Source organism: Poeciliopsis prolifica, unplaced genomic scaffold (assembly GCF_027474105.1).
Source record: "Poeciliopsis prolifica strain line A6 unplaced genomic scaffold, Auburn_PproV2 SCAFFOLD001, whole genome shotgun sequence".
Taxonomy (NCBI): Eukaryota; Metazoa; Chordata; class Actinopteri; order Cyprinodontiformes; family Poeciliidae; genus Poeciliopsis; species Poeciliopsis prolifica.
In genome coordinates this window covers 9,147,769-9,291,947 of record NW_026562376.1, presented here as the reverse complement: position 1 = coordinate 9,291,947, position 144,179 = coordinate 9,147,769, and the positions used below count along the sequence as shown (strand labels likewise).

The 144,179-nt window shown below is 37.6% G+C and overlaps 6 protein-coding genes across 9 annotated transcripts; 3 read left to right on the top strand and 3 right to left on the bottom strand.

The window, feature by feature from the left end:
• Nucleotides 1–12,447: 12,447 nt before the first annotated feature.
• Nucleotides 12,448–28,838, top strand: rgma (repulsive guidance molecule BMP co-receptor a). The gene is made up of 4 exons (XM_055039281.1): nucleotides 12,448–12,955; nucleotides 20,512–20,627; nucleotides 22,406–22,929; nucleotides 26,144–28,838. The coding sequence occupies exons 1-4, from the start codon at nucleotides 12,942–12,944 to the stop codon at nucleotides 26,837–26,839; spliced, it is 1,350 nt and encodes a 449-aa protein (XP_054895256.1). The 5' UTR covers nucleotides 12,448–12,941; the 3' UTR covers nucleotides 26,840–28,838.
• A 1,665-nt stretch (nucleotides 28,839–30,503) lies between these two features.
• On the bottom strand, nucleotides 30,504–58,887 carry chd2 (chromodomain helicase DNA binding protein 2). Of its 2 annotated transcripts, XM_055037393.1 has the most exons (42): nucleotides 58,529–58,887; nucleotides 57,107–57,162; nucleotides 56,911–56,964; nucleotides 52,932–52,989; nucleotides 49,944–51,745; nucleotides 46,185–46,419; nucleotides 45,130–45,216; nucleotides 44,907–44,965; nucleotides 44,364–44,486; nucleotides 43,588–43,752; nucleotides 43,264–43,403; nucleotides 42,934–43,159; nucleotides 42,731–42,831; nucleotides 42,093–42,134; nucleotides 41,815–41,993; nucleotides 41,606–41,730; nucleotides 41,309–41,525; nucleotides 41,144–41,233; nucleotides 40,869–41,059; nucleotides 40,601–40,789; nucleotides 40,347–40,509; nucleotides 39,917–40,069; nucleotides 39,397–39,468; nucleotides 39,074–39,223; nucleotides 38,162–38,310; nucleotides 37,979–38,075; nucleotides 37,802–37,894; nucleotides 37,025–37,198; nucleotides 36,657–36,826; nucleotides 36,527–36,568; nucleotides 36,313–36,452; nucleotides 36,086–36,224; nucleotides 35,835–35,985; nucleotides 34,946–35,068; nucleotides 34,744–34,866; nucleotides 34,287–34,427; nucleotides 34,032–34,148; nucleotides 33,772–33,950; nucleotides 33,570–33,669; nucleotides 33,306–33,495; nucleotides 32,950–33,196; nucleotides 30,504–32,139 (listed from the first exon to the last, which is right to left on the bottom strand). In XM_055037393.1, the coding sequence occupies exons 5-42, from the start codon at nucleotides 50,003–50,005 to the stop codon at nucleotides 31,854–31,856; spliced, it is 5,430 nt and encodes a 1,809-aa protein (XP_054893368.1). In that variant the 5' UTR covers nucleotides 50,006–51,745; nucleotides 52,932–52,989; nucleotides 56,911–56,964; nucleotides 57,107–57,162; nucleotides 58,529–58,887; the 3' UTR covers nucleotides 30,504–31,853. The 2 variants fall into 2 exon arrangements, with proteins under 2 accessions (XP_054893368.1, XP_054893449.1); XM_055037474.1 differs by lacking the exon at nucleotides 44,364–44,486.
• Nucleotides 58,888–65,288: 6,401 nt separating this feature from the next.
• fam174b (family with sequence similarity 174 member B) lies at nucleotides 65,289–70,862 on the top strand. 2 transcript variants are annotated; one of them, XM_055053777.1, is made up of 3 exons: nucleotides 65,291–65,912; nucleotides 66,853–66,984; nucleotides 67,784–70,862. In XM_055053777.1, the coding sequence occupies exons 1-3, from the start codon at nucleotides 65,635–65,637 to the stop codon at nucleotides 67,785–67,787; spliced, it is 414 nt and encodes a 137-aa protein (XP_054909752.1). In that variant the 5' UTR covers nucleotides 65,291–65,634; the 3' UTR covers nucleotides 67,788–70,862. The 2 variants fall into 2 exon arrangements, with proteins under 2 accessions (XP_054909664.1, XP_054909752.1); XM_055053689.1 differs by lacking the exon at nucleotides 67,784–70,862 and having other exon boundaries at nucleotides 65,289–65,912; nucleotides 66,853–67,003.
• Nucleotides 70,863–71,277: 415 nt separating this feature from the next.
• st8sia2 (ST8 alpha-N-acetyl-neuraminide alpha-2,8-sialyltransferase 2) lies at nucleotides 71,278–86,093 on the bottom strand. Of its 2 annotated transcripts, XM_055053500.1 has the most exons (7): nucleotides 85,941–86,093; nucleotides 82,879–83,341; nucleotides 81,524–81,580; nucleotides 79,737–79,871; nucleotides 79,390–79,647; nucleotides 77,421–77,714; nucleotides 71,278–74,074 (listed from the first exon to the last, which is right to left on the bottom strand). In XM_055053500.1, exons 2-7 carry the CDS (start codon nucleotides 82,974–82,976, stop codon nucleotides 73,768–73,770), a joined length of 1,149 nt encoding a protein of 382 aa, XP_054909475.1. In that variant the 5' UTR covers nucleotides 82,977–83,341; nucleotides 85,941–86,093; the 3' UTR covers nucleotides 71,278–73,767. The 2 variants fall into 2 exon arrangements, with proteins under 2 accessions (XP_054909475.1, XP_054909555.1); XM_055053580.1 differs by lacking the exon at nucleotides 81,524–81,580.
• A 773-nt stretch (nucleotides 86,094–86,866) lies between these two features.
• slco3a1a (solute carrier organic anion transporter family member 3A1a) lies at nucleotides 86,867–122,828 on the bottom strand. Its single transcript, XM_055053388.1, has 10 exons — nucleotides 122,221–122,828; nucleotides 115,700–116,150; nucleotides 93,328–93,426; nucleotides 92,964–93,236; nucleotides 91,839–92,003; nucleotides 91,540–91,738; nucleotides 89,314–89,482; nucleotides 88,268–88,440; nucleotides 88,094–88,158; nucleotides 86,867–87,725 (listed from the first exon to the last, which is right to left on the bottom strand). Exons 1-10 carry the CDS (start codon nucleotides 122,380–122,382, stop codon nucleotides 87,373–87,375), a joined length of 2,109 nt encoding a protein of 702 aa, XP_054909363.1. The 5' UTR covers nucleotides 122,383–122,828; the 3' UTR covers nucleotides 86,867–87,372.
• A 9,067-nt stretch (nucleotides 122,829–131,895) lies between these two features.
• On the top strand, nucleotides 131,896–138,181 carry si:dkeyp-59c12.1 (Ras-related and estrogen-regulated growth inhibitor-like protein). The gene is made up of 5 exons (XM_055035914.1): nucleotides 131,896–131,941; nucleotides 136,308–136,466; nucleotides 136,547–136,600; nucleotides 136,681–136,757; nucleotides 137,144–138,181. The coding sequence occupies exons 2-5, from the start codon at nucleotides 136,418–136,420 to the stop codon at nucleotides 137,567–137,569; spliced, it is 606 nt and encodes a 201-aa protein (XP_054891889.1). The 5' UTR covers nucleotides 131,896–131,941; nucleotides 136,308–136,417; the 3' UTR covers nucleotides 137,570–138,181.
• Nucleotides 138,182–144,179: the final 5,998 nt, after the last annotated feature.

The window sequence follows — 144,179 nt, the reverse complement described above, 5'->3', positions numbered from 1 at the left end:
ATAGAGGATTGCAAAACATGAATCTGATAACTGACAGTAAATCAGAAAATTAAATCCCAGGTAGTGGGATTAGTGGAACATTGATCACACTGATATGAAACACTGAGGGAACAATAACTAAACACAAAAAAGAAGAAAAAAAAACAGATAAATAAGACATGAGAACAACTGCAATACTGGAACTAGAAACACAGAATGTAACACAGATCATAAAAAAATATTTTAAAATCTATTGATTTTACACATGTAAAAATATATGTAAGACTTTTTAACTTCACTTTTCTAAACAAACATTTTACTGGAGAGTCTTCATTATTGCATATTATGTTTGGTGATTATGCAGATTCTTTTTTTACTTTTTCAGAAATTGTAAACCGTTTGGGGGATTTGATGCCAGATATTTATATGCATTTTCTTTAAGTTGCTGTGAATGTTTTGCTTTGAACCTTTAACACTACTTCTCTTTGTTGCATCTGTTTTTAAGTTCTTTGGTCCTCCCATACCTCCATGGTCGTGTGCACCTTTTAATAGGTTAAGGCTTCTGTTTACAATGCTAACGCCTGTCTTCAGTTTGCATCTGTCTGATTCCGTTGAGGGAACTGAATTAATGCTTCTTTTATAACCTCAGGCCGTTTTACAGTCTCCATTGTTCCCCAGTTGCCTCTGGCTTGGCTTGGTTCGGAATAAATTTCTTTAGTCTCTATAGTCCGTGCTTGCCCTGTCAGCTCTAAACAATTGCATCTCTTGCTCATCACGCCAAAGCAAATATTATTCACACTCTGCATCCATGTCACCACCTTCTGGCATCATCTTTTCTTTACCCTGTCATTGTTTCTTTCTCAGTCCTCTCTGAGTTGGACGATTGGCCACCATGGGACACTGCCAGTGACCAATGTGAGAATTGTTTGATGTGAATATGCAGTCTCTTAGTCAACAGAAAACTCTGTTTCTTTGTTGTGATTTTGCTTTCTTGTTTGCAATGTTCGAGATAAATTCACTGCGTCTCTTGCCTCCTGTCCTCTCTCCTCATTTTGCTTACTGGTTCTCCAGACACAGTATGTTGTCAGTGTATTTTATGTGTCCATGTGGAAGAAGTTATTTGAAAATATCTTCAAATTTAAAAAAGAATTCAAGTCAATCTTCCCTGTAAAACTACAAATGCTGCATCAATGAGTACAGTTGAAGTCCCTTTTTTTTGCCACCCTACACGCAACAAAACACTCACCTTAGCAAAACCTATTTGTCAGTGAAAACACTTTTGTCTTCACAACTTCAGATATAAAATAGCTAAGCAGCCTGATAGCCAGATTCTCAACCTTTTTTAATAAAATTAAAAATCTCATTTTGTTATACAGATAATCACAAGCTTTGTTTTCAACCATCTGTAAGTAATACTGAATATGTCTATACATTTTTGCCCTGTCTATATAATGTGCAAGTTTGTTTGCTTTTATTTAATGTGGTCCTAATGCCAAGAAAGCAATGAAAATTTTCCATTATAGAAGAAATTTTTCAGATTGGGTTCTAAAGAATCTCCTTTCTATGTAGAAGAAGTGTATATCATTATCCCACTCACCTTAATGGCAAAAAACAATTACCGTAGCCTTAGCCTTTCATTTTGCAACTACATTTCTCCTTTTGCTGACACACTTTCTGCTGATTTCAGTGGTCTCATTAAAATAAATGAAGAAGCTGGTGAGCTTTGCCAGGAATACTATCACAGAAGAAATAAACCCTGAAGAGGTGAAATTAAGCCACTCTTGGTCTTCCTTTGACATGCATCTATGTCCAGACTGATTTTCAGAGAAATCTGAAAGACCCTGCTTTGTCACTAGATTAGATTTCACCCCGTGACTGTTGGTATTGTCAATTAATGGAAGCAGAATCCCTTGTGAAAAAGATACATTTATTTAGTTATTTCTCCTGACTTGCTGATTCATAGTGGAAAAGGCTTTTGATTCAATTTATATAAAAACAAGGCTTTCACACCTGAACATGCAACATTTAGTTTTGCTTCTCACAAGTGCAAATGTTGAAATGATCTTTTAAGTTACTTCATTTAATCAGCTGTAAATAATATATTTATATAGAAATGGTAATTATTTGGAGAAACGACAATAACAAAACAACTTTGACTACCGTGAAACAAGCAAAACACCTTCATATACAGTGTACTAGAAAATGACTGCATGCAGTGAACCTCTCATCCTGAACCACTTGATTTAGAAAACTCTTCTTTCAAGTAAAAAGTTCTGCAAAATAATAATTAATCTGTCGTCACTAAAACCCGAGCTCTAAATTTTGCAAAATTTGATGCTGTCACTTTCAAATGTGTATGACTACTTTTCCTTTTAGATATCATCATGAAAATATAATCAGATTTGTGACTGCAAAATGGTTTGATTATCAGTGTTTCTGAAAACACTGAAACAGGAATGCCGAATGTATTTGGTGATAATGCTGAAATTACTGTGCCATTTACTGAAAGTATTTTTGAAGCTTTCAGCCTTCGCCATTACTGAAGTGAAATTTGGAACATTCAGCCTCTTTGGTGTCATTAAGCTATCATCCTTTTCTGAAACAACGTTCAAATTATGTAAAATTGGAGTGTTTTACAATGCAATCCCACTTACAACGTAACACAGAAAATAACATAAATGCCGGTTCAAATGTGTGAGAAGCTATTTTAAGATTCACCCTATTTCCCCACACACTCAGTAAAGCTGAAGTGGTGGCTCAGTGTCTTTCAGGTTGTTGAGCAAAGTCTCAGTATAGATGGCTACTTTCAGGTTAGAAACATGAAGCAGCAGCAGCATGGACTCTCACACAGATTCATTTTATTTGTTCCAATCTTAATATTAACATGCTAAATATCTTTTACTTGCTTTTAAACATACTGTTTGTATGCAGTTGGTGGGCAACTTTCCCTTTTTTCAATCTAACAATTTGATGTAGCTGTGTCAGGTTTCTGATCACTAACAGTTACAGTGTGTGTTTCTTCGGACACCTGACAGGTGTCTGCATGCAACTTTGATTACCTAATAGATTATTTTGTCATATGTTTGGAATTTTACTACCCCACAGTAATGTTTCCTCCTTTACTCAGTTTGCTCTAACTGATTCAAATAAAGGAACTAGGCTAGGGCTTGTACACATCAATTTGTTATTGTTAGCTATTAAAATGTTAATTCTGTCTCTTTTGACCACACAACATTTTCACATTCATTGACTTAATGGCAGCCCTGGGAAAAGAAATTGCTTTTAGTTGTAGACACAGATAATTAGATTGAACGTTTTAGAAAAACAAATCCTTTAAATGAAGTAGAGTATCTGTAGTGAAAATAGTCCATGTTTAACTAAATCTTTGGTGTCAAATGTATCCGGCCCAGCCTTTCGAAAAAAAATTAAGTAAATCCACAAAAAATATAACTGAATTATGTTTCTGGATTTCCGTTTAAGTTAAACAGAGTTTTAAAAAAAAACATTTTGATTTGCAATTTATGGTTTCTTGTTTCTTTATAATTGCTGGTGAAATTATGAAGCACTTTGATCAACTGCTCTTGTTTTTCCATGTACCATATAAATGAATTTGACACTGCAATTGGCATGTGACGAGAGAGAGCATGCAATTCAAGAAAAGCTAATATTTTTATGTCTTTAGAATTTACAACGAATGAAAAATAAAAGTCAAAAATTTCAAATAACCATGTTATAATGACTGAAATATTTGATAACATCTTAATTTTATATGTATAAAGCAGTAAACAAAATCTTAATAAAGCAATAAATGCTCATTGTTCTTAGATGTGGAGAAAAATATTGATTATTTGATGTGAAGTTGCTGTTAAAAGTAAACAAAGAAAAAAAAATCTTGTCTTCAAACATCTGAGCTTTAAATCAACATTGAGTACATGTTGATTTAAAGTTGAAGTTGGGAGAAAGGAAAAAGAGAAACTAGATTTTCTAATAAGCAAAGCTACAAAAGTATAGATTTCCAAATCAAATCTAAGTAATTCACTAAACCAGGTTATTTTTTTTAACTCTTGGAGGCTCCACTACAAAGTCTGGACCTTTTTTTTTTTTTTTTTTTTTGCTTGTTTGTTTTTTGAGTAAGTAATGACCTTTTGCTCACCTATACTATGAAGCACATTGACACCAGTCTAATGTTTCTCTTTAAACCTCTAATTGTCGACAACAAGAAGAAGAAAAAAGTGAATTCTTCACTTTTACAGCTGCTGAAAACATCTATTATAATACCTATTAGGATGAGGTTAGATGCAAGGAGATGTCTGAGCTTGAATTAAAGTTACCGGTAGGAAAACCTCCACGCAAGTTGAGACAGAAAAGATAAAGTAAATCTGGCCCAAAGGCATGAATGACTCAATTGCCATTTTGGCAACAGTATATTGATTTTCTTTCTTTCTTTCTTTTTTCTTTTTTATTTTTTATGAAGTGAGCTCCCATGTTTTCTCTATGCTGTTTAGGAGAGCTTCACTATGTTTCAGGTGTTGTTTTAAAAATGTCAGTAACACATTAACAAGTATTATTTCATAGTGATTTTAAGCTCTGTTACATTATATTATCATAAATACATGATCTATCAGAAATCAACCAGAAGGACGAGCTTTCCTTTAAGCAATCTGTCATATATTTTCAAAGATAAATGGTTTCAGCATACTTCCCATGATTAGAATTTATTTGGAATTAATAAAATATCAATGTCACAAAAGAAATAAAAGAAATGTATATTTAATCAAAATAATATTTATTCACTAAGGACAACCTGAGCATAGACAGATGAAGCCCAAACAACTAAGATGTTCTACTCTACATGTCTACTGCTAAAGGAGGAATTTAATGACTAGGAATTAATTCTTTACGGTATCCTAATCTGAACTGATTTCTTTAATGCTCAAATTCTGATTTCTAATATCTATTTTTATGCAGGAGGGGAAAGTGAGAGGAAAAACCCAGATTAGGATGCAGCTTTGATCTGTGAATTTAATTACAGGAGAAATTAAATTCACAGATCACAAATTCACAGATCTGGTACCGATCTTCACAGATCGGAACCAGATCTTCATCACGGGTCAGCTACTCTCTCACAAAAAATGTTGTAACCTCATTCCTGATCCAGCTCAATCTCAAGCATGCAACACATAAATCCCCAAAACACCCTCCTTTATGTAGATCCCTTCAACGGGTCTGATTTAATTAACCATCCTCAGCTACGGTTGTGGTAGACACCTACAGTATCGTATCACATAACACATCCACAGTCAATAACAGCACCATTTAGCCTGGAGGTGAAGAATAGTGTCTCAGAGAGATCAAATTTCTCCCTGAATCTTTTCTCCTGTAATTAAACATCCACAAGCTCCTCAATTACTCAAAATCCAGGGCACTGATTTCCACTTGTCATTAAGAACCACAACACACTTCACAGAGGTGAAGTGCACAAGTCTACAAGCAGATATATACAACCCTTCTATCTTCCCTCACAATAGAGGGATTCTAGAGGCAAAATAGCTCTTTTTTCGGGCTACTGAGGGGATAATATCCGTCCTAATGAGCTTCAAATTAATTCGTTTCTTTAGTTGGGGCTGAATTCCACTCTTCGGCAGTTTTAAGGAGACTATAAATGTTTCAGCTTGGAAATTATATATTTCCAGGCTTAGAATTGCAAATTCACTTTCCTCCACCGGTTAAGGATGAAATTATGCTCTTGGTTAGATCGTGGCAGGATTTTACTGACCTATGATAATGCTTTTTTTCTCACTCAGATGGATTTGTGAATTTATGTCAAATTCAACCTCTTTTTATAGATGAAGATACAGGAAGAATCCATCTTAACATAAAGTTTAGGAGTGGGAACAGTGTCAAGATACTAAATTTGACGATGGTCATATTTTCTTTAATAATAAAAAGGAACTAGAGTAATAAAATGTGAAATAGAATAAGATGTGGGATTAGTGGGAGCTGCTATCTTGGCAGGAGAAACGTAAAGACACTGTGTGTGGTCAGAGTGAAAACAAGAAGGAGCTGCAGAGCTGCTTGGGCCAAAGGTGATCTATGCAAAACCGTCCTGTAATAATGAACTTTTTCTGTCTTAGCTGGGTTCAAATTAAGTGCTACAACTTTTCCCACTCATATTTCTTCAATTAAAATTAATTTCTGACAACTTGCAACGAAGGCAAATTCACTCCTGGCTGCCGACAACTGGCGTCCACCTGCACTGGCTTTACCACCACAGCTTTTGTAACAGGACATGACAAAAAGTGAGGTCCGAATGAAGCCCCTGCAGCTGTGCACACATCACATCACTGCAGGAAACTGGTAAAGTTCAACAGTCAAGCAGAAGCAGCCAAAACATAAAAGACATGTAAGGAATTCAGGACTGGGATGCTTATTTTGAGAAAAAAAGAATCCCCCAATAGAGTTGGTAGCTTTTATTTACGACTCCCTGTTAGGTCCACAATAAAGTGTTCATTCTCTCTGTACACGTGTTTTAGCGTTGTCTGTCTGCTTTCACAGCACTCTGTTGAGTTTAGATGAGAGAATTATTGGAAGCATGCTTTTCAGTAAAGCACACTCTGCTCATGATGCTCTCTTGAATAGGAATAGACTGTTGTTAGATGCAAAAAAGCCTCATCTGGATTCTTCTGATTATATTTGTCATTTTGGACACAAACAGCTCAATTTTTTACTCATCTTTCTATAAAATGTTTCCCCAGAAGGCAACAAATTTCAGTCAAGCTCGAAGGTGACAGGTTTGGAGCAGTCTACCTTCTAGGCTTGCTTTTATTGTTGATGTGAAATTTACTTCAATGTGAACCGTGATATTGGCGTTCCAACACCCTCCAGTTCAAAGCAGGGTGGCACCTTGATGGTCCTGTATTTCTCTTAAATATCCTAAACAGTCCTTCCTTTTGATTGAGGATGTCAGCTTTGATTAGATGGTAGAAACGTGGATGTAAGTTGGGAGTTTCTAAAGATAAATACTCCAAAACTCCATAAAAATACCAATAGCCTTCTGGAATTTTTCCTTTCTGCTTTCACAACACTTGTGCCCAGTATGAGGAATTGCTGCAAAGTCAACAGCACAAAGCAAACGATTGTTCACTGTTGTAACATGTTCATCAACAAGGGTAAATTCTGCAAGTCGATGACTTGATGCAATCAGCAGGGTTTCTGTAGAAAACTGTTTTAACCAATTTGGGTAATAAACTGAACTTGCCTGCATTGCTTAGTTACTCAGATCAGTTGCAATGTATGTATAACTGGGTTGAAAAAAAACTTTTTTTTCATCTTGAGATGATGTGTTGTAAATTGGTGCTATACAAGTTAACAGTAAATTGATTGTGTGAACTGTGCTCAAAGGATGGATCCTTCCCATGAAACCAACCATTTTTTTTACTTTCATCATTAAAAATGTATCTTGTGCTATCAGTCTACTGTATAAACAGAATGGTTAAAATAAATGAAGTCAAAACTGACAAAATCATAGTTGTGACTAATGTAGACTTTTTACTAGTTGCACTGTATTTGTTGTTTTTTTTCTATCAGTGTAGCAAAGACACAGCAACAGAGAAAAAGCATAAAACCAATGCTGTAAAAAAAGTAGTGACAGGCAAAAGGATTATTAAAAAGTTGACACAGCTATTTCATTTGGTCTGTATAGTCACAATGTGCCAAATATTTTATAATTGTAATTTCAGCTAATCAGCTATTGATGAATTTTGCACCTATTTTCTGTGTACAAAGTAACACAAGGTAAAACAATGACTGTAATGACAAGAGAGACAAATAAAGCCAATATTTTCATTGTTTTTATAGTGAGGAGTAAAAGCTCATCTAATCTTACATTCATAGGATGAATATATAGATTATCCTTCACTTTTTCCATATAATCTTGGATGCAGGAAATTAAAAAGGCAGCTGTCTTGCTGAGATAAGCCTGTTTTTTTCTTTCTAGCATTCATGCCATCTCGCATGCAAATCAAGTTGTGGAAGCTCTACTATGTATATGCTTCCCCCCAACCTCTTAAATCCTGTCAGGTGGTAAATTGTGAGAATCAATCCCAAATCTGAGTCAGTCATATCTTTTCCATGACTATCTTTTCTAAAATTAAGCTTGATCAAGTGTGTATTCAATTAAGACCTAGACAGAACATGCTAATTGTCTGTAAGGAGGTCTAAGCAGACTGCAATGTTTGGTCCACATATCTAGTAATTCTCTATTGGATTTCAGTCTGGTTTTAGAAAGGGGAAGAATTTGGGGAGGAGTATGGGGGTGCATGCTTCCCCTGCTCAAAAGAAAAAAATAAGATTTTTTTAATGAGAGTTTACACATTCAAGTCTATTCCTCAGCCTGCATGAGAAGACAATTTACAAGCCTTCCAGCATTGTTTCTGTTGCAGACTGTGGCTGTAATTCTTAACAATATCTGGGTTAATAGAATTTCGTGGATTCATACTCACATCTAATTACCGAAGAGGGTGATGCTGGTGAACAAACTTTTCAAATGCCAGTCATGTACAAGAAGCATAAAGCTTCCCAAATTTCAGAGTATCAAATGGACTCTCATTTGCAATAATACCTAAATATGTTTTGAAAAAATCATAAATTCTGATTTTTTAATTTAATATAAACATATTCCATGGTCATTTCTAATGCATAAAAGCTGTCTAAAAATATTTTTTATGAACAAATACAAAACTGCTAATGCTTTGTAGCTCAGCAGACGTAATTTTTATCTGTGTTTCCAACATTGATGGGTTTTATCAATTGCTGAACTCCACCAGAGAGCAGTGGGAGGTTTGTGCAATTTTACAAAACAGATTGTAATTGGTAATATTGTTGGAGTCATTTGCGACAATAATTCAAGTTATCAAAGGAGAGCCACAAGCTTCTAAAAGCTCTGAATCATCAATTTTAAGATAATAGCTGTATCTGGGTTTCAGTCATATTTCTAACCACGGCCATCTGTGGTTAGAAATATGTGGCACTGTTCATTTTCCGTGTAATTAATGGAGGTTTGGAGTTACAATTAAATGTTGTTCCTTCAGTGGAAACTGTTTTATATATATATATATATATAATATATATATATATATATATATATATATATATATATATATATATATATATTATATATATATATATATATATATATATATATATATATATATATATATATATATATATATATATATATATATATATATATATATATATATATATATATATATATATATCAACTTTTTTTACTTTCAAGTCTGACTGGTCATGTGATGATTGTACTGATTCTTTTTTTTTTATATATATAAAATCGAAAGTGGGGTGAAAATGAAAAGAAAAAAATGGAAAAAGGCAGTTTAGCCTAATTTGTAAGAGATATAAATGTCAATGCATGACACAAACACCAATGACAACAAAAGTAAAGACAGCAAAGTTCCCAGTTAGAATGTGAGTTCGTAGGTCACAATTTTATATGGAGATTTGCTCAGTATGAACTTGAAGATAAGAAGAAATACTGTCAATAAGCACTAACTTGGAGAAATAACAAACCAGCACCTTACCTCTGGACTTAAAAGCATTCTTTGGGGACCTCTTACCAGCACCCATTGTGTTGCATTTTCCCATTTTGTGATTAGTGACAAAATCTATAATTGCAAAAACAAAGTTCTGACAGCATTCAGGTGAACAGAAATTCTAGTTCTGATCAGAATTCTATATGTGCCCATTTGAAAGATGTATTCTGAGAAGAAAATGATAATTTATTACTGTTGGCAGCTCCACGCAAGAGTTCACATGACTGTCAGAAAAGTACATCAAAATCACTTCTCTGATTTGACAAAGCAAATACTGCTTTTGATCTGTTTATGCTTAAATGCTTTAAGATTTCACCATGCAAACATTACTATTTAAACAGATAACAGAGCTGCTAACCCTACAAATGTTTTAAAGGATTATTTAACAAATTATTCAGCTCTTGATCATGAGATCTTAATCAGCTCCACACAGGAAGAGCAATTAGGGAGAATTTCTTCAAGGCGATGTAGTGATCCCAGTTGTGTCTGAACACAATGCAGTGCGACACCTCTGACAAGAAAAGCACAACACACTGTGATGGGCTAATTGTTATGCACCTGGAGCTCAAAAAGGCACAGAAAGGTCAGTCTGAGTATGTGATGTTACCGGAGCAGGAAGGGCTCACAATCACTGCAACAAAATACAAGTGAGCAAAATCTTCACTCGAAGCTCAACATGCAGACATTAGATCCAAGATCTAATGTCTTGGAATAAATCTGATAAACTTGTTTAAATACAACCAGCGTTGATGTTTTTACGTCATCATACTTATTTTTTATGAAAGGCAGCATTAAGATTTGTTCACGTAATCTGTCTTTCTTCAATTTGGTCTTTGCATTGGAATACAGTATATGTATCTTCATATAAACAGTTGACATAATAAACTTTTCTGAAGATTCAAGTAGCTTGTAATTTCTGCCACACGTTGTCTCCTGGGTATTCTTAGCTCTGCAGATTTTCATTCTGTTTCTAAGACTGTTTCAAATCACAGCTATATAATCAAGACCTCAGGAGCTCCCAAAGGTGTAGGCATAACTGAAAGCCTATGTTGCTACAATTGTTTCAGCACATGGACAATTGTCATTGATTCTCGATAAGTCTACTCATAAACCGGAATCTGACACATGCACATAGAAGGACCTGAACATTTTATCAGTCAAATGGCACGTTAAGCACATCTGTTATATTAACTAGGCTATAATGCCTTTAGAAAGGCAGCATGTGCACCAGCTGTGTTTGAGATGGGAGCCAGTATCCTGCACCTTTAATGCCATTCTTTTCACTCTGGGGTGTCGCTCTTTCATGTTCTGCTCTTACATCAGTGTACAATTCGGAGCCTGACAGTGGCCATATGGGAGAAAAAAGGACATTTACTGAAGAAGTAGAAGTAGATCATAGTGGTGGAAGAAAATCATAGTGGTGATTTTCTGGCTTTAAGCTCTAAGGTTTGCTTTGTATTCTTGTCTAATGAAAGTTCTGTCACACTGCAATCACAAACTTCAATCTATTTGATTTTTTGAAACAGGTCAGGGAAAATTAAAGAGACAGAAAACAGCATGTTAAAGAAAGAGGTATTGATAGAGAAGACCTCTTGCAGAAAACCCACCATTGTCAACACATCACACCCACAGTCAGACCTGATGGTGGCAGCATCATGCTGAGGGAACACTTTTCTCTGCCAGAGCTTTTGTTAGTTTTTAGACTCTTGACAAACGGAGCTAAAACACTCGCAGCTGTGAATTTAGAGGGGCAGCGCATAAATACATGTTTCAGACTTCTATTTATAAAAATTTCTTAAATAATAGAAATTATTTTCCTTCAAAAATTATGCACTACTTCAGGTGGTCAATCATAAAAAAACAACAACCCTAATGACATATATTTTCACAAAAAGCACAGGGTATGAATACTTTTGGAACATGCACTGTAGTTTTAGGCATATATAGGCTACAGCAGCAACATCACCTCTAATGGGAGCTGAAGGCATGGTCTCATTTGACAAAGTCGGGTTTTGAACAGCTCCAAGTTTGTGTTGCATCACAGTCAGACAACCTCAGGGCGGGTTGCAAGAATCCTGATTGTTTCTGCTGCTTTATTCAGCCACAGAGGGTTAGAGGGAAACTAGAGAGAATAGGGAGAATCTGTTGAGTTGTTGAAGCTGGGAAAGCTTTTAAAGCATGGAGGGGGAGGTTGTGGTTGCATTCTGATCCTAAAACACAGGTGCTGCCTTCCTCCTGAGCTGCAGCCCACCCCCTCTCCCCCAGCTGCAGAGTGTTTGTCCATCTGATCCTCTGTTAAATCCTGATTATTATGGATTTGTCTTTTCCCAAACCTGTGATTTGCAAAGACGAGTGTGATAGAGGTCATCCCGTAAATGGATCTGACAGTCGGGGCCTATTTGTTGGCAATCAAACTAAGGCAGCAATTTCAACACTGTTAAAGGTGCGAAAAGTAAATAGGGTAGAAAATATGAGGCACCAATCCTCATCGCACGTCAGAAGACGTCTAATTGAAGTGTCATCGGTGATAGGACTGTGATGTTATATATATATATATATATATATATATATATATATATATATATATATATATATATATATATATATATATATATATATATATATATATATATATATATATATATATATATATATGCGAGAGACATTTTCCAGCTTCTCTTCAACAGCTGTGACCTGATCTGAAGCCCACTTCTCTCCAGTGCAAAACTACAACAGCAGAAGTGGGGGCTCTGGGGTTCGGGGGGTGGGGGGGCTTCATGTGGCGTCACGCAGAGCTCATCATTGTCTCTCTCACACTTTCTAACAAGCCATTTCACAACATCCAGACAGCGGATCGGGCTGCACGCAGCAGCGGCAGAGAAGGCAGCAGCTTTGCCCTCGGGGCTCTTATCCCCCCTCCTCCTCCTCCTCCTCCTGGTCCTCCTTCGTCTTCGACCATAACTAACAACCTGGATGAGGCCAATTACTTGGACTTAATCTCTCATAACGTCTCCTTTCCGATCGACTGATGTGGAGTGAGTTAAGCGATGGCTGGGGAGATCCGAGTCCGCGGGGTGCGAGAGGTGTCTGCTTGAGATTAAGAGACACTTTGATTTGGCTGCAGAGCGGATTCGGGAGAAATTGATCCGGCGGACACCACCATGCACCGAGCAGAGGATTTTACACTCAGAGAGCCACTGACTGTGTGTGATGTAGGATTAGTGTGACAGCCTGGTGTCTGAAGGATTTTTTTTTTCTTTTTTAATTTATTTATTTGGTCAGGAATCTGCTTCCTCTCCGTTCGCTGTCCTCCGGGTTCCTGCAGAACTCCTGACTCGCGGAGAGCCCATGCAGCCGCAAAGGTTGGTCCATGTCCTCCGTTTGTTTTACGTGCTCACCACTAAACTTCCTTTTTGCATATTGATCTGTTCCGATTTTTCCGTAAAATCCGGGTTCTCAACTCAGAAAGGTGAATTCCTGCAACCTCGGATTGTTCAGTTTGAGCCCAGACACAAACGGAACTTCTAGGAAAATCTAAATAATTCATTTTTACTTCTACCAAATATCCCCTAAAGCTTCTTGTTTTTCTTTTAGAGTGGCAACATTTATATCAGTAACAGACAATTTAATGGATCAATTATTGATGGATGATCTTCTGGCTTGTAAACAGAAATGCGCCTGCTGGATGCAGGTTTTCTCCTTTTTAATGTCTGACAGCTCCAATTAGCACAATAACCGGGGCTGACTGTGCAGCTCACAGTTAATGACAGGTTTGCTTGCCCTCGTAAAAGCCATGTGCGTTTGTGTCAAGATTTCTGCTCTCAGATCAGATCCAACAAGCGCCATCTGTTGGGGGCAAGAGGCTGTCGAGGTCGATCAGGCTCCGATTGATAAAAAAATAAATGCAACAGCTCACTAATGTTTAATTTTCATTTTAAAGTGTGTCGTAATCCCAAACAACGGGATTTACAAAAAATAAAAAATAAAAAATTGTATGTGACCCTATGCATAAAGCCAACAAATTTATTGAAATGCTCTTTTTTTTCTGCCACATATTTAAAAAGAGAAATGCACCCATCATGGGTTGGCTGGACAATACTGACTGTAATGGTTTCCATAAGGTTTGACCTGAGATCATTTTTTTCAGTGACTTTGTCACTGAAGAGCGATAAAAACGTGGTACAGGTTCACTGATATGAATTCAAATGAAAGTGAAACAAGTACAGAATTCTCTCCGTTTGTGCATTAAAGGATGTCCCTAAAAATCATCATTTTTATTGAATGTATTTTTTTAAGCAATAAAGTCCATTTAGGGTTGGATCAATTTTAGGTCCTACCCTAAAAAAGGGTAGGAGTTTTTAGTTTTGATGAATGGAATATAACGATCAAGCAAAAAGAATGGGTGATTTCAATGTCAGATCAATTGATTGGTGCATCTCTATTTATATTTTATGGAATATAAATACAGTAATGCATCAAGCTGTGAAACATCACTGTCAAAATAAAATCAATTAATCAAACTAAGATGATTAGCATGTCACCTATTTTTATTTCTTAAAGTGACATGAGGCAAGATAAGAGATGGCAGCTGGTGTGAAGGTTTCTAACCTTCAGCTGACAGGTGGCATGACAGGAATTAGGGTCGTGCATATTGATTTAGTTTGACTAAGGTTGATTTATTGATCTTTAAAATATTCCACCGCAACATTTAAAACTGCCTGGGTGTGGGCTTCAGATTGATGGTTTGTAGCAGTGAGATTCCCTATTTACGTCGACATTCAGCTGAGATTTGAAATGCTGGAGGCAGAAAGTGTTGAAATAAACTTGGACTTGTGTTATTCAATAGTGCTTTCTGGATGGTATAACATTAGAGGTATGATAACCCCAACTACCACGGTTTTAATCTGATTTGTTTTAATTTAATTTGCTGCTTTTCAAAAACTGCTATTCTTATTCCGACTGGTAAGTAATATAACATTGATGTTATTTGTGACAGTATTTAACTCTTATTTGGATTTTTTTTAATTTCATAAAATTACAAGAATTTAGACCATTATTTTTTTTTTTTTTTTAATTTTGTGTACATTTTATTTGGGTAAATATTATTCAGTATTTCTGAGTAGAAATCGTTTACATTTCTGATCAAATATACTTAAAAATTTGTTGCATTTCAACATTCTTTACATGAATATCAAAGCAAATCATTTAATGCTAACTTATGTTTCTGAAGGCCCTAACAAATCAGTCACCCTCAACAATAGAATCATAGCATGTATTTAAGATGAGTTGAAATTTAATTGTAATTACAAAATTATTGAACCAAAATTTATCTTTATTGAAGTACATTTAAAACCAACAGGCTCAGCTTGAGTAATGCAATTGAAGTCATTATTGCACACAAATAATTTCCTTGCATCTCAACAGACATTTCTGCTTGGTCCTTCGGAGTCATTTGGGTTGCGTTCCATTGTTAAGAACAAAACAAAAATAAACATTTCCTTGTGAATGAAGTAAAATAGTTATTAAAATAGTAATAAACATTAAGCGATTGTGCTGATGCTGAAATTGTAAAAGGAAGATACAAACCTAGAGTCTTAATTTACCTAACCACAAATCTTATGGCAGTTATTTATTTTTTTGAGTTGTCATCTTAATTCATGCTGGAATCAATAATATCATATCGATCATGCTGTTCTCAGCTGGAAACCAATAGAGTGGAAAAAACATTTGTCTGAGCCACCATCTTGAGTTAAATTAGAATTGTGCATTTTTAGGCACAACTTTTTCTAAGAATAAGAAAATTGTGCTTTTTACTCTTTATAAAGGAAACATTGAGATTACAAAAAGTTGATATTACCCAGTGGTATAGCTTGGTTATCTGCTCTGTTTGGTTGCTGAAAAGATATCCAGTTTGAAAACAGTGATATCTTGTAAATGTGTGTCGTGCTCCTTCAGCCTCCACATGAGGGCTGCACAATCAATCTATTATTGTCCGTGTATCACTGTGTTCAAGATCAATACAGCAAAGTCAAAGCTTCAAATTTAAACCAGCTTGACATCAGCACTCTTCAGTAAGATGGTTGTTTGTTTCTTGTAAAGCATAAGCATTGAATAACATCACATATTGATGGTGTTTATTTCCAAACACCTAAAGTTTTCTTTTTGTCATGCTGTAAGCAAGGGGAATGTGTAGGAACCTTCATTCAGTCAGATATAGGGCAGTGTGCAGCAAGTGGGAAGAGAAGGGGCCATACTAGTATATTATGCTCCATACACAGTTAATAAAAACTTTAGTCACTGCAGCATATTCCCTGGCATTTCCTAAACGACTCCCATCTACAATTATTGATATGACGGAAAATATCAGTGGTTTTGAAACAAAATATCTGATACTGGTGAATATCTGAAACTGTGATCCATCTTTAGTTAAACAATACATAATGAAAAAAATGCTCAGTTTATAAAGTAAAACTACAAAATAAGAGAATGAAAGCAAAAAAAAAGTCTTTGTATTAATTGGGACTAATATAATTCAAGATAATAGCAAGAAGATATGTTTAACTTTAACTTCTGTCATCCATAAGAGTTTATACAACATCATTTGTTAACTAATTATGAATCTAAGGAAAATATATGCCAATGGAATAAAAAAAATGGAACACACATGATCACTTGGTTTGCTCTGGGGCTTTTCCAACCATCAGTCGACCAGTAACACATCATAAAAATATTCACATCAAAGCCTTCATGGTGTTAAACAACAATTTAACTCCCAGGTTTTGCAGCAGCCACAGCCTTTCTGCCACTAGCCCCAAAAATCATTCCATGTTAAATCAAAAACATTTTCAGCGAGCAGCAACTTCGAACTTTCAGCTGCTCTCATTCATTTCAGATGTGAGCGCTCGGCATATTAGTGTTGGATGTAAGCCTCTGCACAGGGCCACCCTTGTTGAAAAACGTGTGTAGGCTCAGACCTCATTGTATGGGAACATATCCATCACCCGCAAGAGGGGACAGCAACCACACAGACGTTCTCCACTCCTGTGGAAAAATACTGTACGGCCCCAGCCACAACCTGAGCATACATGCAGTCATCCATCAGGTGGGGTTTCAGCTTAAATGGCAATGAAAGGCAGCACCAGTGCAGCCATTTGTGAAAATGAAAGCTAATCAAGAAGATGTCTTTAGTAGAAGTGGAGTTGGAAATGGTTATCTGACGAAAGTTTTCAAAGTGATTGCACTGTAATTAGACAAGTTAGTTTTCCCTGCATTGATTATGTGCTGCTTCAATAGCAGTTCATCCAAATGCACTTAAATACTACTTAATACACTTAAAGCTAACATTAAAATTAAGCGGTTAATCAAAAATTAAATGCTCTTCTTGTTTCTGATTTAGTAGGATGTTAACCCTGTGTTAGCAACATGTACGGTTTAAGACACATCAAGCTTTTCTTGGCTGATACAGGTTTCCTGGTTCCTTTAAGGTCTGAGCTGCCAATTCTAATGTTTCTTCTTTCTAATTACTATTAAAAATGCCTCAGGTCCTTTGTTTAGAATTTGTAGTTTTGAATATGCAAAAAGAAGGAATGGCCAGATGTAATATATTTGTTTTTATTGATAAACTTGTGTCAAAGTCATTTACTGTGATACAAAACACACTAAATGACTGCCCACTTTTGACCTTAAGTCAGATGATTGGTGAATTAAAAAAAAGTTGTTTTATCGTTCACTTTTCAACCACATTTTTAACTTGTATAGACCAAAAGTAATGATGGTGATCAGTATTCAGTACAGTTTATTGGATATTTATAAGTTAATACAGAACATTTTGTTTCAACATTTTAATGCCTGCACCATTATCTTAAAATGATCCAACTTAAAATATTACATTATGTCACCCCAGAGCCTGGCCTGTTTTCTTTTATTTGCTATGCTTTTTGATAAACTAAAAACCAGATCTCGGGGGGGTGAGACACATCACAACCAAAGTGACTAATTGATAATTCAACCAGAACACTGATGTAAAATTATATATTTAGTGGGATTTATTTGTATTTTGAGTCATCTTGTGCCAACACTTCACTGAAGAATGTGTGAAACATTTGGACACAAAGATGTTTATGGATGCTTTTAATTAATTGAAAATATCAGCTTGCACACACATGGTTCATAGGTCTGGTCTGCCAGTGAGTCTATGAGAGTAAAACATATTTGTATTTGGCTTGTAAACACAAAATAAGATTGATTAACTATATCTGTGGCACAGAGCCACTGTTTTCAACCTATGGCACACAAAGTGCTGATGAGACCTCGACGGTATTTTGCAACTCACAAAAAATACTGGGATTATTTATTTCTGTAGTAACAAAGTAACTGTAACAGCATGCAATAAATATGTTCATCTTTGCTTCAAATGGAAACTACTTGAAAGAGAAGTGCAATGTAGAAAACTTTGAAAACTCACAGCACAACCTGAGGCAGACAACAGTGAACCAGGAACAAGTGATGGCAGCTGATATTTCCATGCGAGATTAGATCTGGAAATGACGACTAACTCATGTTAGTCAAGTCCAATAAGCTGCTTCGCTAATGGGTAGGCTCAGTGATAAAGCTAGGAACTACTAGCAATGTAAGTTATTAACAATGTGTGTCAAGGCATTATGTACTTTCAACTATCCTCACATGTATTACTGTATGCTTCTGAAAGATCAAATAACTTATAAATGTTCCAAAGTACAGATAAGCCATTTCATTGGCTGCTGTCACAATGTTTTGCATGCAAGGAAATCATTTTGACTGTTAAGGTTAGGGGTTGGTGAGAAACCTCCAAATATTCCCATTTAAAATTCTTACTTCAAACAACCGTTGTGGTAACAAGCTTAAAAAAAAAAGTTAGTCTCACTGAAATACTGTTTGCAGTATGTTGGCTGGAAAAAAAACTATTTACAAGATTGGTAGTTACTCTAAAATCTTTAAAAACCACCCTCAAGAAGTTAAAATTCTACTTTTTCCCCACACATTGGGCTTATGTTTTACTCGTGTGGATTTAACTGCTCAGCAGTAATGTGGTTATCAAAATGTTCTTGTTACGGCACCATCTGTCCCACTACTTGAACTCTGTAAGTCCATCTACCATCAGTTTTCTCACAGTAACATGTTTGATCCTAAAAAGTCTTTTCAAACTAATGACATACATGTGGTGGATTAGAGTAAAGTCATAATAGTGACATACGATGCTGTTAATTCAACTCTGACAGTGAAGAGACAAGTCACTGCTGTGGCTAATTATTATGGGTAGAACCACACAGAGGTTATTTATCGAATATAGTAGAAATCAGCAGATTACGCCAAGGTTCAAGTAAATCAATTTTTATGACGGCTCACTCCACGTTTTATGGGCAAAGCAGCCATATGTGGATTTTAAGGTTGGGGTTGGTGAGAAATTTCCACTTTCTAGGGACCTATTTTGTAGTTTGTCCAACAATAAACTTTGATCAAGTCTGTAATACCGTGCATGTTATATTTCCTTCAACCATTTTCTTTTTTCTTATACACAAAACATGGAAGAGGTACTTGGAGTGTTCACAGATGTAATATCTACTTTGAATGCCACAGGCATAGAACAATGGTTCTCAAACATATGGTACTTCGGGCACCTTCACTAGTTTTTGTAGAATTCCCAGTATGAACTGAAGCAGATGGCCATGAAGGAGAAATAAGTGCATAGGAATACTTACGCTGTACTTCATTCACTTCTACAGTTTGACTAATGACATCAGGCCTGAATGAAGTGTTCGTGTTCCATAACTGAGAAGAAGTTGGGATTTGGAAACTGACATACTCATTAACAGGGTTGGCCCGAGGTTGTATAGGGCCCTATGCAGAATTTGATCTGGGGCCTCAGTTCCCCTTTAAGAACATCTCCGCCACTAAAAGCTCCACAATACAGATGTGGTGGAATCTGGGAGATAGTCGGGGGGTCAAGTTTAATTGGGTGACTTAAAAATGTTTTTGCTGACGCTGGCCTTAATTTTTATATAAGAGGCAGACACATTTAAATGTTTGGAAACTTGATATTTCAACTTCTTCTGATCGTCGTTAATTTTCCATCTCAATGTTTAAATTTTCCGCTTCTGAGTTAAGATGTAACACACTTACATCCTTCGATCACTTTATAGAGTGACAATTTGTTTATATCTTTTTCACAACACAATAAAAATGAATAACTGCAGTTGCTGCAGTAGTATTTGTCACAACACTGACTAATATGTACTAATTTAGAACTAGTTTGGAACCACTGGCACAGTATGAAGTGACCAAAAAGAAAATAAATGTGTTTATGACAGTCAGAACCTGCATGCTGGATAGTGGTTTCCCTCCATTTCTGTTGATCTCAATCAGCTTTTCACACTGAAGTTTTTTGTTGTTTTTTTTGTTTTTTTTTCATTCTTTCTTGTGGTTTTTGCTTTAAAACAAAGGTGTCTTGCTCATGCCGTTTGCGGGCTGCAGCTTCGCGGGTCGTTAAAAGTCGAACAAGTCTGCACATTGAGGCGTAACATGAGACCCTGATCCAGAAGGAGGGCCGAGGCGCCGTGCGGACGGTCGTGATTGGCTGAGTGTGTCCGCTGGTCTCCGGAGGGAGGTTGGACCTTCACCGCTCTCTAGAGTCGAGCCCTGCAGCCCGCCGCGTTTTAGAGACTCCTGTGCCGCATACTTGCTGGCTGAAGGAGCCGCTGTGTGTTAACTGGGACACGGAGGGGGAAAAACAGGGGGGCAGTGGAAGCAGCTTCTGTTAACTCGGCAGTGATGAGAGAAGGACGGCGCCCGGCTTCAGACCTGTTTTGTGGACTGTCTTCTCAGTGGGAACGCTGCAGCGCTGCCGCTAACTTTTCTCCCGTGTTTAACCCCATGTGACCAGGGAGAGGAGCGAAGCGCGACCCCGAGCTGGATGGATGGTTATGGGGGAAAGAGGAAGACCCTCGGCGCTTGACGTGTGCAGAGTCTTCGCTGTGTTTTTCGCTCTTTTCCCCTCCGGTAAGAAACTCAGTGGAGGATGTTAAGGTTTCTGGTGCACATCTTCACACCAGCATAGATTTGTGGCCATAAACATTGTTGTTCATTTTCATCGAGTGATAAAAAAAAAAAAAAAAAACTTTTTGCAGTTTTTTCCCCCATCTGCATCAGTGTGTTTGTATTGCATTTCTTTTTTCACTAATCTGAGTTTAACACCGATTTCAGTGTCAGATTGCATCGATTCAGATTCAGATCTGCTATTGTCTATGGATTAGATTAAGGATTCTTCTCTTTTTTTTCTATTTCCCACAGCTTTCCAGCTGAAATGTCTAGATTTTTTTCCTTTGCCTTTGTTTGTTTGTTATTCGCTTTTGCTTCTATTTAATATCTTAGACATTTGTGTACAAAATGTTCAACAACATTGAAACTAACTCTTTTTTTATTTTATTTTTTTTGCATCTGGACTCATTTCAGGCAAATCATCTCTATTTTCTAATGTTTATGTTGGATTTTTCAATGGTTTATCCTACACTGAATGTAAATTTTGCAAAGTCCACTTTGTGATGTTTGTTACCTTTATTCACTTTGTAAAAATTACTAATAGTCACGGTGTCTGTGCTTTGTTTGGCGTCTTAAGTAAACCCATTTTATGATCTGCATGTCCCTTTCAACCTAAACTTAAATTTGTCGAGAATCCACGAAAGTAGTGCTGTTTTAACTTTCTAATGCGTATATTTAGTCAGAATTTCACAAAACTGACTTAAAATAACTGGGGTTAGTCTATTTAGTCACTCTACCTTTCCTGCAGGGAAAAGTAAAGATAAAAATCAAGGCAGAATGCGTGTGGTAGAAGTAAAAGATAAAGCATGCATTTAAATCTAAAGTCATGTAAAAGTCAGAATCAGTTTGTCAGTGCTCAATTTCTTTCTTTCATATTTTATCCAGACCTGGAAATGATTGAATTCACCTAAACTAAGCTGACTTCATTCAGAGTCACAGGTTCTATAATGATTCTTTAGATAATGAGTTACTACAACCTCTAAGTGTCGTAGAAGTTTGTAACTGGATGGAATTGATAAAAAGTTAATGAATTATGATCAAATTGAACTGAATAAGCTAAACTGAACTATTCTGGTGGAAATACCTTGGCCAGTCTACATTACCACCTAAATCACTTACCATTTAGCAACAATGATGATAAGAAATGCAGCGAGCAAAAGAGATAATGGCTGAAATCAAGATTATTGTACAATATCAGATGGTTGTTAAGTGCTGAGTGAGGAGCTATGGCAAAGCTTTTCCACAAATGTTTAAATTGTGCCTTGTAAAGTTTTGCTGTGTCTTTTGCTTTGTAACATTTGGTGAAACAGCTTTATACGTAAATGCTTTATTAGCCCAAGGTGATGCTTGTCAGACAAGGTGTTGCAATAAGGCTTCTTGAGATATGTTTGAACAGTGAAACAGCTCAACAATCTCTGAGACAGGAGTGATTAATCATCAGTAAGACTAGAGATTAGAACCAAAAGAAGGATTTTAACTTCAAACTTTCAAGGTATTTTTTGCAATAGGTAGATGGTCAAAAATGTGAAAATGCTGTTTTTAACTTTCAGCATGTAAGTGTTGGCTAAATAAACTTCTTGCCTTCTAAGTGTATAGAAAGCAATGTTTCATTAGTTGTCTGAGCATTATGAATTAGTTTTAGAGAAAAAAAAAAACAACACTTTTGATTTACAGCTTCATGTGTCAGCGTCATATTTCTAAACTGCATACTTTTCTGATTCCGTTTATCTTCCTGACAGCGAGTCTGCAGTGCAAGGTAATCAAGTGCACCACTGAATATCTGGCGATCACCTCAAACTCTGGACTCGAGCAGGAGGAGTACTGCACGGCTCTGCGGGCGTATAAAAGCTGCGTGAGCCGACTGGCGCGGAGCTGCAGGGGCGACCTGGCCTATCACTCCGTCCAGCATGGCATAGAGGACCTAATGAACCAAAAGAACTGCTCCAGGGAGGGGCCGACATTCCAGCCGCGAGCCAGAACCCCGCCTCCTCCTCCTCCACCTCCCCCGGTCGTGACCGACAGCCAGGAGCGTTCCGACGGGCCGGAGGTGTGTCACTATGAGCGCAGTCTGACACGTAACTCGGCCCCGCCTAACTACACCCACTGTGGCTTCTTCGGAGACCCTCACCTCAGGACCTTCGGCGATGACTTTCAGACGTGCAAGGTGGAAGGAGCCTGGCCTCTCATCCATAACAAATTCCTGTCGGTCCAGGTGACCAACTCGCCTGTGCTTCCAGGATCTGTGGCAACGGCCACCAGCAAGGTGAGGATTACATGTATGACTGAGTACAGCCCAGTTTATGTGTGTTAATACAGCTATTGATGAATTTTTATGCATAGAAAATGTTTTACAAAATGGACATAAGGACTGGATGGAGATTTCATGTCATAGTCAGGGATTTCCTTTTAGCAATTTTTGCAAGTGATTGACATTATTTTTGATGTCATAATTTCTTTCATCTTTTTGCACAAAAACAGGTCAAACATGCAGAAGTGTCATGTTATAGAATGTGACTGTAATGTTAATTTCACTGTTTTTGATGTAGCCCTTTTTTCTTCTGGAATTCATGTTATTGTAATCAAATATGCATGTTTTTTTCCAGATATTTCAAAAGGCTAAAATGGTATAATGTGTTGTGTGTTTGGTGCCAGTTCATGTTTGATGATCTGTACAAAAGGTAACTGGGTTCATGGTCTTGGAAAAGTTTGAAATTGGATTGTAACCATGTTTAAATTCTTGGTGGGCAACAGAAACACAACTGAGGATAAACGTTTCAAGACTTTATTGCCCATTCCATTATCAGAATTAAAAAGATGAATTTCAAAAAGGGTTTTGGGCCTCTAGACCTATTTAGATCAGGGTTTTAAAACAGTCTTGTGATTTCTAAACCGAGTCAAATTGAGATTTCAAACATAGCACAACATTTTTCACTAAAACAATCAATTGTTATAGTAAGTATTACAAGCTGTTCTTAAAAAATGATATTTAGTCTACTCTACAATGATGCATTTTAGATTTGACAAGTCTGAGTATTAAAGATAATCAAACAAAGTTGGTCTAGATGCCAAAAAACTGCAAAGCAACCCTTCATCATGATGGAAATAAATACAGCTTTGTGGTTTATGGATACCAAATCTAACTAGGTAAACAATCTTAACTCCAAATGCTAAAAATTAATTGTAGAAATCCATTGCAGTTGTTTTTGGCAATAGATCATATGGCTGTGATTGCAGATTACTCCAGCTAAAGACCGACAAAATTATATAATTTAAAAAACAGACAGTCCCTCAAAGAACAACATAACGATTATTGTATACACTCATTTACAACACTAAAGTAGTCTGAGTAGTGCAATGTTATCAATACGAAGCACTGAATACCTTCATTTAATCACGGTTCTAAAGGCCGAGGCGAACCAAAGGTCCGGGAAACTATTGGTGTATTGATTTTTTGCATGTGTGCGCTGTTTGTTGCAAGCTGACTGTTAGTGCTGCGGAGCGGCTTCTCTTCTGTCAAACTGTGGCGTCTGGTTAATGTTTGGAATTAGCTCTATAGTAACACATCGAGAAGTCCAAGCCTGGTTTGCAATCGCTGAAATCTTGATAAGCCCCCTAAATGACATGTTGCAACAGAGCAGAATCAGATGTTAACACAAGGATTTATTTTCACTTCAGCTCCGTCTGATGTCTCTGCTGCTCGGGGTGGAGTTAGCTATTGTGTGCATACTTGGTTTTTCCTCATATCTTTATCTGCTGAACACCCATGATTATTAGTTTGCTTAAAGGCACAGTGGATAATTTGGATAGCTGCTGCTAAATTGTCTTCTAGCATCATGATGGAGTTGGCCCAGATTTCTTAGAGCCTTTGGAGCAATTGTAATTGAGGCCCAAAACTGAAGTACTTAGATGGAGGAATAGAAAGGCTCACATTTGTAGGAACTGTAATTTTCTGTAATCAGGGCTTCTTAATGACACTTATTAAGCATTTGTGGCTTATTTAGCTTTTAAGTGAATTACTTTTTGTGCTGCTATTCTTGGAAGTAAACGGAGACAGCTTTTTAAGAGTGCTCGATTCTGGATAAAAGGGGAAACAAAACAGCAGCAAGTGCCACCTGTGCAAACAAGAGCCTTCTGGTGAAAGATCTGCTTTAAATAGAAGAGCGCCATGTTGGTAGTAACACTGTTCACACAGCAGCAAATAAAACTGCCTTCATTCAGAGGGCGCACGGATAGAGGCGTATGTCTTTTGATTGCTTTGGAGAAACGTTTAAGAAATGACTGTGGGTGCAGGGCGGCCGCAGCACATTAATTGTTAGGCTAATAGAGTGTTGTGTAGACCCCCTGTCAGAAACAGACAACAGAACATTTGGCTGTCCTTGTACCATTGCTCAGACAATGGCCCATTGGTGTCCCATGAAACGGAGCCTGGAGAGTTCTGACCAGCCTCGCTTAATTAGCTGCAGAGTGTATCGCCGTGTCCTGGCCCGACGCCACTCCCCGGAGCATAGTTCTGGGGGTTCACAGGCAGGTTTTTCAGCACTATGAATAGATCGTCTTTGTGTCTGCAAACTGAGGCCTGATTTTTACATGGCCAGGAACTTGTGTTTTTGGAGGGCGTTTACCTTGGCCTCCCCCCTTGTTGAGCCAGCACTGAAATGTGACACTTTGCTGGAGTAGAAGGGAGTCAATGTAGTGCAAACCTTTCCTCAGAGCAAAATTCTAAACCTTTCCATTTTTAATTGTGATGATCACAACCTCACAAAAGCATTTATTCCTCTTGAACATTTCCTCATGAACATTACAATCACAGACATTGCAATATGTTGCAAACTGTAATTGTAATTATTAGGCTGGATTTTATGTGTTGTACAAGTTTGCAGATTTGTAGACAAGAATGTAGACCAAAACTGAAGCTTTTGGTATACATACAAAATGGATGTGTGATGGAAAACAAATGATGTACCTTTTGCTCACAATCCACATGAATGTAACACTGTCATTTTATGGGGATGCTTTTCTTCAGCATTCAAAAGTTGTTGAAATTAAATGCAAGGCAATTTTGGGAAAGAAACCGTGTAGAGTTTGACAGAATTAGAACCAGGTTGTAGGTTCAACTTTGAAGGAAAACACAAACTCTAACCTTTATAGGTAGCTCTACTGAGTCAGAGAGGATAGATATAGATCCATGCCACACTTTTCAGATTTACATTTGAAAGAATGTAAATCTGTATGTCTTTTTCCACAATTACTTTCTATTTTCTGTTAGTCAATCACTTTAAATCCCAATAAAAACATCAAACTTTAAAATTATAATATTACATAATCTAAAAATGGGAAGGGTGTAAAACATTTTTAATATGCTATGCATTTATTACAAATTGTTATGACTGATTATACAAACTGCAACTTAAAGCAGTTACTTTCACCAACAAAATATTTCTTTTTACTGACAATAACTTTTTTTTTTTTTTTTGCAGCTCACAATCATCTTCAGAAATTACCAGGAATGCGTTGAGCAGAAGATGTACCACGCAGAGACGGACGACCTGCCGGCAGCGTTCGCTGACGGCTCTAAGAATGGCGGCGACCGCTACGGGGCCAACACTCTGCGCGTGGTGGAGAAGGTTCCTGGGCAGCACGTGGAGATCCAGGCCAAGTATATCGGCACAACCATCGTGGTCCGGCAGGTGGGCCGCTACCTGACCTTCGCTGTGCGCATGCCTGAGGAGGTTGCTCACTCGGTGGAGGAAGGCGACACCCAAGACCTGTATTTGTGTCTCCACGGTTGTCCGGCCAATCAGCGCATTGACTTCCGGAACTTCAGAGCCCGGGCAGCGGAGGCGACTCAGGGTGCCAGTAGGACGAGGGGCAGCGCCGGGACAAACGGCTTCACCTTCAAGTCAGCAAAGGTCAAGTGCAAAGAGCGACTTCCAGTGGAAGATCTGTACTTCCAGTCCTGTGTGTTTGACCTCCTCTCCTCTGGAGACATTAATTTCACCATGGCGGCATACTACGCTTTTGAGGATGTAAAAATGCTCCACTCAAACAGCAACAGATATCACATCTATGAAAAGGATGCCCTAAACAGCGCGACATGGGGAGGCAAAAATGTACTTTTGGCTTCGGTCCTCAACCTGCTGGCCATCTTACTGTGGAGCGCAGCTCTTCTGTAGATTGTTTGACATGCTCTCCTCATGTCGTGTCTGTCAGTGAGTGTGGAAATACAATCGCTGTGTCGTATATATTTGCCTCTCCAGCAGCTCATTTTGGTGGTTTTGACATCTGCCTGATGACAGGATGACGCTCACCACTCCCTCGCCCACCTGTCATCACGTGCATTTAGCTGCTTTTACTCTTTGAAGAGAGCCCAGATCTCAGGATGTCCACCTGGGATTAAAACGTATGACTAACCCCCAAGATGATCTTCTGCAGAAAGAGGGGTCTGCTGATCCTCCCTCCTCTGATCCACACATCGGTGCCAGGTCCATCCATGGCTCATGTGGCTGAGTAAGGGATTGGAGTGGGTGGGGATTGGGACCTAACAGGGGCTTTTGTTAACCTAAGGCCAGAGGCAGCTCCACGTTTGATTAGTTTCCAGCTTTGGGAAAGGCTGAGATTTTCGAAGGAAGCTCCCAGCCAAAAGGATGTCAGAGCAACGTCTCCAGTTGTCTGCTGTGGAGATTAATGAGTCATATTGTTAGGTTTTGTATGTGTGCGCGTGCGTGTGTGTGCATTAGTACAATGTGTGTGAAGAATTCAGCATCTGTGGTTAATTTGGTGTGTTTGTAAGAGCAGGATTTTCCAGACATACATATATAAATATAAAAGGAAAAGAAATCTCCAGCGGGAAATCTTTCTCATGTCTTTGTGTTCCTCCCAGAATATTTTTGGAGAAATAAAAGACAAAATAGTCTCCTCCTGCCAAATCACCAACTGGAATCAATAGAAACACGTCATTTGTCAGTGACACACAGGCGTCCCCGCTATTGTTTAAACTGACACACTGTTCGTTTTTTGAGCCTGTTGTGTGAAACCGGCAGAGAGAAGCAACTTTACTGGCGCTTTGGAGGAGGTCGATCAACCGATTGGACTGTGACAGCTCCGTTTCTAACAACAATATAGATGGTGGCTGTTCAGCTCAGGAGACGTCACCTCTGTTTGGTTTTAAGCGTTTACAGACCGAGACTTGACTGAGTCACACCGGCTAAACAATAAGCACGTCCTTAAAGGGGAAAAAAAGGTGATCTCATGGCTGAAGTTGTTGCCAAAGAACGCCTTCCTGTGCCAACGTTCGCCTCCTAACTGAATTTTCATCTCTCAACCTCAAGCTCTTTACATTGCGGGAATCTTCTTTGTATATAACTTGTGTTTGCCATAAAGTGAGAAAATACAGTTGCTTTTGTGTGTGTGTGTGTGTGTGTGTGTGTGTGTGTGTCATGTCAATACATGCTTCTCGCTGGAAGACATCTTTCAGCTGCATCATCTTCTCCATGCTCTTACTACCTTTTCGACTTTACGGACGTTTATCGTTTACCCCGAAAGTGTGCGGCAGGCCTTTCTCACTGCTGTTCTGAAAATGCGTTCTAAATACACTCCAACAACAAAATAGTAGTGGTGTTAAACCGTGTGTCAATGGATGTAACTGTGTGTTTTACAGTATCTGGTTCGACTCGTATTCTGTGAGAATTGTACATAGGTTTTGTGCATTGTTGTGTTTAGATTTGTATATCACTCGTTGTGTTTTTGAATTTATCCCTTCAGATTTTTACACAATGTTTTTGGTGAATGTGAGCCTCTAATTCTTAAAAAAAAAAAAAAAAAAAAGGATTTAAAAATTATTTTTCAGCAACACAAACGCCATAGAAAGGTTTTCAAGACAGTACACATGCTGACAAAATGAGAAGATCTCTTGTTTACCATTAACGCAGCCCACCTTTCTGAAAAAGAGAATGTAGGAAAATGTTCTGTGGCGTTTGTGTGTGTGAGTTTGATGCACTTTATGTTTGTTTTTTTCTTTTAATGCTGATGCTTAAAATGGATTGTAAAAACTAGCTGACTGGGAAAGGCCAGAAAGATCAAACTGTGTTCTAATGTAAATCTTATGTGGTCCCACATGCCAGCTGTTGATAATGTAAGTTATTTATTGAATAAAAGACAAAGTCTTGTCAATGAGCTGCCTTCCTTTGTCTCAGTTCTGTTGCAGTTAGAATTTTTTTTTTTTAAATCATCTTCAGCTAATAATGTCTAGTGTTTTACTGCCCTCTCCTGTTCAAACGTGGAGCTGTTAGATGTCTTAATACCAACCTCTTACCACGTAGTATTTTTTAAAGTAAAAACTCTTGACTGTGGCCTTACAAAATAAGCAAAACTTTTAAAAACAGTGGAGACCAATAGATTAAATAAGCAAGCACATTTCTGCTGCAGGAAATTATGTCACTCTAAAATTTGTTGACTTCACCCATTTTTATATCTGAAAACAGTATTGGAGTATGGAGAAATTTTTAGTTTCACATCATTATTATCTAAATTTGATGCCATTCCTTTTCTTTTTCCCTTCTTCCTCCACATATCCTTTTTTCCTTTATTTAGTCACTCCTTGCTACTTTTGATCATTCCTTGTCTTATTTTTGTGTCCTACATTTTGTTCTCCTTCACTTGTCTTTTTTTTTTATCTACATTTTGTTTACTTAATGAAATTTGATCCCCAACTGAGTGCACGTTTAACCATAATTAGCTGTTTGTGTGCAATTAACCACAATTGCACACAAGAAGCTCATTTGAGATCATTTTCAGGAAAACCTGACTCAAAGAACAGTATTAATAAATAGGAATTACTTATGCAATAGGTGAACTGATCAACAGCCGGTTTAAGCGTCTCAACAGTAACAAAGTTTGAGCTATTTGGTTTAAAACATGGGTAGAGCATGCAAACATCAATTTCTAAACCAAAGGGGAAAAACCAAGTTTCTCTGAAAGGTTATCTCTAAAGATTCAAATTAAAATGGCTCAGCAAGCTGTGAAATGTGAACATAGAAATCCACGGTAACTTGAGGCAAGACAAATGTGAAAATTAACAACAAACCTAAGTACACTTGCTTTTTAACTGGTTCCCCTTGCTAATGCCAGCTTACTACACAATATTTTGGCTTTTATTTTACAAAACAAAAGCAGGCAAATATTGTAGTTCTTCAAGCCAATAAGTGTGAAACCAGCAATTTTGTTTAAAAGTAAAATATCAAAAATTGTGAAGATGGAAATTTTTCTAAATGAAATGTAACCTCAAATAAATGTTAAATTTTAAGATACAAGTTGGAAAAAGGCTTTTTCGAAACCTTTTCAAGAAGTACTAGTAGACATAGTCACAGACGCATGCATGCATTCTGATGGTAGGTTTCAATCTTCTTAAAAATGGAAATTAAGTCGAAAACAAAGAATCTGGCTTCTTTCAGACTATTGCTGGTAAATTGGACCCCAAACACCAACACCTTTTTGCAGCATTAGACCACTCATTAAACTTGACTAAACACAATAATGTACCAAGTGTTTTGAAAGAAAGATTTGCCATTTTCTTGTTCATGTCAGTGAAAATGAATTAAAACATTTTCTTGACCCAGAAAATAGAAAAAAAAAAAAAACAATATTCCTTTGTTTATAACTACCGTTTAGTGTTCAGCTGGTGAAATAATAAATAAATCAGAATAAAATTGTGAATTTTCAATTTTGTCTACTACTTAAGTACAAAAAGAAATATATATATATATGATAAGATAAAGGAGCATCAAAAACATTGTTTTTCCAATTGTGATTTCAGATTGAGCCGTGTGTCAACAATAGAAATATTTTGTGTAACAAAGTTTATTACATATGTTCAAACATATGTACAGCAATTTTTTTCATGAAGGGTGGTTTTGTCACAAATATAAATTATTTAAACTTTCTTACAGAACATAATACAGGAACTGTAGTTCATTTTGAGTGGGAGAAAAACAACAGCTGGTTGTTCACTGTAAGAAGTTGACTGTAAGTGCCCCCCCCCCCCCCCCCCAAAAAAAAAATATATATACCATGGTTTTTACACTTTGCCCCTAAAATCATCCGTCCTACCAGAAATCTACATGAATTACCAGAATATGTTATCCTTTTTTGAGCTTTTAATCAATTTATAATTTAGCTAAGAGCAGCACTTTCATATTCTGCCAGCACTATTCATCAACTGTTCTGCAGTTTGAGCCTGGAAACAGAAATGGTACTTAAAGAAGCTTAGAGAGACCAGAATAAAGGTGGGATGAAAGCAGATTTGGCACAGGAGTAATAGATAACGGCAGTGCACAAAAATCCGTGGGTAGAAACATAACGCACTGATTAAGGAAGAAAAGGTGAATTACTAAAAGAAGCAAAGTACCATTTCTAAGCCACCATAATACTGGAAGGCAAAATAAAGGATTGTTTGGATTTATAGTGTTATGAACTCCTGAAAAAGTCATAATAAATACTGCTTTGATAGCTTCAATATTGGCAAGGAAAGACTTTAAAGTGAACAGAGCGGAAGGGATGACAATGACTGGAATAGATACATAGTTACAGAAATGGTACATAATGGTACACATGAGAAATGTGAACTGGATTTTTTGTTTAAAATTCAGAAGTCCTCCTGAGTGATGCTGGCTTGTTTAATCAAATTTCCAGCAACCTCAGATGAAATTCTCTTCATCTGCACAGTGAAAACTCTGTGATTCTCTTCAGCTACATGGTCAACATGTTTCCAAGGTGCAAATGATTAACACATTCAATTTCTGATGACATCTTTTTTGCAATACTTAAAGCTAAACAAAACAAACAAAAAAAAAAAAACAAGTGTCCATGGTTGCTCCGGGAGCATTCCCGTACATTTACCCTTCAGAAGGCCAACACTTTCAGGCACTTTTAGGATTGAGATCATTCATGAGTTCATGGATCCAAATCTCCCTTCTAATAGTCCATAGGACTAAGCTTCCACAGTTATTCCACTCAGTTGCTTCATGATCAACTGAGGCAGTTCATTTAAATAAAGATGCACACTTTAGCTCTTTTCTTTCCATCGTACAATCACAAACACTGGGAGAAAGTTTGCTGGTAAAGACAGTACATGTTGATTCCCTTTCTTAACAGTCAGCTTATAAACGAGGACTCCTCGTGGCCCTGGAGGCCTTATGTTTTTCTGCTGTTCCAGTTTGGATCCGCCATAAGGCCCGGATCCATGGGGCGTTCCAGCGGGGAGCGGGAGTCCTGCGGAGACTTCTGAGCCTGCGGGGAGCGGGGGTCCATCAGCGGGACGGGTTTGTCTGGGTGGAAGGGCCGGTTGTAATGGTCAGGCCCTGGCGGACCCTGTGCTCTGTGATCCGGTATCCTCCTGAAGTCCTGAGGAGGGCCGTCCCTGCCCTGGTGGTAACCGGGGTGGAACTCATCGGGACGTCTGCGTTTGGGGTCCGGGTGTCTGAAAGACATTATTCAGGATTCACTTTTTTTAACCTGAAAAAGATTGCATGACTGCTGAATAAAAAAAAAAAGGGAATATTTTCCATGTCCATGTGTTTAAAATATCATAGGGAGTTAAAATAAGTTATTAGAATTTTTGGTGATATATTTAAAGACATTTTTCCCCTTCATATTGATCCAAATGGCTTAAAGCAAATAAAAACCAAAATTCTGTCTTCATTAAATTTGAGTATTACGTAAGACCCATAAAACGTTCCTATATTTTAAATGTTTTTTTTAACCACACATTTACATAGAGGAAAAATATTATAGTTCTTCCACTCAACTCTAATATTTTTGGACGAGCATTCTGAACAGAAAGTTCCTTCAGCATCGACCTTTTCTGGCTTCTGGTGGTGAAGCTGTGACCTCTGGAGGTTTAGCTGGTGCAATGAAAACCCAGCTGAACAACTTTTCAGATTCTTCTTGAGGAAAAAAAAAAATCTACTTTAAATGATGACGAACGTCGATGAGCTTCGGAAGCACTTCCTACCAAATTTGGACATTTCCCTTTTAAGTTGTTCAAGCCTCTAAATTTAGTCAAAAAAGTGTCCCTTGGTTTTATTTAACCCAATACAATGTTTTCTTTTATTTTTCTTCTCCCTCCTTACCAGTGACAGTCCGTGAATAACCCATGCCCTCTTTCTTTTGCACATGTCGTTTTTTTGTTCTCATAAACAAAATAGTGTTTTGACTTTCAGACATCAAAAAAGTGTTTTAAACAACCTGATCAGTATGTAATATTTGAGTTCAGATGTAAGCTGCTCACCTGTCGTAATAGGGCCGATGGCCCCTGTGGTCCCTGTCGTTGCCGTACTGCTCATACGGCCTTTTTCGAGGAGAGGTGTTGTTACGGTAACCTCCTGAGCTTCGATATGCGTCTCCATGGGGACGTCGGTCTCCGTAGTGATCCTTGTAACGATGAGGGTCGTATGGATGGTGGCGATCTCCCTGCCAGGGCTGATTGCTGTTTCCTTGGTAACCGTATTTACGGTCCCTCGGCCAGTCTCCCCGATCTACGAAAAAAAAAAAAAAAAAAAACGGTTGAATAGTGACGATTTTGCTTGTTTGGCACTTTGAAAGAATTGTTTGGGCTTTGAAGTAAGGCAGCTGGTCCACACGCACCGTTGTTGCCAAAGTGTCTTTTGTTAGCAGCGTTGTACGCTTCCCTGTGATGTCCGTGTGTTCCTGATTGGCTCGGGAGAGACGTGGACTTGGAGGACGGCGTGCCTGTGGAGTCTCGACTGGAACCTGAAGGTTCTGGTCTGAAGGATTTTATCCTCCCTGAAGCATCGTCCTTCTTCTTGTGCTCCTTCTGGAAACGTCACAATATATTTAGTGGCGATGACACACAGTAGCTTATGTTCCCACCAATATACTCCAACTTACCTCTTCATCATGCGATCGCTTCTTTTGAGCCATTTTGTAAAGCTTGTGGAGCTTTCTGGCACTGAACTCTGTAAACTTCGACACAAAAATCCAGAGATTCCTAAGCAACAAAAAATGACAGAAAATAATTAGAAGAGCTGACCAGAGGAATTTGATGTTTAATTTTACCAAGACACCACTTTTTTTTTTTTTTTCTTTGTACCTGCGCCACATCTTGACATGTTCGGGGTCGCTGTACGCTTTAAGGCACTCTGTGATTCGGTCTCCGATCTTCAGCAGGCATGTGCGAGTGTGCTGGAGCTGCTCCTGGTCGGACAGTCCTTCATCGGGTTTGTCCAGCTGCTTGAGGGCCTTCTTTACCGGCCGCATGCGCTCCTTACACTGCAAACGAGAAAGTCATACACTAATGCCTGTGCAGGGAAGAATAACAAACTTGTCTCATTGAATTATTGCTCAACTCACAATACTAAAGGTTTCCTGGTCGAGCTCGTCGTCCTCCTTTCCTTCGATGGGAACGGGCTCGGAACCGGCCGTGATGTGAACTGGACCTTGAGTCTTCTTCCCTTTGGCTCCCTTAGCCTGGCGAACAAAAGTATACAAGAGCAAGGGCTTATGCTGAGAAGCCACTTAGGATGTTTCTAAATCATTTATCTGGTATGTATATGTAGACTTATTCCATAAAAACCATTCAATTCTGGAGGTAAAGTTCTGAGATACCTTCTCCTTTCTTGGTTTGGCAGTTTTCTTTTCCTTGTCTCCATCTTTCTCTTTTTTCAGTGTTCCCTGTTTTTCTTTGTTTTCCTTGTTATCTTTTTTCTTTTGCCTCTTCTTCACAGGAGACTTCTCCACTCCCTCTTCCTGCTCCAAACACAAAGCCATGAGGAAAACAATGAGTGGAAGGTCAAGGAATGCAAATATTGAGACATTAAGTTTTGTAACGCATCATAAAACTATCAATGTGGGTGTAATTTAGATATAAAGGTGAGTTATTGTCATTGCACAAATAAAAGGCAGTTTTATTTTAAAAAAGATATAATTTTATCTTTTTTAAGATAAAATGATATCTTAAAAAATATAATTTTAATCTAAAAGAAAATGAATCTAAATATCTACTCCAGACGTGAGAAAAATTAAAATCAAGTTAGTTGAGCCTCTGAGGAGCTAGCTGACTGACCTTGACCTCTCCTTCCTCTGACGGGTTATCGGACAGCCGCGGGGACGAGATCTTGTTGCCCTGCTCGTCTTTGAGAACCTTGGCTTCCTTCTTAGCTCGGGGCTTCCTCTTCTTCACTTTAACCTTGGAAGAAGAGACCAGAAAATCAAAGTGGTGGAAATCACACTCAGGAGAAACTGCTATTTGATGACCAGCAGCTCACCTCCTCTCCGGATTTAGACAGAATTGCGTTGTCTTGCTCTTTCTTAAGCAGCTTGAGCAGATACTCGGCTCTCGCCTGCAACTGCTTGCCCTGAGGCTTCTTGTTTGGGTCGTCTGGCAGAATCTGTGCAGCAGGACAAGGAATGTTAGATTTTATGATTCCTGTTTGTTTTTAAAAGAGCTACTGACCAAAAAGGTCAGATGTCAATGTTTTAAATTAGAACACGGAGGTTAGGAGTACAGAGCCGAGTGCAGGGGCGAGAACGGAAAACAACTTATTATCAGCTAATTATATTCTCAGTGTTACTCCACAAACAGCACATTTGCTTTAAAACTAATTAAAATTAAAAAAGTTTTTTGTTTACATCTAAAAGTAAAACCACCTACCATATTTTCTGGACTAAAATTCACATTTTGTCTTTCATTTCCAGTGTTAATGCTCTTTAGAAATGAAAGTTTAAATATCCAAAATAAAGCAAAACAACAAATAAAAAGAATTATAGAGTCTGCATAACCAAAATTACATTTAAAAAAAAACATCATTCAGTTTTGACATGGAAAACAGAGAAAGTGGCAGGTAGTGCAAGCTGCTTTGTACTAAGAGTCAAATGTTTGCAGCATTTCTCAAAATGTCGACTTTTCAATGATATTAATCTCTTTAGCAACAGTTAAAATTAACTATTGGCTTGGCAGTTAATGCCAACTCTTATTATAATTTATCATTAAATTGATTTGTTGCTGATTATGACTGTAATAATTAATTGTCCTTTATTTTACCCATAGTCAGATGCAATTTCAATTTTTAAATATTAAGAAGCTAATTAATCATTGAATAAAACTCTTCATTAAGGTTCTGGGACATCAAAGTGGTGGATGATAGTGAGACTTGCCTTATCAGCCAATTGCAGGTCTGGATCTGTCTTTATCAGATCCCAGTTTCCAAAGCCGTGTTCGTAGATGCCAAGTAGAAGCTGAGTGTCATCCTGCAGATCCCACTCCACATCGAAGTGGGCGACTTTAACCCTACAAGTTAGCTTGAACCTAAAGGAAGGAGGCGCATTGACTTTAAACTGAACAACAGCGACAAACTCTTCAGAAACACTGCAATGTGACAGAGCAGATAAAGTTAGAAGTTTCTCACTTGTCCCTCTCAGCGGGGTTAAGGGGCACGACTTTGTGAAGTGGCTCAAACTCCTCCTCGTGCTGGATGATTGACTTGGCATTGACCTGAACTCCTGAAATTTTAATGTTGATTCCTCTGCGTTTCCCAGGACCTTTGGCTGAAAGAAAAACATTATTTTCATAATTCTTTTGGCTAATAAATGGGAAAATCTTGTTTTATTTTCAAAATAAACACAAGCTACAAACCTTCAACTGGGTTCTCTTTGAGCTGTTCCTCGTGCTCCTGCACGGCCGTCACGCAGCTGGTGTGAATGAGTTCGCCCAGCCTCTTCAGGTCTGCGATGGATTTGTCCACCAACTCAGAGTCTCGGGCGATGGCTTCCAGTCTGGAAACAGGAAGTGTGTTTGTCAAATCTAAAGCTGGTGAAGCTCCAGCTGAGTGACTTCTCATTAAATTTACCTCTCCAGTGGAGATCCAAACTTCTTATAGGCTTTAATGAATCTGTTAAGGGGATATGGAATAGATTTTATCATACTCTTAAATGCATCTGATTCTGTTTGATGTCATCTGAGACAGCTAAATACTGTACCTGCGGATTTCTGCATCGGTGAAGCCCTCCACGTTGTTCTTGCGAGCTCGAGGTCTGCCTCTTTTCTTTGGCTTCTTGTCGTCATCGCTGTCATCCGTCTCGCTGTCTGAGCCAGACGAGTGCTGCTTCAGCTTCGAGCCCACGTCGCTGTCGCTGTCATTGGCTTGAGCCTGGAAAAAAACAAAAAAAGAAAAAGCAGCAGTGTTAAGAGTCAAACTGGCTTTGAGCCAAATAAGAGCTCTGCAGGAGATCTTTATGACTTTGCACAATTTTCCTTATTTCCGAAATGATTGAGTGAAAATAGTTTAACTTATTGATTCTAAGAACACAAGATCCCAACCCAAGACTAAATTGCCTCCAAACCCTACCCTCTTGTTGGAGCTCCTGCTCCTGGGCAGCATGAAGATGTCTTCCATCTCCCGCTGCTTCTCCTCCTCCTCAATTTTACGGCGCTGCTCCTCAGGAATGATGTCGTCCCACTCCCGTATGGGCTTCTCCTCAAACTCTGGAGTGGTGTCTTCCATACTGGAGAAGTTGGCGACCTGAAAAGAAGGAGGAGTGTTTAAGAATATATTTTAGGACTGCAACTAATGATAATTCTAGTAATCGATTATCTTATCAATTATTCTGTCGATTAATTAAATAACAAAACAGGCCCATTCTGCAGATTTTCCATTTAACCACTCCACCCTTTTTTACACAATATTAGAAACAGATGTTGACATGTAAATATGTGTATATGTAAATAAGCAGCTACAAACAATCTGCCTACTAATTCTGTTGATTATTTTTGGATTAACTGATTAATGATTGGATAGAAAAAGTTGTTTAATATACATTTTTTAACATCATTTGAACAAGATGAAACAAAAATGCCACTTGAGGAGTTCTGGGTAGAACAGATTTACAGACAATAAATATTTTTTCATCCTGAATGGAAAATGCTTATATTTTTTTGCACAGTTTTGGCTTAATTAAATCCTATTGTGTCATTCTTCCAACAAATAGCCTGATTTGGAGTTTGTATACACGAGTTAATAATTAATTTCTGAATTAGTTGAGTTGATTAATAGATTAATCACTATTTCTAATTTCAGCCCTAACACATTTTAGCTTTATGTAACAAAAACAGCCTATGCAGGCACCTTAAACTGTGATAGAAGCTCATCTGTAGCGCTGGAGCCTTGATCCGTTTCTCTTGTTTCTGCCAACCTCAAGATCTCATCGATATCCATCTCCTGAAAATGAGAAAATATGTTTAACAGTCAAAAACATAGCAAAACATTCCAGTCCAAATCATTGCAACCCTCTTCTTGTCCTACCTGTGGTTCGGACTCCTCTCCCTCTGCCTCTTTAAACAGATCTTCAGCACCAAACTTGAGAATAGCGGTCAGTTCTTCTTTATTGAAGGGGTTTGAACTGTTAAGAAAACAAGAAAATGTAAAAAAAAAAAAAAGAAAAAAACAAAACAAGAGTTGATTAGTTGCAGTTACTGCAAGTCTTACTTTGAGTTTCCTGAGTTGTTATCCAGAACCGTTCGTCCTGTCGTGTCCATTCTCTGAATGACCAGATGGTCCAAAACCATCTTCTTCTTTGCCCTCTCGATGATGTCCTCTTCCACCGTTCCTTTAGTGACGAGCCGATATATATTCACCTGCGAGGAAACACAATATTGCAATAAAACAATCCTATTAGCTCCTCTTGATGTGACAGCAATTTCAGAAGGTTAAATTTAATACCTTTATTATTTAGCAAGGCACGAATTTCAGATAAACCATCTTGTGCTAACTTAAGATTACAAGTTCTGGCATTTGATTTCTGTAAACCTTTTGACACAGGTTTTAAACAACTATTAAAATTTGTGATTTTGAAAAAATTATTCTCCTGAAGAACCCAAGATAACAAAAGTGATTTTGATTTATTTTGAAATTTTCAGGGAAAGGTTGAATCCGTGGACTGTCTGCTGCGCTGCATCACATCCAGATACACAATCAATCAACAACTTTCCCTTGATTACCTTTCAGCTGTCTTAGATTCCGCCACCAAGAATAATTATTTTAGTCCACATTTTGTGAATTTATTAAATCAAAGAAAAGGTTGGGAGGATTTATGTTTTAATGCAAATGTGGGGATAATCAACCTGCAATCTTAATCAGCCTATAAAAGCCTGATTGCTGCATCTTTACTCATGAGTCTTACAGTTTTCTCACAGCGTGAAGCACACTAACGTGCTAGCATCAACTCCAAACTACAAAACAAATGACTGCAGTCGTTGTATTGACACAATACGAACATATACAATAAAAGGGAATAAAACTAGCCAATAGAAGAAGAGATGCATGCACAAATATAATCCAACATAATGAAATTTAAGACCAATGACGGAAAGGCCGGATAAATTTAGGACTTTAAATTACCTGCTTCTTCTGTCCGATCCTGTGGGCTCTGGCTTGGGCCTGCAGGTCGTTCTGAGGGTTCCAGTCTGAGTCGAATATGACGACAGTGTCTGCCGAGGCCAAGTTAATACCCAAACCTCCAGCTCTGGTGGATAACAGGAAGCAGAAGTCCTGCAAAAAAAGGCAATGCAACAAAAAAAACCTCAGGGTTTCTGGACAAAACATTCAAGGTCATACTCCATTCCAGGTAATGATGTTACTAGAGTCTAAAGTCAAGGAAAATGCAAAGGATTTTTATGAGAGCAACTGCAACTTTCATCAACAACAATTCAAAGTAGGCATACCTCTGATCCCTCTGCATTAAAGTGGTCCAGTGCCTGCTTTCGGATTTCTCCTTTTATGGAACCATCCAGCCGCTGCAAACAGTGAGATTCACATTTTAAATAAACTCCGTTTTTTTTATGTAGTCCGAACACAGCAGTAACACAGCGACCGAGTCAGAGGAAACAATCTAAGTCGGGTGACTTGCAGAACCTCCTGCTGGTCTGCAGCAGCAAATAACTTGTTGATATAAATAAACCCACGCCCGTGTCCAACAACGCTGACATCTGAGACTAATCCTGCTGAGTGCAATCTCTAAAGGACCCTTCAGTGTAAACATGAATATAAGCATGAGTCAAAAACCAAAATCTGTTTTCAGAAAGAAGCCATTTCCTTTTATTTCGGGACACTAAAAGAAGCTTTCCTTTAAACAGGACAGAGAGACAGCAACATTACAAATTCTTCTGTTTTTACATCCCACTGATTGAATAGAAGTTCTCATGTTGTGTCAATGTTAATATGGATGAAACGTTCAAATCTCACCTGAAAAGGATATCGCTTCTTTGTGAGATATTCGGCCAGTATGTCCAACATCCTGACCATCTGGGAGAAGATGAGGACTCTGTTGCCTCGTTCGCGGAGTCGGGTCAGCAGCTTGTCCAGCAGGACCAGCTTTCCACTGCCCCTCACCAAAGCCTGGAAGAAAAGAAATGAGGGGAAAAAAAACACATGAACATTTCTTCTATAGCGATCTGAAAGAATTTATGTCTGAATTCAACACTTTTTTGTAATAATTAAATGTAATTAAATGAGGCAGGTATTAGAAAGGGAAAAAACATATTTTTCAATGTTCATCCCAATCTGGAAAACACTTCAGACTTTTGACTGTTTATTATAGATTACACCCAGCATCTGTAGCAGAGATGTCCTGAGGAGACGCCTGGAGCAGAAGGAAGCTCAGGATGAAACAAACCTGCAGGCTTTCCAGCTGCGTTTCTCCGTCGGCCTCCTCAGGCTGCTTAATGAGGAAACTGTGGTTGCAGCACTTTTTAAGCTCCATCACAATGTTTAGGAAGCCACTGGAGCTGCCGCGGGTGCCTTTGGAAAGGGCTTTGTAATTCCTTGTTAAAATCCACCTGGAGAACAAGGAGGGCACATTAAGTATGATGTGATTTATAAAAATTATTCACGCAATTAAGGTTAGAGGGGGAAAAAAAAAAATCCTACTTGTAGAACTGTTTCTGCTGTGCTGACATGTCAACGCGGAGGATTTGCTCCACTTTGGCAGGTAGAGATTTCTCTACGTCTTTCTTCACCCTTCGGAGCAGGAATGGCTCCAGAACTTTGTGGAGACTTTGATAACCGTTGTCCCTTCCTTTTCCGTGTTCGTCCTCAAAATCCTCCCAGGAGTCAAACCTGTAGTGATAACAGATATTAAACAAGTCTCCCTCCTGTATGACTCAGTTTATTTTAAGGTGTGTGAAGCAGGGCGTACTTGTCGGGCATTAAGAAGTGTAACAGAGACCAGAGCTCCTTGAGGGAGTTCTGTAGCGGAGTGCCGGTAATGAGGAGTCTATGGTTGGATCTGAACTCCATTAGGGATTTGTAGAGCAGGGAGTCATCATTCTTCAGCCTGTGAGCTTCATCCACACCCAGGAAGGCCCAGTTAATATTCCCCAGGACGCCCTGGAGTCAAAGATTGTCACATTTTAAGAATCTTTCAAATGATACAGAACCAGAACAGAGACCTGTCAAAAATAATTTCCAAACCTTGTCTTTAAGCAGAATCTCATAGGTAGTTAAAAGGGCGTTGAAACGAATTCTTTTGGTTTGATGGTTCACCCACTCGTAGTCACGGATCTAAACACAGACCAACATGTGAGCTATGAGATGTTTAAGAAAAAAAAAAGCAGTCGGAGTCAAAATCAAACAAACCGTTTTCCTGCTCATGACGTCACCCAAGTAGACCACCACGTTCATGTCCGGAGCCCAGGTGTCAAACTCCCTCTGCCATGAGGTCAACGTGGACAGAGGCACCACCACCAGAAAGGGTCCATAGAGCTGATGCTGATGGAACAGGTAAGACAGGAAGGAGATGGTCTGGATGGTCTTCCCCAGCCCCATCTCATCGGCCAGGATGACGCTATTGCACCTGCGAGTGAAGAGCGGATTCTTTACTGGGATCAGAACTTGTTGTTAAACATAAAACCATCAACTCTGATGGTAAATTACCTGCACCAAGAGTGAGCTAGCCAGTTCAACCCGTCCAGCTGGTAATCTCTTAGCTGAAGGTTCTCATCACCAATATATGATGGCTGTTTCTTTAAGGCGACAAACCTCGGCCTTTGCTTTAACACCTGAGATTGAAAAATAAAAATCATAACCTAAAATTGTACTTCTGAGACGAGGCCATGTTTTGTTAGCTTTGCTTAACCTCCTACCTTGCAGTCCTTAGTTGGGATGGTTTTACTAGAGTTTCGGCTCATGAAGCCATCGATGCAGTGCTGAAACTTCTTCCTGACCAAGGTGCCGTCCTCCCAGCTGCACTCAGAGTACGGCAAGCCCATCCACTTGCACAGATACTCCGGCTCGTTCGAGGATGGAGTCTTGTGACTGTGGGCTGTTTGAAAACACAGGGGGTAATCAAACAAAAGTTAACAAGTTCACAACCTTTTTAAAGTTAATTTAGCTAAAAGTCAGAATGCAAGGAGGTACGTACAGGGAAAATCAGAGGAACCTGGAGTCTTTCCCGTTTTTGTTGCTGTTGGTAAGAAAAAAGAAAAACATTTAAAAACATTTTCTAGTTGAACAAGAAATAGACAGTGATGGATTGAGCAATGATGCTGAACTACTGGTTCTGAACTGGAGGCTACAGCTGAAAAACATCTCCAGAATCAAGTGTTTTCATTAAACTGGGAAACTTTGAGTTAGAGAGGAACTTCAAACATAATCTCAAACAGTTCATAACATCAGGAGTGGGCTAAGTAAATGTACCAAGCCTCGCCTGATTGGTTAAGTTTTCTCAGATTACCCATCGTACTGTTCCTACAGTAGAGGGTGGTGTCTGTTAAATGTCAGACTTGCCAGAGTTTCCACCAGCTGGATGAAGCTAAGATCAGATTTGCAGTTTTGCCGCTGATTTGCGGCAGAACTGCAAATCAGCGGCAATAATCACTCTAATTGCATTTGTTTATACCTGGTCAAGTACTTCTCATGTCTGTCAGACAGGATTCCAACACATTCTACGAAGTAAATAATGGATGTTGGATTTATTTTTTCAGATTATACAGGATCTGCACTGGTACTAAATTCAGGAAATACCAGTACCCATCCTTAGGAGCTGTGCTAACTTCTTACCAATAACTCGCTCCACAATTTGAAACTGCTTCGTCAAGTCAGATGTGAGCTCCTGCTGGCAGTTATGAAACTCCACATCCTCTGGAGACGCTTTATTTAACCTGACAACAGATTCAATTAGGTTTAAGTGACAAGTCTGGAAGAACGATTTGCTAAAAAAAAAAAAAAAAAAAAAACAGTACCATAAAGACAAACACTCTCACCAAGCATTTAACTCATCATTTTTCTTCTTAAAGTTGTCCAGTTTCTTCAGTCCTTTGACCTTCTGCTGTGTTAGTGAGTCGATGCTCTCCCAGGTGTTGTGGATATAGGACCAGCCCTTCCACTTGATCAGATACTGAGTCTCTCCTTCATCTTTATCGGGATCGAAACCTTCAGACGGGTCGCCGTTCTCCTCCACAGCGTACACAGTAGTGGAAGCTCCAGTGGCTGAAAACGCCCAAACACTGAGTTTGAAAACTGATCCGCAGCTATTTTTTTGTTTGTTTGTTTTTACTTTAACTCTGTTTAGGAAGCAAGCAAAAGGGAATCACCTCCTTTGCTGCCGGTCCTGCAATCAAGAACCCTCTCGATGGTCTCGCTGTCGTCGTCCTGCTGCTCCTCACCAGCATCTCCGGTCATTTCGATCAGGTCATCAGAGTCAGTTTCGAAGTCATGCTGATCCTCTTTATAGCTAAATAACACAGCAGGAAGGGAGATTTCAGTTCATCCTAAATTTCTCACAACTAGAATCAATTAGTGTGAAGGAAATAAAAATACAAATTGTTTACACTTTAAAATTAGTTAGGTCTGCTGGTTGTGAAATGTCTAAAATCTCTGACTGAACTTTCTCTTTAGGAAAAAAAATAAAAAGTCACCTCTTAATTTTTGTGGCCCCTCTTCTTCCAGTCTGTCTCTTTGGAGTATCTTCTTCATCGTCATCGTCATCGTCATCGTCATCGTCGTCTTCAGCTGACGATTCCTGTTTTCTCAACTTTCTGCCTTTTTGAGATTGCTGCTTTTTTGAAGATTTGGTCTGAGGCCTGTGGGGAAGAAATTAGCATAGAAACAGAAGCCTTCAGAAACACACAACAAGGCAATCAAGGTGCCTTTAAAAGGTATTCACACCCCTCTAACTTTCCTTTTCTTTTCAGTTAAAACTGGAACTTTGACCCAATTTTTTGGGATTTGATGAATAATTGTGACGAGGAAGGAAAAAATCCAGAGTCGACAAATTGGATGACGTAAATAATTTTAAACTCTTGTAGCAAATGTTGAATTGTATTTAGATCGGATTGAATATGTTTTATGAATTAAGTGACCAATTTGGTTCCACTTTTGTTTTTTTAAACTCAGGGGTATTAGAGTAAAAGGTGCTGAATGTGAGATTAAAAACATAAAATAAAAACCTACATTTTCCATGCCCTTTCAAAATAACAGTGTTGATCTTTCCCTTAAAGTCTCTATAAAATACATTGTCATTTGTGGTTGGGATATGAACACTTTTTCAAGGCCCAATACATTGAGATGCAGCAGTCTGGTTGTTGTTATTTTTCAAATCAAAGAATGAATGGTAAATGATTAAGTGACAGAGACGGATTTGGGGATAATCATTGGGTAGCTGTCTGATGGCCAGGCTTTGTTACACTCTTACCTTCTAGCAGGAAGTCGTCTGGATCTAACTTTTTTCTCTTCCTGCTCACTGTCTGAACTGTCGGATGTCTCCTCCTTCTCCTCCTCCTCTTCATCAATTGAGTCATCATCTTTCCAGATATTTCTTATAACAAAGAAATGCCACAAGTTCACCCTCAAGGCCCGTCATAGCTGTTTATGCTCGCAGACCAAATTATGCTTAAATGGCGGCCACAATGTGGTCAGTGTGACCAAATTCAATCAGGAATGAGTCGGTGATTTGACCAATCAAATTTGACTTAAATGTAGAACATAACCTGGCTGATAGGCACAAACTGAGCCCATTCTGAGACAAACAGATACCCATTTATAAAGTAAGCATTTACGTGACAAACATCACAATAAGGAGTCAAATTGGCTGGAGAATGACACAGACGTGAAAACAAAAGAGTTCTGTAACAATGAAATGCTCAAAAAACCTGACTGGCAACATTTATGTGAAAATAATATGACTATGACAGAATATTAAAGAAACAGAAACCATATTCCAGACTTTCCTACTTACTCCTTTTTCTTTGTTCGAGATTTTCTTTTAGGGCTCTCGCTCTCCGAATCACTGCTGCCCTGTAGAAGAAGCCAACATGTCAGTAAACAATCTATCTAAAATGAGTTATTGCACAAAATTTTCACTAGATGGCACAAGTGACCGACGACAGTGAACTGATGAGTGGAGGAAGCATTACATTTCAGGTTACATTGTTCTCCCTTTCTCTTTCACATTTGCTTACCTCAGCTCCGATGTTGAGACGAGCCGGCTCCTGTCTGCTGCGATTCGACCTCCTGACGCCGTACACATCTGGATGTTCTTCCCACATCTGTAAAATATCTGATGCTTGAAGGCAGAAATGATAATGGAAAATAAAAATGCTTTAACTCTGCACTTCTCATTTACTGCTGACTGGATGTCTGTCTCACTAATACTAACAAGTTTTTGACAGGATATGACATAGCTGGCATTTGTAAAAGGTATGACTAATTTCAAAAGATTGGCAACATTTCTGTTATGTTTTGTGTCATACTTCTATATTTGCACAAATTAATAAATATAATTAGACGTGAATATTTGGATGTTCTTTCATTGAAACTTTAACATCATTAAAACTTGTTTATATCTGCCATCATCTGCTGTACGTACAGCTTACTATTAAAAAGGTTATGAGGTTTATTATCAACAATATCAATGAACTTTGAAGTGTTTTCAGTTGAAAGCTGGATGCCACCATTAATGTATTCTTAAATCTCAAATTAAATTATGAAGCAACCTTTGTGAACTGCAACCATTTTCTTTTGTTGCTGTAAAATGACATCTGGATCAGTGGTCAACAAATATTAAGAAATGACTATTTGCATGCCTTTAAAAAAACTGGACCTTTTATTCTGTACTAAGGTGAGAGAAGCCTAAAAAGGGAGATGCTAACATCTTATCCTGTTTGTGAGGAGAAACTTAAGTGTCCTGCGGTTCCCTACTTTTGGCCTTTAACTATTCAGTCTTCCAACACATTTAAGACCAATCTGGGACGGTCAACTTCAGACACAACACAGTTTTGTGATGCCGAAACTCACAAAACTGGCTTACAATAAAGGAAGCTGTTCCTCTGAAAGAGTTCAACTATATGAGTCCTGCAAATCCAATCTTGATTGTATTAAGAGCCCAACTACCTAATCCAAGAGAGGTCAACATTCACTTCCTGAAAGCTGGACTTGTAATCTGATTCAGAAACACTGATCCTCCCTTCCCATTATCCTCACCCATCACCAGGAGTCCTAATCAAATGGCCTTTACCTTCTTCACATCAGCCAGGCGCTCCTTCTTCCTGACTGGCTTGTCTTTGGCCTCTGAAGTTGCTTGCTGCGATTTGGACCCGGCAGACTCACTCTCTGACTCGGAGCGGCTCTCTGACTCAGAGGAGCTGTTTGACTCAGAGTTGTGTGATTGCCTCCTCACGCTGCCATGCTCGCTTTCTGACTGACTTCCAGACTCGGACGCCGAATGGTTGGACTCCTCTGAAGCTGAATTGCTATAGAAAAACAAAATATGTTGATTCTTTGATTGTGTGATGCAAGTGTGTTTTATATTTCCTACACTCCAACAAGTCCAACAGAGTGGATAAAATGCAATGCATTCTCACAAACTTTGTGCAAACTGATCATTTGAGCAAGTAGTGTCCCTCTTCCTATATTTCTTACAATTCCCAGTATCAATTTTTCTACGTACACTCAAGGTGTAAAGATCACACATCCTAATATTTAGATTTTACTTCCTCAATGTTTCATTTGAACCATTCTGGTTTTAGGATAAACTCATAACACAACATATTTCAGCTAAATGTGTTGTATTGTGCTCATAGTAATCCAAAACTAGTTTTTGAATTGACGAAGGAATCATAAAGATTCTGCAGTGGCCCTGCACTCTGTCCTACTGCAAATTTGTTAATTATTCTTAAAATGGAAGTCAATAAGAGGAAGTCATTTAATTTAAATAAACAGAACTATTTCTCATAAATGGACTTGTCAAACATACAGTGAAAAATCAATCCCGAAGTTTGACTGCAATAAAATGTGACTTTTCTGTAATTCTTTGAGAGATGCCATTGCAAATATTAGTAAATATTAGAGCCTTTATTTAAATTTTTTGACAGCTGAATTGATAAAATCCACATCAAATTCAAACTTGTGCATTCAATTATTGTGGAAAAAAAAAACTAGATTAATTGGCTTCACGTGTACTAGTCCTCCGCAAGCAGTTCAGCCTGTGCTCTTGGTAAGCCTGATGCCTTTTGTTTACAGGAGCAGTTGTGGAAATTATTCAGAAAAATTCTGAAGTAGATCCATTAACCAATTAGTCTTTCTTGAACATATTTTCTTGTCACTCTTTAAACTGCCACACTTATGACCCTTTATCACATGACTTCCAAGTTGTCCTTAATTGGGAGAAGGATAGCTTAACCCTTTTTATTTAGGTTTAGACATACATTAATACATCTTTGTATTTAGAATCGACAAGAAAACTGTAAATGAAACCTCTTAGGAAATAGCTCAGGATTGTTTGGGGATTGTTTGGGGTCTCCTTGCACATAAATTCCTCACCAGTAAACATAGGAGTAAGAGTTGTACACAAAGTCTAGCTCACTGGTATCAAATTCCAGTCCTCAAGGGCCACTGTGTTGCTTTTAGATGTGCCACAGGTACAAAGCTCTAGAATGAAATGACTTAATCACCTCCTTCTTGTAGATAAGTTCTCCAGAGCCTTGCTAATGACCTAATTATTCTATTCAGGTGTGGTGCAGCAGAGGCACAGCTTAAAGTTACCGGACACTGGCCATTGAGGACTGGAATTTGACACCCCTGGTAGCTCTATTTAGCTTTTGCCCATAGCTTTCTCTGCATGCAGTACCTCTTTTGTACACATGGAGTCACTATCGGCCACAATGAATAAACCTAAGTTATCTTTAACAGACTGTCTGAGCATAATTAAAAGAAACAATCTTCGGCTACTTAAATTAGCATGCAAGCATACATAATTCTAACAAGAAGATATGTGTATATAATTCTAAAGCATACAGAAGGCATACATGCCTTCTGTATGCGTTGCACTTTCATAAAAAAAAATGTTTTCCCTTCATAAAATTACCAGAGGGGATCAATAATAATAAAAAACTTCGAAATTATACGATAGAAAATACAATAATGTGGCGGTAGTCAAGTCATTGCCTTAATTCCTACTGCCCCTTTAAGAGCTAGATGAAGAGGGTGGGACATGGCTTTCTTCTTGAATTACTATTGGCTATTGAGCTGTTGTGTGACGTCAAGCCAATCACAGACCAGAACGCAGGCTCCTTTAAGCATTGTACTTCCTGTTCCTCCTGTGTAGTTCTAAGCCCAGTTTTAATACAGACAAGTGAGCAAACTCGCCACACAAACCAAGGGCCATTTTGTGACCTATGAGTATTTGTAAGATGTGTTTTTTATGTTATAGAAAACACAAATCCATTCAACCTTGTTTTGCTACCTAAACTGATCTGTTTGCACACTGTTCTGATCTATAATTGTGTAAAGATGCAGAGCTGAAATCACAAGACACCATTTTACTCTCATCTTAAAAATACTAAAATGGCTGCCTGGAGATCACGCAGAAGACTACAAGGGTGATGTAACGTGCTGCAGTGCATAGTCAATGAAAGGCTGAGAGGAAAATTAGCTGCATTTAGCTTACAAACGTGTGGTGTCTTCATTTACAGTGGAATATAAATATTCCTTTTTGTCCCTCCAAGGGAGAAAAAATAGAAATGATTTCAGTAGCAAAGTGACAGGCATGCCAAAGCAAGCAAATTCTAAAGGCAAGAATATAGTTTTTTTTTTTCCTGACAAAAGGTCAGTAAGACTTGTAAAGAAACTAATTATTTGTAGGGGGGAAATGGCTGATCAGGTCTGACACACTGGTACTGCATTGTCCTGACACCATAGACTGATCAAACAAAAACTTTATTGATTAAAGTATGTTTCCATGCTTCCATTTGAAACTTCGAGTCACGATATCTAGACATCAAAAATTTTACAGTAAGAAAAACAATTCTCACCATATAAAGTGTACAGTTTGGTATGATGGTAAATGTTTAATAAAGAACAAAACATTTGTTTGGCTACAGAGCTAAAAACAAAACAAAAAAACAAAAAACATTTGCAGAAAAGGCTTCAACTGAAAAGTTACTCAAAATATCCAAGACAGAATATTACAGCAAAGGATGCAGATGAGATAACCTTTTATGCAAAATGATCTCCCTTGTTAAGAGTCTTGACAATTCCTTTTAGCAAAACAAACATAAATGACCACTATATTAAAGAAAAAAATTGGATTAAAAAAATTACATATATAAATTACATCTGACTGGACACAGATGTAAAGCTGAAACTTAATATCAAATATTGCAAACAATAGCATGTATTAAAACAGCAGATAAATTAAAATAATTAAAATATGTACTGTTCAGTAAAGCATCTAAAATAGATCAAATAATCAGACGTGAATATCTGAAGCTTATATATTTGTTGAAATACACTTAAGATAAAAAAGTACACTCTAAAAAAGTACCTTGTAAAACCAACCAGTAGAACATCCATAATGCTGGATTTTAAAAGAAATTGTTCACAGGTAATGCATGGTTTGAAAAATAAAAGTAATCTAAATATTTATAAATTGGTGCATTGCAGTACCGACTTTTAAGACAAGGTCATGTTACATGTTAAATGACATAATTTCATTTGCAATATAGTACAAGACATATAAGATTTCCTGTGGTCAAACATCAACATCTTGTGGGCAATGATGTCTGAACACAGGCCTAAAAACCTCAGTACTGAGAGTAAGAAATGGCAGGAAAAATCAGGGTGTGGCTATTAAACAATAGCAAGGTCATTCATGACACTAGTTATCTTCTTTAAAAAGCAAAGTTGCAAATGTAACACAGATGATCAACCATGCTTGAAAAGGTAAACAAACCAGATTTGGGGGAACAAATGTAGTGTAAAGTATAATGGATCATACCTTGAAGCATTACTCTGGGTCGATCCTTCGTCCTCTTGTTTTTTACTTTTATTCTTCATCATGGTAATATCCTTAAGACTCAATGGTGATTGTCTGTCCTTGTATTTACTGTCAAAAAGTTGAAGGTAGCATGAACTATCACAGAAGTCCCATCAGACTGCCTTTTCTCAGGTGGCAGATAAAGCCCAGACGGTGCGACACGAAATGAGAAAATAAATCGACTGATTTGAAAATCATAATTTACATTACCAATTTAAATTAAAGACAACGATAGCGATGGATACCGTTATAACAAATCAAGTATTATGCGTATATTCTCCAAAATAGTCCACAGATACAGCCGCATGCCGTGAATTTTAACTGCGTCATCGCACGAAGCATAACAAAAAGAATATATACAGACTACAAAATCGCTCAGTTATTCCTTACAAAATGTAAACAAATCAAATCAATGAGAAAACGTGCTAACCAACAAGACATCAAATAGTTTCTCTTTTTTCCGCCTGGTCGCAGATTAAATATTTATCCGACTCGGATAAAAAAAATAAGCAGTATAAATTATAACTTTACAAATAACAAAATCGAGTTTGTTTCGAAAAGCTTTCAGGCCTTTAAAATCTGCAGTGCCTGTCAGCGCGACAGAGGCGAAGAGCAGCAGCACACTAAAAATGGAGGCGCGCCATGGCTGCCGGAGCCCAGTATGGAAAACAACGACAAGCACACGGCCAGAACAGACGGCTCCTCCAGCTCTCAAAATCAGCCAAAAAGAGACACAAAACGCACAAAATCCCCCTAAAAAGCGACCGCGTGAACACAGAGCACAAATTTACATGAAAACTAGCCAGCATCGATCGAAGACGAGCAAGAGAATCGGTCTGACAAAACCCAGGGCAGCCTTCCCAAGGCTCAGCCGCCATCTAGAGCTCCTTCCCTGCTCTGAAAGCTTTGCTCTTGATTGACGTTATTTCCATTTACCCCACACTCAGGTGATGCTTAAGTCCCACCCCTTTTATTATGTTTATATTTTACTTTATATAAACTTACAATTATTTAAAACTTAGAAAACAGGCCCAAAAATGAAACCCTTTATTCACAATTACCAAAAGGTTATACTAGACTGTAAAAACTATATATTTTGCAGCAATTACATCACTTCCTGTTCAGCCAGGAAGAAGGACAAGCAGTAGCCATTTTATAACGCCTTTCACTATGTGCTTAGGAAACCATATGAATTGCGAACAAAGCTCTTTGATTAATCATATAAGTTTATTAATTAATGAGAAACCCTTAAAAATAAACAGCACCATAACATAATTTACCAATTAAACATCAAAACTTGGAAAGACTAAATAAATAATCCACCAACATTGGACACAAAAGAAAGGCAAACCACCTTAATTGCATTTAAAACGCAACACTATAATCTGTTTCTGTTTTATGCGATGTCAAAATCAAAACTTGCCCGGTAAACTTTTGATTTTCCAACTGTTCAACTAATAAAACAAGGCCATTGACGTATATACAAACGAGTACACACTTTATTTAAAAACAACATTTGAATGTTAAATGTACAAAGATTGATTCCGCTTTCCGAAACAATTCCGATTTCCTCCTAGCATCGGCGATCCATAGTGTCCATGTTGTGGTATAAAAATAATAATTAAAAAAATGTAATTCCACTCCCAAAGTCCATTTAGAAAAAAGGTTTCATCTTGACAATATTTGGCTAACTGCCAAATCGCTTGCCATCTTCGCGTTAAACAACGCTGTCTCCACTGCAGCAATATCCAGTTGATTGGTGTCTTGATAGGATAAAAAAACAGAAGAATTGTAAGCCCACAGTGGAACTAAAAGATGTGATTGTCTGACTTACTAACAGTGTAGCATGACAAAACTACACTAAAAATAAATTAACTACTTGGCTAAGTTTCAGTTGTATTAGCAAGAACTATACGAGCACAACATTTTTGAAAATGTTAGTGTTTTGTAATAAAACATAAATGTACAAGGTAAAATGTCAAGTAAAAATTTTTGTCATTAACAGGAATTAAAAATCAGTATGACAATGTACTGGATAAAAACTATTTGGTATTGTAGTGTGTAGTAAATAATTCTGATTCATATGTGCATAAATTTTAGCAGAACTAACAAATTAAGACTTGCACATTGGACTTGTTAGCATTGTGTTAAAGTCTAATGCAACAATATGCATGTCTCACTGTTTACTTTGCTACATTTGGTGGGCCATGGAAAGTTTTGAATAGTGTACAATAAGTAAATGCCGAAAAAAAGCAAAATAAAAAAAGTCATTAATTAGCCAGTAGGGGGCAAATGCATCAAAGCATGTTAAACCAAAAACATTCTTATTTTGTGGGAAAAGTTGGTTAAGCAACAGTTGTAACACAATTACAATTACACAAAATATGAACTCAGCGGATTAGCAAACAACACACATTAAAACCAAAATAAAATCTATTGTTTTAATGGGTCAGGTAAACTTTCAAACAACCAAGTTCTGGCCACCAACACATTAGCACGCTCACAACTTGATAAAGATGTTACTCTGAGTGTGCAAACCTAATGTATCTTAAAATCGGAACAAGTGTGTTGTTGTTTTGCTTAAGATGCAACTAACTACTTGATTTTTTCAGCAAAAAAATGGCAGCCAAAGAAAAAAATTAACTTTTTCTTACAAGTGCCACTAGGAGGCAATCCAAAGAATATCTAAAACGAAAGACTGAATTAACTTTTATCAAAAGTTAAATCAGTTAGGGTGACTGCATTTTGCATGTACTACTGATAAAATAAAAATAAACACATGGTTTGAGAATGTCTCCACCAGCTCATATGTACTGCTTGGTCAAGCCTTTACAACTAAAACTCAATGTGGCCAAGACACAGTTAATATAAATAATAATCTATTAAGATAGGATGGAAAAAGGTATTTAAACGTCGTCATATTTCAATATTGAAATGGTAGGAACTCACAAAGTTGTCTTCTTTTTATTCGGATTTGGCACATCTTCTTGCAAGTCTTCTGTGTCTGCTGTGGAATAGAAAAAGAAACAATTAATGATAACCACTAACCTACATGAGGTCTGCAACATTTCCCTTTTTAGGTTCACAATAAAAAAAAAATCAAAATGGGTCAATGTGATAAATGTATAGATAAAAAAAAAAGTACAGATATATTTTGAACCAATATTGTGGCTTCAGATAAAAAATATTACATCCTAATCAACTGTGATGATTCCTGTTGACTGTCTTCAGACTCCAGTTTACATTAAAAATGTACCTAGCTGCCAACAAACATTTAAAACTCGTTTCATTTGTTCTTTTTGCCTATACTCTGCATTACAAGGTTGATATGAGAATTTTCTATGTTCTTTGATAAATTGTATGTTTCATGCTCATTTTATACATTTTCAACACATTTTAAGAAGTTGAGTGCTGTATGTTGATTGAATCAGGGAATGCTCATCGCCTCTGGAGCCCATGAACAATGGGGGTCTAGACATGGAAAACAGGAGACTGAGTACTGTATGCTAATTGATCACTCTCTCAGCTCATGGTCAAGTCATGGGCAGGGAAGTAGCATTCTGATTGACTAACCCATTGGAAGAGGGGAAATGGCCATTCCCTTCTTTCATTCGAGGTATTTTTTTGGTAATGAGTATAAAAAGCAGAAAAGTCCCATTGTTCAGCAGAGTCAGAGTAGCGTCGGAGTAGAGTACGGACGCCCAATTACGTGTTGATGCAGCTCTTCCCTGAACTGTCGACTCTCCGATTCACTGTGTCACGGTAAGAGCGGATTGAAAGAATCTAAACATTGCGTATTGTTTGTTGTGTGAATGAATTTGCTGTAATCTGTGGCGGAATAAAAGGACACATTTATTCTAGCAGAACAGCGTCTTGTCATTATCACCGATCACCCCCGATCCTGCTTAAAATTTCACAAAACAAAGGTCAACAAAATTTCTGAACAATTTAAAGAAACCACGGTGAAAAAAGTCAAGGAGCATACTAAGATTACTTCTTGTAAAAATTACCACTCAAGATAAAAAAAACAAAACAAAAAAAAAAAACAAGCCAACAAAACCAACACTTCTTTAAACAAGTTCTGTTTGTCTTGATATTTTGACTTAATTGGTGCGAAAGACTTAATCAGTATATATTGGGTTTTATCATAATACGTATAAGTTTTTAAATAATTTTTTAAAACTTTATGACATAAACATTATACCATTTCTGTCCAAAAGGTGGATGGACTGGGTGGGGCTACACAATACATTGCAAATTTCTTGGGACAGTTTGCATAATACCTATTGCAAAGAACTGCTTGAAGTCAATATTAAGTAGCATGAATTTAGACTTTTTCGTGTTTGCAATCTATCCATTGACACCAGGTATTTTAGAGGTCGGTAGTTGCTGAATTGCCAAAATATCGTAAGTCAACAAGAAACAACTTCTTGTCATTTACGTCTGTACTTCAACACAAATGAGTCAAATAAGTGCATCACTAGCAGGATTCTGGAGAACTTGACTGCATACTGAGAAGGCAATTCAGACATTTAATTCAGGTGTGTCGGACCAAGGACACGTCTAAAAGTTGCAGGATATCAGTTCTTGGGGAATGGAGTTGAAGGCCTCTGATGTATGGCTTAAATTCAAAGTAGAAAGACATACACACTGTTTACTTATTTTTTTATTTATCATAGGAGATGTTGTGATAATGATGTAAACACAAAATCGCATACTGTATGTTGTCCCAAACACCCTGCCGGGCAATGTTACCGTTTGGGCAGATTTAATTCCAATGACAAGCATTAACATTTTATGTTTGATCCACTTTTGACAGGTGTTCCAGGAGTTTAATCGGCACAGAAACATACACTTGTACACAAATAGTTGGAGTAAGGTGTTAAATGTTGAGAAAGCATTTGGATATTCGAAACCATGCAAGTATGGCATGGGCTTTCCAAAGGAGTATAATTTTATTAGGAAAATTGTAACCACTGTATTTCTCTCAACTGTACTGACAACATGATCAACTGAAGTAAATTGGTTTCTGAATTAGAAACTATTAATGCAGTAGGAAAACTTTTTTTTTTTTTTAACGTTAGTTAAACAATTTCCATGGAACGCAGAATTTATATCATGGTAGTCATTTCATGAAATACACGTTTGGTACATGTTTAACTTTTCCATCATATGCATTTCTGTTTTGACAACCGATTGTATTTATTTAAACGCAAAACTATTGTTTACCAAATTGTAATTAACCAATTTAAGAACAAAAGTTAAAAAAAAAAATTTACAATGAAAATTTCTGTTTACGTAACAGGTGAACTGAAGAAAACATGGCCCAGAGGCATAATTAGCATATCAATATCAAGTTGCTAGAACACCACACACAAGTGTGACGCTAGACTTTCATTTTAGGACGGGAGTTCAATATGACTGGAAAATGATCAACAACTATGTTTTGTACTGCATTATAAATATGGATATGCTTTGAGGTGAAAACCAAAATTGGGAGCGTAGGTTGGGACTTTAAAGCCACCACTATGGGGCAATCAAAGTTAAACACTTTTTAAGCCAGGGCTAACCATAATTTTACAACCTTAATGTAATGTGTGAATTCACTGTAGCCGATTTAGGTCAATCATTGCTATGCCTTTAAGATGGTAAAGGAAGTAGTCACAGAGCGGAGTTGGTGAGTAGGTGTGACTGGGGTGTGGGATGTTATAGTCAATAAAGCTACAGTAGCTGCTTTGAATTGGTGACAATGATTTTGTTCATAGTCAGCAGACGGGTTGGCTTTTTTTCGTCCAATTATCTTGATAAGATGGTTGGCATGTATTTGCACAAATAATTGAATAATGGGAAAGTTAAATTTTGCCTGATAAGAGTACTCTTGTCTTTGTAAAGGGTTTGTTGAGCTAACTTGCTAATTGAAAGGATTTTACGTCATTCTGTAAATGCAACACAGTTGGGTGTAAATAAATAGCCGAAGTAGTCATCTGTAGCAAAGTGGGGTTCCAAATTAACAAATGAAAGTTGTGTTAAAAGGGCTTTGAGTAATATAGCGGTTTATGTATTTTAAGGCGAGAGCATTCATAAACAAAAAAAATCCCCAGTTAAGTAAAGCCCCACCCCACTACTTTTGGTTTGGCCATAGGTAGCCTGGATTTATTATAGCAACAAACATCTTATTTGAGTGTCACTTTGTGTTGTGAAATGTATTAAATATAAGTGTTGAACCAGTTTATCAGTAATGTAAATATGAGTTAAACATTTAGGCTTGATTTTAATAAATATATGTGCATGACAGGCTAGCTATTTATAATATATTCTCAATTAATTGAAATGAGATCAGAAGTTGATTTTTGACATGGAATAGAGTGCTGAAGTTGATTCTTCGTTGTTATGCCTTGGAATTGCCAAAGGAGGCAGTCACATAATTGAGGTTGCCTGATATAGTGCAGTGAGGGGCATCGATACATTATAATAAATGGTAGTTCAGTCATTCATTGGCTACGCAACTTTAGTTTAAATTTGTTTTGAGATATGCCAAGTAGTTCACAATGGTTATAAATAGCTTTAAATGTTTATTTAAATATGAAAATTTATTGTGAAACTGTATTTTGACAAGGGGCTACTGATATGTTTCCATCTGTATGGCGGGAACCATGCAAAACATACGTTTTCTAATACAAATACGTGTGCTAAAAAAAGGCATAGTTAGGGTAACCTAGTTTCAAGCTAGCCAGTACGTGAGCCTGCCAGAAATACATAGTTTGACATCGCACATAAAACCACTTATAAGTACTCGTTTGCTAGAGCTTATATTTCTTTAAGATAATACGAAAGATAACTCAGGAGCTGTTATTCAACATACAACACAAATAACATGCATTTGGCCATCTAACAAAATTTTTCAAATTGCGTCAAGAATAATACTTACACATTTCCATTGCAGAATGAATCCGTCAAAGTTCTTCAATTCGCGGCGCCTGACCTTGAAAACAGAAACATAACGATTCAGAAAAGACAAGAGAAAACAGCACACCCTGCTGGTTACACACATATATGTATTGTAGTAAAGACAAAGAAAATTGTAACTGCCCAGTACAGCTTGAATTACATAAAATAAAACATACCATTTTACATCTTTGAAGCAATCTTCAATTTGACGCTCTCTGCAAAACATCAATTTCTGTAAAAAAACCAAAAAAAAAAAGCATAATTTCGATTACTCATGTCAAACAAAATTGCAAATTTCTGTTGCCAATAAAACCAGTAACTGATTTTCATGCCTACTATACATAAATTTGAACTGGTAAATGGTTCATTAAGTAGTGATAAAGTATATGTATATTTAGTCAATGAAAGATTTGATTTTTGAGGGACTTTGTGGTTCAAAATCCCAAGTAAATCTGTCTTAAACCGTGGCATCCATTTCAGATGCCAGTCGACATTTTGTCTATGTGCTGGGTGATACTAATCCTTTGGATTATAAAGTAGTGCCTGATTCAAATAACTAATTTAAGACTTGTTATCATCGATTTCACTGTTTGACTTTAAAAGCAAATGTCTCAATACCCTCTTTGTGAGACAGGGAAATTAAGGGAAATTTATTTATTTATTTATTTATTATATATCAAATAGATTTTCCTCGTATTAACAAGTTTGATTAGACTTTTTAACTTAAAATTCTTTACTGACACAAACTAAAGCAGATATGTACCAAAAAAAGAAAGACTTATGGTAAATATCCACATTACTTCTCTATTCAGTACCCCAAGGGGTTAAAAGCCAACACCCTATTTTGTATTTCGACATATATCTAAGCTTTTATAACATAAAGAACCTTTAGTTAGCAATCAGGTCAAACATAGTAATGTGTGGGGTCCAAAAGTACAGAATTATTGTCAAAAGTTGTATTTTTAATGTTTTAACAAGTTCTCATTAGCTGTTACTATTGTTTAAAATGACTAAGCATTTTGAAAAACCCTTTACCAGACAATTTGCTATAAGCTACATTTGGAACCTATATGAAATGATTATGCCGAAATAAGAAAGATTTTATTTATTTTTTTGTTATTTCCAAACCGACGAAAAAGCTCAAAAACTGAATAAACTGAAAATAAACAAAAATGTGCTTAAGGTTGTTGTGTTGTTGTCAACTGATGTCAATAAAACGTTTAAAAAACGAAAGATGAAGGTAATTGTCCTGTTTTTATCGAGTAAACCCAGAGAAGAGTATTTTGCCCTCTCAAGGACAAAGCAAATTTTAAATGCGTAGGTTAAAATAACTCCAAATACATCAAGAATAAATACATTTCTCTACACATGAACCGAGTTAGCTCAAAACACAGATAGCAAACATGCAAAATTTGTAAACTAAAACATAATTGTAAGCTTTTTACAGTATGTTCAAGGTTTTCGCCATTCTTCGCGGACAACACACCATGGCCATTTTTACAACACTGCGCCTAACTGTCGTTCTTTCCACCATATTGCCATGCGCGCCTGATTCATATTTTACGGCTAATAATGCAAGATTTCTCGCAGTTTCTTACCAATTTCATCAGCCCCCATCGTCTACCGCCGCCACCGTCGCATTTAGGAGTGATTTTCGTCGTTTTGGTGGGTTTTTGAGCTGCGCCGTCGCCGTCTTCATCTTGCCTGTCCTTCGCACCAAGCTTCTCTGCTGTGTCTGTCCTCCTCTCCGCGTCAGCATGCAATCGTATCCTTCAACGGCTCTGCCCACTTTTTTCTCAACGTAAGCCAAACTTCACTTCCTCTACAGCCCCATCCAGACAGCTGGGACAACCCAGGTAACCGGAGAAAGGCCAGAAAAAACAGCTTTAAATGACTATGGACAAGTTTAATCTTTTCTTTAGAAACATTTTTACTGACATGGTAACCTATAACAACGAATGTTTTTGTTTTTTTTTGGTTTGCTTTTCTGTTGTTTTTTGTTTTAGTCGAAAAATCTCTTTGCACCCAAACTGTAACATAATTAGATAAAGAAAATTTACCTTAACTGGGTTTGTAAAATTGTTTTCTCTCCAGAAAATAAAATAATAGAGTATTGAATTAAAGGGCAACAAATTTTTGGTTTTTGGTCATAACCAGAGTATAATAAATTTGAATTTGGTGTTGCTTTCTTTTCACATAGGTGCAAATATAAAATCTGAAAGGAGCAAGCAACCATCTAACCCATTTTCAGATATTCTGAGATCTTCCACATCTGAATTTGCACTATAGCAAATGACGTCATTGCTCATTTGTGGCTGGATGTGTGCTTACTGGTACTCTGAACACATGCCATAAAAAAGACTTTACTTACCACAATATTTTATATATATATATATATATATATATATATATATATATATATATATATATATATATATATATATATTTTATATATATAGATATATATAGATAGATGAATAGAGAAAGATTAAGATTATATGGATGGATGGATGGATGGAGGATGGATGGATAGATGGATAGATGGATGGATAGATGGATAGATAGATAGATAGATAGATAGATAGATAGATAGATAGATAGATAGATAGATAGATAGATAGATAGATAGATAGATAGATAGATAGATAGATAGATAGATAGATAGATAGATAGATAGATAGATAGTCTAGTATTGTTTTGTGTTTAAAAATATATTTGAGACTCAATATTTTAATTGCATTTTTAATGTGGGACCAGTACAATAATTTGATGAATTAAAAAAAAGTCAGAAACGCAGTGAACTCACTCATGTTCAGTGCACTTACCCAAGGTTGCCAACTGTCACTTTTTACTCAAGGTTTACCTTTATCTCTTACTCTTTTGCTCTACCCAGGTAATTCTCATCACAAATAAATAAATGGCTTACACTCAAACTTTTCAGTTTGGGTCTTTTTGTATCTTAAAACCTGTCTAACATTTTTCATGCATGAGATGGTATTGTCCTCTGTGGGTTGTCGAACGCCTACCATGCCTTGGTTTGCTCCTGCCAAAGTAAAAAATACACACATTGGCACATAATGATATCTGAGGGTCATAAACTCTCATGTTTGACAGCAGTCCTTTTTTCTGAACAGGGATCACAACTAAAACAAATGGATGGAGAATTTAAAATTTTATTTTCAAATGGTACTGTCCAATTGAATTATTCAAATTTTTCACCCAGAATCATAAGAATATTTAACTACATTAAAAAATAATTCCAAATATCACTTGTTTAAGTACATTGTCATAAAATATTTTTTGTTTATAAGCACAAAATGGATGTATGGATGGAAAAAACTCTGATGGGACAATACAAAATAGAGAATTAAGAAAAGAGAAATGAATTAATTTTTTGTACTCTGCTTTATAGAATTTTGTAAACAGTCTCCTTGTGCAAATTTTCATTTAATGGGTATAAAAATATTAAACTTCCTTCCACATGAACATAAAACTGTGTTCCAAAGTAAATAGGGGACATTGCGTTCACAAGAAAATGGATTCTAAACGTCTTGGTTGAAACCTGGTTGGGGATGATCAGAACTTGCTTTCAGTAACTTTGTTCAAACTGAATATGCAGGAACTAGGTGCCGTTTTTCATGACTGAATAAAAAAAGAGGGCGAGAGAACCTGAAATAGTCATGTAATAGATATCTAGGGCAGTCAGGGATTTAGAGGGGTGGTACTTGGACAGTCCAGACTACTACTTTGGTAATGAGCCTCAGTTCTACCTACATTAATTTAGTCAGGAATCCCTAGATGATGCAGTCGTAGAATGTATTCAGATTTTTTGGGAAGTTGCTTGCTTTGATTCAGGTCAATCTTCCTCTCTCGCTTTAAAACTATTGCAGCCCTTCAGCTGTTAGGGTATTGTGTCCTGCATGTCCTCTTGGCCATAACCATGTCCTATGTTTTATTGGGGGTTAAGAGAGATTTGCTATTGTCACTAGATTTCTTACTTTCAATGTAATTCTTATTAGCAACTCACTTGAGTTATATCTAGGATGAGGTTTTTCACAGTCATTTAACTTTGAGAGGACACCTTCTGGTATGTGGTGACCCAGAAAGATTTTAAAGAGCAAATGAAGATATGCACCTTAACACTGACATTTGTCTCTTCAATAAAACCATGTAATATATATTCAGCTGTTTTCAAGTATTTACAATATCAACTATGATTTACTAAGCCAGCAACTGCTTTGGGATTTTTTTTTTACATCTTTATTCTAGTTTCAGGTTGTATTTTACTTCTCAGTCACATGAAAGCATGAGTTGTCCAAGCTGAAATGTTAACAAGTTTGACTAAGATGTTGCTGGCCCTTATTTCATGATATCCTTTTGAATAGTTTTGCCACCATACAGATTTCAAAACCAATGTAACACCAGTTACTGGTAGCTCTCTGGAGATGTACCATAAACATTTTATTTAGGGAAATACTAAAGATGTTGTTTTTTGAAATACATGTTCTTATTTGCAGGTGCATAATCTGTGAAAGTAGAATCAGAGTTGTATGCTATAAAGAACATCAATAAAGCACACAAAGAATAAAATTCTCTCTTCCTGTGTTATGGCAGACTTCATTAACCTGAGCCTTTCAGAGAAAAACTCTGCACTGTCCTATAAAAAAAAAATTTCACAAGACTTGGTGAACTTTGGCTGATCAGTCAGTGCAGCCTTTGTTCAGCAGTCTATGAAGGCCCCAGGAATGTACTCCTCCCCCATCGCTGGCCAATGAGTCTCATGAATCAGAGCGCATGCTCCTCACGGTGGAAGATTTCTTTAAAAAGATCCCCAGCCTAGCAACAGCAGCACCCTGCAAAATCAGAACAAATCCTGACACTACTAGTTATGTGAGCACTGCTTTGTACTAACTGAGAGCTTGGATGTGTAAAGTGACTTCAGGTTTCACCGACTTGTCTACAAAAACATCTGAAATTGTTATTTTGGAGATTTAAAATTGAACTACCTGATAGTAAAACAATGTTTCCTCATAGAAACATGTTTTGATTTTAATTCAGGGTTGTTGTGAGTCCTGAGGGACATTATGCTGCATTTTTGTGTTGATGGATGTTTCTGGATGGACACATTTTCTACTGTGCAGTTGACGCAGCTCTTATAGTCGTGTAGTGAAAGCTTCTACATTCAGTTTTTTGGAAGAAATAGTCTTAATCTGATCATTACCACAACAGAAACTTTGTGGACTTCAGCTTTGCAGCCACTGTGTGAACCTCAGTATTCACGTGGCTCATTAGCACATGCTGCTACCCTTTTTTTGTTCCTGGAAACGATGGCGGAACTGCAGTCGTTTTATCTCTAGTACTGCTCTGAACTCTGTTTCAAAAGGGCGTGCCTTGCATAGCCTGTTGCAAACACGAAAAACAACAGGAAGGTCTGCATTCTTGGGCATTTAGGTTGATTGTTTCACCCTGCAAACATTTTTTGCCCTCTCAAAACAATGGGTGACCTTTTTGACTCTTACCTTGCATCACTAATGTTTTCTTTATTATTTTTTTTTTCAACAAGCCATTGAATTCATAAAACATCTTTAGATTAAATTTTTAAAACTGATTGAAAACAAGTGTGTCAAAATTCACAAAATCAAAACGTCTGTGTTGTTTAATGTACTGAGTAATGTTGAACTGAACTATTATTGGCTTCCTACTCAACTCAAACAATGTGACAGGATCGGTGCCTTTTCAATCAAGTATAAGCCAGCTAAAGCAAACAAAGCAAGATACCACCAGCTACACATGTCCCGATGAGGCACAGTATTGTGACAACCTTTTCAGTAGTGTAAAACCCCGCTGACCTTTTGAGGCTAGTACTCTTTTATACCCCTGATACAGAAGGAAATGGCACAAAGATATTAGTTTGGGTCTTCATGGATAAGACTTACATCCAATTGATGCTTCATTACATTATGATATGGAAACTTTGGAGGTAAAATCAGCTACATATATTTTTGGTTGTGTCCCTGATACAACCAGGCCACCGTCATCAGGAAATACTGCTCTCATAAAAGGATGTGAATGTTCTGTTGGTTTGACACAGCTATGTGTCAAACCAACATCTCATGTTTGCTATAAGCATCATACTACTTCTGCCACCCAACATTCTTCCCTTACCTGGCTATTCATGTGGTATAAAAGAAATTTCAAATAATCATTTCACCCCACCTTCTTCCATCACTTTGTTCTCTAGTTCTCATACTCGTACACCCATGGATAGTGCTTTCAGTGCACAGTGGGTTAAGGACTGCAACGTGATGGGTCTTCAGTTCTAATTGGAACAAAGTGTGGTGCAGTAAGTAATTTGACTCCTTTCTGTCAGAAGCAGCATTAACTTCTTGTCTCATGACTATAGGCCATACTTCATTTAAAAAAAAAAAAGCACAAGTTACCTTGACCTCCCTGAGCCCTCCATAACCCTCTCTGTTCACCACTAGTCTTTTTGTGATATGTACTGACAAGTGGAGAACAAAAGAGCTGTAGTTTAGGAGATGCCATGATCCTCACACTTGTTCTGTCTACATAACTTTCACACTGACAGGTGATGATATACTAAGATCCTTATCATTTACCTCACCTATTATTAGTCATAGTGTTAATCAGAGGAGAGGAGTGTTAATAGTGTATATTGGATAAAACTGAATCAAATATTACTACAACAATGACAACGACAATGGCACAATGGCTTAAGATGGTGTGGCTTTAACTGTGAGAAGTACCTTTGCTTGTGGTTTTGGCCTTAGGTAGTATCAGAAGAAATGTTGTCATTCTTTATGGAACAGGTCATTGGAAACAAATTAGCTGTGATGTAGACCTGATATCTATACACTGTACTTTCAAATTGTAATATTTAGTAAGTACTTTTTATAAAAAAATAAAATAAAAAGAACTATTGTCTAAGTGGATAGATGTGTACATGTGCTGGAGTGTTATTCTAAAATTTAAAGAATTGATCATATTAAAGCCTTTCAGAAAACTGCACCTTTAGCCAATTTATTGTTACTTTTCATTACTGTAGCTTTGGAAGGTCAACTTCTATTTTAATGTTCAAAGCCAAGGACGCAGGAAAATGCTGGTTGCATTATTATTTTGTGCTGCCACCTGGTGGCCGAGGTTAGAAAATAAACTCTATTTGGAATATATAGCGTTCCAAATGGACCGCCAAGCTTCTTGCATATTTGAATTAAAGCAAGAAGCACATTACGCTAATCTGAAAATTGCACAGATAGTTTGGGGAAGACAAAACATCTTATACGGCAACCTGAGACGGTCAATATTAATGGGAACGTCATCGAAAAGTGTGATGCAAATGTAATAAATACAAATCTGGCACTGTTTAACAATAGACGCAGGTCAATTATTAGACCTTTATTGGTCTTGTCTAGACACCGGTCTATGATTTCCTCTAATTTAATGAAAGAATTTCACTACCGTGGACTGAAAGTCTTCCTTCCATGGGAAGCAGTGTTGTTCTCTGCTCGCTAATGGTTACACTGTTGGTGCATTCAGATGCTGCCGGAAATTTGTTAAACGCCTGTCAACGTTTTATAACGTTTAAAACGTTATATAATATATATTTATATGTCAAGAGAGAGAGAAAGAGAGAGAGAGAGAGAGAGAGAAGAAAACAATAAAAATATATATTGAGTTTGTTCAAGTACAAGGAACCACACATTTTTAACAAAATGCTGTCCCCCAGAACCCATTTGAAATTGATATAACTTACTTCTTATAAGTTCAAACACACTTTATTCCTTTGAATAAAGTTTGTTGGAATTTATAACTGGTAATCTACAACTATCTGTTTACCCAAACTATATACATGGCATGTTACAGAGGTCTGTTTATTTTATCAACCATAAATTGCGGCTGGTTAAAGACTAAGCATTTCTCTTGTCACCACACATAAAGCAAGATGACCGGGAAAGCGCAAAAACCAGACAATAATCTCTTGGTTTGTATCAGCATTAACTGCTCTATTTCAAGTTCTCATCTGCAGGTGAATAATACTTATGCCAATAGTTGAAAAAGAAAGTTTTGTTGTAGTTTGAGCATTTTAAGCTTGAAAGATTTGGAGTGGGAAATGTTCGAAAATAATGAATTAGTGTATCATTGTGTCAGGTTTGATCCAAAGTGGGAAGATTCAGGTAACATTTTAAGAACAATTTTTTGAAAAGCATTAAGCCTTTTATAAGTATATAAATTTCCAAGTGTTATTTGTTGTTTTAGGCTTTCAATCAACCAAAACTCTTCTGTGTGTGGCAACAGCTCAGCAGCAGTTGGGATGCACGTGACCGACTTGAAGGCAGCACCAGCCCACATAACTCTCCTCTCCAGCACCGGGAGCAGAGGGCCAGCCCGCAGAGCCCTTCCGGAGGCGGATAATCCCCTCATCCATACTCGCAGTTCGGGAAAGGATTTGCAATAACTCACCTACAGGAAGACACCTTCCGGAAGCTCATGCAAGTTACAACTTAAAGAGAAGCCTGAACCTGCGCACAAATGGATTCTTGCGTCTCACCTTGCGCGTTTTGGTGTATATAGATATCTGACGAGTGTATAATGTAGCAGCTGCTGCTCGGGGGAAAAGAGAGAGAGACAGAGAGAGCGAAAAAAAAAACTATTGAAGCCTCTGATACCCTTATAAATATTAATCATGTTCGTGACGCACAGTTTTGCTTTAACTTTTATTGCGGCGGCTCTCTGTCTGATCAGCGGCGAACCGCCGAATTCTTCATCTGCGACGCAGAATTCAACATCCACGTCCATCATCCTCGGTCACGATGAGCCGACGAGTAAAAACGCCACGCACGGTGCCGTGGGATCCCGGATCTCCCCTCTGATGACTTACCTGCCAACTCTGAAAAACGTCGTTATTTTCATCTGTGTGTTGACAGCTGCGCTCATCACATGCCTGGTCATCAAAGTGATAAGGTAGGCTTCTCCCAAACCATTTCTGAGGCTTAGAGGGACTGTTTTCACTGTGATACCTGGAATTATTGTGGCAGTTTTATATCCTCTGAGATATAATGTAGATGATGATTTTTCAATCAATTGTTAAATCAAAAGAGAAGCATGACAGAGAACTGTTTGTCATGTTGTAAATAAAACTGTTGCCTAACACGCAGCTCTTGCAAATTCATGTGTACTTTTTTAGACATTAGGATATTTGCACTGTAGTATTTAAACAGTAATGAAGGAAAAAAATATTCTAAAGTAATGAAACACAACATAAAATTGGTAAATAAAGTTACAATATAATAATGCAATTAATAGATAGTTTTTTCTTTATATACAAATTAACAAAAATATGTAATAAACGTTGAATAGTAATACTTTCCAATTGCATATTGTAGATAATATAGATTTGTGTGGTTCTGCACTTTATAAAGTAGCATAAGAATAACAGACTGATGGTTAGATCCCGCAGCAGACAGTTTACTGTAATCAGTCAGTCAACCAAACTTAATTTGAACTTTTCTATGAGTGCAGAGCTCTGCAGAGGTTAAAAACAGATAAACTCTCATAGACACAATGAAGGTGATCAAACTATAAGTAAACAAAAAATCTGAGATAAACACCAGAGATACTAAAAGAACTCTAAAGTCTTAAGTCTAAATGCTTCACGAAACAGGATGAAGCAAATTTTAAGCAGTTTTAAAACTGTAACCCTCTAAAAATTGATATGCTATTTTTTTTTTTTTTAAGAAAGATTAGTAGATTTTCTTGGTCATTATTTGCTACTGCAATTTCCTAATGCCATTTTAGGAAAGCGTATGGTTGGGTAAGAAGGTGATTAAATGGTTTTATATAAACAGAAGCTCTGACTAACTTTAGTGCTCTAAGTTTCTCTCGCATGTTTTCTGTCACATAGATCTGGCCGAAAAATCAGGAAAACGAGAAAGTACGACATCATTACCACACCGGCGGAGCGGGTGGAGATGGCCCCTCTGAACGAGGAGAATGATGACGAAGACGACTCGACCCTCTTTGATGTCAAATACAGGTCGGTTCCGTTCAGATGATAGGATACACAGATTGTTTCAACATTAAAAAAAACTAAACAGAAAAATTCTGTAGCTTTTAAATGCACACTCCGAGTTTCAGTAAGTACAAATGAGAAATTTTCAGAAGGCATGCTGATTTAAATAAACGAATAAACAAAGAAACAATGAAAGAAAAGTTAGTCACAACTGAGGCGTTTTAGAAGCCATGATCTTTTTTTCCCAATGGAAATGTGAGAATGGCCCCCCCAAAAAACACATCATGCTCCTCCTACAAAGTAAACCTGAAGACAAACCCAGAATAAACTGAAGCTGTAATACTTTTTGCACTTACTTATTTTTTACTAATAGTTTTCTTGTGTTATCAGTGGAGTTTCCCTACATGTAAAGCAACTCGTACTTCTGCTTTGACTGTTAAAGTTTGCTGATAAAATTCTTGGCATACTGCCTCCTTTTGTTACTCTGGATCATTTTAATTACGCAGAGAACGTTTGGAAAAGTAATATAACCCCCGACAACCATTAAAGTCAGCTCTTTTTAACATGCACTCAAATAAACATGCTTCTTTTTAAGTTTTAGTTCAGCTTTGCTGTTGACTTTAGGTTTCACCCTTCCGCGCTTTCAATTGTTCCTCAGCTAGCGCACACAAATTCACTTCCTTAAAGGAAGATGTGACGTCCTGTTTACCTGACATTCCTGACTTCCAAATCAGACGGGAGCCTCCTTCCTTCTCATCATGTGTTCATGTGTCACAAAGAATCAAGCCTCTCAGACTAAGAACAGTTTCTCCTCTCATTACAGGTGAATCCCATGTGGGGCAACTGTTGTTTTGGTAACTCCTTTTTTCCCCACCTCATCTAAACTTCAGTGACTTTGCCGTCCAAGTGTCGTCACGCCAGCGATTTCTACTCGTGTTTTACCTGCGTTGAAAATGAACAGATGTCATTTATTTGTTGTGCAAGGGTTCTATCGCACTGTCTAGATGACTTGCTCAGTGTTTCTAAAATAAGACACGTCACATATCCACCAAACTTTAAGTGGTCTGGACAAACAAAATTATTCATTTTGAATTTAATACTTAATGGACATACTTTTTAAACCTGAACTGCAATATGTTAAGGTGCAGGTTGAGGGAACCAAAGTTTTTCAGAATGGCTTAACTGGAAGAAAAATGTATTAATTATCAGTGAAGGTTTAAAAAGATCAGAAGCACAAAATATAATGCAGGATAGTTGTTTTGTCTATAAACCTCCTAAGAGGCTTTTGAGTTTCAGTATCCCATTTATTTATGCCAGCTAACCACTTTATTGTGCATATGTACTGTTAAAGGCTTACTAACGTTTCTGTCTGCAGTGTTTGTGTTGTTTCAGATTCAGTTTCATTTTGCTGCTATCAAGCTGATGTCAGTCAGTGTTGTCAATTTTAACCTAGGAATACTCTCAGGATGTCTCTTTAAATCTGTTTGCTATGAATGTGAATGGTTGTCATAAAGAGTGCAGGAAACGCAGCGGGTTCAACGATTAAACACCATGACACACCATGACAACATGTCGCCAGTGTTACAGAGCCAAAACAAGATGAAGCATTCTTTAGGATCCTAAAATATGCCATGTTTAGTAAAAGACTGCTATAAAGGTTCTCTCCACTCCTGTTAGTGTCAATCGTAGGGATGCAAAAAAAACAAGCCTGAAAATTATTGTATCATGTACTGCAGCAGCATAATCTCACTTCAGAGAATAAAAATCCTCTCAAACTAATATTCTTTAACATGAGTATACTTCAATAATATAGGAGAAAAAAATGTTAAATGTACTGAAAGTGAAATTTATAGCGCTACAGAATAGCTATGGATCTCACTTGCAGAATTTCACAAAATAAAAAGCTGCAAGCTCTTCTTTATGTATTTGGTTGAGAGACATCATGCAAGGCACACAATTAAAGCCAATCTGCTTTAATTGCACCCTTTTTTAAAATGGGTCTTGTGCCATATGTGACTTAAAATTAATCAGAGTGGAACTTTTAAATGGTTGTCAGAAACTTTAAGCTTCATTTGGGTGTAAATATGTTGGAATATGGATTTCATTTTCCTCATGACAAGAATGACAAGGCAGCATACGTTTCAACTCAGGCAAATGGGTTTTAATTTTCATAAGTGGACAAATTTTTATAAGATGTTTTTTTTTGCCTCAGCGGATTCGAGATTACGCAAGAAAATATGACTTTGTTTTAAGGCTTTTTACCCATCTCTACCATGGATATACTGATAATTATAAAGGTTGCTGCAAATATCTGGTCAAAAATGAAGCGTCTCCCTCCTTTGAAAGCTATTAGTTGAGTTTAATCTCTTGGGTTTGTTCTCGTCCATAAATAATGTGCTGTTTGAACAGTTACAGCTTACAGAAACACAAACCAGCTCAAGCTGCTAGCTACACTTGCTTATACAATTTCCATTTATCCAAAATGTTTTTAGAAACAAAAATACACCTTTAACAATGAACCTCCCGAGCTAAAATCCTTTTAGAAATGTAATCCAAATGTGCAAAATCTACCAAAAGACTTTCTCCTCTGCACAATATTCAACAAAACTGACTCTGGATATGTTTCTAGAGCTGACGTGAGTGTTGATGACCTTCTATTTTAATTCAAGCTGTTACTTGATAGCACACCATGCAGCCACCAACATTTCACATCTAACAGAATTTTGGTCTAATAGAAAGCGCACCAGAGCCAGCCTTTAACAATGGAGACTCAGCTTCTGCTTAGCTGCTCCCAAACCAGTAGAGGGCCCTCTAAAGTGAAAATTGATCTCAAAACTAGATATCTTATATCCAATATGGCTGCCATGCATATGAGATGTAGTAAGAAAGGTATAAACTGGTTAGTTGGATGGTACCACTTCCAATTGCCAACATTATGCTTCAGATGGAGGGGAATGCCTTTAGTTCGGTTTATACTGTAATAGAAGCTACAGCATCACAACTGCTGTCCCACTGCTCTTTTGATTGGCAATAACAAAGCCCTCAACTTGACTTTGACAAAATTCTTTGATCTAAGCAAATGTTTTATTTGGATGAAGCATTGGTATAAATGTTAAAACCTTTTGAGAGTTTGAAAAAAGTACTAATTTTTGAAGTTAAATTTCTTCAGGATTTAAATAATTACATAAAGAAAAATAAAAGTTTGATCATTATCTAAGTCAAAGTTTAATTTTGCTGTTTCTTCTTACGCAATTTTATTTACTTAAATAAAGTGAACTGGAAAGAGGGGCTTAAATCAAATTCTGCTAAGACCAACTCTAATCTGATTTATTTTTCCTTCAAGAAAATTGTTGTCATGTTCAGAGAAAATTCAATCTGTTTTAATCCTCATAGGACCAAAAATGTATACAGACCTATGCTGAATGTCTTCTTTAGTCTATCTTTTGTAAACTGGATATTATCATTTTTCAGTTTCCAAAAATGTGCATGACCACTTCATATGTTGTTGTTTTTTTTTAACTTTTGAATCATACTCTTCTCCTCTATGACCAGAAATCTGGCAAACAGGTAAATGTCTCTCAGGCTTGTACCATTGCTATTGTCATGTAATCTTTTCTTTTTCATATATATCATGTGTGTAAAATTGTGGAAAAATCCTCATGCAGAGATCTTAATTATAGACATTTATTAGTTTTGAGTCATCTGCTACACAAAGTTACTCTTGTTAAAACAAATCAGTTGTGGCTGTGAAGACTTTAAAAAAAGATGTTTAAATAGTTTTATAAGTTTCTGGAAAACAAGTTTGACACAGATGTTGTGTGTAAACCGGTCTGTTCCCTCAGTTTCCATGTCTTTACAACACTACTGGAATAAAACCTTTTTTGAAGTGTTGACTCTTTAAAGGGAGAGGCTCGAATATTTCCAAGTCTGGATCTTTTGTTACATTCACACTGTCACAACTGAGCAGTCCAAGTGTCCATAAGTCCTACTAAACATTGAAACGCGCACAAGGCAAGACAACCATGCAAAAGATAATATTTGCCAAGATTCAGAAAGTAATACAAAATGACAGACACTGTACATGATGGAAAAAGTAACAAAACACAATCTCCACATCATTCAAAGAAGAACAACATGATAGAAAGTGTTCAAACTGTGGCAAGCTGCAGATTCTGGGTTAATTAACCCTAATAGCATTGGTCACAGAATGTTTCTATATTTGCCAACCTCAGACAGCCTCTCACAAATAAACCTTTCATTGCTCCAGTCTGCTGACGTCTCCGGTGCAACTTTCATGTCTATTCTTAACTTAATTGGCGAGGTAATAAGGCCAACATGCGAGCAAGCAGTCGCATCTAGTCAAAAAGCTCTCTAAAAAACAGTTTTTTGTTTTTTTTATACAGAGAAAAATCACATGACTGCGAGCGCATGAGAGGCATCTTGTTGGGCTGCAGAGAAGGTCCTGGAATATTTCAAATGCTTCCACTAATTCTTTTTAATGGGAGCATTTTTGTTGCAGTAAAATGCACAAATTGATTACTAGGAATACAAAAAACAGCTTCTACAAACCTTTTGCTGAAGCGTAACATCAGGGGAAGTACAAAAGTATTAATCAGGCCACAAAATGTTTTTTTTTTTCGCTGTACAGCCATTACAATAAATACTTAGTGACGTAAAGAAAATGTCAGCCCTCAAGTCTGAACTTTTTTGCGTATTTGTGTGTATACAGTCTGTTTACTTCTTTACAGAAATCTCAAGACAGACGCAGAGGGGAGTGAGTCTTGATTTCCGTTCATTCTGGACTATCAATGATTTATTTAAAGAGCTCTTTTTACAGGGTGAAACATTTATACAACATTGTTTTTATAAGGGACAAAAAAAGAGAATTTTTGCACACAACTTTACTGTGAATTTTCTTCATTCAGAATAAGGGGCATTTAACATCAAATTACCAACTATAAGTGGTGAAAACTTCAACATGACGGCCATGTACACGACTACTACAGTGTCCAAGCACACATTAACACTGGTATTGGAATAAATAAAAAATCACCAGCTTAATAAAAATTAAGCTTATGGAACAACTTCAGCCAATTAATTGATTTAAAATTTAACTTATTTTTGAATTGATTAGATTTAGGCAAACAATTTGGAATTGTTTTTCTAACAATGCAGAATTTGTTGGATAAACAAATTTTTATTTTTGCTAAGCTTCTGTCGAAATTTCCTGACGGCTAAAATAAGGGAATTTGGTCATTCGGTACCTTGTTGGGATTTCAGATTGGTGGGCTGTTATTGACATAATAGTGGGTGCATTTACATATATTTGAGTCAGCATGCATACTTATGACCTTGTATAAATTAGAGAAAATCCATAACCAAAATAATTTGTGCACCTAATTATATTTTATCATAGTTGGATGATGCATAATCACTCCACCCTGAAAAAAATGTTTAAATAATAATAATAATAATCTCACATTCAAACTAACTTTCTGTTAGTTCTGGCCAAAGCTGTATGTAGGACAATTTTTGTCATGAATCCTGAAACTTTGTATTTACAAACATGTAGGTTGGTGGTCCTTTTAATACATTGGCATTTTTTGATTATAGGCACAGAACAGTGTCAGCTACAATTAAATATGCTAATAAATCTATCATTCTCTATAAATACTGGTTTAATATTAATCAAAAGTTCCTATACAAGAAAAAGTCACGTCCATTTAATGCTCTACCTTGTTTGAGGGTTATTGCACCGAACATCTTCAGTTACAGATAAATTTAAAGCACATTCTTATGGTTCACTTACTGTAAGAAAGTCACTGATACATTCATGTTTTTTAAAATGCTAAGCTCGCCTTCCTAACAGCAAACAACTTCCTGTACTTGCATATCTCACGTGTCCAGTGCAGAAACTTCGAGGAAACTCTGCAAAATGAGTTTAGTGTTGGCTGAGCAAACATTTGCATGTGAACAGCTGGCGCACTGCTACTTTATCCTCACGGGAGGTACACACAGCACCGCATGCTTCCATCCAGTCATTTGGTTCTCAAGGCAACCTCATCAAATGTTGGCTCCAGTTCACTGGGGATCACTGGAATTTAAGGTGCTTTATGTGAAGTTAGAAAAGTTCTTTAAGAATGATAGAAACAAAGCAGCTCAGATTAGAACTTTGTACATTCTTGTCCCTGATTATTCAGTGCTTCCATCTTGTGGCCCAACGAGACATCGCAAGAGCCACCAAGCAGCCGCTCATCATGCGGCGGACATGTCAGAGTTAAGATCACTGATTTAATGGAGTCCATCAGATTATGAACTACTTGGTATTAAAATGACCTCTTAGACATTCTATCATCCCTCTGCTTTCATTAAAAAAAAAACAATGTCTGCTTTACAAACAGTATTGTATAAATTCAGAATCGCAGGGAACAAGTGACAGATTTTTCCTGTGTGTACAGGTACCTGCTGTGTTACAATATAAATAGTTCACTTTAAAATGCAGTTAGAGTCATTTTTTCTTTAAAACAGCAGAAAAATAGCCCATTTTAGTGTCTTCTCTACACCTGTAGCCCCAGACATAAAACACAAACCATTTGCTGCATTTGTGGAAGCTCACAGGTAAACCCCCAAGAGATATCGGTTGCCATAGAAATCTCATTAAAGGTAAAATACGCTTAATGAGTCAATACGAAAGGCTGTAATTGACAGTGTTCCCATTCAATTTGTCCTTCAATTTTGATCAGAAATTTTTTTTTGCTTTTTTTTACCCGAAAAGCAATAATGTTTTGCGGAGTCAGAATCATGGCTTCAGCTGAGATCTTTCTGTGCTCCTCGGTCCAGATCACAGCTTCCCGTGTGGAGCCGGAGCGCCCCCTGTCTGTGCAAAGTGCTCAAGGTCCTGAACTCCAGGGGCATGGTGTGAGGACTGGAGCTGGATGTGTACTCATACTTTAGAGTATCATAGTAGTGGTACTTCACTGGCCGGCCCTGTGGGCCGAGAGGAAATGGCCAGAAGCCGTAGAGGTGTATCTCCTCACAGAAGCGAGTGGCCATGGTGTACATGAGGAGGCCAGTGGTGGGACGTTTGATGTGAACGTTGTTGGTGAGCCAGTACCTGTTAACAGGAGCAGCTGTTAGTTGCAGGAAGTTAAGGAAAAACAGAGCATTCATTTGACTTCAACTTATCTGCTTAAAAGTTAGCACAACTGTTTTGATATTTTTAATCACTGCTCCATGGACGTTAAGATAAATTTAAAGAAAAAAGATTTAACCACTACAACTTACAGTATTTTAAGCTGTTTTATTTATCTTTTAACTAGGGATGTCCCAATAATAATAAAAAAAAAAATCTTAATAAAACCCAACACACAATGCTTGTTTTAACATATGTGATTTCATGCCTGCAGACAAATTAAATAAAATAAATAAAAACACTGTTATGTACCTCATAAAGTATTTAGCTTTCATTAACAATGTTTTTTGCATGACAAACTGTACCACAAACTTTTAGTCACTTTGGCACACTTGTTCTGTAAGCATGGCTACAGAAAGCAAGTATTTTCTAAGAAACCCATTGAAATATTGTGTCTTTAGTTTATATTTAAACAGTTAATAAATCCACTTTAAACTTGAAGGTTTTAATTCAAGTGGCAAAACGTTTGTACATCACTCACATAAAGAGTCTGGGTTTTCCCCTCTGAGTTCCTGACTGCTAGTGTGAATTTGTTGCTAGTGAGCCTCTCAAAATAAGAGACCGTTTCGGCTGCTGCAGCTCTCTGCCTGCCATGTAAACGGGACATTGTTTTAAAAAAGCAACTCAGGACAAGGCTTTTCTGGTTTATTGTAGACCTTTGGAAAGTGACGTGTCTTGTTTTTAACCGTCGTAGTAACAAGCCTGACATAATGCCTCATGAATTTCATAGGTGCAGATGGTGAGCTGTTGAAGGGGAATTCTGAGGTGATTTCACCTTCATAATTTTTAATTCAAACATTTCTTTGTTTGCATTTCTTTTCTATATAAAATAACAAACACTGGAAGTGTTTTGGATGATTGCTGATTCCATCATTAGATGAGCTTCACTCTGATCGTAATATTCTACAATATTCTGTGGCAGCGACTTTAGCGACAGAAGGTCTCATTTTCCCTTCTCTAATTGAAAAAGCCCATTCTAGTCGAGTCTGGCCTTGATGCTGATATTGCCCTCTTAATCTCTCCCAGAAGTCTCTCCACACCATTTTAAAATGTTAATGTATAAGAAATTTACTTTTAGTGAACAATTTGATGATGTTAACAGAAATTCATTTTAATATTGAGCTATGAGGAGGCCAAATGTTGCAGCAAAAATTTTATTTCATTATAAGAGCATGGAGCAGAAAGTCCAGCTTGTGTTTTTTTTATGTTTTATTTTTAATGCATTTCTAATACAGAGAGTTAGTTGGAGCAGACAAAATGACATCATTTAGTCACTGACCAGCAGAAGAGGTTAGGCATTTAACAAGGCTGGAATGATTCAGAGCAGAGTCTTGCTGAACAAAGAAGCAGAGAGCGGAAGAAAACGGTTGCTGAGGGGGATTCTGGTTAAAGTCTGGAAAGACTGATGGATGGATTTTATAACTCTCCAGGAAACAGGTGTAGAAAAAAAGTGTCTGCACTCAAAAAAAGTGTCTGCACTCAAATGGCAGCTATGAATTAATTGATTAAATAGATGGGCTAATAGAAAAGCTTAATTGGATTTAAAATTTTCATCCTGATCCCTCCGAAAGCTTCTGCAAACAGAAAAACACAAATTTATTAATAACTTAAGCATAGTTAAGACTAATCTTTTTAGAAGCACATAAACGCACAAAGTGATATGGTTGACAATCGGATTTCAGCTGCAGCTCAATGAAACAGGAACGTGAAAAGCCAACTGTCTGCTGCTGGCTTCCTCGGTGTGAACTGGACAGACAACATGAGGTCTATCTGTCAAAAGCTTTCATCCCGCATCTCTTGCCGGTTGCCTGGCAATCTCCTAGTGACGACAGGATCCACTGCATCCTGCTGCTGCTTTTTTTTTTTTTCCCACCAAGATAAAGTCAGAGCATCTGAGTGCTTTGCCTCTGTGGAAATCACTGGCGCTGTGCTTCAGCCCACATTTCACAAAACCTGACCCAACCTTTACATGGCAAGGCGCGTTTTGATGCTTTGATTTAGATTGAAATCAAAGCCAGGATTGAATCTTTCAAGCTAAAGCTTTTATTAATCAAGACTTTGAGGTAAGAAGTGAAAATGTGCAACTCTGAAAGCATTTTCCAAACACTGGACTTTCATGATAGGTCGGACAAACTCCTCCCTCTTAATGGAAGTCTGTAATTATGCTGTATGCCAAAATGTCTGTGAAAAATCAAATTCTGGCTCTTGGGGATAATCGGGAAATTTTAACAGAAAAGCAGTACAGATTCGATGGATATTCAGTGAGCTGCCATATTTTATTTGACCACTGGGTGTCACTAAATCTTACAGATTATTGCTTCAGGGGAATTAGACATTTAGAGAATTTCTGTTTATTTTCCATGTGTCTTGTCTAAGTACTCCAGGTATACCACATAGAAAAGCTGGTTACCTTCATGTGCCACAACAAAACTGAGATCTTTAGACAAAATTAAATCAAATCTGCATCCAACATTTCAACCTCTGTTCTGTAATAGTAACCTGTGTTATTATTATGGGTGTGTCAAAGGTCATACTGTGTTAGTATGACCTTTGATCATTTGGATCATTGGTGTTGGTACATTGATGTGTGTATGGGGCAGGTAAGAATTTGTTTGTGTTTGTTTGTGTTGAATATGTGAGTGAGTTTGCCAGCAGAAGGTGCACAGCTGTTAAGAGTGTTGAGAATGAAGGGGGTGTACACATATGTATGCCACAGTTTCAGATATTCAACGTAAAAAAAATCTTTAAATCATGAATTATTTTCTTTATGTTTCACAATACTGCACCTTTCTATTGCATATAATCCCATTGAAATATACGGAGGTTTATGGTTGTGAAAAGAGATAATAATTTTGAATATTTTTGTGAGTTAAATTAGTGGTGATGGCAAAAAATATGTTCCAAATGACTGGTTTTGTCTGGTGACTGCCTGTGAGTTCCAGATTAAAACGCACCGTAAGCGGAAAAATCAATTTCTTCAATGGTACAGAAAATAAGCATGCTGCACCAAATGTCAAACATCTCTGAACAACAGGGACATTAACGACGACAAACAAAAGACTGATTTTATAGAAAACAAATATAACTAGAGGAGTTGGAGCCAAGATGAAGAAAAGAGACGGTTTCCTCGCCGATTGTCTCTGATGATGAGCTGTAAGGTTAAAAATAGCCACCTGGGCCTGCAGATTAGAGTTTGCCAACATGCCTGATTATGCTGCTCACAGGTGCTCCCGCGAAATGCAGCAGCTGTGCTCGCGCCTCATCTTACCCTCGGACAGCGTGGAGCAGACGCAGCGACGGGAACGCCGTGCGCACGTCCACTGTGTGCACCAGGATGAGGCGGAGGGCCCACTCCACACGCTCCTCCCCGCCCTTCGCCATGAAGGCCGGGATCCACAGCACGCTGCCGCTGAGGTTCTGCAGGCGCCGCAGGAAGCGATCCTTCCACTCGTCACTGACCAGGTCCTGGAAGGCCCGCTGTACCACCGAGGGGTTCATGGTCACCAGGTTAGTCCGCCGGCCCACGTCCTGAGAATACTCCTCCACAGGGGCCAGGTTGCACCTTAAGAAGAAACAAAAAGCTGATTCTCTATGACTGTAAATGAAACCAGTATCAAAAAGCTTTTCAAGGTTATTGTCTTTTTTTTTTTTCCTCCAATTTGTGCTCCGGAAGCACAACCAAGCTAGCCTCTTCTCTGAGGAAAATGCCAGAACTCTAAACTAGTTATTATCTCAGTGGGTAAATGATGTAATTAGTCACAGCTCCCAGCCAGAACTCTGAGGCTGGTGTTTTGCTCACCTTTTGATTTCCATGGCGTGCAATCATAGCAAAATGTGCTCCAGGTGACACCTACTGTGGCAAAAACTGACACAAGGTAGTCATTTGAGCGTAAATGTTTCTGTGCGTGTCTGTGTGCTGCTGAATCTGACAGCGGGAAATGTTACATCTCGTCAACAGAGAGCGAGGAAACTGCAGAAATGACCAGATTAAATCAAAAGCAAGACTAAGTAAACAGACACGTACAGGCTCACATCATTTTTAGTTAGATTCAAATAAAACGGTTTCATATCTTGGTTTGTATAATGTTTCTCATGAGGGGCCTGCTTTGAGGAGTCAGTTTCTTTGGCAAATGCAAGCAGGTTTTTTGAAGTAACTGTAACCATAACTATGCAAGATGAATACACAAAACTCTCTACTTGATATCAAATCGTAACTATAACCATAAGGAGGGTCAGCACAGAAAATATTCTCACAGTCTTAAAATGGAGAATTTCGAAGTCTTATTTTAATTTTGATTTATTTTATTTTAACCAATCTATCATTTGTTTTCATCTTCTTACACTACAACTTAGCAATTTAAAACATATCAACGTGTAGGAAAAGCATTAAGATTTATGCATAAATATTCAAAAACGAGATTTTAAATGAATAAAATTATTTTTAACAGAAAACATTTACGTAATCTTGTACTGTTTCAAGCCTTCTTAATATTCAACCAGACATCTTGTTGGGGGAGAAATTGGTATGCAAACACTGTTACTGCTCTGTACCTGATACCTCAAACACCATCAACCTACTTTGTAGAAACCAAGCGAAGGCAGAGACCTATATTTAGCTGAGACATTATCTTCTCATCTCATGTGTGAGTGCCAAACCAAATTCCTTAGCTCTTCAAAACGATACATTTCCTGTTTGCTGCTTTCAGCCAATGATTACCACAAAGATTTGATATTATTATCATGCAGCTGGAGAGCAACCATGACCCCTCCACATCAGGACGTATATATAGGCAGCAGAGTCCGTGTCTGCACACAGTAAACGTGTACACAGAATCTGAAGCTGTCATCCTGCTTGCTTTTCTATTTATGCACCATCACTGAAAGTGGCTGATTTATGAGAGGGAGTTTTTCGCTACCTCCGCATGTTCTGTTAGATCCGATCTACTCTGTCCAGAATCACATTTTTTTGTATTTGCTATCGCAGCAAAGCTGAAAACAGGTGTATTTTTCCTTCCAGAGGCAGATAGAAATGATGATACATAAATCACACAAACACAGAATAGGCTGATTTCCAAAAAGTCCTGTTTGGAAATCAGAGCAAGAGTTTCCCCAGGAAGTACATCATGCTACTAGAGAACTGAAAACTATTTAACAAGTCTATTCTATCCATATTTGTGCATTTGGGTTAATACGTTTCAGTTAATGCCCTTTTAGCGTAAAAAACACAATCTCCCCACCTGATAACAAAATCATGAGAGTCGATTTCTGGTCCGCAGCTGCTGTTCAGCAGGATCCCAGAGTTCCCCACGATGGCGCAGCGCCTGTGGTACTGGTTTTTCATCGGCGATGCGGTTGGCAACAGACGATAGAGATTCTCCGAGATGTTTGTGGTGCTTTGACGATCAAACACATAGTGGATGATGTCTCCTGGCTTCAGCGTGCCCTTTAGAATTGAGATGTCTCTCTCTGGATCGAGGAATCTGAGAATATTCTTTCTGCGGACAGGAGAGAACAAGGCCTTCGTTAAAAGACTCGTCTCAGCGGACCTTGAAGAGGAAAGTCGTGACGAGGAATCAGAACCTACCTGATGAGGTTGGAGAGTGTCTTGTTAAAGGCCCAACTGTTTGATGAGTGTTTGGTGGTGCCGTTACAGGTTGGAGGATAAGGATATTTGCCGATTGTTGTTGTCGCAGTTGGTTGTGTGCGTGCTGCCGCCTTTCTAAGTTAAAGGAAGGAAGGAAAACAATGACCTTTACAAGTCTGATAACTGAGTCTGGTTATTCTGTCCAAATTATGTAGCTGTTCTTTATCGTCACAGGCCCAAAACAGGTCTCCATGTTGGACAAAACATTAAATATTGATAAAATATATTTTTGCGAACCCTGTGTTGCTTTGGTTTTATAGCTTTTATAGAATACAGAAATATTAACCCAAAATCTGAGGCTCTTTCTCTTTCCTGTCGTGCCATGAGTAGTTTTGTTCAAAATAGACCGTACTTTAAGTGAAGCACAATCATATTCAGAGAAGCTGGCACCACTGTATATCTGATATGCAGTATGTTTTTACTGTAATATTTATTTTATTTTATTTTTTTTAAATAAGCATTTGAGATCTTCTTTTAACTCCTTTGAGTAGTTCAAGCATATTTGTTCAGTTTATTCTTGGAATTTCTACCACTTATCGTCTTAATATGTCTGGATATTGATAGCGGTCAGTTTATGTTTCTGACACATTCAAAACTGAAGTGTTGCTGTATGAAAAATTCTAAAGTTTATTCACCATTATTCTTCCTGCAGATGTATCTCATTGACAGTGCTGCGTGACACATAGCTGGATATTTTCATCAGCTGCTTTAAAAAGTTACGACACACCCACTGTCAATGACTCACTGTGTTGTCAAGGCCGCAAAGGACACTTAAACATCACACACGCACACACACACACACACACACACACACACACACACACACACACACACACACACACACACACCCCACACACACACACACACGGACCATTCAGCTCCCAGCTGGGGTCTACAGGTTTGTGGGCATCTGCAGTTCAATAAACTAGAATGTCATTTAAAAGTTTAATCATTTAAGTCAGTTCAAAAAGAGAAACTTATATGTCAAGCTTGTATTTGTTCTTGTTTTGGAGGGTATCATTTATAGTGAATGAAAACCTAAAATTATGTTTCTCATAAAATGTAAATATATCAAACTAGATACAAGGGAGATGGGACAGCAAATGATGTTTTGTTGTCTGTGGTTCAGTAATGCAAATAATGTAATAATTGTGGCCCATGTTCTGGATATGTCTCTGTGTCGCTATCTCTCCAGCTACAATTCTTGCTTTGTGACTATATCCTGAACATGAGTTGACTTTGCTTTCCAATCCTCTCAGGCTTGCAGTTATCTCTGCTGCTTGTGCTCCTCGTCTACCACGCATTTTACCTTTCACTAAACTTTCACTGGTATGCTGACATGTAGTCAGCTTCTTTGGCAATGAACTTTTGTGGCTTAACTTTCACTGTGGTGGGTGCTGGTCAGTTTTCACCCTGACTTTATTTTAGCTATACCGTGTTTCTGCACACACACACACACACACACACACACACACACACACACACACAAACTATTTTATTGACCTTGTATAACCTTCAAGTTTCCCAAGAAACAACATTTTGGATTTTCATTGGTTGTAAGTCATAATCATTCAAGTAAAGAGAAATGAGTACTTGAAATAAGACACTGAAATGAACCTATGTGGATTTTTTTTTCTTTTATTTTGTGAAAATTACTTATTAAAATCAGTACATGGGAGATGCTCCTGAATATGACTTATCACATGCAAAAAGATGAGATTTCTGACCTGTGAGGTTTTGGAATGAGCTGGTGAACGTTGGTTTTCTTCGTCAGCCCAATATTTCTGAGGGTGGGAAAGAGATTTAGACTGAATGACAATTCACTCCAGGCAGCTCATATTCACACTTTTACATCCAAGGTCTTGACTGGATTCAGCATTTGCTGCTTCTGAAGTGAGAGTGAAGGTGAAAAGAACTCTTCTGGGTTTCATTTCACTTTGAGAAACCCACATGAGCCCATTTGCTGATGTAATAAGGAGAAATCTGGCCTTAATGGAGCCTTATTAAAGTTGAGGGGAGGTTTTCTTTTCACAGAGAAGTGAGCAGGCTTTCTCCAGAGACCCTACACACCTCTTCCATCATGCATTTACTGTAAATATACAACACGTGCACTCAGGTTTTCCACCAGCAGGCACTTCTGAGAAACCATGACCTTGATCACATCTGACAAATCCATGTCAATCCGACAGAATCAGTCTGAACGCAGGAGTGATGAACTCCCTGATGGTTTTTCCAGTCTTGGTGGCCTATAAATGATCTACTATTAAGCTGCATTTATGCAGAGTTGGTTCTGGTTCATCTCCCTCAGTGAATCACAGACCAATGTGACCTCATTACAAAATGTGCCACAGCCAGGTAATCACGTGATAAACAAGAAATGCTCTTGGTGAAGGGAAAATAAAAAGTGAGGAATAGAAAGTGTCAATAAAAAGTAAAAGGGATAAATAATTTATTATTATTATTATTATTGATGACCACCAAAATTTAAAAAAAGAAGATTTATTGAAGGTGAAGTAGCCTACATGTGGGGAATGTGATGTGGAGTGATTCTACTGCATTGCTCAGGATTTCAAAATCTGGCAGTGAAAATAAAATGAGAAAACGAATGTTATGTTTGCAGTCTGGTTTTCCTTCCTGCTCAATCTCTCGCTCACATACACCCCCCCCCCACACACACACACACCACACACACACACACACACACACACATGCAGTTTCTCAATTTCAAAGCCTCTATGCACACTAGTATAGTGGAAATGTATCCTGCATCCCGCATGCTGCAAGACAAATAGCCAAATCCTTGGAGACCCGGGCGGACAGGCGGGCTGCTGTAGGAGCAGCTGCACGCCACTGTTACAAATCTGGAGGGGGGGGATCACAATTTAACTCCAAACTTCAATCAGTTCATGAAAGTAACTCGCTCTGTGAGTGTTGTTGTTTTTTTTCCCCATCGTTTTTCTCCCCTCATTGATTCTTCCTCCACGCAGCCCAGATAGATTAGATCTAACCTGCCGGGCTGCAAACAATAGGCACCCAGAGAGAGGGGATGCACTGATTGGATGAATTACGCTGGGTTACTTACGCGCTTTCTTTTTCCACTTCTGCAATATCATCAATTATAAAAAGCACAACCAGCAGCGTTAGGAAGCCGAACAGCAGAGAGCGGAATACGGGCGGCATGGCTGAGGGGAGGTGGGCTGCAGCCGCCGGCCCGGGAGTCCCTCTTCCTCTCCTCCTTTCCTCCCTTCCTTCCAGCGAGCTCCGCGTTACATCCACCTCCTTTTAGTTCCCATCTGTTAACCCAGGACCCGCTCTGTCATGTTTCCTCCTCTCTCTCTCTTTGTTCTTTTCGGACACTCCCCTGAGTGAGACGCGGTCCTTCTGTCTTCCTCCGATCCGTCTCTCTTCCTCCTCGGATGTTGCGCTCCTGTCTCCCGCCGGGGCGACGTGCCGCTGCGGTCTCCCGTTGTCTCAATTCCCCCAGTGAAACTTTGAAAGCGTGCACCTCCACAGCTCTCAGCCGGAGCTGCGAGACCACATGCAGCCTTAAAGGCGCAGAGGACGGACAAAAAAAATACATTCATTAATAATGAAAAAATAACACGCAGATAAATAAACATCTCCAGCTTTTTGCAGAAGAGGTTTGAAATGTGTCGGTGACTCTGACCATTTCACTGAAAGTTTAATAACAAGACATTTGATGTTGAGCTAAAATGGAGCTAACTGTTTAGCTAAAGTTTTTATTTAGCCATGCAAAAGGAATCTGCCTGACCTCAGTGTGTTATTATTACTGTTGACTAATTACAATTAGTCAGTAATAATAATTAAGCATCTAATACGGGGAGGAGTAATTATTGTGGTGGAGAGCAAACTGTTTAGAAATAGATCAAAAATCTACAATATGTCATGTGAATGTAAGGTGTCAATATTGACACAGCATCCTTGTTAACTCCACTGGTCTGTCGCATCCTAAAACCATATTCACACAGACACATGGCAGACATTTGTCCACGTTTATTCAAGGAAAATGGATCAATTTTTGGTCTAAACAAATCCACAGTGACAGTGTTCCCTGCTTCCACAATCCACGCATACATTATCTGATGAGTTCAATGGAGCAGGCAGGGGGGTAAAGGTCTGATTTACATAAACTGAAAAGTGCAGATGGCAAAACACATAATGAGCTGCATCCACGTGAGACAATCTATTCTATCATCCCTCTCATGACTTATATGTAAATTTGTGTCAATTTGTGTTTTTAGAATTTTGCCTAAATTTGCAGCCCACATTTATTTATATCCCCTTTAAAGTTTCTGATCTGTGTGAAGGACATTAAATTCTCATTTGTCAGCAGCTATTTCTGGTTAACAGTCACTGAAACATGGAGACAAGCACACGGCACCGGCAAGACAGCAGTCGATGGACCCCAGAGTCGATTTACTGCTTCGTATTCTCCTGCTCTGCTTGTGTCACATTTTATCTCAATAAGGCACTCTTTAGGCTAATTGACAGCTCTCGAGCCGTGCCTGCATCTGTTTCTGTGTCGACTGCTGGTGGATTTATTTTGTGCATTTCTGACTTTCAACAAGGGCACCTCAAAAGCTGCATTCTGTGCTCCTATTGCAGAGTATTGTCAGCAGTCTGGCAATGCTTCTTTTGTCTTCATGAAGAGTGTCATTGGTCTATAATTAGACTTCACAAGCTGCGGAGGACAAAACGCAATCACACTGCACTTTAAAGCATCTTCTATTTACACTCGGAAAGTCCCAGAAATTATAGTAACTATTAGAAGCTGTTGTTTGAACAAGTCTCTTCTCCTTTCAAAGAATGAATAAATGACATGTACTGATTATTAATCGTTGTGGTAGTTTTACGTAAGTGTAAACATCAGTGACAACAAGCCCTGCTTCCCCCCACCCCGAAAGGAAGAGCTTGCATTTGGCTGTGGAATATTTGGGGATGGCTTCAGGGATGCCATTTCTTTAAAATTTTAAGTTAAACATTCTCAGACAAATCTTCACATTCAATGCACATAAAGTGTCCAAACATGGTGTCGAGAGTCAGCATGCTAACAAACACCAACATGTCCTTTGCCTCTGCTCACCACAGTGACCGATCAGCTGCCGGCAGCTGCTTTCACCGCTGTTCTCCACCTGCTGAATAAGCTGCTGTAAATGTGTTACGAATGTGATTACCTGCCAAACAAATCTAACTTTTACATCTGGCTTGTCTGTATTTCTCTCAAACATCCACGCAGCTGTGGATGTTTGAGAGAACATGTTTGCTCTGTGCTCAGAGTAATAGCAGTTAAATGTCATTAATCCAGTTTGAAAGGCAGTTGGTAGCATTGTGAAGTTATTCAGTGAAGGTATTCATTCTATGGAAAAAAAATAAACTGGTATCAAACATGTGTCCCTTATTTAAAAATGAAAGACTGCCAATATTGTACATGCTGGTTCTAGTGCATTACTCCAGATGTTATCCAGATGAACAGCAAACTTTGACTAAAAGGTTGATTGCAGAGGGAGAAACTTGAGTCTGCTCATCTAAAATGACATCAATTGCATTAACATGGAAAACAGTCCCAGAAATGTATAGAAGAAAACAGAAAACTACTATACCAATTGGTCAAAGCATGGCTGGAGAGGCAAAGTTAATATCAGAGTTAATAATTAAATGATAAGCGTTAAAATTGAAAGCCACACTGACTGGCTTCAGGAAATGGTTGAATACAAAAGGAAAGCAAGATTTCTTTTGGGGTCAAAAAGCAACCAGACAATCACCACACTCTGAATTCAAGGGACACAAACATGAAATGGGAATGTTTCTCATGATATGACTCAGGTCTATCTACCAAATACTGGCAGTCATAGATCAGAGTTAGGCTGCCTTAAAAAAATAAACATTGATATATAATTTAGTATGGGGATAGTTCAATTTTGCTGCTAAATTTGAATAAATTAAACAAACTTGCTATAATCAATATTGAACCCTACTGCAACATTTGTCTTTTAAAAATTTTCCCTTCACAAATTTCTTTAACAAAAACTGTATTAAAAGTAAAATCTTATAATTCATTTTTAAATTCACATTTCATAACCATTGTTTTTTTAAAGCTTCCATTACTGTATGATAGTAGCTTACCTTCAGCAGTGTTTGAAGATTTTATCAACACCGTAGCCCAATGCACACATTACTAAGCACACTCACTCCTTATGTAATGGATCTTTATAATGCATTGTTTCCTCTTTCTATTACCTCAAGGGTTCTTACAAGATTTTTCTAAGTGTTGTTTTTTAAAAATGATTTGATTCAGTGAAACGCTGACTGCTTTTTATAAATAAACAAAACATTCAAGTTTGATGGAATTTTCTGAAAAATAATTTATTTCCAGAGTAAAATAAATGATATGTTGCCATACAAAAAGTGTAAGAAAGGGACAAAACGGTAACTGCAAAGAGACTAATGGAGTGAACTGAAGTGCTGTGTTAGGTTTAAATATAAGCTCACCATTCATTTTGAGCCAATTCCATAGAATTGTTTCTGCAGTTTTTATGCTAAATACTACAGGCTGAGTGTGAACACTTTTTGTTCACAATAGTGAACTGTACTTTAATTCTCAATATAAATATTCAGAAATCATTTGTGACATAAGACAGACACATCACAAAAATGTAATTATTAGCTCTTAGCTCACATATGATCTAATAAAACATCCTTGGCCTAATGAACCAATCACATGATTCCTAATCTTAATACATATTCTGAAACGTATAAAATAATCACTATAGATTTTTTTCTCTGCATCTCCACTGGGTGCAGAAAACAATATATATTTATTTATATATGTATATATATAGAGAGAAAACAATATTTAATTATTTATATATATATGTTGAATCCCTTTTAAGACAAATTAGGCTGAATACACTCTGCAAATTAAAATGAAACAAACTGCTACAGTGAAAAAAACCCTGCAGTCCTGAAAAAAAAAAGGCTAAAGTTAAGAATACAAATAAATTGGATCTGAATTGCACCTATGTGGCAAGACTTTACAGTCTAGTCCAAGCAAGTATTAAAAACAGTTTATTTTATTGATCCAGCAAGAAAAATGAAAACCAAACATCTATCAGGCCACTATAATAACCCGGTCCAGTCTGGTCCAGGTGCATCTCTCCGGTTCTGAAGTAAAGTACAGTGACTCATCAGCTATTAGTTTGTAAACACTTGGCAACTTTTAAACATCTGAAGAAAACATTTTTTATTTTACTTCAAAATCTTTTTTTTTTTTTTCTTTTTAGAGTAACAAACAGAACACTGTGCTGACTGAAGGAAACCAGGTTAGTTTGGTCATGAAAGACCTAAGCAATATGGCAACTATAGCCGTGGTAGCATCTCATCCATGCACTAGTAAACTCCCAGCGAGGGCTGTGGAGTCGTCTTCTAGCACAGTCACCGCGGGAATTCACTGACAACACCTCACGGTTTCAAAAAACTAGAATGGACCGTCTGAGGTCTGGAGTGCACCTCAGACCCGTATGGCCTTTTACTGTTTCAACAGACGAAGCAAAAATTCTTACAAAACAGACTCCATATTTTCACAAAACTCGTGGTCCTCCAGGTTGTATATAAACTTTGTCCTGTCCACGGATTTGGGCCCGTCACTGAGGGACGGGTAAAACTCGGTTGCCGTCAGGTTGCCCTCGTTTCCTTTGATGTATTTCTTGTAGTTCCTCCGCAGGCAGTACCACGTGGTGGTGTAGAGCAGGAAGGCCACAGCCTTGAGGATGATGGCAAGGCTCACATAGAGGTGCCTGTACTGCACGTTGTCGTAGAGAAGGCAGGCGCCTTTGTCGCCACAGTCAGAGCTCCAGAAGAGGCAGGTGGAGTCGATCCCGGTGCCGAAGATCAGAGGAGGAGGGATGAATCCTGGGAAACAGAAACACCAAACAGCGTTATGAAATCTGCCGACATGAAAAATAGCAGCAGCTACCAGTCAGATAATGCAACAAGATTATTCAACCATTTTTATTTTTTATACTTCTCCTTCTTACAAATTTGCTTGTTCTGCAGTTGAATTGCACAAAAGTAAATATCATATTTTGGAAAAAGGTCAAGCTTAACATCACATGCAGTATGTTTTTGGAAATCTGCATTCCAACATTGAACTGGACCTCAACAACATTAGCAGTTGTTCCCTTTGGGAAAACGACTTGACTTTCTCTTAATATAAAAACAAAAAAGTAAGGAAGCCAGGGCAAGACGGTCTGATCAATTCTTCTGCTGTCAATTCTTACCGAGGAGTCGTAACAGAAGGAACAACAGTCCTAGAGCGTATGATTTCAGTTCAGGACTCACAGTCCTTGAAGGGAAGCAGACAAAAAAAAAAAAAAAGAAAACATGTTAATTTCTCAAAGGTACTTTTGATTGATGTATTCAGCCAACACAGCAAATTGAACAGCAAATTTTACCTGATCAGCACAATGACAGAGGGAGTCTGGGCCATGGCTCCCACGAGGCTGCAGACACATATCACACTCAGGAAGATGAGGAAAACCTCCTGGCAACCTGGCAATGGACATTTCCCGGGAGTAGCAGTGCCAGGACCATTTTTGGAAGATATACAGGTGCAGCTAGTCAGGTTCTGTAAAGATGAAAAGAAAGAAAAAAAAAATGTAAACAGCTCAGGGCTGTAGATCTACATTCACTTTTGGAAATCAGAATTAAAAACATACTCATAACCAAAGGAACCAGGAAAAACAAAATTGCATCATTTAATCAACTTTGGAGCAATGCCCACAATTTCCAATTCTTCCAAGGCACATAATAATTTCAAATACCTTCATTTTTGAAGGGAGGGCAAATCTTAGCCACTACAAGCAGAAAAAGGATATAACATTTAACCTTGGAGGTTTAATGTTATATCACACACCCTGCTAACTGCTTGGTGTTTTTTGTGGAGGTGATTTTCACGTTGTTACACACAGACATCTGTTTTTGTGAGGTCTGGGTATTAATAATAGAGAGGTGCATTCTTTATACCCCTATTTACTTTGCTGTAGCCAACCGTTGGCAAAGAGTCTGCCTTTGCTTTGAGCTAAGTCACGATAAACTTGTAATAGTTAGAAATGTATATATTTTTTTCACAAAAATAGCCAGAGTGCCGCAGAGTTTCACTTCAAGTATTGGATGCTTGGAACTAAAAAATGAAACTCACAGCTTGATCCAGTTTCCGATTAATTTGCCTAACAACTATCCAACCACTTGTGGAAACTCAAGAACAGTCATTTGATGCTCAAACATGAAGGAATGTGTGAATAAAACAAGACTGTGAAACCACGGCCAATTTAGCAGAACAAAATAGTGTGGGAATTCCACACACATTTTCCCAATGGACATTCCATACTCGGAGCAAGAGCATATAAAAATGATATGAGTACTTCTTGTTCCACAAACCCCCTTCATAAATACAACAGCACATGGGAATATGTTTAACTTGTACAGCAGTGGTAAACACCTGTGAAATGTTTGATGCGGTGTGAGACGCTCCAGTCCGGGTGCAGCCGGCGAAGCAGGCAGACAGGTAGGTAACCTCGTTGGAGCCGCACACCGGGCTGATGGACGAGGTGAAGCAGTTGCAGTGGCTGATGCACTGAGCCTCCGGTTTCTCGCCCACATTTAGTGTCCTGAACAAAAACACAGGAGATCTAAATGTCTTTCACCTCAGTGTTTTAACAGATACATAAGTCCAAACTGAAGGTACGGCCTGAACCCTTTTATGAGCAGATTTAGTCTTCATTTTTAACATGTTGAGTCTAAGTTGTGAAATCAAAAAAGACAAGATAGAGTTCCTGTAGAGAAACAAGCAGTGTGTCAAAAGAATGCTGACTACAAGAAAAAAACAGTAACAACTAAACTTGCATACATACACAGTATTTCCATATGAATACATGCAAATATTTTTATTGTTAGTTGTCTTCTGTCTGCTTTAAGAGTCTTTATTGATGCTGTTGTAAGGTAACTATTTCCCTCTGGGGAAGCTTATCTGCCTACATCCAAAAGCAATAATTAGCTGCAGTTAGAAGCTATGTTTTATTCTGAAGCTGATGTACAGAAAAGTATGCGCAGATGTATTAGAATGAAGAAGTATTACAAATAATTTGATACAGTCCTTGTCATGATCAAAAGCAGAAATTATAACTGGGTCAAAAAGCTCAGTTTGATTTGTTGCAGCAAGTAAAGTGAATTTCTGTGACATAATCCTCTGTATTTCTGACCTTACATTCACATGAGACTGACTAATATATATATATATATATATATATATATATATATATATATATATATATATATATATATATATATATATATATATATATATATATATATCCACAAACAAACTTACTAACCGTGTTTATATCTATATATCTATCTATATATCTATATATCTATCTATCTATCTATCTATCTATCTATCTATCTATCTATCTATCTATCTATCTATCTATCTATCTATCTATCTATCTATCTATCTATCTATCTATCTATCTATCTATCTATCTATCTATCTATATCTATCTATCTATCTATCTATCTATATCTATCTATCTATCTATCTATCTATCTATCTATCTATCTATCTATCTATCTATCTATCTATCTATCTATCTATATATATATATATAGAGAGAGAGAGATATAAACACGGTTAGTTGCATTTTTCTCAAATTTTCAGGTTGCATCTTTATCAGTACTTGAAATTTGATAATTTTGCTTATTTGTTTCCTCATACATTTTAGAATATATGAATATAATATTTTACTACATTAACAGATCTTTATTACTTGTTCCTATGTGCCAGTACAGCCACTATAGAAAGCAAAAAAAAAGCAACAGGAAGCATGAGAATTGAGGATTTATTTTAAACTATAATGAAACATTGTGTGCCTGGAAGAACCTGACAATGACTGAGTCACACTCATCATGAAAGTCAGTGCATTTTTTTTTCATCAAAGTTTTTCTTTTTTTATGGGATTATTGTCTGTCTCAATGATGCCTTTGCATTCAGTTCATGCAGCCCTCTGGAGTGTAAAGCCACGCTGAATAGAAATGCTGTTTATAGATGAGATGAGGTGATGCAGATTTGTTTATATAAATGGAAAGCCCACTGCACCCTAACAAACAGAGGTGAATTGCATTTTTACTGTGCAGGTCACCTTTAATAAAGTCTAGCTATCCAAGGCAGAAGGCTTTATGTTGTTATCTGCTGTATATTATATGCGGTCAACAGTCATTTGAGTGAATCGATCATACGATACAAAACAAATCTAAACACAATGATTACATTGAGAAAATTGTAAATATTCATTGCTTATCTGTGGCATCTAGTCTTTCTAATCAGACATATTTTGTGCTCCTGTCAATCAAAGGCCCCATGTAATGGGTGAAAGAATTACACAGCAGTAGAAGTAGGACCGGGTAGATTAATTGCCATTGTTAAAAGGCAGCATATGATGGTCTACACCTGAAAGAGTGGCACTTCCATTCGCATGTGCAGGAGGAGTGAGTCAGGTAGAGGGGGTGCAAACAGTCAAAGCAAATAAATAAGTACTGGTAAGCTAATATTCCAAAGAGTTATGGGACGTCTGCTGTTGTGATTGACTGAACGACCAAGTTAATGAACACGGTTAACTCCACATACTGCCAGCCAACCAGCCACAATAAACACTAAATACTTTCTTACTCGTTGCCGTATGGCTCAGTGACTCCGGCGACGGGGCCCGTGTCGCAGCCCAGAAACAGGAAGGAGACATAGCAGGCAGTGGAGATCAGGTTGACCAGCATGGCCATGCGGATGGCTCCCAGCGCTGAGAGGTTCAGCTTCTTCACCAGCAGGCCGCCCATGAAGATTCCCAGACAAGCACATGGAATGGCCGTCATGCCTTAACAACAAAACAGTGAGATCCCGCACATCATGTTTACTTCAAAGCTATTCATGCATGCTGAAGTTATGCATATCAGATTTGCTGTTAGTGAACAGACCTAAAAGTTGGTTTGCGGAGGTGGTGGTGAGGTTGAACTGCTGCTCAAGGTATTTTCCCAGAAAAGCTGCAAAGCCAGCCACGACTGCTATCTCCATGCAGGCAGCGAGGATGATGCAGGTGAAGACGGGGTTTGACAGCAGGTGCTTTGTCACCTTAGGGATCACTGGTGGTAAAACAAGATAGGCAGCATGAGCATTAATGTCATGACAAGTTAGTTAATGGGACATACAATCTTAATTTGCTGTGGCTTTAACAAGCAACTCACATAATTTATAACCCACAAATACTTAAACAACAGTGCTCCATCATCTAAAAAGAAGGGCAGGACACAACTTTATACCTACAAACATGTGGCTGTTCCCCTAAATGAAGAGACAATGCTAACTAAAAATAGATAATTGAATGTGCCTCAAGGCACAAAAAGGACACAGCAAACACGTGAATGTTCTGGAGAGGTAAGACAGATTTAATCATCTAACTGACATCACCCTGAATACAACATCCAGATGATGACCCAAGGCAGAGGAGACATCATGCTTTGGGAATGCTTTATTCAATAAGGACAGGGAAGCTAGTTAGAGTTGATGATAGGATGGATGAAGATAAGTATAAGGGACACTTTAAGAAAGTCTGTTAAAGGCTGAAAAACACTTGAAAGTCGGGCAGCAGAAAAATGATCATGTACACACAGCCTGAGCAACAATGGAATGGTTTAAGATAAAGAATGAGAATGTGTTAGAAAGACCCAGTCAATGTTCATCTATGGCAAGACTTAAAAACTGCCCTTCATTCTTTAGATTTTGACCAAACTTGGTAAAAACAAATTCACAAAATTAGCACATCTACTGGTGAAAACTGCAAAAAGTATATTCCAAAAGATTTGCAGCAAAGAAAGTCTTTACTCGGGGGCTGAATATAACGCATGCAATTTTTATTTTCTTTATTTTGAAAATAAAATAAAAACCATGCACATTTTGCCTTCTACTTCATAATTATGCATTAGTCCCATAAACATTTTCTATAGCACAACCAAAAACCAAACGTCAATGTAACTTTTACAAAGCCCAGTTTGAAGACTTTGTTGCAGTGTATGCATTTTACATGGTTTAAAGTGAATGCTCACCTCTCAGCTGCTGACAGCAGGTGGGGCTGTTGGCAGGCTCATGGCTGAGCACTACTCCGTTGCTGAGCTTCGGAGTCTCATACTCCTGGCTGAGAGAGGGAGGCAGCATAACCTGCTCGCTCTCAGCTCCCTCGTCTCTCTCCCTCGTTGGCAGTGAGTGAGGAAAGCCGAACATCAGGATCGCTGAAAAGAACAATAAGGCACCGCACAGCAGGAAGCCTCCCCACCAGGCACCAATCCACTGAGGGTCATCTGGAGTGATGGTCAGCAAACCTGAGATGAGAGGCATGTAACAAGTCATGAGAGAAACAGAAACCAACCCCCCCACAAAAAAAAAAAAAAACCTTTGGACCACTGAGCTCACTGGTGTCTATGAATATGAAGTCCACATAGAATTTAGTGCAGATGGATCCGAGGATGAAGCCACAGGCTGGTCCGAACACCAGCGTAGAGAAGAGGATTCCTGCAAAGGGACAAGCACAAACTTTGATTACTTAAACTTTTAAAATTATTCACATTAGTCAGATCTGTTGCGATGCATATGGCTTTATACACACATGTATAAAGCCTGTGTTCATGGCAGATTATATGTCAAGCTAGTGTTTCTGCACACTGATGATTAAAATGTAAAAGTTAGAAAAATACAAAATATGTTCATTTTCTTTACATGAGAAGGACAAATTTTTAATACAATTATGGAGAAGTCTGCTGAACTGAAAGTCACTGACCCCCTCAAAAAGGAGGTTAAAACGCCAAAGGTCACTGCAAAAAAAGCTAAATGATCACACAATGTTTGACCAAAGAAAGTTACATGAAAGAAAGAAAACAGTTGAAAAATTGGACAAGCAACATGGACAGGCACTGCCTAGAGAGGATAGAGAAGCAGACTCCGTTCAACAGTTCTGAGATTCACTAACAGTGGCATTGCTTGTATTTACACGCTACTTAGCCAGAGTTGACACAAGAAGGGTCCAGGGTGAAATTTTAACAAGTCTAAAGGCATAGTAGCTTTAAATCAAAACATTTTAAAGCTCTTCATGCTTCCCTCTGCTGACAAGCTTTCTGTTGATGTTGATTTCATTGTGCCCCCATTTCCACAAGTACCATCACCTGGTTTACTGACCACAGCATCACTGTGCTTGAAATTTGCCTGACCTAAACGCCGTGGAGAATCTGTGAAGTGTTGTCAATTTCATAGACAAGCAAACAGGTATTCTTGTCTCCTGATCATCTCCATGCCTCACCTCACTGATGTGTTGATCCATGCAAATGCAGCCCACATCAAGTCTGGAGTACATTTACTGTTGACATACTTTTTAGTAGGCAAACATTTCTATTACAGAGTAGAAATTAGTCTTACACAACATTCTAATTTTCTGAAAAGTTACATTTAAGTTCAGAGAAATAAATAATTGAAATACATCACAGTGTGTGCAATTTTTGAGTTCAACCTTTTGAAGTGAAAAACTGAAGTAAAATTAACTTTTCAGTTGTACTCTCAATGCATATGCAGCTGCACAAGATGTAGAATAGGGCTTGCTTGGAGATTGCTTAAGGTGCAAAAACTCTTGACGAGTTATGAACTTGCATTACTCATGCTAATGTAATATTATGCTGTTTGGACCTAGTTTTGTGGCAGCAAATACAGTGGACACAAATGTCAATTTCCACAGAGTCAGAAGCACAGATGACAAGAAGCGGAAACAAGAAAACAGGCAAACCTCACAACTGATATTATCATTGGAAGATTTTGTAATACCGTGCAGCCCTAAAACAGAAATCCACAGTATTACAAAACCTGCCAAGAAACTGATAGGTTAATGTTAGAACTCAGGATGTAGGGTTAAGCTGGCTATCAAACTCCTGCGGGCATAATTCAGCATCATTTGACTACATAAACAGCCCGTCTAAAGCATGCAACAAAAAGACTGAATTCAACTCGTCATGTTCTGAAGCCAGAATTATGAATTTGCTGATTAATTAAGTGTTGTGTTCAACTTTACAATACCCTTGTTTAAAAAAAGTACAGTGAGAAGCAATACTGCAAACAGGGAACTGTTTTGGTTGTCAGCAAAGATCAAATCAGCTGGTGTAAAAACCAAGAGACAAGTGTAGCAGGAGAGATACTGTCGGTGATGCTTGCATACTTTTATTCTCCTTAAAACTGCACTGAACACTCAGAGTTAAACCACAGATAGGAAGAGAAAGACACACAGCGGCAGACACGGTCCCCTATCTCCTCCAGCGCGCAGTTAAAGATGAAATTTCTGAGCTTGATCCAAAATTCTAATTAGAGCGGGCTGCGAGCGTGAACCTGTGACTCAGACTGCAGGAAGATAATGAAGAGCCCAAGCTCAATTTGGGAGGCAAATTTTCCTCCCGGGCTGTTAACTCCTCTGATGTGTGGCAACATAAGACTTTCCTTTAGAGGGCTGGAAGATGTCTAGCAAACAGAGACAATCGATAGCTGCACAGAAGCCAAAACAAATTCATTTCACTGGCCTCAAGTTGGCTGCTGATCGCTGTTCTTAGCATCTGATTCCAGAAGCAGCCACTTAACGAAGGACGGAAACTGTGACTAAGCTTTGTGTTGCTTTCCTGGTGCCGAGAGTAAACTCAATGGTCTGCCTCCTGCCCTGACCACCCACTTAGGAAGGGAGGCGACTCAGTCACATAAACATGCCTTCAATCACATCATAGTTTATTTTTCACATAAAGGAAATGACTCACACATTCACCAGGAGGAGTTTGGTAGCAACACACGTGCTACAGACAACGCCTTTGAGTGGAAAAAGAAATGGGATGGGAACACTCGTTCTTTCCTCTCATGAAACCACAACTGAAACACATTTGTTGGCGACAGCGAAACCGGCACGGAAATGAGTACACATAGATGCATCCACGAGGCGCCAGAGCATGTAACAGGTCTCAACCTCCTTCCTCATCATGGTAACTTCTGAGATTCTGTTACATGGACAAGATGCAACAAGTACAAAAAACAAACCAGTTAACAGCCTGAAAGAAACTGAAGTCCAAACGCAAACTGATGAACAAGAAAGCATTGTTGTGGCAGCGAGACAAAAGAAGAGTGTTCACTGAAAACGACAGATAATGCCGTTTAGCAGCACTTCCAGAAAAGAACAAAGAAACTCAAGAAGAGCACTGCACCCACGTGACGACCACATTTGCCTGTGGTGTTGCAAATGAGGTTGGTGTGCTCGGTTTCCTTAGAAACCGAGTGTTGTCTTCATGTGCTGACAACATCACAACCGCTTGCACAATGGGAAATCTAAAGCAGGAAATTGAGTTAGACAAAAGCATCACCTTCCGGGAGGTGATGGCCCAGCTAAACCGCAAGCCAGCAACCACTGGGAGGAGAAATGTTTCCACTGAGATCTGTCCTAACACACAGTTGCTTTACGGTACACTAGGTGATAACATTGTCCCCCTATAATGAGCAGACCCCCGAAAACTGAGCATGTTCCTCACAATAACAGTTTGACGGCTTTTGCCAGAATACAAGAGAATCCTGCGAGTTTGAAAATGGCGGAGCTCATCTTCAACTTAATTCAATCTTCAAGGGAAATAGAAAGCAAGATTGAATCACGTGTTCTTCCTGCTCTCCTAATCTAACCAGTTACAAATTGAAATGTTGCCCAAATGTTGTAAAACTGTACTGATTTAGGGAAGGCGCCTAAATTAAGAGTGCAGTCTGATTCTAAAGTTCTGAAGTTTCTCTCCTCCAATCCACTTTCCAGTCTTTGTCTGTAAGGCAGAAACTCTGCTTACTTTTTAGAGTAGATGTTCATTTTTGATAAAATTACAGTTTGATTGGCTTAGATTAGCCTGAGCTGTCCTTGCAGTTATACTGAAACCGTTTTCAGCTACTGGAGGTAATTTAATGGTTAATGGCATTTACTGCTGCCATTAACATTGCACTCTCTCAGTCTCTGTTTTTTTCCATTGATACTACACATGGCCGGGTGCGTCTGCCTGTGACCCATTAGTGGAATAGGCCTACTTTTAATTTTGTCTACTTTTCTTTTCTCTTTTTACAAAGAATGTTCTCTGTCAAAGAGAAACAAAACTATTGTTTCCATGTATATTGTATAGTATCAATGTTTTTATTTCCATAAAGGGTACCCATTGCCCAGTGGAATAGAGCTAAAAAGTCATTAGCCTTGCCTCTTTCTTTTTTTATGAGTACATGATACACATCTGGTAAGTGCATCTTTGTTTAGTTTGATCTTTTTCCAAAATACCCTTCATGGAGCTATGTCTGCAATTAATTTTGGTAACTGTTTTTTTTCTCTCATCTCTTGCTTCTTTGTTTAGTTGTGCCTCATTCCTAGGCAGAGCCATAAACAGTTCTATCAGCGCTTTTAACTTTGTGTTGCTACAACACTTTTTTTTAACATGGGTCATTTTTTCTTTCTGTAGGCGGTACTCCTGGCCCAGCGGTTCTGTGTTTGTGTTTCTTTCCCAGAGCGGTTCATTGGTAAAGATATTACCATTAGATTTTTGCAAGCTCCCATTCCTCCTTTTCTGCTGAAACCACTATTGGCCTCCAGTTTTCTTGTCCAGCTGTGCATCTTTCCTGGATGGAACCATTCAGTGAAGAATTGCTTCCATTAATTTGCTGTACTTCTCATGCTGTTTTTTTTTTTTTTTTTTTTTTTACATAGAAAAAACCTCCAAGGCAACAATTCTGTGTTTAACTGAGACATTCTTGGAAGAGTTATGAACAGAACTTCCGAGTGTCTTACTTTTTTTTAAAGCTTCATCTTCTCCTGGATCAGTGTCTTTCTGATTTTCAATTTTCCCTTTCTGCCTTTTAAACTTCAAGCCAGGAGATGACTGATGTCTGCTCATGCTGAGCCTAGTTTTGTTGCAGTTTTCTTCCCATTTAGAAAGAACGGTTCCTTTCCACAGTCACCACATGCTTGCTCATGCTGTCCTGGATTTCTACAGAAGAATCGATACTTAATTGCCCTGTTTTTCAATTGTATTATCAAAATGAATAAATGTAAATGCTTATCACTGGATCTGAATTGATTCTATGACAAAGTTTTCTTGGAATTAAATTGATTAATCTGAATTTGAACCAAATTGTAACCTGTATAAATTGGACCAGTTTGTCTTGTTAGATGCCTTAACCCATTTAATCCCAATTTTTTTCCCCAGACATGAAAGTATTAAAATCAGAAATGATTTTTAAAAATGTTGAAAAATATACGGCAAAGTGTGTTTTATGATCGGTCACAATTGTGACTGGTGGGATAATATGGTGCTCTTACTAAGATGAACTAAAAGTGCTTTTTCCAAATAGAAAAGATCATAAAAGGTGAACATTGTTTCTTTACTTGAACATAACTTGCCACTGGATTACTTTAGTGCAACATTTGCTCTGTGAAGTGTAAATCTGTATATTCTAAGCCAAGGTAAATTTGACAGCTTAGCTTGAGAGTTTGTACATGATTATATTGAACTTTAGTCAGTTGTAGTGTTGTGTTATCTCATTAACATGGGTCATAAAGATAACATCTATAGTAGAGGCCTTCATTTATATTATTGAAAATCATGAAAATCTGTCAGTCATTAATTTATTGACATCAGTTTCTGTGTAGTTCTTTCTGATCTTTGTTTCTACTGTGAAAATATTGGTGTCTTTCTAGTTGACCAGTGGTTTCTTATCTTGGGTCAGATCCTCATTTGGATCCTCTATAGTTTTAAAGGGTACATCAAAGAGACAGCTGTCCCTTCATCATGAACTGTGGAGGTGGTAAAACAGTGCCACAAGACTGGTGAAGGGGGAGAACATCCTCTTTTCCCATTATCTGATCACATGCATTCAAAATCAGGCATGGAAAAAGGCCTGTTTTCCATTTTTAGTCCATGTCTAAGCCATCACTACCAAAATCAGTAAGGATACCATCTTTCTCATGACATCCTGCTCACACACCAAACCAAGTTTTGTAAATGCAAAGGTGAGTGTCATAACTAGACGCTTTTAAGATGATGTGCACCAAAAATCTTTGTTGTATGTTTATTTAAACCTACATTGCTGGCCTCTTCTTTGGGAGGTTTCTTCTCGCCAAAGTGCAACCAAGACATAAATAGTTCTGGTCATTTGATAATACACTCTAAAAATGTGATACTGCATAAGTATTATCTGAACACTATAAACTTTCAATATTTGCTGGACATTAACTGAAAATTTAATCAGTAAGCTTTTTGGAGTCCTTGAAAGTGAAATCAATTTCTTGGTCACTATTGCGACCGGTGGGTTTAAATGGGTTAAGATCAAATTTGCTGAGAAGCTGCAGTTTTACATGTGGCTAAGCAGATTACAGAAGTCTCATAACAGAATTAGACACAATAAACAGACTCTTTCATTGTTTCTCTGTCCTGTTTATCTATCCTCTAAACTGTACAGAAATATTTCCATTTGTGTAACTGATAATATACAAAAGGTCAAATGTTTTATTCATTTTTAGTAAAAACTCAGTTAAGATTTGGAAACTACCATGCCTAACTGAAGATTCCTGTCAAACTATTTACAGTTTGCAGCTAACAATAAACTAATTTTCTCTGGGTTGTAAAACAGTTTCTGTTTGACCCCCTTGTTTCCCTTCCCCATCTCTCTCTAGCCAGTCATCCCAGTATTTCAGATTTTCTTTCCCAACAAAAGTCACCCTTATTTTTGTTCACACTTGACTGATAAGACTACAACCTGTCTGCACATGTTGCAACGGGACACATTTTGCATATTTCAAAGCAGGATTAAGCAGAAAGTAAGAAAATCTAAATTAAGCCCATTAACTCTCCATGAGGAACAACACGGAGCTGGCTGTAATCTTCGCAATACGCTGCTTTCCAAACAACTTCCAAATCCCTCTTTTTCCCCTTCCAGCAGTCCCACCACGAGATAAGAACAAAACAAACTAATTTGTTCATGTTGCACTTTGCCTAAGCCTTTTAGTACACTGTGAATTATGGTCTCAGGGGAGGATGTCAGAAGTAATGCAATAACAAAGCTTGCATCTAGAGTTTTTGTCTCCCACTAATTTACTTAGAAACTGCTGGAAAGGACTGCAGAGCCACTGTGCATGAGGCTTGTCCTCTCCAAGATATTAATTAACCAGCAGATGGATCGCAGAGCCCCTGCATTGCAGCTGAAAAGGGAGTTCAGAGTAAACATTAAACATTCACATTCAAGTAACTCCATCAGACTTTAATCATTCACCCAGAACATTAAAGCAAGGATTGAGATGTAAGAAAAGATGATAACTTTGTCAGACGAAGCCCAGAGAGGCCAATTTATTGCATTTATAGAAGGATCTCCTCAAAACAACCCGCATTTGTACATTTCTATCTTTTTATCCAAGCTTAGGCTTGAAATGCAACATAACTCTCAGTTAATTTCCTGCTCTCAGGGCACAAAGGGTATTCCTCCTTCTCCTCTGTTAATCCTACTCAAGTTGGCTCAGTAATCCTCTGAGCTAAATAGGAGCCGAGGGATGGAATAATGTGGACGGCCAGACAGCAGCTTGTGTCACTTTCACAACCGGGACCAGTTTAAGAAACTGAGAATGAACTAAGTGATTACTGAAGATAAGCCAGAAGCCAGTCTTTCATCTGACACAAGGTTTGTCACATAATCAATAATAGGCAGCAGGAGATGGGTCTCCTGGGTTAGAATGACTGAATACAGCTAGTTTAAGACAGATTTTCTTTTAGCAGTAAATACTATGAGATTTTTCTGCTTAACAGAAGTTCATGAAAACTACTGTATCCAAGAATTAGGTTCTAAAGCTGAGAAACCACAACCGGCAGTAAGAGGAGGGGAAAGCATTACTGCCATTTCCAGTATAATAATCTCATACTGGCCAAAAACCCAAGCAGCAACAATCAAGACTTTCACTTCTGCTGATGTAATAAACAATGTTTTTACTATTTATTTATTTTTGTATGAAATTTGTGACAATAGTTTGTCACACAAATTACCTGTCACTTGTTAACGGTGTTAGCAAACATATTCATTCCTCTGTTAAACAAAACATATCATCAAAATTCTACAAGAAGTCAGCAGAATAAACTGTGACATGAGTAACGGAAGCGTTGATTCTGTTTATACGTATATTTATGCTCTAATTGGCCATTTACATGTCAAGCTTGTATTTCAATTGCATATGAAGACAGCAGGCTATGAGGAAGCAGATGTCAAATAGCACGCTGCAGGAGTTTATGCATTTTTATTGCTTTTGAGATAACTGTGTAACAAGATAGGAATGGACTGACAGCATCTTTATTACATGATTTTACTGTGTTAGCCATGCTTAATATGGCTATCTATATTGTACAGTACAAGGAAAAGTAACATAAGAGTGAATTTCTTAGTAGCAGCAGAAGTATCTTCCAACATTTTGATACATCTGACTACAACAAGTTGTATTTTTTATGTCTTAAGTTATATTGGCGATAAGTACATTTAATAACTTTCTATCCATGCAAGCCCAACTTCAATCTGATGTTTTCTGGTGATGTTACAGAAAGTGGCTTGTTTACTTAAATTATCTAAAAGATAGCTTCTTGCTGAAGCAGTGTCATCTCGGCTTTCAGCCGGTGACATTAGCTGTTTCTGTATAACTGATTTAGTTTGAACTGTAACAATAAATGTGAGAAACTGGTGACACGCTTCACTCTGAATGCTTTAAATAGCCACTTTCTCAACCTTTGCATGGTTTCTCACAAAAAAGCCCTCATCAAGAAGGATGGTAGGCCTTAAATATGTCACTACGTATGGTTTATATAAATAGTGACACATGCTGCATACCACAACTGATAAATTAATAATGTGTGGCCTGGTGAGTGTCAACTAGACTGGCCTAAAGCAGAAGAAGTGGGAAGTAGACAATTTTTTTTGTCATTTCCTTTGTCAGTTAAATTGTGAAAGAAATCATCATATATGGAAGAAAGACTGACTTTCTAATGACTGTACGTTGCATAGAGAGTGAACCTTTGAGTAATTTGCTCCAAATAGAAAAACAGTTCTCCTTGAAAGTTACTATTTTTTCATCTTGATGAGGGGCAGAAATGGAAAGACCACATAAAAATTATAATTGTATAATCCTTTGCAAGATGTATGTGAGAAAATGGATGTGGACTTTATAACACATAGAAACTGGTTCACCATTTCCCAGTCTTTCCTGCATTCATTTTATTGTCTCTCAAACATAATAATAGAAATGCCTACTCTCTCTAAATTATATAAATAGATATTACCATAGTCTTGAAATACACCGTATTTTTTAAAAGATAAAAGTGGTTTTGATCTACCGAAGGGAGACTTTTCAGACACATCTAACTATCTCGATTCAAAGTTATTGTCCTCTCATTCACTCTGACAGGAATGACAACATTCTGATCTCACATTTCTCTAAAAATATTTAGGAGCTGCAAACATACTTTGACAACACAAGTGATGCTTTTATTTCAGTGGTTGTTAAGAGTGACAACCACTGAACAGGAAACATAAAACTACCCGACATGACATGCAACAGTATGGACTAAACTGAGTAAAAAGTCCCTTTTTAATATGTGGAGTGGTTTTCAAAAATGTTCACACCCATGTAAATGTAACATGTTAATTTTGATGTTAGAAAATAAGACTGTGCTATATTATTTTAAAACTTGTTTTCCATAGTTAATGTAATGTATGTTCTGTGTGTTGTTTTAATCAATTGAGTATAATTGCACTAGCATAAACCAAGCACTGCTGAAGCACATTTTGATTTGATATGAATAAATCTTCTTGCGATTAGCAAATTTGCATCTGCTTGATAACGGTATAAATTTTTTGGAAGAGCGCAAAAACACCGGTTATATCTTGAAAACAGAGTGGGGTTTCTAGAACAGATGTTTTAGATTTTTCCCAACAAACAATAGGCTCGGATAAAACCTAGATATGGATTAAATCTACAGGAAATTCAAGCTGAAGACAGAAAATGTTTTTAAGAATTCCTTTGAGACTAAGTACCCATCCAAATCAACAAAACGTGTTGATCAAAATAATTAATGTAAGGAAATCAGACCATGACATCCAACTTGTGAACTCATGGTTTCAGAACATGAGCACATAAAAGTCGTACCCTTTTCTTCTCAAAGGCAAAGTCTATTTTAAAAACACAAAGAAGGTTTTTTGTACCCTGAAAACTTTAAGCCCCACCATAATATTAAAGGTATTTATACTGGTTAAAAAATGTATCTTCATCTTTGGAGTGACATTTTAAAATAAATTCTTTAAATTAGTTTTGTAAATGAGGCTTTAATTGATTATGAGATTGGAATATCCAAAATAACAAAGATACAAAAAGAGGTACATAGGTTTGCCGTATCCCGTGGTAACCCTGTTGAGTGCACAGTCATGACCTAAATAACATGCCAAAGCTTATCGCCGGCTCTCAACTCACATTCAAATGCCATGACATCAGGATCATCCGACATTAACTTCCGCTTACGTCAAATCATCTAAAATTTAAAACTCGCCATTGGCACACAGAAAGACATAAAGAGACACAAAAAAAACTATTTGATATTCCCATCTGAACTACAGCAGATAAGGGTTGAAACAGTTTCACTGATGCCATATGGTTGCTGAATAAAAACTGCAGCATGAGGACATGTTTAATGCTATTAGCCTTTTGACCCTCTGAGGATGAGCAGTGAGGTTACTACAGAACAAAGTCCATCATGGACTTGGCTTATGAGCAGGCTTTTAGCAAGCTCTTTTTCCTAACAAACCGACGGTAGACTGAACTTTGTCTCAATTCAAGGACAACCAAGCTTATTTCATGAGCGCATTTTAGCAACACCTTGCGATCGGCTCCTGACGGTAACCTATAAGAATCCTGCTGGAGGGCCATTTTGAAATATGAGCCTGATTTTTGTTTCATGTTACTTCAACAGACAATATTTTTCTGTAATCTTTTGTGAAACTCAAAATGATTTTATAGTAATTTTATAAATCCATATTATCCATGTGGATGATATGGATGATAACCCATATGGATAAAAAAAATTAAATATCTGCTTCTGTATTTTTCTTTACAACCACTCTCCCACTTTAAGAATCCAACGGACAGCCCAGAAATAGCAGAATCCATATTTTACAATGTTGCATTGTGAAATACCCATTTATAGCTGGTGTTAGTTGGTTAATTAGCTTCAGAGAAATTAATGGTTATTGTTTAATTTTCAGAGTGTCTGGAAGATAAAGGATGGATGATAAAGAATGAATGAATAAATAAATGAATAACTTATTTATTTATAAATAAATTATTTATCAATAAACAATTTATAAATGATTTTATAGTAATTTTATAAATCCATATTATCCATGTGGATGATATGGATGATAACCCATATGGATAAAAATATAGAAAGACACTTTAAATAGAATAGATTTGAAAACACAACGCATTTGCTGATCCCAAGAAAAATAAGAGACTAAAATAGTACCTAAAAATATCAATTTCAGAAAATATATAGAGTTCTGTAGCTTTAGAATTAAGGCAAGAAATACTTATATTCTGATAGCTTAATTTTGTATACATCATGCTTTTGTTCAGAAGTTGCAGTCCTACAAAATCCTCACATTCAGTTTGTCCAAACGATCCACAAGGATTGGTACACATGATGATATTTATGTCACAAAAGCCTTGCAGTCCATCTAAGGAAATGATGAAGTAGCTCTAAGAAGCAAAAAATAAATAAACAAAACAAAAGCAATCCTCTGAGCATAACAGATCTTTGTCCTAGTTTATAACTCATTGGCTGCGACAGCAGAGCCGCCTAAGTCCTTTAGATGACAATGAAGAGAAAAACTGATTTTGCCAAAACACCCTGTGGTGGGATGGAAAAAGAGAAACAAAGGGGCAGTCACAGATATAAATGATTGTATAATCTAAAAATCTAAATCTGGTCCCAAAACATTTATGAAATGGACTATAGATTTAATAGATATATTAAGGGAGATAAAATCTGGTTGAGGCACACTTTCTTATCTGTATATATCCTAAATGTTCGCCTCAAAATTATGAAATTACTTACATTTAAAAGAAGAATGTGAGAAAAATTGAGAACTTATTAATATTTATTTTAACACTTGTATCGCTTCAAAATGCTTTCAAAATTGTTATGCTTCTATTTTGTGACTTAAAACAACAAAACTTACACCACAAAACTGAGGCAATCATCTGCAGTTAGAGATTTGGTGTTCTGTTGAAAAGGTGCAGAATGAAGTGTACATCTGTCGCAGCTCAAAATGACAAGAATGAGTCGAATCTCATGTTTGTAATCACTTTTTCCTCTCACCTTGAAGGTCAATGCCAATCGGAGACTTTAATCTGACATAGAGTACCCTAATCTCTAATTCCAATTAGCTTTGTGACAAAAGCAATTAGTCTAGGAGCTGCTCAGAGTGCTCAATAACCAGATTCCACTCACCTAAGTCGATTAGTTTTTGTTGCCTGAATTGCAACACAAACTCATAATTAATGTAACAACTGTCATTTTAACCAGACATCGCTTGCAGATATAAGTATAACTCATTGCCTCTACAAATAATCGCTACAAGTCTTCGGTTCACTTGGAAGGTGGTAATCAAGAGATTTTTAACTGACACGAGACGCAAGCATGAACTCCAGCCTTGACAATGATGATGACTTTTCTGAGTCATAAGATTACACGCTAAGGCTGGGCATGTTTCCAAACTGAGCAGCGGTGTGATACTGGATGTTCCGAGGTCTTGGCCAGACAGCCAACTGTGTGAACGCCGGGTCAAATGAGGAAAAGAAACAGAAAGAAACAGAAGGGGACGATGATGGAGGGTCAGTGCGAGAACGTTAATGCAGCAGAGCAAGGGCCAGCCACACAGTGAGCTGTTTGTAACCATCTTCAGATGTCGGAAGAGGTTTGGAGCCTCACACAGGCTCCATTGTTGGGTGGCTCTGTTGGTTGGATGGAGGCAGAGGGTAAAGCATCAGAACAGAAGACTGATGGAGAGCTGCAGCTGCTCTATTGAAGACGAAGAGCAGGAAGAGGTTTGAGACTGTTTGACAGCAGCTGGTAACAGCTTCCTCTGCAGGTGGTTTGGCCTAATTATCAGGACATAGATGCCAGCAACCTGTTTTTCCCTCTTTTCCCAGGAAAACGAGAGAAGTGGGCTCATAAAATGCAACTGATTGTACACCAACATGTCTGGCTCAAATAAAATGCTGCAAAAACTGTGCTACATCCCGAGGAAATGGATTTGAAATTAAATTGGTGCTGAAGCGCATAAAATAGGCGTTTCTGAAGGAAAAAAAACAAGAAACAAATAAATCTATAGCTAGTGGGTTTAGAGCACTTGCTGTGGGTGCCTTGTAAAAGTATACTTTCTACTTAAAGTTTTGCGTATTTTATGCAACAATTACAAGCTTTACTGTTGCAACTTTAGTCCGGTCTCTTGTCCTGGTGAACACCAAGAAATTTACTCATCTATTTTCATCAGTTGTTTACAGGAAATGATGACTATCACATATATTTTGTGGAAAATCAATTATTATAACAATAGAAGGAAAAAAAGTATACTACTTATGTCATTGACTATATTCACATTATATTAAAAGCGGAAGGAATTATTCTCTAATTAAGCAAAATGTCCCTGAATTAATGCAATTTATTTATAATCAATCAAGCTAAGATTGCAGGATCATCAAAATACAATTCCAATGAAAATATATATATTTTTAATTTTACCCAACTCCACATGGTCAATTCAATTCAATTTCAAAATCTGAACTGAATTGTCTCAATTGTAAGCAAACACTCAACAAGTGGAGAACATTTTAGTATGTATTGGAAAACAAAATATGTTTGTCATTTTTCAGTTGAGTAAATAAAATATGACACTCTGCCATTTATGTCTGACATCACCTACTGATCAGTGTCCATTTAATAAGGCATAGCTATGTTGAACACAATACTATTACTGATATGGGGGTTAAGTACTGACCATGCTGCCATTAATCCAAGAGGTCCACAAAGCTCTTAGAGACCATCCAATCAATTAGGCCTGGGGCTTGCGGTGGATGTATAAATACTGCTTACATGTTCACTTGCTAAGATCAAGGGTTTTTTTTTATGAGCACTTGCATTCATGGAAGGTCACAAGCACATTAGATAAGTCCTTGTTCGTTTTACACAGTGAAGATCTGAAAAGCAGAGTGATGGATGTATCCTTGACAGTAGCAACAGCCAAATAACAGTCTGTTTCTGTGGTTACAGTTTCCTGATGCTGCTGGGTTTATGATTTGTTTCCTCCCACCCTTATCCCCCGGCTCCTCCTTCAATGAATGACATAAGAAATAAAAAAAATCCCCTTTTTAATCAGCAGTGACAGAGCCTGACCTAGATTGCCTCAAGTAGACTGTCTGGCACCACAGTAAGGTTTGCATAGGCTACATGAATTCATCATAAAGACTAAAAGGTGTCAAAGGCATGCATGGGCAAATAAAGGAAGCTAAACACAGAATCTTTCAGTCTTTTGAGCCTGCACTAATAGTGGCAGATGGAAAACTGATTATTAACAATCTTGGCGAAGGCCAGAAGCTTTCACATCTAGTTTGATAGGCTGTGATGATATGACCAGAGGGTGTCATAATTGTCATCTCTGATGATCCAGATCATACAGGGTTTTGACCTATTTAGCGCTCACACACTTTTTCAGTGTCCTGATGATCCAACTAAGGATCAAAGACTCATCACACTAAATAAGCAGGCTCTGTGTAGCAAGCAGCTACTTAGACTAAAACACAGCACAATGATCTGAATCATCAATGAAAGCCTGCTGTTTAACTGCTTTAATATATTTTATCTCACATGACCATATGCCCCACGCCTACTGACAACGTTCGGCCGCTAAAGAACCGAAGAAGTCCTACCAATGTTAATTTGTTTGGGTGGCAGCATTCTGGGACAGTAGCAGACAAAACAAAGTGTGACAGAGTGACATGTTCCTATTGGCTTCATACTAAAGGACTATTTCACGGGTTTTCAGAAGGTCTTGACTGCATTCGATCATAGCTGAAAATAAAAAACACAAAGACTGAGTCAACCTGAACTGGTTAATTTCACACAAACTTTTTAAAGTAAATGAATGAAAACTCAAATGTATGCAAACATAAAAAGGAGCATTTTCTACCTCGATATTAGAAAGGCTAAAAGCCTGAATGAGCAAAGCTTGACTATCCAGATCGGCAAAAGTTTTCAGGAGCAAAACACTGCTGAAGGCTGCTGACTTTTCTCAAATTAGCACAGGGCTCAACAGCCTTTACAACCCTTACTGCCATTTTTGTCTTTGGTCTAACTATACAAAACTTGTTTAAAGCCACAAAAACAACACAAAAAAATAGCTTATTTGTATTTATACAATATACAGACTACTAAAAACTATTTGACACATCCTCGGCTTAAGAAAAAAAAAACATAACTATCCACTTATGAGTAAAACTGATAAGACAATGCTCTCAACATTCCACTTCATTGTGTTTAGATTGAATGAATCTTTCACCAGTTGTTCACCATATGAGAAGACTCCAAACTGTGTAGATTACCTCACTCTCTGGAGTATGTACCAGCATTTGTCCCCCCTCTTTTCTGCAGAATGCGATATACTATTTAGGAATAATTATTAATTGACAATTTTTTTTGTAATAATCTGATATTCCCTGCCTTCTCACCCGTAAGACATCTTCCGGAAAATGTTACCAAGCTGGGCGAGTGAGGCTAGCCTCTCAATCCAGGCCTGCAGCTCCCTGCGAGCACCTTTGGGTCACTCAGCTTGCAGAACAGCAGACTGCGGTGGAAACACAGCTCACACTGTACTGTGCTTTACAGCGATGCACAAGAGCTGGGGGTGTTTGATGAGCATTTGCTGCATTCCCATTTATCATCTTAAGATAACCCATACTACCGTTGCTAGGCAAACTCAGCATGCAGCTTACGGCGGGGCCGGAAAAAACCATTTAGGATCTAATCCTTCAAGATGACACTAACATGCTTCGAGTTTAAGTAGCTTATATTAAGGACTTGCTGCAGCATTCGCTTGGAGTCAGAGAGCTTCAGCTGGAATGTTGACAAGACTCTCAAGGATGGCATCAATTTTCCAGACAAACCTGAGGCTGCAGAGATAAGAGCAACAAGAAATGGAGACACGCATCAGAGAATTTGCTCAGTAAATTCTCCGACAGTGCTTTCCATGAAAGGTGATAAGGTCTTAAAAAGTTGAAGTCCTCAAGCACAGTTCCCCAGTGCTTGAGGAAATTTGTTCGCTGTCTTGTTGCGTAATGTGAGTGTTGTCTTTTCCTGGCAAGGGGGCTATAATCACAATTGCTTACTTATTATATATATATATTTTTGTCAAAATCTATAAAGGCAGTGTGTATATAAACCATGTCATTGTGCACTTATTAAATAAAGAGATGGTCTGGCACCAAAAACATTCTTGCAGCTTTGCAGCTCATAAGTGGGTGATGTGCTTTAGTCATTTGACTGACAGCTGAATTAGAGAGAAAATGTGTTTAAAAGTCAATGAAGACATGTCAGTTAGCAGAGGTTTGTAAGAAAATAAAAACTAACTTTTAAAATTTATGGACAAAAGCTTGGTGATGACTCAATGCCTTAACAGATAAAGATTTCAGATTTATCAAAATTGCCACAATGTGCCTTCAGGGATAAGGCAAGGAATGTTTGGGTGAATTTGTGACACATGCATTACATAATGTGGATGAGAACTCAATATAGACTGTTTTCAAGAAATTCAATGCAAATTTATATCATTATCATCGGTTAATATAGGCTGAAGCTATCCGAGTTTAATCACATAGAAGATTCTCTCAGTCTGTCAACAGTTTGATTTGTAAATCCAGGAAATACTTGTCTAGCAGGTGCTTTCTGTTATGCTGTTTTACCAGTTCAACATAGTTTCCCTGTTCTTCTGTATCCCGTCTCAGTAATAAGAGACAGCAGTAATGAAATCAACACAGTGCATGTTTGGACCAATTTTTCCTCCAACGGATAATTTATAGCAGGGGTCTTTAAATTGAATCCTCAAAGGATTTAAATGCAAGCTTTAAATGTTCCTGGGCTAACACACTTGAATCAAATGGCTTAATTACTTCTTCGGTATACAGCTAGTTCTCTAGAGTTCTGCAAAAAAAAAACAATTATTATTAGACTCAAGTATGTTGAAGCAGAGACATCTAAAAGTTGCAGGGTACCGGCCCTCGACACCTGGCTTTAAAGACCCCAGATTTATACCTACAGAGGTATGATTTGGAGGGTGCTTGGTCAAATAAGTACAACTTTTGTCAATTCTATTTCTGGTAACAATAAATAGCCTAAATATGGTTTGTTGCAATCCTTTTAAAGGATTGAAACAAATCCTTTTGGAATGAAATATACCCTTTCATTTCAATTGTGGAATGAAAGGGGTATATTATTTGTTATTTTCCATTAAAGAAATCAGTCTGAAAAGTGTGATGTGTCATTTAGCTCAAATGAATCAACACTTGGCAATACTCAGCTGCAAGTGTTTTTAATGATTACTCTGCCAGATAATCACATCAAGAGAGTATAGTTCCTTCCTCATTCTTTGTTGCAAAAAGGCTCAATTTCAGACAGATTAGATGGAGAAAATCTGAATCAAATCCTGATTCAGTTCTGACATGGAATTATGTCACGACTTTGACAGAGGGGGGAGGTGCGCGCTCTGAATGCTGTATGTCCAGGGTGTCAAACAGGTTAGGACTGCCCCTGCACACTCTTGATGGCTTCAATGAAACTTATGGATCTGTCTAAATGGTAGAAAATGAATTTATAACTGTAACAATGATGTGGTCACCTCCATTTTTCACTGTTGGAATGGTTTGTGTTAGTCTATTTCATAAAATCCAAATGAAGTCCATTGAGAAGCAGCAAGAATATGCAAAAAAAAGTTCAAGGGGTTTGGCCAAACCACCAGGTGAATTGACCTTTTTGTACTTTCACTAACATGATTCACACAATTAAGTTTTTTTCTTTGCAAGCATTGTCCAGCTGCTAGATATCCTAACACACAAGTCTTAGAAACTAAGGCAAAGCTGTTTCTTCCCTAAAATTCTCAGGATGAGTTGATAACTTTAAATACTTGGCAGCGTGCTAGATGTCCGTATTTCATTATTGCATCTGACAGCAGAGGGATAAATACATGCAAATCATATATTTTGGGGGAGTTTGCTGAATTCATGAGAGCACAGGGTGTAGGAGAGAAGTAAACAAAGATTTATGCAGAATGTAGATGCTCAAAATCACTTTATGAAACAACATTATGGCTATTTTCACGCTGAATAATTAAAATTTGCACTGAACAATATTTGTCAGCAGATGTAAGGTAGTTTAAGAATGGGTTACCAGCCATTCTTATTTTTTTCTCCATGAGGAGAAACACATTGAGAAAGCTGAAACATAACCTTCTGTATGCTACATTGATTATGCACACACACACACACACACACACACACAAAAAAAAGCTTCCACGTGTACAAAACGTGTGTGATTTTACATAATAGGTCCTCAACTTGTGTTAATAGATTTATGTCATACACGTCTGATGCTGCAGGCACTACATACTTTACATTACAGTTTGATGAGGGAGTCCCAAGCTGTTTAAAAGCTTTTAAAACCAAGATAGGCAGCTGAGTGAGGTCTGTGTTCTGCAATACAGTGTGAGCAACTCCAAAACCTGGGATGTGCGTCCTGGCATGTGTATTTATGTAGTCAAGGGGTCTGGTGGGAAGAGCCAGAATTAGCTGAGGGTAGTAATAGGTCACTTAGCAGGGCCAATGGAGAGAAATCTTGTTGACGCAGCATGTCCAATAATATTTGGACAAAATATTTCCTTTTACTCTGCGATTTAGTGTCAGCATCTAAAAGTGGAGACAAACCCAAACAATGCTGAAGGTTGGCTCCTGGTTTTAAAGTGCAACAGGGCAGAGGTTCTATCAAAGAAGAAAAAGTACCACTTCGAGAACAAAGTCCATTCAAGCAATGACAGTAAGCATACTGAGGTTCCTGTGAGGAGCCACAGCAGATCTTGCTGGAGAGTGTGAGACATGCTCGCTAAAGAATATGCAGTTAAAACAGGCAGCCAAGGCCTTGGGAGGAGTTGTTTTTCACAGGCCTGTGTGGTATGCATGTGCGCCTCAACCCACTCCGGCCCACCTCGTAGCTGGCTGGTTGGCATTCCTGGCCCTCTCTGTAATTATGGCTCTTCTCCAGACTGCTTTGCTATTCTCTGATATGATCTCTCCCCAACCACCACCATTGCACACTTACAGCAATTAGCCACCAACGATTCTCCTGGACATTTAGCTTAGAAAACAATTAGTTTGGTAAATATGGCCAGCAGATAGAAAGCATCTCACCGTCACACTCTGCATTGTGTATCACCAATCAGAGGTAATAGTGATGTTTTTAACTTAATTTTCAAGAGATAAAATGATGGGAAACTTGAAAAACGAATGAACTCTTTCACACCAAATGTTTCTATTTTGATACCAACACACCACTAAATCTTCTACAAGGTACTTTTTAAAAACTTGTAAATATGTCAAATGCTGCCGAAGTGTACCATGTGTTTACATGCAAAATGAATCTATTTTTTAATATAATAACATGACATGAAATTTGTATCTTTTCATTTTAGTATTCTTAAAGCTTTGTACTAATGTGGTAATTTTGGAAATGTTCCTTTCCTACATAAAGGAAAGACTTTGATTTTAAAGTTTGCATATAGAATACAAGAGTCTGTAACCAAAGACTTTGCTTGTCTAAACAAATACTGACAGTTTGTTTGACTTTAACTCCTTTGTGTTTTATTCTTTGAAACAATCTTGTGATAATAGGAAAATAATTAAATGCTGGTGATTGCCTGTGCACATCAGAGTAGCAATGCTGGTCAGAACTGGTGCAGAAACATTATCATTTTAGATGAAAATGTTTTGGGTTTTTTTTCAAAACACTTTCTGTCACAAAGTAACCATTTTCCCTTGTGGTGAATTATGGATAGACTAAACTGGATTTTTAATTCTCTGTGCTGATTTGTTAGATCTCCAACCTTTGGCGTTAAGAAAGCTTTTCTTTGAACTTCCCTCTAATCGTGGGCCAAATTGTCATAGAAACCAGCATGGTGCCGAGTAATGCCGTTTAAAACTTTTACTCTCAGGAAACTTGCGGCTGTGTTGTACTTATTTCCTTCACATATTTCGGACATGTAGTTATTAGAAGCTAGAAGCATCAACCTCTTTGAAATCGAACCACTGAATGTGAGATGATATGCAGTTTAAAGAAAAGCAAAATGTTTTTGGATTGCACCTGAAGTGGAGAAGTCTACATGGGCCAAAGCATGTTAAGGCAAACTTTCAATGATAACGGAGGAAATTAGTCATGCTGTGTACTCTTTTGAAACAGATGTGGGTTTAGGGTGAAGTGTTCGGCTTGAAAGGTGTTAATTTCTATAATTCCTGTTTGTCGGTATTTCCAGACCATATACCTCTTGGCATTTTCTGACCACATTTCCAACACAAACTCTTATAGGTTGAAAGTTGGGATGACTCTTTACTGCCTGGCTGTGTTTCACATGGAAAATAAAGCCAAGCCCAAAGAAAAATTTGCAAGAAATATGTAAATATTTAGCCATGACAAAAGTTCAACAATCAGAACACATCAATTGTATATGAAAGACAATCTCTCAGACGTTCAGACAATCTGCACCATTCATGCAGTCGGGGGCACATGACAGGCCTGCAGCAGAAGGATTAGGACGATCAGCTGAGCAAGACTCAATACCACATTGTTCCTCACAGTTCACTGCTTGTTGTTTTCCCCTCCAACTCTCCCTGCAGCTTATCAGAGGAGCCAGACCCAAATCTCTCCCCACTTATGCCTGCCAAACTTTAATCACCTGCAGCCCACATCCAAACGTAAAACTGTTAAGCCACAAAACCACGATACAAAAAAGTGCTGTGCTTTTTGAAGGATCGATGTGGTTTCAAATGTGGATTCGTTGCTCGAGAAAAAACACCTCATATTTGGTACAAAAAAATAACACAAAGATGGGCAATTAGGTTAATCTGCTCTTGGCTTTAGAAAACAGAGTACAGATCTGCCATTGTTTACAGGTGACATCTGCATCTGGGTGACAAAAGGCAGCTGTAGAAGGGATCAGGAAGGGCGTGTGTGAGCGCTCATTGTCTCTGCTCGACACCGATAGCAAACATCCCGCACTGTTCACACACACCTACTCCATCACAGGTGGATGTGTCAGTCTGAGCAGTAAATTATTGGCACTATCAGAACATCAACATTCTAGGGTTGTGTGGTTTAACAAAAAACATTTACAGGAATTATGATGGATGTAATACAGTGCCTTGCAAAAATACAAACTTTGATGTATTTCAAAGGGTCTGATGTGAAAGAACAACACAAAAGTAGTTAATATTTGTGGAGTGAAAGAAAAGTAAATATAACAACTTTATCCTTAATTGATTGGATCTAATCTTTGAACAGCAGTTTTCAAATATCCATTTTCTTTAATTAGATTAAAGTCTGGACTTTAAACATACTTTAACCTAAACCATTCCACTGTAGCTCTGAGTATATATGCAGGGAAACAGTCATTGTGGATTTCTTTAATGCCTCCAGTTACCATGAGCTCCTCTGTCACTTCTATGTCTATCAGCACAGGCTCATGGTCATGTCTTGGTAGGTTTGCAGTTTTGTTAGGTTGGAATGATATCATGACCAGTGCTGATTGCAATGTTTCAAATCTTTTCTGGACTTGTGTTCCTTGATCTTTATAACGCTGTGCTGCCTACAGAAACCTTACGAGACCTTCCCAGAATATCTACATTTGCACACATAAAGAATCTGATAAGGAAAACTTATGGGATGGTTTATAAGGGGTTGTACTGGATTTTATCAAGAGTTAAAGGATCTAGATATATCCGGATACTGACAGATTTATATATACATATACTGTATAAAAACAATAATTCATATCTAAACCCTTAAGTTTCAGAAGTATCCCAGTAAGACAGTTTGGAGTTTGTGGTTCTATCCCTTGTGCACTGGGCAAAGTAGTCAGAGTGCCTTGAAAAAGTATTTAAAAAACCCAGCATTTTGTAATCTGAATGTTGCAAAGGAAGCACTTTGAAAAACACCTTGAAAATTGACATTGGCAGCATTTTCCCTTTAAGAGAGGATCGGACAAAGTAGGCCTCCCCTCTTTTGCCTCCTCGCCTCATAAACGGCTGTAATGGAGATTAAAAGCTCAGAGAAATGCTCACCTGGCATACACATCAACAGGCCCAGATTTGCCACAAAGGAAGAGCATGCAGGTGTCCCTGCTTGACTGAAACTGTAAAAATTGCGTCTAATAGTGGTGACCAAACACAGTCACATTGGATGTGTTTGAGAAATTCCGGATCGCTAGTTTTAACTTCTACCTTGAAAATTGACATTGGTAAAAGTCACTTACAGTGATAATGGTGCTGTTTTTCTGCATGTTAGTTTACCTGAATCAGATTATATATTCTGAAATGGCAAAAAGACTTTGCATCTCTGTGGTTTTTTCATAGGATGAAACAGTTTCTCACCTATATAGAGTGAAGAATCTTTCTTCTTCACATGATCATCAATGTAGGAAACTCCAAGGGGCTGCACCGGAGTGGCCCCAATCCCCAGCAGGACCTGGGCCCCGATGAGCAGTAGGTACATCATGTTGGTGTTGGCCTTGTTGGCGCAGAGAATCTCATCTTGAGACTCACCAGAGCTAGTATTGGAACAAACATCCCGACCCAAGTTGGTTCTGTGAATTTTTTCTATCTCATACTGCTTTGTCAAGAATTCAGGAAGAGCTGAGAGGAGAGCTCCCAAGGCCATTACTATGCCCCCGCAGCCAATCAGACGGGGCCGGTGTGCTTTTGCCCCAAAATAGCTTACGAACAGAATCAGTGCCAAATTGCCGATTTCGAAGCTGCTGGCTATCACTCCAACGTCGGCGCTTTGCAGGTTGAAGCGTCGTTCCAGGGTTGTCAGCACACTCACCTGAAAGACAAAACGACAAATCTGAGGCCAGGGAATCAAATTTATTCTAACAGAGATTGGACCTCTGTTCTACTTATTTACTTTCACCACCAGATTCTGTCTTTCACCAGCTACCATCCACACCACAGTTTAAAACCCAAGCAGAAATTTATCAGGAACAAAAAAAGCAGCAGACTGGTTGTTAGCAATGGTGTCAGTAAAGCCATCCCAGCATGTTTTTAAATGTTGAAAATCTAAGGAAACTCCACATTTCCTTCTTTAACATTTACCAAAGCAGCAAGAAGCTAATCCTGGCTTTGATTACAGCTCTTATGCTTACATTTGATTGAACTTTTTAACTCTGGCATTTCTGTAAACTCAAAGGAGAGCTCTAAGTCAGCATTTAAATCTCACTTCTCTTCACCTATATCAGAACATACAATATTTTGTTATGATAACAGAAATCTGTGCATGACAAATTTTTCAGTATTTTTCAATCAAGTTTTTCTTTTATTGCTTCACTCTGATGACAAAATGACCAGTGCCTACACATACTACACTACAAATCAGAAAGCCAGAAAGCAGGCAGTGAGCTAACCGAGCAGCTGACTGAGCAGCCGACATTCAGAGTCATTTTTAAGATATAATGTGAGACAAAAAGAGTACTGCACAGATGTTTAACTGAGAAATTCTTTTTATATGGCATCCTAATGTTGAGAGACTTCATTCATATTTTAAGATATTTTTTTTTCATCCTTGCTAATATAATAAACAGCATGGAGCTCGTCATGGCAGAGTTCATTTTAAGATACACCTCAAAAATCTGCTTTTTTTTCTTTACAAATGTAACTAGGCTGAGAATTATTAGCCTTCACTGTTTGTATTGTTACACTGAATGAAAGGATTGTAAACAAATATATTGGATGACATAGATAAACGACCTCAATTTAGGAGGACAGTAGCTTTTGGGTTTTTTTCAGCGTATGGGGGACAAAATCAACTGTCCCCTTAGTCTAGTCCTGCTTAGTGTTTGTTCCAAAGATAACAGGACAGATTATTTATGTCGACCCACAACATGTTTATTTGAGTAACAGATTTCTGGTACAACTAAAACTGCAATCAACACTGGAAGTAGAAGAGTGCGACTTCAGCAGCAGGAGATGTAACAGAGACTAATTAAAAAAATGATTTTTGGCACTTGTGGCCTTTATTGACAGTTACCAGACAGGAAATGGGTGGAGTAAAAGAAATGCAGCAAAGATCTCAAAGTCAGGAATCAAACAAAGGACTGCCGCATAGAGTACAAGGAGTAACTCTTCGACCGCTCCACCACTTGACATCCTTATATAGTTGGCTTAAAATTCAGTATCTTATTATGCTTCATATCAAGCCTTATTGGAAACAGATCACTAAGTCAAACACTACATCTAAAAAAAACAAGGATTCTGTTTCACATGTTAAATGCCAAATTCTTCTCTGAAGAACATTGTGAAATAAACTCTTACATTAGTAGTTCTGTCTTCAGCTGAGCATTTTAGCTACTTATATAGACAACAGACAGTATCTAAATATAACAGTAAAAGTTTTAAGTAAGTCCTTTGGAATGTGGAGGCTGCTTGTCTTGTTACATAATAATACAGGCTGAGGGTCTTAGGTAAATAAAGCAAAGAGTTAAAACTGCAAAAGCATGACAGCTTCCCCACTACTGCAGGCAGAGAAGATCAGCTTGTTTTTTTTTCTCTGATAGGAGTTTAAGATGCACTTTCTTCTTTGATATGCAGGTGTCACAAGTGATGCAGACAGGTCAGTGTTGCAGCTGCTCTCAGTCTAAGTGCAGCATGTCCCTCCCTGAAGTTCAAAGCAAAGGGAGAATGATTGTTGCAACCACCCAGAGTCTTCCGCTGAATTTAGGGAATGGAAAACTTTGGCCCCTTCGGTGGCTATTTGTCATAAATTAAAGAAAACAGAACAGGCAGGACTGGCTCCTCCCGTCATGTCTCATCCCACATTTGGAAAGAAAAATAAAATCCAATTAGTCGTTGTTACAATGGAAGATCTGAGTAAATGTGAGTCTAGCTATGCAGGAAAACCCCGTTCTGAGTACGATAGGTTCAGCATATTCATCTCTTCAGCTCTGACCTCAACAGGCAGCTTTCCAGGAGGAGTAAAACCACCATGAAATATACAGGAAAAAGTAAGCAAATGGAAACCATTCCGTCAGTGGTCCCAGCCATGTTTTGCCCAGATTACAGTGGAAATGTTTAATCGGCTGCACAGCAACAAGTAAACTTTGTAACACAAAGCAGACACTTTCCCCTTTAGAGATGTATTTCAGAATTAACTGGAAGGGGTTTCAAATACATAAAAAAATCAAGGCCTTCTGCAGCTGACGTCCCCTGAATGACATTATGTTTTAGCTCTAAGGCAGAGATGCTAAAGTGATGCTATTTGCAATGGTTGAGCAGATGTGTTTAACTGGAACTGGGACTATTTAGAATAACTTCCTCTCTGTTTTATGAGGTGGAACTTACTGACTTTTGGTTTACATTACTCCAACGGCAGAGAACAATCAGGTTAAAAATTAGTTATGAGCATGAAGCATAAATAATATTCATTAGCAGCACACTTGGATTAAAAAAATAATCATTTGAATACGCTCTAAAACATAAAACACAAATAGTGTTGTTTACATATATAAATAATTCTGACTGAACTCATAAGTGCAACCAGTTGTCCATTTAGGTTTTTTTTTTTTTTTACATTTACAGCTTTGTTATTATTGCCTGTTGTCAAATACTTTGTTAACAACTGAGCCAATTAAAAAAAAAAGAAGGCCAGAGGCTAGTCGCAGTAATAGATTATCGAGGAGTGGTGTATTTTTTTTATTTATGTCCTCATTAATATTTACTCCCTAAAGAACCAATCAACGTGATTATCCAACATACCAAACACAAACTAACATAACAAATAAGCTGACAATGGCAGAATAATGGATAGCTAGAAATGATAAACAGAGTTTTGTTAGGCAGTGAATGGCTTCCACATCCCCTTTCAGCGCTCAGTGGGTAGAGGGCTGCCTCGGTGTGACACGTCACTGCGGACATAACAGTTGAGGTCCAGGTGTTAGTTTGGCTTTCCAACTTGAGCTCTTAAGTGTCACATTTGACTGTCGTCACAGAGGTGCATCTACGCCCAAACACATAGCACGCTCACGAGTCATAGAGAGAATTTAGCACCGCATAGTACTGATCTCAGTTCATTTAGCTAAATGGAATTTAGCTAAATTTCAGTTCATTTAGCTAAATGAAATTTTTTCAGTTCATTTAGCTAAATGAACTGAGATCAGGAATTTTATTTAGTCAAAGTTAGGCATAAACACTATGAGTGTTACAACATCTTCATGTTGTTAAAAAAGAAGACAATATTTCTCATTGAAGCAAAAGTTCTGTTTTAGAAGCGCGGCGTTGTTTCTGTTTCAGTTTAGTTTTAGAAAAATGCAAACTGGATTTTCACGGATGTTAAACTCACATCTGGTCTTGTGTTAAATCTATGTGAAATGTTGAATGTACTGTGATGCTCTTATTAAACTGTACAGATGAGCTGCTCAATGTCCCCAGTCAATTTATATAAATTTTAATGTTCTATTCAACACTTCATTTGTTAGTGGTGGCTAATATCCATTATCTAGATCCGTTTCTTGTTGTACTTTAATAGATTATATAAATGTATGCCTGTAATTGACTGAAGATAAGATGCTGTCATATTTCTGCAAACATTTTAATGTACATTGAGCTTTTCTCACGGTTGCAATAATTTAAATTGATAATGCATAAAATCAAAATGACTTACCCCGAGATGCACAGCACAAGTTTTTTTAATGACTTGATATTAATTAGATTTTCTCAATGATGTTTTTCTGTGGAATCTTTGTATTAATTCAGCAAATATATGTCCAAAACTTTGACTGAAAAAGACTAAATGTGCTGCTGATTTCTTGATAAAGGTAGTTATTATAAATCCATCTGAAAATCCCCAACCAATAATATTTATGTTTTTTTTTTTTTTTTTTTACTAAACTCAAAAGTTAGTCAGTGAACATGAGGTTTTTTATGCTTTTACAGACTGTATTGCACAATTTTCACCAATGAAAGGACAGTCATTTTCATGGCTGAGCATCTAAACTACAAGTTTGCAATGGGTTTAATGTCATTTGTCCCTGTCACCATTACGGACCTGTAGTTTCAGTCGTTTTGTACACAACTTCTTCAGGTATGAAAGGGTCAGCCACTGGACGTTAAATACCAACCATACCTCACTACATTCAAATTAAAGCAATTTTTTATCATTTACTCAATCTAATGTAAGAAACATTGGTTATTTTAATGATAAAATTGTTATCAATTTCATAATAACTCAAAACTAACAAGGGGTAGTTTTTATTCTGGATGTACATTGGCATATTGATTAAGAAGTCAATTGGCCCAAACAAGTAACAGAACAAAAACAAAATGGAAATAAGGTAAATATAATGTTTAGTTTTTAGAATTATTAAATAATTAAAAAATAAAGGATACATTGAGATGCTGGTACTCTATTATGACTCTTACTTCAATATTTCAAGAAAACAATTAAAGTGAGAAAGCGATGAAGATGAAATGACCATGCGCAGTATGAAATGCTTTGGTGGAGAGGTGATCAGGAAGGAAACTGTATTAATGGTGTCAGATGCTTGTGATATGAGCTATTTTTGTATTGGCCAACACAATTTGTTCACAAACTCAAAAAGATTCACAACTTTCAATCTAAAGTCTCAGGAGTTGGTTGCTAACTTACTTTCAATTATTTTTTTTATATAAAAAGCTCAAAAACAGCAGTCTAACTCTTTGCTTTTGTCTGTTTTGTTTCACTGCTGCACTGAAGCTACTATATTGGGATCCTTAGGACGTTGCTGATTGTCTTGTACAGTAAAGAGCTCACAGAAAGGCAAGGGGCCAGAAATGTTTAACTTTCCCTCTCTGGTGCCAACAAACTCTCTTACTGTAAGCACAATAATCCAATCAGAGATGCCATACTTGAACATTTAAGTCAACACCAGCTTTTCAGCTTGACATCTCGCCAGATACCCAACATCCTGTACATGGAAAGGAAACTTCATGGAAATTAAAAGCCCTTGTGTTTATCCAATGAGGTGACTGCAAATCTCACTGTCTGCTATAGTTGTACAGTCCATTCACTGTTTGAACAGGTGTCCAGATCTAATGTGCCATAAAAAAAAAAAAAAAAAAAAAAAAAAACGGCTGCCAGTCCTGCTCTATCTGAGAAGCAAAGGAGGATTCACTCTTTTTCTTGCCGTCAGACTTATCACAATGTGGCACCTCAAGCTCCAAGATGCTCAACAGGTCCACTTACAGAGGAGATAAGATGTTCCAGTCCAAATATGGCTGAGGCATTTAGGGTTTGGGTGTATTAATTGGGAGCGAGCAGAGACATTGCTGCCTTTCCTCAGAGAATAAACACTGCTAATGTTGAGCCTAAACGTTCACAGCGGCTGCCTCAGGCTGCGAATCTCATCCGAGATGCTGTGATAAATATTCTGGAGCCCTTTAGGGAGTTTTTCTTCCACCCATTCCAAGAAATAAGAACTCTCCGCATGCCTTTGTGTGTTTCTTTCTTTTGACATTTGAATTCAACTGGCATCATGTAGAAAGAGACAGGAAAATACATTTAGTCAGCGTGAGTAAATGTGAAAATGAAAGAGTGAGCACGTGTGCAAGATTGGAAGAAAGAAGGAAAAATGAGGATCGGGGTCTTGACCTTGAATGACATTTTTGGTCAACTTAACCAATTGGTGTTTTTGTTCTGAACTAATTAGTCTGATATCAGTATCGTAAAAGATTTTTTAAAAGTTTTTCTATACCCACGTGACAAGAACCAGAAGCCAAACATCTGTCCAGCAGACGGTTTCTGTCACTGCAGCCCTTCAGAAAAGCTCAGAGTGGAGCAGAAAATCTGCAGCTGCAGCCTTTCACTGTACTGTACAGTAACAAGACAGACTCCTGGCTGCATGAAGCCCCTGTTGTGCGGAACTCACCAGGTACGCTCCCACTGTGCCCTGTGCCAACATGAGAGCGCACTCCGAAATCAGAAAAATCTTGATGTTGGAGAAGCATGATGAGTTTTTGCGGTGAGTGTCGCCTTCCAGCATGTCGCCGCCGCTGCTGCTCCCCGGATCCCGGTGCTTCTTCACCTGCATCCCCGCCAACCCGGACTCCCCGAAACACTCGCCCGGGGGAGGAGGAAGTGGTGGAGGATGTTCACCGGAGGAAGACACCGGCCGGCAGCTTCAGGGTTTTGTTTTCGTCTTCTACATCCGAGGGTTTCTACTTGGCGCCGCGTCTCGTTAAGTTAACAAATTGTAAGGCTTTCATCCGACAAGCTTGGGAGCGCAGATCCAAACTCCGCGGGTCTCTGTCGCTGCTCCGCGGCTAAACATTGCTGCCTCGTCGACACCGCGCAGACGCATGTGAGCTTTCCGAAGGCGCGAGTGAACCGCCGGCATAAAAACCTCCGTCACGTCGCATAGAGTTTTGTGGGTTGTAGCGGCCGGTGAAGGTTCTCCTAACTCCGGCAGCGAAGGACTGACAGGGACATTCTGCCACAGTGGCTGCTGAGCGTCTGCTGGGCGTCTGCGTCCTCCTGTCTCTGCTCTCCTCCCTCGGTCTGGCTGTAGCACCAACTCTGCGCTAGGGGCGCTGTGCAGCGTCTTCAGCTCTGCTCTTTTCGGAAAAATACTAAACTGGCCAAAAATCCTGCAGGGCACCCAGTGTGGTTTTCGACCGCTGTGAAAGTGTTTTAGTGTTGACATGAGGCATAGCAACAGTGGATGGCTGCATTGAGTGAATGTTGTGGATCATCCATTGAGCCACATTGGTGCACAGACAGTCCTGCTGTGAAGTTTTTAATATGGGCAGTTACCCTTATTGCTCATTGAAATATTTTTATTACTTTTAGCAGAATTTAGGGAGTTGGTGTCCAATGTGGAACACTATTTTATGTGTTCTGAGGGACTGGAAGGGATTTTAATCACAATCAAAAATTTTGAAAATCATGAAAAATGTAGACGAAATGCTGGAGATCATGATCGATTAGTTGATGGAGACAAGAGAAGTTCACCGAAGGAAAAACCACCAGTGGCCAAGTTTTCTATTTTAATGCATATTAACATATTTCTAAGCAATGTTTAAATACTAGTGTTTACTTCAGTAATTCAGAGTAGAAACGCCTGTCTGAGGCTGACTTGTGGCATAAATGCTGAGTGATTAGAAAGCTCATCAAAGTAATTAAATATTTTTGTAATTATGTAAATCATTGCACTCTTTGTTTTTAACAATTGTAGCCTTTTACTAAATTGTGATCAGGAATTGAACCTTTATTTGTCTGCATCTTTAGGTTTTTGAAAAAGATGATTCAAATAAATACTTATCCACTGAAGACACTGAAAGAAATGCCAGTATGTGGCACAAACATACAAAAAAGACTTCCAAAAAGCCACACTATACATGAACTACATTGTTGCATTGAGTCAGTAGTACTATGCCACTGTTTCTTATCCACCAAACCATTCAACACTGTTGTAGCTATGGAGAAAGCAGTTGTTGCCATTGTGTTTTTCTGCAGTAGAGAAGCAGAAGTTCTGTTGTTTGCTCATCCTGTTTCTATGATTATTATTGGATCATCATTTGAGTGGGCACAGGATGAGACACTGCAATAGCTATGATGTAATGCAACCACATCAATTATGGACTCTAACTGACTGAATGAAAAACAGACGTTGTGTTATGGCTGCAAAGATTTTATGAAAAAAAATTTTTATGACATGAATAGTATGTGAGGTGTGACACTGGTTTGAATAGTTACACAATTATACCAATATTTTTAGTTAATAGGTGTTTCTTTTTTTTTGACTGAAATAATGAATGTTTTAAATAGTTTCTTCGGTTGCACATTTTAAATCAAAGCTGTAGATGGGAAGATGACTTTCTCTCACTTCCTAAAATCAACAGGAGCTGGAACAAAAATGAAAGCTGAAAACAAGACTAGAAAGATTTAAGAGTCAACCATTATTTATCTCAGCCCTCTCACTCTCCGACCTTTCGTCTGGCAGGAGTCCAAAGTAAAGTAATCATGAACTGTGAACACTTCCTCACTTGAAACCATCTAAAATCCAACATCAACAAAAAAAATCCTGGCAGCAGAATTATTTGCTGCCTCTTCTGTTTTGCCTGCTAGGAGAAAAGAACTATCGACAGACAGAGTGACAGTTTTAACACTGGATGTGTTATTCAAGCGAACTGTGACAAAGTCTTCACTTCCAGCTGAGCAGAGATGTGAAAAACCACGACAAGTATGTAAATACTGAAAGCTCAGCTGCACAGTGTTATGGGAAATCTAACGTGTCGTGGTGTGTTTTAAAACACAAGATAACATGCGAAATCCTGTGAACGAGCTGAAAAAACCTCCTGTGTGTGCCATTTGGTTGTGCGCAAAGTCTGTACGGATATTGTTATTCAGAGGCTTTTCAATTATTGTACCCACCTTTCAGTCAGCCAAGAATTGATGGATTATTATTGATTAAAATACTCTACATGGGTACCAAGTTTTAAAAGAGAACATTTCTCAACAGCAAAAGGTTTGTACATAATTAAATTTTACTGTGTCACTCAAGCCTATATCATGCACATTTTTCCTCAGATATGACCTTTCACTTATGTTATCTGCTTTTCTCCTGGTCTCTTCAATGTTGCCACACTTTAAGGTTTTGTCAAAATAAACTCACAGATGGTATCTCAAAGTATCAAGAGTACGACGAATGTACCTCATTCTGTATTATTATACCTGATTATATTAAAATTTCAGCTGTGGAAAAAAACAACAGAAGCATTTTTTTTGTTAAGGTGATATGAATCTTCTTATTCAGTTAATTTTGACCTCTGAAAAAATGATACATGATTACTATTATAATTACTTACTGATGTGTCATTTCTTGAATGGGACCTTAGAGGAATGATTGCCTGTCTGATAGACCCAATTAATATATCCAAATTGTTTCATCCCTTTCTTTTTACCATCTCAGAACAAAACAAAAGATTAGACTCTAGGCCATAAGACCTCATTCCCTAAGGCCTATACACATTCCTCAAGAAAATAGTTATGTTTGTTATGTTGTCCTTCAAACTTTGAGGAGACTCTGAAATTCTAATATGTTAAAAGTTCATTCCTGAATCATAAATTATTTCCCTTTTGTGCTAATAATTTGTAAAGTAATATACACATCTGCATTTTATTTAGGTTCCTTTCTGTATTTTTTATTTTCTTTTAGCTCAGTTAAATTTGTAAATAGTATATTTTAGCTTGGTTACTAAATTATGAAATAATTTATCTTAATTTTAGAGATTACTGATTAATTTAGGAACATTAAAGGATATGTATTATCCATGCATCAGAAAGATACCCGGAGTGTTGCTTTGATTGTTTCATACATATTTGAGAAATCTTTGAATCTACAGTGGCAGCCATTCAGGGCTGCCAAAACATTTGTTCCCACAAAGCTCCTTCTCAGAGCTGCAGTCTTTAAGCCCTTAACCACACCTCCCCACACATAGCTCAACCAGACTGGCAACAGCAGCAATTAACAAAGACCTGGTGGAACTATGCGTCTGCTGAAGTGTCAAATTACAAAGTCAAACTTCTTGTAAGTCATGTTTGATATATCTTTAAAAACAAGTGAAGGCAGGATAGTTACTTCATTGTACCACACTTGCAACCCATGCTTACAAATGTATGGATGTTTAATATCAGAGAAGTCAAACACTGGAGTTTTAACAGTTTTTTACTAGTCACGTGTACTTTGTGAGATTCAGATTAAGTCTAACAACGCCAGTCTGATTGGAACGTGAAAATACACGATTGGGCGTGTGTGTGCTTACATACAGCAAACGTGAAGGGATGTGAGTCAGGTGGAGGGAGGAGATGGCTCGGGCCGATGCCAAGAATGTATGAATGACGAGCCCAGCGCAGCATTGTTCTGCCCTCTGAAACAGCTGTTATTTATAGGATCTGGGAAAGGGTGGATGAACAGAGGGCCAACCAACCCATCTGCTGGGAGACACTGGGAAAATCTAAGGCGTTTGAGGAATGAGTGGGAGTACAAACAACACTGAACTTTGACGTTTCCTGTTTAAACTTTTGAAGAAAGAATTACAAGCACTACCTGTTATTCTGCTGGGTTTCCCCAAGGAGCTCTGAACTGTAGCTTTCCTCTTTCTTTTTTTCTTTTTGGACAATGAACCATTATTCTAGCAGATTTAACTTTAGGCAGTGTAGAGAAACAAAAATGGAGATTGTATCATTGGCTTTCGTTTTCCCATTTATTAGAAATGTAATTCAATTTGTAATTCTGTTTTTATCATTCTGTTTTAATGCATATTTGCAAGAAACCACAAGTGACTTAAAGAGAAAAGACAATCAATTGAGAAGAAATGATTGTCAAGCCAAATTAATTTAAAAATGAATAACTGTCTGGACTATAAGTGCACTTTAGTACTTAAGACTTCAGTTATTCAAAGATATTTCTTTGAAACATGACTCCAAATTATTGGTAGAAAATCTACCCAGAAATAGTTATGGGTTTTCTTAGAGCCACAGACGCAAGATTTATATTCACTTGCAGTCCACTGTACTTCAGCTTGTGCCTACAGTAGGTACGAGCTACTATAAAGGATTTGGACTCAATTCTTAAAACCACTGGATCAAGATGTTGCTGTCCTTTCATCATAAAGAAGTTCTTCCTGATGAAACAGGTACATGCCTTAATGCCAGTGTTAATTCTTTATTCTTCTCTGTTCCTGCGGATCATCCTCTTGGGTGTGGATCCATTTCAGCTGTTATGGTATATCTCTCATGAGGCCTAGCTCCCAATGTGCAATATCATGGCTAAGAAAAAAGGTTGACCTATGACTTTGCACTAAACAAGTCAAGTAAAGTCAAGTTTACTTGTAAAGCACATTTCACAAAGTGTCTCATCCTGGGGGTTATTGTGTTAAAAAACAAACAAACACAATAACCAACATTCAGAAAAGCAACAAGCATTACACACCAATAAAGAATAATCACCATTGAATATATTAATCAGTGTTCCTCTACTAATCAAATGCATTTGATTAGTATGATGCTTCAAGGTTTCTTTTCCCTTGATTTAAAAGAACTCAGTGATTCTGCATTTTGAAGCTTTCTGGAAGTTTGTTTTAGATTTATAGTGCATAAAACCCGATTTCTGCTACTCCTGATTTGGTTGTGACTCTCAGGGTGCAGGGTCTTGTTGACCTGTTTTGTTTTACACGACTCTTGCTTTTTTGCACAGACTTACTAATTAATGCAAGTGGTTTGTCAAACTGAGGGGTAAAAACACTATTAGTCTTTCTTAATTGCACTTTGTGAACTCTTTTCTTGCACTCTTGGTCTGGACTCGGACTGTTATTTAAATTCCACTCTTTGCTCATCATAAAACCCCTCCTCTCTTCTTTTAACTTGAACCCAGAGCTGTCTCCTTCAAACCAATGTCCTGTCAGTTTGGCTCCAGGCAGTGTAATGTTCAGCCAATCGGCTGCTGCTGAGTGCAGCTGGAATTTCACCTGGAGGGGAGCGGCCTCTGCAGAGGATGGCATTGACTGTACCGAAAGCACATATTTTTTTCTTTTTTTTTGTGGAAAATTCCCATAATTTCTTTCCTGCAGTGTCAGATGTTTTTCAGAAACCCTTCATGCATTTAGAAACACACAATGCTCTTATGAACTGCATGCACTGCAGCTAGATAATAGTCAAAAGACATTTGATATTTGCATCTGTTCTCTGTTGTCCCTAATATCCCTAAATTTATATAATATGCAAAATAAAAACTTAAACTCAGAAGATCTGCTCATACATGTTTAATGCAATGGTTAATTTTCTTGAGGAGGCATCTCAAACCTTGTTTTCTTCTGAAATTTTACAGGAGATCATCAAGACATCTACATTCAGTATTAAAAGAAGAGTCAAACAACCTTCTCATTGGAGTTGGGAAAATGTCACCAGGCACTTTTTTGTGATTGTGTTCTGTCTAAATATAGAGTTCTGCTGTCTGTTCTACATTTTGAACCATTTTATGCTGCTGTGCTGCTCTCTATTTTTACTCTAGCATCAATAGAGAGGGCAACATGCTCTTTCAAAATAGAGTAACATTATCTGTACTGCTGGAGAGGGGCTTTCAAGTGTGGCACATTTAAAGCAGTGAGGTCCAGTTTCTTCTTGGGTAAATAAAGCAAATGTGCATGTTTCCCTGTGGAACTGTGTTTGACAGGCATAAATAGCACTCTGTTCCCCTTACTTTAGTCAAAAAATTTGAAGCAATCATGTTTGTTTCAGTGAAAAAAAAATTGTTCTCACAAGAACACATCTCATAATACCTTATTGTACAATAGCCAAAGTTTTGTCACGGGAAAGTACAAACACTACTGAAAACTAGCAAAGCCAGTTGTGCTGCATTCACATAAAGGAAAGATGAATTACAGTCAGATAACTGAAAATAGCATAAAAATACACCCCAAAAGTTTAAAGTTACAAGCCATTTGAGACGGAAACAATACCAGGGCCAAAGACGCACCCTGGGGGAACTTTCCAGGCGACATTTAAAACTTCAGTTTTTTCCCACTTCTATCTCTATTATTGTGGTCATATGCCACCAGTACACATAATGAACTGACTGAAAAAAATTAAAGTGAAACAAAAAGAGTATGTTATCTCATGTCACCAACCGGAACATCACAAAGCAACATTGCATTACTTTTGATATTTTTATTCCCATTCCATGTGAAAGAGAACAAATGTCTCTGATATGTCTTCTAAAAAAAGTCCAAAAGCACAGAGTTATTGTTTCAGGGTAAGCAAAACAAAACAAGGCCAAACAGATAAGTTCTTAAACAAAAGAACTTATCAGATGAATTGTTTTACCTTGTGGACGTGTTTCCCCCCCACCAAAACCTTTTGATTTCTTTCGTCCTGACAAACGTAGTCCATGTTCCTCTCCTCACAGCTGCTTTTTTGTGTTTATGATGACAATTTGCACACAAACTAGGCTGCTACAAAGTCAGTAATTAAAACTATACTTGTGATGTTCTTATACAGTTTGTATGGCCAAAATATTCCACAAAAACATATGATTTCAGAACTGTGTGAGTCCAGACTAATCCAATGAAAGCATTTTTTGTCTCCAGACTCATCAGGGAAGGTTATTCTGAAGAAGATCACCACACAAGATGATGTGAAGACTGTTAAATTGTCACTTTATGTAAATTATTAATAGAATGTGTTTTAATTCCTCAGAAACACAAGTGTAGTTGAACTGTGTACAACATTAAACATTTTGTTAAACTGAATGTGTTTTTGATCATTTACTTATGATGTAATGTAGTTAATGTAAGAAATATGTTCTCATCTCTTCTTAATTAACTCTCACTGTTAGAGATGCATAAATATATTCTCATTTGAGAGAGGCTTGGGTAAATCCTGCAGTAGACCAAAAGGTATTTTGCTCTGAAATGTGCCCTTAAAGTGTTCTCCCTTCTTCTTCCAAAACGTTTAAATCCAAAATTACATAAAGTACTAGAACGTACAATTATCCTAAAAATATCCCCAAATTCCAGACAGAGAATCCTAAACTTTTAATGAAAGGTACTCAAAAGGATATTTCGCTTAATGTCTGATGTAGAAACACAGAGAGCATATTTGCTTCTTACCTTTGCATTTCTGTAGGAATTGAAAAAAAATAACTACTCATTTTCCTGTCTATCTACACACTGGGGACCCAAACAGAAAAAAAAACAAAAAACATTCCACACAAAATTTTGTAATTTGCTGATATTGAGCTCAGGGAATAGAACAGTTGGATTATATGGTTCACAATCCTTAGTTCAAAAACATCTGGTAACATTTTACCACCATTTTCTGAGCTGAAGTACAGAGGGCTAAGGGTAGAAATCTCTGGATGGAAAACTTTTGTAACATGTCCCTTTTTTAAGAGTACATCAGACAAGGCAGTAATTTCTGTAATTAAAGCCTTCTTTTGTCAGTGTGACTTCAACTGGCAACTTACACAGAAATGCGCTCATAAATAAGGACTTGAGGGTAAAAGCAAAGCTTCATTTAAGATGGGTGGAGAAATCTGTGCAGTGAGATTTGACAGCCACTCATGAGATACAGAGTTCACGATTGTAAATTACATGCATGGCCTGTGAGTATGAAGCACCAGGCAATGCAGAATATTATAGGCCTCTTTTTCTTCACTCAGCACATTTTATTACTCGTTTTACACAGGGAAGCATTTACGTTGATGACATTTGGATTGTCAGCATTTGGCATGTGGTGGGCTGAAAATTCACACTGAATTGGGCATCACATCCAAGAATCTCACTGGAAAAAAATTCAGAGTTAAGTTAATTTTATACGACCACAGAGATTGTTCACTTTTCTTTTGTAAATCTGCCGTGTACAACACATAACATGGAAATGATCTGTTGTACAGAAATGGTAATCTTTTATTGCTCTTTTTGTTTTAATGCAAAAATTGTCCTTAAATCTGAAAGTACAACACAGTGCCAGGATTGAAAATTCAGACATATAAGCATGTTCACTTTAGAACTGTCTCCCCAGCCTCCGTTTTAATTTGCATACGTTAAATTCATGCAAATGAAGGAGGAATTGCCCTGTGAGTGAACCATCTGTGGGCGCCATTTCATTCCCCTTTGATCACAACAAAAGGATTAGAAGGAAAACACCAAACATTTCCCTAAAAAGAGCTCAAATTAAGCTGCCTGTTTTTATAACTATGCAAAAAGATACTACTGTTTTTGTGTTGCGCCTGTGAGTCTCTTCTAAAACTGCTGATTTGTAAAGCAACAAAGTTATAGAAAAGCCACTTGGAAGCCACTCTTGCAATGCAGCATTATGTTTTCATAAATTGGCAAAATCTTCCAAATTCTTGATTTGATATGTTTTGGTTTAGTAAATGGCAAATTATATGTTTCTATACACTCTCCTTTACAAAATTGCTCAAGCTCAGCTCCAGATTAGAAAAGCTTAGGTAAATAGCAATTTTCAAGAGATGTTACTGATTTAGGCCTGGACTTTGACTGGGCCAAACTAATACATCAGTGTGCTATACCCATTCCATCATAACTCTCGTTGGATCTTAAGCGTTGGCATCCTGGTGACAGTAAAACCCCTGTCCCAGTCTAAAAACGTTTGCACAATAGGACATGTTTTTACACCCATCCATACTCCAATCAGCTCCCCATGCTGAAACAATAAAAACCTCAAACTGTGATGTTACTACCAGAAAGTTTCACCATGACAATAGTATATTTGTAAGTACTTTTGAAAGGCACATGAGTTAAAGAAAAACTACAGTTATCAGTAAATGAAACTAAAAGCCTGTTTTTTTGTTTTTTTGTGCAAGTCTCCTCAAAAAGAAAAAAGAAATCTCTTTAGAGGAGGTCAAGAGGCTGGATTATACCAGGCTGCCAAACAATGAGTTAAAGAGTTTTTGCTGTATTTTTGCTGTGTGTGGTGTGCAGCAGGATTTAAAGTTGTGAGAGGATATAAATGTAGAAGCAGAGGTTGTTTATTCTCTCCTTGAGCTCAGATTGGAACATATTTCTCCGCTGCCACTGAGCTGAACGACTCGCTGAATAAGATGTTTGCAAATCCATAGAGGGTTGTCTGTAAGTGTCTTTTCTTTATTTTGGTGGAAGATTTTGTTTTGGTGACATTAGACACAATCATATTTCAACTAATACATCTACTGTCTATGAACTATTGTATAAGCTTCAGGGCTAAAGGCTGTGCTGTGATTTATTTAAAAGTAAAATACATTCCTGAATATTTATTAAGTCTGGCTTTTAATGGAATGCTTTCCCCGACACATACTCATTTGCATCTCTGTTTTTAGCCAGGTATTCAAATGTGTTTTAACACATTCGACACATAGGATTAACTCAAAACATAATTTCTTTGGAAATGCTAAGAACACAAGGAGGACCTGGGCTCGGGTTCCATTCGTGGAGTTTGCATGTTCTCCCTGTGCATGTGTGCAGTTAATTGGTCTCTGTAGCGTTAATGTGTGCGAGTTGTTTTTTTTTTTTTTTTTTCAAATATCATTTTGTCGCATATTAATACAAAAAGAGCGTTATTATGAGGTTATATAAATAAATAAAAATTCTCACATGAATTTTAGCTTGAATAAAAATCTAAGATGTTGAGTGCATTTTAGGTCAAATATCATAACACATGTAATTAAATATTTTTCAAGAGGTTGAAATGAGGGCAGTTACTTTCAAAAAATATTTCAAAAGCAGAGATATGAAGAAGACTTTGTTTACAGCAGTCACATTTGAGCACATTTTCTGACACGAGCAGGAGATGGAGGAGTTGGAGGAGGTGTTACGTAAAACTCTGACAAGCTTTCAAAGTCCATTACAAGCTACTTACGGTTATTTATACTATGAAATATTTAGGAGCCACTTTTTCTTGCAAGCACATTCTCAACTGTAGACCGCACTTTGAGGTGCAGTGGATTGACAAAATTTTATGTTTTCTGACAGGAATCTGGATGAGCTAGCCAGAGAAGGGCTCAGTAAGTCAGCTTTTAGATACTGAAAACTAAAAAAAAGCTTTACAGCAAACACTCAAACATGAGCTTGCTTTTAATAAGTGGCAAAATCAGATTTTAGCATAAGAAGATGTAAATGACTGTTTAGTAGCCTCTCTGTGTTTTCTTACTTTCTCTGCTGAGCCCACTTTGTGTTCTTTCCTTGCCAACTCCGGAGGGACAGAGGAGGAATTGTTTCAGTCTGTGAATTGAAGGTATTCTGGTCTTTTCACTCTCATCCTGTGATTCTGACAGCAGGGGTCTGAAAGTTTCCTTCCTCTCTAGGAAATGACACACTAATGGCACACTCTTGCCTCTTCTGTGGTCTTCAGTCACAGCTGTCTAATGAGAGCATCAGTGTGTAAGTGGCTGCTAATGACGGATGCCTTCAGTTTTATCAACTGGCAGCAACTGGCAAAAGCATTTTGAGGAAAACACACTTTTGTTACAGACTGAAAAGACTGTTTTTGCCATTCGACAGTGCTAAATTGCAGTTTTGCATTACAGTTAGAAGATATAAATAATGTCACCTCAGTTAACCCATTTTGGTGTAAAATCTAGAGAACACAAAGACACATCATTGTCAAAAGGAAGTCGTAAGACTTCCCATTTGCAGTTTGCCACGTGTTCTGTAGATTAAACATGCACCTGCTTTAAGAATGTTTGTTAAAATATGTTCTGATTAGATTAGATTATTATTTTAGTCCGCTGTCCCAAAAAATGTAGTTCAAATCGCCCTACTGTGGATATGCATTTATTCGACAGGAAAACTGAAAGAGTCGATAGGGAGATAATGAGGCTCAATACTTGACAATCCTGGGATAAAATCTACTGTAAAATCTACTCTACCTCAGTCTCACTGCAAAACGTGAGACTGAGGTAAAGATTCATCTTTTAGCAGACCAGAGATCCTGACAACACAACCATAAGGGATTGGCTTTGATAAAATGTGGTCCTAAATTAAATCTATGGCAGGACATGTGACACTATGCATCCAATCCAATCGGCTTTTTGGTGAGGAAAAGTTAGCCAAAAATATTAATTATGTGTAAAAAGCTGGTTGGGACATTTCCTGCAAGACTTACTGTAATTGCATTGGAAATTCTTGTAAAGTTTTAATTTATATTGAAAACACAGATGTTCCACAGTTTTCACATTTTTACTATGAAGACCGTATTTTTTCTCAACTTTACAATTATTTACTGCTCTGTGTTGATCTATCACAAGCAATCTTGAAAAATTACACTGAAGTTTATGGTTTGTACATCACAAAATGTAAGACACTATTCATGAAATTGGTTTATTTGCTATTTTAAAGACATTTTCAGGACTCAGCACAATTTATTTGGCTTTTCCTGTGTCATGGATTATGAGGCTTTCTTGTAGTTATTCCAGTGGCACAATATGTACTTTACTTCACATATTTTTATATATTTTGTCAAGCAGTAGTAGAATATATTTAAATGATATGATGACATTTTTTAATCCTCCCATGAAACAGGTGCTTTTTGATTTCATAAGCGTGTTTTTATTGTAACTTCAGTGCTTATAGGACTGCTCTGTGACCCCAAGCCACCAGATTTTTAAAAATGTATGAGTTTTAAATGCAAACTAACATCTGTTCCGCTCACTGATTGAGGAGCAAATTGAACTATAATAAAATAATAAAAAATAATAATAATTTGATCTCTTTTAGTTAATATGTGGCACAACAATAATAAATCCCTCCAGTTCATGGGAAGTTTAGGTCTGACTGAGATTTTCTGCAGCAGCTTCCATCCCACATGAGTTGCGCTTTTGTTAAACTGTATTTTTATGATGAGCACTTTTGCACATCTCGAATGAATGAAGCGCCACCTCAGTTCAGTTTTATCCCTTTCTTTTTTAAGCCTCACATTTCAAGCAGAATTGCAAATCAAGGGTTAATTTAAATAAGGAACGGCATCTGGTGGCATTCACTGGGAGGATAATTTTCCGTTTCTTTTCTTATCACTGCTCCGGAAATAGAGGAAAGGCAAATTATCATGAGGATAAAGTGAGTGTATAAGTTAAGTCTGTAAGAAGATTTATTTGCCTAAGCACACAGTGGCGAACCAGCTTCCTGTTAAACAGCTTTGGATGGAAAAAAAAAACCTTGTTGATGTTATAATACATAATGACTGTACCAAGCAATTTCCCAGCAATGCTTTTCCCTGCTTCATGGAAAAACTGAGATTTTTTGCAATGACCCAAAATAGTACTTTTCGTTTTTATTTTCTTTAGATGACTTTTACAATTGTACACCTAAAAGAGAAAAGTTTTCCTATTATTTCATGTGCAGTGACATGTTTTCACATCTTTCCCATTATGATGAGTGACTACAAGAAACAGTTGCCTGTGTCATATTCATATCTAAGGAGAATGATCTAGATAAGTAATCCGAACGACCTGACCTTGCTACTCAGGTCGTTATAAAAAAGTAAAGATGTAAAGATAATGTAGTTTGATTTGTAGGGGGGCTAATTACAAACTGACCCAGCCAATAATATGAGCGTCTTTTTTTTTGTTCAGCCAATCAATGTCCCAAGTCAGTAGGTTTAGCTTATCAAAGAAAAATAAACAAAAACTGAAAAAGTCTTTATGGCAGAGGATTTATAAAACTACACCTCCCCCTTGTGGTAACTCTGAGTAGAACAGTATTGTGCCCTCAGAGCATGGAAATCTACTAAGAATTTTATAAAAACGGTGAATAAAATAATGAATTCCACAAACTACAACAAAATGCACTATTTATACTAAAAAAAAAATACGACAATTTGAGTACAACATTTTCTATCAACTCTCTTTTGTCATTTCTTCTATTCAGGTTTCACAACACTTTATTGCCAAAGGTCGAGTCAATTCTCTAGATAACTGAATCTAGATGTTCCACACACTTTCGTATCCTCGAAACCTTGGGTTAATAAAATGAAGCACATAATTCTGCTAATTAGTTCTGAAAGCCAATCAGCAAATAATACAGTGTTAGATTTCAACAGAAAATTGTGTTCAATAGCATTGATGACCAGTCAGATTAATCAGAGAATTCAAAAACGCACAGTCGTTTTGATTTGATTGATCACCAGATTTTGTGATTTTTTTTTTTTTCACGAGCAACTCAAACAAGAACTTCAGCCTCAGTCTGGATTCTGAATTCATTCACTGGGTAACTAATGTACTTTTTTGGGGACAAAGGGTGACTGTTCAAATTAGATCTCACTTTTTATATTTGCCCTTTAGAGAGACATCTATAATAAGGGTTTATTAGGGCTGCATCTTCTCAGTACAGTAGGAGCATTAGCACCACACACTGAGTCTTGATTTGATTTGATTCCCCCCTCACGCTGTCTCTTTACCACGTGACATAGAAATCATTAAATTATAACAGAGGTCTGACTGTTGTTGTTTTGTCCGCCTGCCAGCCCCGCCCACCTGTCCCTCTTATAAGAGCTGCCTTCAGAAGGCTGCGGGGACAGAGCAGCAGACCTGGTCCTCATCCACACATGGACATCTGACAAGTTTCACACCCACAATGGAAGCCAATATTGTTGTAATGGGGACAGAAAATGTCGGGAAATCAGGTAAAACACGTTTTCTTCCACGAAAAACTAACTCTTCTGGAATTGCTTTTGTATATTAAGATGGTTCTTTTCTTCCTCAGCAATGACTGTGCGCCTGTTGACTCGGAGATTTATAGGCGAATATGGAGACATTGGTAAGTTTCCATTATGCTTCCTTAACCTTGATGCCTTTTTAATGAATTAACTCTGACACAAATTTCTTTTCATTTTTCAGAATCCATCTACAGTCAGAGTTTTATAGTAGATGGCAGAGAGGTCACGTTGAATATCTGGGACTCACCTTACTCTCAGGTATATGTGCTATCTAAATCCTCATAAATCTTGTAAGACACTGCCTTATTGATTTTTTATATGCAGTAGAAGATGGGTGACGTGGTTCACTGTCCAGGGTATCACACCCTGAGGGGCGGCCACATTTAGTGGCTATTCTACATGGAAGAAAACATGTTTTAGACAGACTTGTGAATATTTTTCTTAATAGTGCGACAAGCCAAAAATACCATTTTGAACTCTTGTTTAAAATGTGCATTAATAGCACAAGATGAATGGGAAAATTGCAATTGGCCAATATGGGGATAGTGGTGTTCATGCAAGACCTCCGATCTTAAGCAAAAACGAGGTGGGGAAAAAAACCCCTGAAATTATGCAACAATTTTATCAAATGTCTTATCTTGCAGGATTTGTCTGTGGAAACCTCACATGTCCATAAGAAGATCCAGTGGGCAGATGGCTTCGTCCTGGTCTACAGCATCTGTGACAGAGCCAGCTTCAACGCCATCAGCAGGCTGGTTCAGAAGATCAAATCCACCAGGGACTGCTTTAGCAGGGATAAGGTCCCCATAGTGATAGTGGGCAACAAAAAGGACCTGCACCACAGACGGACAGTGTTGAGTGAGGATGGCCGGATGCTGGCCCTCAGCATGGACTGCCTCTTCTATGAAGTCTCTGCTGCAGAGAATTACCACAGCGTTGTCTCGGTTTTTAACGGCCTCGTGGACAGGATGAAGAATGCCAAGCTCACCACAAAGAGACCTCTGAGGTTTAAGGGCATAGTTAAAAGCATGTCTGCTGTGTTTGCCAGAAGAAGGACAGATTCACTTTGAGAGAAAAATGAAGGGAGAAGAAGAGGCTGGAAATTGTGTGCATTTTACCAGATGGAAAAAATAATAGTACGAAATAACTCTGAATTCGGAAAAGCCATCAAGCTTCAGAAAATATGAGCTGAAACACACATGTTGCAGATGTTTCCTGGACCTCAACAAGAAAATGGCTTTCTTCTTTCTGGACTGTAAAAAAACTGTTTTGTGCAGGATATTTAATCTATTTAATCTGTTGTATAAAAAGTGCACAATGGACTAAGATGTCTTCATGTAAACATAACAATGTATTCAAATTCTTCCAGTATGGTTGACGCTTATGCCAAAGAAAAGGTCTTAAAAGAACCATTTCAAGCATACTGTCGTTTTAAACTAAAAGCTGCATAACTCCATGCATTCACTTTTTGTCTATTGTACTAACAAAACACAGCCTTTAACATAAATTTCAAAGCTGTGAAATTCAGTTTGGTCAAATTTGTTGCGTAGAGGGAGGAGCACAGCTTCGAGAAAAAATGTTTGTCTAAATTAATGGAGTGTATTTTTATTTTTAATGTTTTTTCCACTTCCTTGAATGTTCCTTTTTGTTTACAGCTGGAAATAAAGAATAAACCTACATTTCATTTGTCTTCCATGTTGAATTTCTACACTACTTTTCTTGCTGATAACAAATTTAAAGAATCTAACATCTAGCAAAAATGATTACAGCAATCACATTTGGTAAATATGTAATTATATTCGTTAATGGGACAACACTGAAGACATGACACTTTTATGCAATTTTAAGTTGTCACTGTAAAGCCTGTATAACAGTGTAAATTCGCCGTCCCTTCAAATTAACTTGTGTGAGACAACATGAAACGTTCCAAATCCACATATATATGAACATATATGTGTGACTTTTCAAAGTACACTCATTATTTATTATATAAGCCCAAAAAGCATTCAATAGGATAAAATTTACCTAAAGTATGATTTTGGATGGCGTGGGGAACCTAAATTCATGAACTTCAAATTAACAGTTAAATTATTTGAACTTGGTCATAATTCAGGTAGCACAGTCATATAACTGGCAGAGTAGTACCAGGACCTTGTTACTGGATACAAATAGCCCACAGTTTCTTTGCATTCACAATGGGGAATTTATTCAAATATTAATGACAGAAAATCCACAATAATTTGAAAAGATTTCTTAAGTCACCTTCTAATGTTGAAGCAAAACTTCATATCAGTGCTCCTTTTGTTCGGAGTCCAAGTCCCACTCTGGATCTATTTGGAGGAGTTACGCCTAAGAAACCCCCTAACTGGCCTAAAGTATGCTCCAATAAACTTGATCTGACCCTGAGAGATTAAGCAAAACCGTCTGCTGTTAGGCGTTGGGAAGATGTCCAGGCTAGTGGTTAACAAGGCAGCTGCACATGGGGGCAAATGGCAGGTAAGCCGGTGCCGCTCGTCCTCCTTTTCTTTTCTTGTCTATGAAGAATGTGACAGGAATAAGGCAGGGGTTAACAAAGCTTTATGGCCCCTACAGGTCACTGTCACTGTCTGTGACCTCTCAAGCTTTTCACATGGGGAACCCATAACAAACACCAGCCAGACTAAAATGCTTTACCTGCAAGAGCTGCTTATGGCTTTACTGGAACTGAAATCATGGGTTTATAAAAACACATGCAAACATGATATTCCAATGTAAAATTAATAAAAGGTTTTGCTTCATTACCACTCAGTAGTTGGAAAATTAACTTTCAGTGATAATGATCTTGACATGAATAAAACCTCTTGTGTAATTATGGGGAAATTGTGTCTTTTCGTCCGTCCGTCCGTCCGTCCATCCATCTGTCTGCTTAGAAAGAAAAATGTATGCCTCATCCCCCTGTCCTCTGTATGTTGGCAGGGTTGCCTTCTGTTGCTTTTCTTCATGATAGGATCTAAGAACAATAAAAAATGAAAAAGGAACTTAGAGACTGATTTTTGCAAAAGAGAACCTTCAGCAAGGATTACAACTTGTAAGCTAAATGACATGCAAGCGGATGTGAGCTCTTACTGTCCATTGCTACATGGAACACATGCAGAGCCACAGAGCAACACTAAAACATAAAGTTTTCTTTGAAATCTAACATTTTGCAACTTGTCTTCAAACTACATTTCTATCTGCAAACTGATCAATAGAAAAACTTACAAATCATGTAAGTGTGATGGCAGCATTTCCTATTTGTTCCAAACTGTTGTTTCTATAAATACAAACACATTTTATTCGAAAAGACGCTATTAAAACTTCTAAAACTAGATTACCAATAATGCTAAAAGTCAAAAGTATTTCTTCCTAAAACTCCAGATTTAATTTACCTCACATTAGATACAACTGATTTAAAAGTTGGAATTAGTACTTGAGGAAACCTCCTCTTATTACTTTATGTAATTTTTAACTAAGAAACTGCACTTTGTTGTCATAATTTAATAGAATGGGTTCTTTTTTGGAACATATAAACAGTCGGTTTATCTCAGAAACAGTGGTGGATGTCTTTCCCTGGAACCAGAGCGTGTTAAAAAACACTGAAAGGCTCTTCTGATTTGTCATTGGAGCCTTCCAGTGTTATATTATTCCCTCACCAAAAACATATGAATTGTTGTTTTGATTTTGTCATGCATGTTTTAGAAATTTATGAATCTCCCATGGAATTAAACAAACCAGTAAACTGATTAAATACATAAAATCAAAGTCATACACCTAAGACAAATTAAGGTAATTTCACTTTAAAGATTTACAGATTCCATTGTGCCCAGTAAACAGTAAGATTACATCAATGTTCCTAAAGTGGACAGTTTCTTATAAACATGTGTGTGAGTCTTCTGGCTGCACGTGTTCAGATCATCTGTGACTCCAAAGAAACCCAATAAGGAAATAATTTGCTCTTTTTTTCTTTAGCTTTTCCCTTCCAGTCACCTTTCAGACATCAAGCCGTGACTATTTCCTTTTTGGCTCACAGCATGCTTTAAAGAGACACAGCTGATCAATGCACAATGTGATTTTCTTTCTCCTTATTAAATGTGAGCTGGGTTTATTTCATTACTGTAAAACTAAGTATTTGTCATGTTCTTAAAGAGGTCAGCAGGTTTATAGATCACATAAACAACAAAATAGAAGGACCAAAGCAAGATTTTTTTCTATATTGTCACAGAATACAACATTAAATATCCACAATAGATACCTCTCGAGGACAGCATTTATTTATCATGTGAAATCACATTAGTTTTCTTGGATTGCCTGTTAGTATTGATGAAGATAACAAATGTACAAAATTAGCCATATTTAAAGGTGAAGTTGTGTAACGCAACTAAACCAGGAATCTTATGTCCAATTCAAGTTTTAATGAGGCTTACACACTATGTCTGTCCAAATGTAATGTTGGATTGTTGTTGTGAAGCCAAATGCAAACAGGAGGTTGCCACAGTCCTAGTATGAGGAATTTTAATCAAACAAACAGCACGTTTTGGACCAACTACAACAAATGAAGAACAAGGACACACATTGAGGATCTGGCAAAGAGTGGATGAGAACAGGGTGATCATGTGATTGTATGCTGGGAAGGGATTTGAACAATTCAAATGAACATTGGGGTAATACCCTGAAAAAGATAAAGACAGGAACAAACACATATGTTAATTCCTGTTCACTGTATTTGTTCACTGTTTTATGAACAGTGAACAAGTACTCTGGTAATAGAGCAATACCAGAGTACACAATTAACTCAAAGTGCTGAAAAAGTATATGAACACATTTTTTTTGGAGAAATTTTCTATTTGTATCTGTCCAATGTGTACCCAGCCTCTATCTCAATTATTGCTGGCACCAGCTCACCCTTCCCCTCTTTGCATTCATCAGAAGAAACTATTTAAGCTTCAAAATACATCTCATGATATGAACATAAACATGGCTGGATGGTAGAAATAAGTCATATTTATATTGCACATTTCAGCATGGAGGCAATTCAAAGTCCTTTACATGATAAAAACATAATACAATTAGCAAATAATAGCAATTTCCAGCAAAATGTGGGAGTATGGCTAATTGGATTATGTTGGAGTCAGCATTTTCGGTACCCAGTTAGTGCTGTTCATTGGTCACAGGAGGGCAGGAGCTTATCTCAGCAGTCAACGGCTAAGAGGCTGGGTACACCCTGGACAGGTCACCAGAGCATTATAGGGCCAACACAGAGACAAGTACAAGACATACTGTGCATTCACAGAAACTTATACCAAAGGTCAATTTACCAATTATCATGCTGCTTTTAGACAGTGGAAGGAAAGCAGAGAACTTAGAGAAAACCCATGTATGCACAATAGGCTGCAGAACATGCTGAATCAACGCTGAGCCAAGATTGAAAATGATCTTTGCTGTGAGTAGATAGCGCTAAAGGATACAGAACTGTGCAGCTCCGTGGCATGACCTTGTAGCAAAAGTGAAATGTTTTGGTTTTTCTAAAACATTTAGTTCTGGAACATTTATAAAAATTACCTTTCTTTAATTTTTAAGAAAGTTCATTTTTGTTCATGAAATATGCTTGATGTCCCTTGGTGAATCAGACTCCTACCTGTTTTCTCTGCTTTGCAATGAACAAAAGAATACTTTATTTGCTAATGAAAGAATTACACAGCAAATCAGGTATGCATGGAACGCAGAATAATCTTTGTTCCTCAAAGAACTGGTACCATAGATTGTTCACTAAAAAGTGGAAACTTTTCAAAAATGTCAATTATATCTTTGCTCGTGCCCTTTTGGCTTTGCTAAGCTCTCCCACAAAGACTTATCAGACCTCCTGCAGCGGCCGACTGCTCAGCAGAAGGTCTTGATGTGTAACCACCGTGACCCATTACTTACCCCCAGCAGTGAATGCTGTTGAAGGTTCAAAGTTCAGTAGTGCTTGTATTTTCCATGTTAGGATTTAGTGATTCATCTCATTCTTTCATCATATTTTACTGCATTTTCTTTAAATAATTTTCAACACGCCAACAGTTAAGCCATTTGAGATAGTTTGGGGTGTTTTTTTTATTTTTTATTTTTGGCCAAAACCACAACTTCAGGCAGTAAAGATTATTCTGATGGACAACATTCCAAGCTTTGTTATGTAAATAAGAGACTCAGTAAAAACCCATCTGGGCTCTTAGGTGTCAGTATATTGGTCTTAACAAGTTTCATTGTAATTTACATACTGTAATTACAACAGACCAACCAAACAGTAAGAAGGTTTACATTAATTTTACAAAGAAAAAAAAACTTAAATATGTCAAATACATTTGTGTTAGACCCCTTAGTGAATGTTTCGTAAGATCACCTTTTATTGCAATTATGGTCTTTAGTCTTTTGAAATGTTTTTATATCAGATCTCCAATTGTGGGGACATTGAAGATCATCTGAAACATTCAATCTGAGTTCTAAATCTTAGTCACTTGTTTTGACTCCAAAGAGCCAAAAAAGACAAATTTATGTTGATCTCGCTCTCTTGCAGAGATCTAAAGCTGTTCTGATAGGTAAACCGAAACCTTTCATGAGTTCATCCACTTTAACAAAATCCAATTTCTGTCTGCAGAGAATTAACCCGAGGTCCTAATAAACCTGCCATCATATATAATCAACAGAATGTGTGTGTACTCTTTTCATTGAGTAATATATTTGTGTTAAATATACCTTTTTTAAATGCTTCCCAAAGTTTTCAGTTGGTTTCTTCAGATTGTGAAACATGGTTGATTAAAAGTACTGGGAAGTTTTAACTAGATCTGGGTGTTTTCTTCAGAAGACCGGACTTGCAGCCCTATTTTTCAGTCCAAATAAATAGGAAGTACTGAACATTCCTGTCATACATAGTTGCTGATGGCATCTTGTGTTTTGGAATAACCAGATTATTTTGATCATTTGTAGTCTTGCCACAAACTATAACTTTAGGTATAGGATGCAAAACCTGGGAAGTTCCAATTGGGAATTTATTTCAAGTTTAATTAGACTGACTAAAATTGATGACATCATTATGAAAAAATAGCAAAATTAAATCAAAAAGTGGTTCAAGTGTTGAAGGGTGTGAACACCCACCAGGTTGTGGTGTCTTTGTTATTTTTCTATTTTTCCTCAAAGAGATTTGTCTGTTTTCAATTGTACTAAACAAGATATATCTTAAAACAAGATAGGAAAAAATTTGGAAATTACATTTTCCACTGCTCTACATCCACATTTTTGACAATTACTGAAGATAGACAACCACTTTCAGCACAGATTGTCTGTGTTGAAAGTGACTTAGCAGTGTCAGACTCGGGAGGGCTGAACACAACACGGCACAACTTCAGGATTTATATTTATACATATTGTAACATTATGCACTGAGTTGTGTTCATCACAAAGTACCAATGTAATACAGTAAAGTTTGTGGCTGTGATGTCACAACATGTAAAGAATTTAATGACGTATGAAAACTTTTGCATGACACAGATCAGTCATTTGTAGTTATTTCAGTTTAGAGCTGAACACTTGCAAATCACCATAGTACTTTCTTTCTATATCCACGGCTCTACACAATGCATTTAACAGACATGACTGATGTAAATGAAGCAAAGCACTGAAAACCAGCAA

Excerpts from the sequence above, each read along its gene's own strand:
- chd2 (XM_055037393.1), bottom strand. The coding sequence starts at position 50,005 with ATGATGAAGAATAAAAGTAAAAAACAAGAGGACGAAGGATCGACCCAG. Across the intron at positions 43,404-43,587 it reads GGGGCCACAAAAATTAAGAG|CTATAAAGAGGATCAGCATG; the intron begins GTGACTTTTTAT and ends TGTGTTATTTAG. Across the intron at positions 34,867-34,945 it reads TGTCTAAATCCGGAGAGGAG|GTTAAAGTGAAGAAGAGGAA; the intron begins GTGAGCTGCTGG and ends TCTTCTTCCAAG.
- rgma (XM_055039281.1), top strand. Across the intron at positions 20,628-22,405 it reads TTTCGCTCTTTTCCCCTCCG|CGAGTCTGCAGTGCAAGGTA; the intron begins GTAAGAAACTCA and ends TCTTCCTGACAG. Across the intron at positions 22,930-26,143 it reads TGGCAACGGCCACCAGCAAG|CTCACAATCATCTTCAGAAA; the intron begins GTGAGGATTACA and ends TTTTTTTTGCAG.
- si:dkeyp-59c12.1 (XM_055035914.1), top strand. The coding sequence starts at position 136,418 with ATGGAAGCCAATATTGTTGTAATGGGGACAGAAAATGTCGGGAAATCA. Across the intron at positions 136,467-136,546 it reads AGAAAATGTCGGGAAATCAG|CAATGACTGTGCGCCTGTTG; the intron begins GTAAAACACGTT and ends TTTCTTCCTCAG. Across the intron at positions 136,601-136,680 it reads AGGCGAATATGGAGACATTG|AATCCATCTACAGTCAGAGT; the intron begins GTAAGTTTCCAT and ends TTCATTTTTCAG.
- slco3a1a (XM_055053388.1), bottom strand. The coding sequence starts at position 122,382 with ATGCAGGTGAAGAAGCACCGGGATCCGGGGAGCAGCAGCGGCGGCGAC. Across the intron at positions 93,427-115,699 it reads AGATTCTTCACTCTATATAG|GAATCCTCTTCTCTACGCTG; the intron begins GTGAGAAACTGT and ends GTCCCTTTGCAG. Across the intron at positions 92,004-92,963 it reads CTGCTGTCAGCAGCTGAGAG|TGATCCCTAAGGTGACAAAG; the intron begins GTGAGCATTCAC and ends TTTTACCACCAG.
- fam174b (XM_055053689.1), top strand. The coding sequence starts at position 65,635 with ATGTTCGTGACGCACAGTTTTGCTTTAACTTTTATTGCGGCGGCTCTC. Across the intron at positions 65,913-66,852 it reads CTGGTCATCAAAGTGATAAG|ATCTGGCCGAAAAATCAGGA; the intron begins GTAGGCTTCTCC and ends TCTGTCACATAG.
- st8sia2 (XM_055053500.1), bottom strand. The coding sequence starts at position 82,976 with ATGCCGCCCGTATTCCGCTCTCTGCTGTTCGGCTTCCTAACGCTGCTG. Across the intron at positions 79,872-81,523 it reads CTCATTCCAAAACCTCACAG|AAAGGCGGCAGCACGCACAC; the intron begins GTCAGAAATCTC and ends CCTTTAACTTAG. Across the intron at positions 74,075-77,420 it reads CTGCTCCACGCTGTCCGAGG|GTACTGGCTCACCAACAACG; the intron begins GTAAGATGAGGC and ends TCCTGTTAACAG.